This window comes from Meriones unguiculatus, chromosome 3 (genome assembly GCF_030254825.1).
Source record: "Meriones unguiculatus strain TT.TT164.6M chromosome 3, Bangor_MerUng_6.1, whole genome shotgun sequence".
NCBI classification, from domain to species: Eukaryota; Metazoa; Chordata; class Mammalia; order Rodentia; family Muridae; genus Meriones; species Meriones unguiculatus.
In genome coordinates, this window is record NC_083351.1 from 135,973,321 (window position 1) to 136,116,145 (window position 142,825).

The 142,825-nt window shown below is 49.5% G+C and overlaps 3 protein-coding genes and 1 long non-coding RNA gene across 8 annotated transcripts in view; 1 reads left to right on the plus strand and 3 right to left on the minus strand.

Moving 5' to 3' along the window:
• Il9 (interleukin 9) overlaps positions 1 to 1,389 on the plus strand; it is a 2,331-nt gene extending 942 nt beyond the window's left edge. The window contains exons 4-5 of the mRNA XM_021651192.2: positions 550 to 681; positions 1,173 to 1,389. Of these exons, the coding sequence (XP_021506867.1) occupies positions 550 to 681; positions 1,173 to 1,286 (246 nt within the window). The 3' untranslated portion in view covers positions 1,287 to 1,389. The remainder of the gene's footprint in view (positions 1 to 549; positions 682 to 1,172) is intronic.
• Positions 1,390 to 6,479: 5,090 nt separating this feature from the next.
• On the minus strand, positions 6,480 to 43,253 carry Slc25a48 (solute carrier family 25 member 48). Of its 5 annotated transcripts, XR_009590880.1 has the most exons (9): positions 43,012 to 43,251; positions 39,364 to 39,407; positions 33,781 to 33,852; positions 31,626 to 31,884; positions 19,927 to 20,184; positions 17,977 to 18,110; positions 10,262 to 10,391; positions 8,598 to 8,704; positions 6,480 to 8,507 (listed from the first exon to the last, which is right to left on the minus strand). XR_009590880.1 is itself a non-coding variant. In XM_021651195.2 (8 exons), the coding sequence occupies exons 1-7, from the start codon at positions 43,055 to 43,057 to the stop codon at positions 10,269 to 10,271; spliced, it is 936 nt and encodes a 311-aa protein (XP_021506870.1). In that variant the 5' UTR covers positions 43,058 to 43,248; the 3' UTR covers positions 6,480 to 8,507; positions 10,262 to 10,268. The 5 variants fall into 5 exon arrangements, 4 of the variants coding, with proteins under 4 accessions (XP_021506870.1, XP_021506873.1, XP_021506872.1 ...); XM_021651195.2 differs by lacking the exon at positions 8,598 to 8,704 and having other exon boundaries at positions 43,012 to 43,248; XM_021651198.2 differs by lacking the exons at positions 8,598 to 8,704; positions 10,262 to 10,391 and having other exon boundaries at positions 43,012 to 43,253.
• Positions 43,254 to 52,483: 9,230 nt separating this feature from the next.
• Positions 52,484 to 53,809, minus strand: LOC110557063 (uncharacterized). Its single transcript, XM_021651200.1, has 2 exons — positions 53,384 to 53,809; positions 52,484 to 52,705 (listed from the first exon to the last, which is right to left on the minus strand). Exons 1-2 carry the CDS (start codon positions 53,807 to 53,809, stop codon positions 52,484 to 52,486), a joined length of 648 nt encoding a protein of 215 aa, XP_021506875.1.
• An 18,032-nt stretch (positions 53,810 to 71,841) lies between these two features.
• On the minus strand, positions 71,842 to 75,621 carry LOC132652800 (uncharacterized). Its single transcript, XR_009590358.1, has 3 exons — positions 75,551 to 75,621; positions 73,206 to 73,303; positions 71,842 to 72,058 (listed from the first exon to the last, which is right to left on the minus strand). It is a non-coding gene; the product is annotated as an uncharacterized LOC132652800 (long non-coding RNA).
• Between the last annotated feature and the right edge of the window lie 67,204 nt (positions 75,622 to 142,825).

Consider the following 142,825-nt stretch of genomic DNA (forward strand, 5'->3'; position numbering starts at 1 on the left):
GCTTGGGATGAGGGGGCAGTCATCCAGGCCTGCAGCCACTGCAGGACTCACTCTTCAAGCTGGACCTGGGAGGAAAGCTGAGCTTGGAATCTTGCAGAAGCCGGAAGCCCTGCCCTTTGGGGGCTGTGGTTAGGGAGGGGACAGACTTGTCCCCTCCCTTCACATTGCGGGATCACAGCATGTCTGAAACATGAGCCCAGAGCAATGACATGTCACATCAGCTGGGGTGAGAAAATGCTTTCCCTTTCTCTGTCCTTTCAAACTCACAGCCACTGGACCTGGACAGGGCCACTGGGACCATGGCAGATGCAGCATTGTCTTTAGAAGGGCATCAGGCTCACACTTCCTGGATGGAATCTCCTCCAGGAATGTCACTGGGAAAATGACCTCAGCTTGAACTACTTAACGTCATTTCCTAGAGTGACAAGGAGCAAATCCAAAAATAGCATGACTTTGGCTAACATTGGTTAAATGAAGCTGCGATTCTTTCTCAAAGCAGTCCTAGATAGCTTTTAGAACCCCTTTCCATGACTCCTTGTCATTTACTAGGATGACTGTGCCACACCGTGCTTCCAGGAAGGACTGTCGCAGGTGATCAATGCCACACAGAGAACAGAACTCTTGATTACTTTCTATCAAGTGAAAAAGACGGTTGAAACCCTAAAGAATAGCAAGTGTCCGGTGAGTTTTGTGTTCACATGTGACAAGTGATTTCTGAGTGGATGCCGTCCCCAAAGGAGGAGGGCCTTTGGGTCAGAGCCTGAAGCAGAGAAAGGAGGACTAGGTAGGCTCTGGGTAGAAGGTGGGGAGTTAAGAAATTTAACCAGAAACAGTATCACTGAAGTGGGATCTGCCCCAAAGTCTGTCTGTGCTCCCCCTGGTTAAATGGAGACTGCTGACACTTGGTGTGTGTGTGTGTGTGTGTGTGTGTGTGTGTGTGTGTGTGTGTGTATGTACAGACTCCTGGAATCCTGACCCCAAATCAACCCCTATACAGACTTGCCAGATACCAGCTAGCTCAGGATGACCCTGATTATTTTCCCCAGATTTCACTCCTCTTCCCTTCCCATCAACTGGTCCCCCGGGTCTGAGGGAAGATGGGCCTGGAGCTAGCTGCTGGGTGTCCACCGCTGCAGTTGCTCACTCTGTCTTGTCCGCTTCTCTCTCTGCAGCTTTTTTCCTGTGAAAAGCCATGCAACCAGACCACAGCAGGCAACACACTGACATTTCTGAAGAGTCTCCGGAAGACATTCCAGAAGCCGCAGATGGGAGTGCCGAAAAAATGATCATGAAGATGAATGTTATTTATTCTATTTATTGAATTTACAAAACTGTTCCTCTTTAATTGTTACAGCAAAGGAATAAACTCAGCTGTTCTATATCAAAACCGGTTGTGCTCCTCCTTCTTCTTTTTTTTTTTTTTTGGTCACATTCACTTTTGGAATAAAGCTTCCCAGGGAAGGATCAATGCAAGCAGTCTCCAGGCGCCTTCTCTTTGCTTTTTCATTCCCGCTGCTCAGAACAAATAAGGCCCCCAACTTTTCATAGGTAGAATGGATCAAATACCTGGTAATAAACAGATTCATGAGCCTGAGCCCCAATGGGTGGGTCTGTAGGTGCGCAGCTATGTAGGGACAATCTGAAAGATGAGAGCAGAGGAGGCTATGGAGCAGCCTGAGGGAGGCACGGGGCACTGCCAAATTACCAAGGGGTTTGCTCCTATGAAACAGACTGTGGCCCCAGATTGGAAAGGAGCACTGTTTGGTGAGTCCGAGAGCCAAGAGACTGCTTAGGAATGTGAGCGTGGGGGCTGGAAAGATGCACCCTGGTCATGAGCACTTGCCGTTTTCCCCAGAGGACTCATGTTAGTTCCCAGCACCTTGGTCGGGAGGGTCACAACCATCTGTAACTCTAGCTCCAGGGGCTCTGATGCCCACGCCCTCCGAGGACACCTGTAGTCAGGTGTACATGCCCACATGCAGACAAACACGTCTACATACAATTTAACAAACAAGAATAAACATGGGCACCATTTATAGAAGCGTGTAAGGGCTGGCACTGGGCCTGGGGCTGAGTCACAAGAGTAAGGCCTTCGGTAAGAGCTTGAGGCACAGAGGTATGGTATCTACATGGTCTGCTCACCTGGAAGCTGTCCCGGGGGCACCCACCATTAGCCAGCAAAGCCTAATGTGCAGGCCTTGGGAGATCCCTGAGTCACGCTGCATGGCTGGTAGAGTGTGGCTGTAGCCGTTTCCCCTCGCGCTAATGCTCCACACGGCCCAGCCCAATGCCCGCTCCTGGTGTCGGGATGAAGGCGGGAATGCTCACGGTCTCCTAAGCATGCCTGCCTGCCTGTCCAGATCATGTGTCAGCTCTCCCAAGACCAACCTTGCTCACTCTTGTGCTAGTACCGAGCCGCCATGGAGCAGGCAGTGTGTAAATATGGTGTGAGTGGATGAACGGTCTCCAAAGCGTAAGGGCACAATTGGAACTGAGTCAAGAATATGGATGCCTGGCGGATAGATTGGACCCAGAACATTCTGTGGGTGTCTTTGCAACATCCCCAGGCAGGTCAAGGGTCAGTTTTATTCTACCTGCCTGGGATGCCTACCTTGGCCTTCCCTTTGGCCCCTTCAGCCTTGACTGATGGGCTGGCAGACACAAGATCAAAGGTAGGGTGAGTCTTTGTCCCTCTCCCCTTTCATCTGCTGGTACAGAGGTGTGTTTGTGTGTTTTCGGAGGGGCACGGGGGGGGGGGGGGACAGAACCCTGGCTTCCATCTGCACGCTCCGACCTCTTCACAGTGAGCTCATTGAATAGAATGTGTGTGTGTGTATCATGCCGGACTCCTGTCTGGTCTGTGGATCTCCCAAAGCAAGGAGCCTTTCTCCACCCTTTCCAAACTTACTGCTCAAAGTGTGGCACACAGGGGATGCCAAGGAAGTGGCATGCATTCAGGATAATCCTTAGATTAAGTTCTTAACATCAGGCATTGTTTCTGTCTGTACCGGGAGGCAGAACTCCCTCCAATGGGAAGGGCTGATAGGGAGTAGATACTAGTATTTCTTTTTTATGAGCAAGAAAGTGGAAGTTTTTCTAGGTTTGGAGATGTTCCCAAGATCCCTCAGCTGGTGAAAACTTAGAGCAGAGAGCCACTTCCAGCTGGCTCTGCTTGCCAACCCACCCCTCTGCCCAACCCAGTCTGCCGTTCTTCTGTTTACATAAGATTTCTATACTGCTTCCTCTGACCATTTGACCTGAGGGTCAAAGGAGTTCACTACAGCCCCAGTGCACACTCATTTATCCAGACAGCAAGGGTCAGGCAGGGTTCAGATTTCAAGCTCTTTAGCCCTTTCAAAAATTAACGCACAATTCATGTGCCACGTGTTACATAACAGCCATAGCAGGACCTGGGGCGAAATTCTGTAATTAAATGCATCAATATTCTCAGCGAAACCCAAGAACATTCACACGGATAGGTCAAGGTTGACAGGCCACCAAGTCACAACAACCTGGAGTCGGCTGAGCTGTTTGGGTTTCAGGATGCTGATAAGGGACTGGAGAGCTGCGAGAACAAAACAGCTCTGCTCCAGCTTGGGGCTTGCTTACACTCTGCCTGGCTCTGGGCCATCTCCAGGAGGAATGGAGGTTTCTACGGCTGCCCGGCTGACTGGCAGGGCAACCATGGGAGTTTTCCCCTGCATCTGGGTTTTCTGAGTCAGATTACTCACTGTGGTTTGCTGGCAGTACTCACGAAGAATCGAAGGCAGGGGCGTTGCAATGGTCTCAGAACTCAACCCCACAACACAAGCTACTGCTAGAGGGGAGGGACCCAGCAATATAAACTGAAGTTCTTTGTCACATCAAAACCACCTGCCAGCTTGGTGCTTTCCCTTGGCTTATCAACCCTGCACACAGACTCTGAGGAGGGCTCACCTGGAGTGAGGAGTGCTCACCTGGAGTGAGGAGTGCTCACCTGGGGTGAGGAGGGATCACCTGGAGTGAGGAGAGCTCAGCTGCAGTAAGGAGGGCTCAGCTGCAGTGAGGAGGGATCACCTGGAGTGAGGAGGGATCACCTGGAGTTAGGAGAGCTCAACTGCAGTGAGGAGGGCTCAGCTGGAGTGAGGAGGGATCACCTGGAGTGAGGAGAGCTCAGATGCAGTGAGAAGGGCTCAGCTGGAGTGAGGTTTGAGGGAGGAGGATCACCTGGAGGGAGGAGGGCTCAGCTGGAGGGAGGTGAGCTGTACCTTGAGAGCTGAACTCTATCAAGAAGCACCTTAGAGAAAGGCATTTATTTCGAGTTTGCTGGGCACCAGGCAGTACTAGGTGTGACTTGTAGGCTAGTGGGTTGGCCCCTCACATTGATTGAGCTCATGAGATATTCACCAGCAGATGTGAATATTTCTGTGAGATGGTAACTCTCACTGTGTAAAGGCCCACGGTAGGAGGCCCAGAAGCAGTGTTCAAATGGACAAGAGGACTGCCCTGTGCAGAAGGCAAAGGCTCAGGCAGATTTGCTCCACCCCAGAGGATAAGAGAGGGGCTCCTTGGAGAAGCGTGTTCCTATATCACTGCCTCAGAATCCAAAGTCACCGCCAAGGAAAGAAGAGGAGCATCTTGTGTTGAACATTTCACTTGGAATTTCCAATTTTTCCCCAGAAGTGGCAAAATCACTCCCCGCACTTTGCCCTGCATCTGCTGGGTAGGATGGAGGCTTGGTGGGGGAGGAAACAGTGAGACCTGGCAGAGAGAGTGGAATGACACCTAAATTTAGGTAGAAAACAAACAAATCAAGTCACACCTGAGCCCTGGACACCTGAGGACAAGGTTTGCTGACTCAACAGCCATGATGTAAGCACGCAGACGCCAGCTCAGCTGACAGTGAGATGCTGTGAGGCCGGAAGGTAGAAGGATCCTGATGGTTCTTAGGACTCAGAACTGAACCCAATGGCCTCTCTCCATGCTCAGGGGAATGGAGTCTAGTGAGCCCTCTCTCTGCTCAGCCAGAAGCCATGCCTCTCTGGATGTCTAGCTGTCACTGCTGGATTACATGCTTCTGGAATCTTCTTTGACATCAGCTTAGCAGAGGGGATTCTGACAGTCAGCAGGTGCTGACTGTGTCATGTGTCCTGAGTATGCAAATATCCATTCAATGTTTGCATCTATCCCACTCAAGGCATGTTTACACGCTGTTCACATGAAGGCACAAAGGAGCAGCTATGGTTCTCAGGGTTTTGCACGGACCAGGCCCAGGGAACACAGACACACCCACCCTTTTTGAACCTCCCAACAAAAGCTAAACTACCCAGAATCAGGGAGGAAGACTGCAGGCATTTACAGATGTGGAAAACAAGGCCTCTCAGAAGCCAGCTAGAGGCATGTGACTCAGAAATAACCAAGGGGCTTTCAGTGTTTTTATTTGGAAGCGCAAGCCTATGCTGGGTTCCCAGGAGGGCTGACCAGGTTGAGATTATGCAGACAGCCACTGAGGCTGGAATCCAAGGGAAGGACAGCACACAGGGACATGGAAAATCAAGAGACAGGAAAGGAATGGTCAAGGACCACCACGTAGTAGACCCCCTGGGGTTTAGTTGACCTCTGCTGCCATCAAGTGGCGATTCTGTGGAATATCAGCCAAAGAGGCTTTTTGAGGGAAGATGTATCTTGTTCTCAAGACCAATACTATCTTCATAGGACTCTAAGATACCACCTTCCTCTCCTATTTTCTCATGTGTGCATCATGCTCTTTTCCAAGGAGTGCACAGCAAGTGATGTCACAGACAAGCAGAAGGGCCTCCATAACGCTTCCAATCTAGCATGCCGGGAGCATCTCCTCACCAACACCCTCGGTACCTGCTGAGGTGAGGATGAAGGGCCTCCTGTACAACGGTCTAGCAAACTAGCACAAAAGCTCTGCTGGAGCGTCTCCATTCCTAACCCGAGACAGCACCTACGCACAGCCGGTGTTCGACAAACGTATGATGACTGAGCGACCAGGGGCCCCACAGCCATGGGCTCAGAGCTCCCAGGGGACTGAGCCCCAAGAGCTGTTGGGGAGGGAGGATGGAGAAGAGCACCTGTGATCTACGCTGGAGAAGGACCATGTTGGCCTCTGGGGGGCAGCAGTGATCCTTTTAAGAGCTTGGTCCAGATCGCACAGAGGTGGGAGGGGATAGAGGCAAACTAAGGACAATCCTTAAAGATTTGTTTTTAACATGCTGTGGAGACAGCTCAGCTCCCTTGCTGGGATCTAAGGTCACCCTGCATGGCACTTCTGCTCGGCTGCTGGTGGCTGCCCAGGTGACCATTCGGGCAGGATTCTGAAGTCACATTCAGCAGTGTGCTGAAAGGGTTTCTGTGATGGAGTAGGTGTGGCTGCTGCAGGTACAGAACTGGAAGTGACATCAGGAACACATGCCACATATCAGCAATGCTGTCTCCTATGTGGTTCCCACCAGAGATAAAACAGAAGCATAAAATCACACAGAGCGTGCATTTTATTATGGTTTCCACGTAAAAGTCAGGGCCAGACAACACCCACCTCCTGCAAGCTGAGACCACCATCTGCCACTCATGACACCAACAAGTGACACTGCTCAGGCTTTTGAGAGAATCTTTGGCTTTTTCTCTCCTTTGTGTTTCTGTCCAGACGCTGTGCCCTCCCTTCCCACCCCAAGGGCCAGGGAGAAAATATACTACCCCCTTAGTTCGGCTGGTTTCTCTCTGGGCTGGCAGCATCTCCACAGACCTAAACTGAGTAGAGAGGAGTGTGACCAAGGCCTCTCAGAAGCCAGGTAGAGGTGTGTGACACAGAAACTACCCAAGGGGCTTTCAGTGTTTTTGTTTAGAAGGGCAGGTCTGTGTTGGGTTTTCACCACCCATGGGCCCAGAATGGTTTGCCTGTTTTTCACAGGTTCTAATCCAGAGCTGAAAGAGATGCTGACTGCCTGATCCATGGTCTGCTGCCTCCTTCCAGCACTTGGACTGGGGAGAGAAAGAGTCTGCAATCGTGAAGGAAGTGACTCTGAGCTCAGTGTGCTGGCTGTGGCCCACCTGGCACACAACAGGAATGGCGGGGTCGCCCTTCTCTCCAATAAGTCACTCACAATCATCGCTCATTCTACAGGTATCGCAGGCTCAGCCGGAGGTGGGATGAGGTCTGGTCAGATGACAGTGTCCCTGAGAAGAGGGGAGGGGGGCTTTGTAAAGAGTCCTCTTTTGAGTTGTGGCTGTAGCCAGCAGGATCTAGGCTCAAGCAACCCACATGGACACGGTTCTTGTGCCACAGAGACAGGGCAGGGACACACTGTATGCAGTCAGCATGGCCATTCGGGATTGTTTCGAAATGTTCAAACAAGGAGGTGTCATGGGAAGAACACACGTCCTTTCCTTGGCTGTGAAGCCCCCGGTGAAGAGGATGTGGGCTCCCAAGTCTGCAGCACGCACACCAGACAGAATATAGAATGGGAACTAGTCTAGGAAGGCTATGGTACCAGGATCCTGACACAGGGCAGGGGCTGATGACACAGGAGGGGTCATGAGCAAGCCAGAGAACTGCCTGCAACCCTCTTTCTCATACTATCCCCATCACAAAATAACTACCCCCACAGTCCTCACTGAGGTTCCCTCTCTGCCATGAGCAGCCTGGAAGGAAACAGAACCAGGGATGGATGAGAAGGAAGGCATGTCTCCTTAGCCTCTGGCGAGCTGTGTCCTCCATCCCATGCATACAATGCTTCTTGGCCCTTGTGCCTGGGACTCCGGAGACAGTCATCATCCACCACTTCTTAGGGTTAGCAGTGTTCCGGGCTCATTGGAGAGACACTGTCTCCTCCATTCTTGGGGCTGGGTGGGGAGGGAGGCAATGCTGTGCGCACCTTCAGAGAGTTCACATTTCTGCCACGTAGACCTAGCCTGCTCCAAACCTTTGCAAGTGAAAGCCCAAGCTTGCTAGAGGACCTGGTGTTCACAGTTCCTGGTCAGAGCAGGAAGGCAAACAGATGAGTGAGGTTTGTTCAAGATGAAGCTGCAGGGATCACTCCCTCCCACCAGAGGGAGCCTCTTCCTTCTCTTCAACCCCACTGCCACCCCTAAAAGCTTTTTTGCTTGAGGAGACAGGTTTCCAAAGCCCCTTGCAAGGGAGATGACATTGAGAAAGAAAAGCCTGCAGCTGGCTCAGCTACTGCTGTCAAACGCTGAATCTCAGACAGTGATGACTTAGTTCTCCAGAAACTTCCTCCAGCCTCCTTAAAGAGCCATTCCTCAGGGTGGCCAAGAGTAGCACGGTGCCACCATGAACACAAGTGCCCAGTCACTCCGGGGTCTTGGTTCTTGGTTTGGAAGCCATGTTGTAGTTGGAGATTTAACCACGTGGAACATGGTTCTGGTCCATTAGGCAGGAAGGCAGCTGTACTGTGCAAAGTCCGCTCTGGGTTTAAGGCCACAGTTGGACCTTATGGTGACGGCAGAAATTCTTGCTCTGCTCTTTCTGTAGTTTCTATGTTTTCCTGCAATATAAAAATGCATTGATTTGTTACAGGATTTAAACAAAATTATTTTTCCCTGCATGGACCAGGTTGATGATGGCACGCACTCACCTTTAATCCCAGCCCTCAGGAGGCAGAGGCAGGTGAATTTCTGTGAGATGGAGGCCAGCCTGTTCTATAATGTGAGTCCAAGACAGCCAGAGCTACACAGAGAAAGCCTGTCTCAGAAAAAAAAAAAAAAAAAAAAAAAAGAGGCGGGGTTGGGGGAATGATGGACTTGGGAGGGGCTGTTGTCTGATCAGCAATGTTAGGAACTATGTCCTTGCCCTGCCCTACCTTGTCTTGAACATCACCGAAATACAGGGAGGCCCCACCAAGAGCTTAATTTGTGAAACATGTTACTACCCTTTTCCTTGTATATAAAAGGCACAGGAAGCCAGAGATGATGTGAGTGTGAGGATTCTAATAAAAGGCTGCAACGGTTTCTTTAAGGCCAGCTTCTAGGTTCTCTGTGGTCAGCCTGACTGATGGCCCTCTCTGCCTCCTCTCTGCCTGCCCAGGATGTGGCACACTGTCTGTGCTTCCCAGCAGGCCCTGCAGCTCAGGGTTGGAGGCCTCGAGGCTCCTCTGATGGTGGCCATCCTCCTTGGGAGAATTGGCAGTCCTAGAGGCCGAGTGAAATGGCTCCTCAGCTGATGAGAATACCCAGTTTTGACCCCTCCACCTTCTGAGCTTGGCAGGGGACCAGTTTGAGACCAGAGAGGAGCATCAGCAGGAGGAAAAAATACTGATGTCAGCTATTCTTCTTCCAGGGACAGTGCTGAGTCACCATCAGGGGAAGGATGGGGGGGGGGGAGCTGCTGTGCAGAGGCCTTCACTGGGAAGAGAGGAGGGGGACAGCAGGGACCCAGGGTGTCTTTCGAAAGTGGGCCACACCTCAGCTAAGAAGCCAAGCTGTCATCCTGGAGGAGGAGACCTACAACTAGCCTGGAGGACAGAGAGCTGGAAACCTCACGACCAAGAGAGAGTTGGTTCAAGGCACAGCAGGAACACAGACCCCAGGAGAGAGTGGGGGTAAAGTCAGGGATCGGGGAGAGAAACCTGGGGTGGGGGGACCTGGAGGAAGAGGTGACATCAAGGACTGACTCACCTTGGAGTGAAGCAGGAAGCTGTTGAGAGCATTTGAGCCAATAGATGGATGCACACAGTGTTTGAGCAAGAAGTCAGATGCACAGATTGTTTAAGCAAGAAGTCAGATGCACAGATTGTTTAAGCTAGAAGTCAGATGCATAGAACATTTGAGCAAGAAGTCAGATGCACAGTGCTACATTGATCCTCCCTCAATGAGAATGGAAAGGGGAAGACTCTGATTGTAGGAGGCAAGGGATGGCCTGTCCTGTGGAGCTTTGCTAAGGAGGAGTGTGTTAAGCTTAGTAAGAAGCAAGGAGATGGCCCTGTGTAGGCATGAGGTGGCCACTGGGGTCAGTATGCTCAGATCTTAAGAAAGAAGCTAAAAGCACTTCTCTCCAAGGACTGTGGAAGCTGAGAATGGGGAAGACAACAGGCCAACTAGCTGTGAAATGTGGAGTTGTGGCACAGCTTGGTCACAGGAGACCCAGCATACCACTGCCAAAACATGGCTGATTCAGAACTGAGGTCTTTCTCCTCCTAAACATGCCACGGGGGACAGACAAGAATTTCAGAAGCTCACAACAGTTTTATGAGGAAAGACATAGTCCTAGCTTCAACCTTAGCTGGGAAGGAAGTCCACTGACCTGGTGCTCACGTGCCTGTCACAGTGTGGTCGCCACGGAGTGCCTTCAGTGAGAGTTCATACCCAAGGAACATGGCTGCACTCATGGGAAAGCCGCGCACAGCATTCACAGTGATACCCCTGAAAAACACCTTTGTGCAGGGGTGGGGGTTATTCCAGGGTTAGCCCTCTGCAAACAGGAAGTGACTGCAGGCCTGGCCTGACCAGAGTCCAAAAGATCTATGGGTGGGAAGCCTCCGGCATGCCCCAATGTGGTAGAGGACAGATCCAGGACACAGCATTGGTGGGTGACAACATCTCCAGTTACAGTGGCAACCTTGGGCTGCTGCTAAAGGGTGTTCCAGCAACAGCCCAGACAATGCTTCTTCAATCTTCTCCAGGGACTCCCTGCACTGGTGGGCACCCAGTGACTACTCATCACCTGTGGGGCTGAGGTGGCATGGTCTGAATGGAACAGCTGCTGCTTTTGCCTCTGTGGCAACTTGTGCCTCCTATCCCTAGGCAGTGCTGTGACATGCCTCCCACGGGCTCCCCACTCCCCACATCTTTCTGCTTGGTACCATGTGGACCCAGGGAAACGTGGGCAGCCTACGGCCTCTTAGATGAGATAAGCTCCCTCTGGAGCAATGGCAACCTTACCAGGCGTGGACAGAAAAGGGTCTAGGGAGCTGCTCCTCAAGGTGTTCTCTAGAAACTGCACAATCAAAAGGTAAGCCCTCTCCCATGCACCGTCGGAGGGAGAGCTGTCAGGACAGGAAGCAAAACGTCTCTCACACAGAATCATTTTAAAGTTTAAGGCATAGCGTCTTCCATTTTCAGCAAGAGGCAACCAGCCTGAGCACGTGTCCAGTTCCAAGGGCCACTGGCAGACACAGGACACAGCTTGGCTTAGGAGAGGAGTTCATGGACCAAGTGCTGGAGCCACTTGGGCAGACCCACGTGGGACCTGGGTAATACCAGTGCTCCTTTCCAATGCCTAACCATATTGGAATTCCTCAGGTTCACCCAGAGTGACTGAGTCGTAGCAAGGAACTGAGTCCAGCTCCAAAGGGAAAATTCCATGCTGGGTGCCCACACTGCCTGTAACCTTGGCTTGACTCTGCTCTGAGACAGAGCCAGGTGGGCCTGGCCCTGGAGCACACAGCCTCCTGGCCCAGCAAACAACATTTCAGGACTTTGGGGCCAAGACCCACCTCCTGAAGCCTCCACAGCTCCCTACTGAATGGGGCATGTCTGTACTGCTCCTTGGCCTGTGCTGACCCTCCTGCCCCAGCCTTGTACTCTCTCTGATGGACTTTTCCATCTGTCTCTCTGGGCCATCTCTGGTCCCCTCTGCTGTGAATGCTCTAGAGACCTGCTTGTAGCCTCTGTCCATCCAACCAAGGCCGCCCCAGAGTGGACAATTAATCACAGAATGCCCTCACTGTTCCCCATGGTCCGGGACTCAGGAGTCCCTGACAGGGCAGGAAGCAGTCTGTGGGTGTGTTTCCCTTGGTCTCAGTACTCACAGGTTCTTGGCTCTGAGTAGCCCTTCCATAAATACCTGTCAAATGAGTCCCCGAAGGACAAGCATGTGAATGAATGACAGAAGAGCACCCTGTGCTGAGGGAGTGCGGGTGCTGGTAGCTGTGGGGGTGTAGCAGGGTTAGGACTTCATACCCCTAAAGGGCAGGGCCACCGGGCAGCTGACGCTGGCCCCTCAGGAAGCTTGACTCTCCAGCCCTGAGCCAGCCTCATCATACCACCAAGGCTCAACTCTAGTCTATCGAGTTCAGAGAATAATCACCCTTTCAGGGGCCATAGCCATTATGGCCCAAGACAACCCTCAGCATGAGCAGAGGTTAGGACCAAAGCACCAGGTGCTGCTTTAGCTCTAGTCTACTGGTAGCAGGTTCCTGAACCATGGGCTTCTGGGTTTCCCCTATCCCAGAAACCCTTGAGTTATGACGGTCTACCTGCCAGCATCGTCACGAGTCCTCTCTGAGTGCTTGCTATTAATGAGTTCCCCTTCCGTGGAAAGGTGAATGTGCGTATGACGACAGAAAGTGTAGGATTTTCATGAGCCACACACAGGATGTTCTAGGAGTTACTCTCCAGTGAGCAGAGCCCATGTCATGGGGACTACACTCTTGGTCCTGGATGAAGAAACTTCCCACGTTGTGTTTGGAAAGCTCGAGACAGCCCGTGAGGTATTGCTTGTGTGTGCTGCTGCTATTTCAACATGAAATGCTCACACATGTGAGTACACAGACATCTACTCACTTGCCTGTTTGCAAGTGCACTGCCTGTTTGGGGAATATGTCATAAGAAACTCAAATTGGTAGCTGCTTTTGAAAGGATGGGGTGAGAGGTGGGACCCTGAGGCCTGTGTCCTCTTGCGCATTTGGAAGCTTCCTGCTTTCATGCGGCACTGACTTTTTCATCAACTAGTACACAATTTAAAGATTAATGTGAGACTCATACTCCAACCAAGGACCATGCATGGAGATAACCTAGAACCCCTGCACGGATATAGCCTGTGGCAGCTCAGTCTCCAAATGGGTTCCCTAGCAATGGGAACAGGGTCTGTCTCTGACATCAACTCAGGGGCTGGCTCTTTGATCACCTCCTCCTGAGTGAGGAGCAGCCTTGCCAGGCCACAGAGGAAGACAATACAGCCAGTCCTGATGAGACCTGATAGGTTAGGGTCAGATGGAAGGGGAGGAGGACCACCCCTATCAGTGGACTTGGGGAGGGGCATGGGAGGAGATGAGGGAGGGAGGGGTTGAGAGGGGACAAGGGAGGGGGTCCACAGCTGGGATACAAAGTGAATAAATTGTAATAACTAAAAATAAAAAAAGAAATCAATGATCAACTGCAAAGCACAGTTTCAGTACCTTAAAAAAAAGATTAATATTTGGGTTGGTGAAGTGCTTCATCAACCGAGCACTGTGTTGTATTTAATGAGGCTCGATCCTTGGCACCACAAAAAGCAAATAAAGCCTGTCTCTGAATAAACACCGGTGAGGTTAAGAAAGCAATGGCCCAGCCTCAGCTGCCCCGGGGCTTTGGGTCTGTGGAGTACAGCGATTAGGGGGTAGAGATGGAGTGGGGTATGTAATATCAGCAACCTGTTCAGCCCCTACAGATTTTTCTTTAATGATGACACTTTAAATTGGGAAAAATGACAAAGAAACTCAAATAAGAAGATAGCATCCCACTTGAATCTCTTTAGGACCCGTAATTGCTTATGGAATCACAAGCTGATGGAAAAAAATGAAAGAAAAAAAATTTAGCTTGTGCCTGAGTGGCACCCTCTGTCACTGGCTGCCGTTAAATACAACAAGAATTAAAATAATGAAGACAGCAAAGCTCCAAGCCTATCCTCCTTAAAGACAAAAAGCTCTTCTGAGGCTCATAGTGCACGGTGGACAGTTGTCAATGCCTGGCCTTTCTCCTGTGCGGATCTCCAGAGGCGATGCTGCCTTCCAGCTGCTGTGATGCACTCAGGGCAGAGCTTGGGCCTCCCCCATCCTCTCCTACACTTCTGCCCCTTCCACTGCTGGCTTGAGGCAGATGGGCTTCATCGGAGTGTGGCCTTTTTTTTCTCTGTGTTTACTGCTGTGTCCCTAACTCATAAAACTGCACCTGACTTAGCCCAATGTTCTAAGGCAAATTAATAGTGTACTTGTGAAAACGAAACCCCTCAGGTGTTTTCTCCAGGACTTTTTTTTCCAAATTCAACGGTAACTAACTCTTTGCTGCTAAGGGCTCCATGTGAAATTGACTGTGGCAGTTCTGCCTCTGGAGGAGAGTCTTGGTCTAGATGAAGGGCAGGTGTGTTTTCTGGGTCTTGCACCCTTTGGTTCAGCCTGTTAGTTCTGGATCTTCCTTGACCAGGGGAGGGAATGGAGTGAGCAACTTCTCCAAGAGGAGAAGAGGCAATAGAGAAAGCATGGTGGAGCTGTAGAGAAGCAAGCACCAGTGTGTGCACAGGAGCACAGTGGCCGCCGGGAAGAGCTCCACCAGGCCTAGACAGATGGTTGGAACCATCTGGCAGGACTTGGGGAGAGGCAACACACGGGCACAGGCCCAGGCCCTGTGGCAACATGCATGAATCAAACTACACAGGGAAAGCAGCTTCAGGGTGAGGTGTGGGCTGGCAGCTGCCTCTGCGTGTCCTCAGGAAGGAGAAAGAACAAACAAAATAGACTCTATTCCAAACAAGAAAGAGGAAGAGCCTTGCAAGTCCACAAATTGGGTGAGAGGTTACCTGGAAACTGGTAAAAAGACAGGGGATACACAGAAGAGAAGGAACCAGAAAAGAGAGCATTAGCCTTGCAGCTCACAGAAGGGGAAGGGAAGCTGAAGGCCCTTCTCAAAGGTGAGCAGGTGAGCGAGGCAGGCAGACCCTCAGCAAATGCCCCAGAACTTACAAACCTCAAACCCAGCTGCAGGTTTAGGGGAGGTAGTGATTCCTCTGGACAGGTCAGAGGAGACAAATTTCATTCCTGTCATGCTACTACTATAACTGAGAGGACAGTGCCTGGGTATCGTCTGAAGAAAGGCTACTATTAAAAAACTGAACTAGCAAGGCTAGAGAGAGCTGAGCTGAACTGGCTCAGTTGGTAAGAAGAACACTTGCTGCTCTTTCAGAGGACCAGAGTTCAGTTCCCAGCACCCGCATCACGTGGTTCACAGCTCTCTGTAACTTCAGCTCCAGGGTATCAGATAACCATTTCCTAGACCCCAAGGGTGCTTGTCCTCAAAGGTGCACATGCACCTCCCCAACCAGACATGTACACATAATTAAAGCAAAAAGAGCTGAGCTATCCGTGGGATCTAAGATACAGGGACATGCACAGGAGAGGAAGCCTCGGTTCATTGCTCTACCTTAGCCTCGGGATTAGGAAAGGACACGGAGGTAGTTATGGTGAGCCAGGTAGCTCAGGGTAACAGGAGCCTCAGCTCAAGCAGAGGAGTGTGTAAGCCCTCAATGGTGGCTGAAAGCAGATCTTAACTAATAACAGCCCTACAGCTGAGGTCAGTGAATGGCTTAATTCCTAGAGTCACCTGTCTGCATTAGAAGGTCCTTCTGTGTACCTGACCCACAGCTGTATTAATATAGAGCAGGTGGCTAAGACCCAGGAGGCCTCGAAAATACATAGACAGGTCCTCCACCTACTCGGGTGCAACGTTTGCTTACTATACTGACAACACACTTGAAAGAACCCATCATGTCCAACATAGCAACCCAGCAAACCCCCATTACTAAAAGGGAAGACAGAAAAGAACAGACAATAACCCAACCAGTCAGAAAAACAACAACAGAAATGGCAGGAATTTATAAACTCCTCTCAGTGATAACCTTAAATACAAATGTCATCAGCTATTGAATATAGAGACTCAGATTGGCTGACTGGACTAACAGATTAACCCAACTGTCTGTTGTCTGCAAGAAACACACCCAGAGTCTAAGGGTGGAAGACAACCTAAAAACAAGCTGTCATGGCTATTCTTATAACTGATAAAGGAGACATCAAACCAAAATTGGAAGAGAAAAGAAGGTCAGTACATATGAAGGAAAGGAACATTTCATCAAGAAGATAGAGCAATTGTAAACATATTCGCATCAAATAGTACACAGTTTCTAACATAAACACTAAAGGACATTAAAGCTCATGCAGATACTGATATAATAATAGTCAGTAATTTAAGTATCTCATTCTCATGTAAAGATGGACCGTTAACCTAAAAGCAAACAAATAAAAACCCCTCAACCTTAAATTACAAGATAGATTAAATGGACTTAACATATAGGAATTAAATGTTTCGTCCAACATTTACAGAATATATATTCTTCCACAGCCTGAGGAACCTTCTCTAACATAGGTCACAAATCAAATCTCTGCAAACATAAAAGCATAAACATGAATTCTTCTTTGTTATCAAATCATAGTGGAATAAAACTAAAACTCAATAACAAGATAAAGTATAGAAACGGTGAAAATGCATGGAGGTCAAACAACACACTCATCAATAGTTCTTAAATGCCCATTGAAGAATCCAGATAGAAAATTTTAAAATTCTTAGAATCAGATGAAAATAAAAACACAAGTGTATCAAAAATTTCAGGATACAGGTAAGGTGTTTCTAAGAGCAATATCTCTAGCTATGAATGATTACACATAAAAATCAGTTATGGATTAAACAATGGATTCAATTGTGCAATTCAAAGTCTTAGAAAAACATCAAGTCTCAGAAAAACAGCAAGGCAGTTAATCTCAGCACTCAGAAGACTCTATCAATCAGTCAGATCTACAGAGTGAGTTCCAGGACACCCGGGTTTATACACCTCCCTCCCAAATAAAAACAACAACAACAAAGTCTTAGAAAAACAAGAACTAGCCAAACCACCAAGTAGTAGGTGGTAAAAAAAAAAAAAAAATCATAAAAAATAGGACAAAAATCAGTGAAACGGAAATTTAAAAAAACATACCTACATGCCTAGAGTCAACCAAAGAGTTGGTTTTCTGAAAAAAATAAGCAAGATTGGCAAATACCTGGACAAACTAACAAAGACAGAAAGAGAGAGAGAGAATCCTAATACTAAAAAATGAGAGCTGAAAAGGCTGAGATTTCCACAGATCCCAATGATATCCCAGTATTCACTGGGGAATACTTAGGCTATCTGTGTTCCAAACAACTGGAAGGGCTAGATGAACTTGATAGACCCATATGACCTCGTAAATAAGTTCAAGAGGATATCAACAATTTAAATATCTATAGAACAATCAGTGTGATCAAAGATGGAATAAAAAAATAAGTTCAGAACAGAACAGATTCATTGCTGGCTGAATTAAGTATTTAAAGAACTGAATCTAATGCTCCAGAAACTTCCACAAAATAGACAAGGATGTAACACCACCAAACTCATTCCACAAAACCGGCTGTTGACCTGTACACCAGCAGTGGGTGAAGATGAGAAATGGGAATTTATAGGCCAATGTCCCCGATGAACATGGACACAAACATTCAAGAGAACCCTTTCAAACCTAATTAAAGAGTTAATGAAAGGCTCACACACCATGACCACGGTTTCATTCCATGGATGGCTTGACTAAACATACAGAGTAGTCTACACAGACAGAGATCCACTAGAGGGAACATACATCAACACGCTAAAGGCTGCACATGGCAAACCCACAGCCAGGATCATACTAACAGGGGGAAACTGAAAACTTGTCTCTAAAACCTAAAACGAGGCAAGGGTATCTGCTCTCTCCTCTGCTGTTCAATCCCAAGCGTGAAGCTGTAGCTGGAGTGATAGGACAAGAGAGGAAATAAAAGGATCGCAGATAGAAGAGGGAGAGGTCAAGCCGTCCCCATTCGCGGATCAGCACGATCTGATCCTTAAAGCCTAAATAGTGTACCCCCAAACCCTCAGGACTCTGATCCACGTTTTCAGCAAAACAACGGGGTACAAAATAAACACACAGAATCCAGTAATGTTTCTATATACCAATAATAAACTTGCTGAGAAAGAAATAAGGGCTGAGAGGGAAAAAAGGTCCCATCCACAAACGCCTCGTCAAACATGAAATATCTAGGAATAAACTTAAGGACAGGCCGGTAGCCTCTAGTACCTGCTCCTCCCTCCCACCCCCGGCCTCACCACTGCACGCCTGCGCCCTCTGCCAGGCTGCTGCTGACCCAGCGCGGCCTTGTGAAGCTTACCTTAAAGCCTTCCCGCTGGTAACTCTGGGCAATGCAGTCCAGCACGCCCTTGTACTGGTTTAAATAGACGCCATCAGCTTGCATCCGACTTTTCACGACATCCATCGGAGTCGCTGTCGCCCAGGAAATGGCCCCTGCAAAGTCGAAGAAACCAGGCGAGTCAGAGCTGGCTGTCTCGGGTCTTCAAGGCCCGGCTTGATCCTCAGAAACCCCATCAGAGGCTGGGCAAGTGGGCCGGGAACAGGACTTCCGACGCTCTCTCTCCACCCACTCTTGGGCCTAGCAGAAGGCCCCTGCACCTCCTCTGTGAAGAGGCACCGCACCGTGCCGTGTTTATGAGTTTGCTGTGATGACACTGTGAACCCGTGGGAGCCTGGAGCAGGAGCCCAGGCCATGGTGGCTCTCAAAACGTGGCAACATTTATCAGAGGATAGCAACTGCTTTACAGTGCTCCACAGCCTTTCCCAAACAGGCAGAGAGAGCTCAGGATGAGGCCTGTGACCAAAGGCTTGCAGCTGCCTGCAGGCAGGGTTTAATCTGAATGTGGGGAAGCTAAACAAAACCTGTCACAAAGCCTGCTCAGCAAGGGCCAGCCTGGGATTGCCAGGAAAGATAAAGCATAGCCTTTTTCTGTGTAAAAGCTTTTCTAAATCTGTGGCATGAAACTGAGGGACCACAGACAGAGGTCATGCTGGCTGGATCAGCACAAAAGTCCCAGTTTGAGCATTTGTGTGACTTTCAAGGATTCGAAAAACTGTGATAGGTTTGTTTTTGGTTTTTCCTAACACAGAAATTGGCACATTCTTGGCTGGAGAGAGACAACAATCTAATGTCAAAGTCCAGGGCAGCTGGCTTGCTAGGTTTTGTAGCAGCTGCCTAGCTGCTCTCCAAAGAGACCTTTGCATACTCTGGACCCTCTGCCCATGCAGGCCTGCAGGGCCCTAGCTTCCTGGCATGGCCTTTGGAAGCCTGTCTAGATGTCCACAGTGAGGGTGTCCTAAAATAAGGTGGGCAGGCCCTTGGCACATGCTCTCCACACTAATGAGGAAGGATGGAGACTTGGAGGCTCTTCCAGGGACCGGGTCAAAGGATGAGCCCCAGACACACAAGGGCATAGGCAGAACACTATCCTACGGCCAAGGCATGGGCTTTGTGTATGTTTGCTATGTGCTTAAAACACAGATAGTAGCTGGGCAGTGGTGGTGCACGCCTTTAATCCCAGCACTTGGTAGGGAGAGGCAGAGGCAGGAGGCAGGAGGATCTCAGTGAGTTCGAGGCCAGCCCGGTCTACAGAGTGAGTTCCAGAACAGCCAAGGCTACCCAGAGAAAGTCTGTCTCAAAAGAACCAAACCATACAACAAAACAAAACAAATAAACAAACAAACAAACAAAAAAGATAACTCTGAGAAGAAAAAAGGTGGAGGAGTAGGAAGAGAAGGAGGAGGAAGAAAATGCTTGAGAGGCGGTAGGGAGCTACATCAAAGAAGGTGTGGCAAATCAGGGTGACAAAATCAGCCAGTGTGGCTACCCTTGGATACCTCTGACTGCAGAGCCCCTGCCGTCCTGCTTCATGGCTTGGGGTCTGTCAGTGCAGAGCATGGAGACTGGTTCCCCACTCTATACCTAACAAAGTCCGGTGTTCAGGAAAAGGGATTGGTGATAACAGCTACTGGAAATCACCCATTGCCTCAAGGTCCAGTGAATTCACGTAGAGATTCTCACAGCCCTGGAGGGAAGCACATGATAGGTCCAAGGGCGGGTCCCCCTACTCAGCCTGACACAGGGTAAGTGAAATGAAGGACCCTGCATATTTGGCTGGCTGAGTCCTGTCTCCTCAGAACTGGGAAGGTTGTGGTGAGCTCCTCCTCTACCCTCCACTCCTCTACCCTCCACCATCACTGTGGCAGGCCCAGGACCCAGGGACAGGACTCCCACTGCTGTGGCCCTTACCTGCAATTCCTCCTGCTAGCCACACTGCAAAAGGGCTGGGTCCTGTGCAGGCCTCGGGTGTGATCCATTCACTCAGGAACACATAGGGAATAAAGTAGAGGCAGTATCCTGGGATGTCCCTCAGCAGCATGGCGCTGGCTCCCCGGTACAGCCCAGCCAGGCCCTCAGTCCGCACAATGGTTACAAGGCAATGCACTGGCCCCTGGTATGGTGCCTGCTCCCCTAGGGCTACTGCCCTGGACTTCAATCCATGGCTGGCTGAAAAGACAGACGGAAGATGAGGGCAAGTGATCAGGCAGGTAAGAGCCTGGCCAGCTACTGGCACCACAGCCCTTTCAGCCCATTGATAGTTCCCACTCATGCAGCTCATTCGCTTTACCAAGCTATCTGCCACCCTTGGCACCTTACACCAGAATTCTGAAGCTCCCATAAGGAGCCCTGGCAACCAGTACACCAGATTGGAGACAATTCAAGCCAAGTTGCCTTGAGATTCCTGGAGCCTTCTGGTCAACCATCACTATGCATTTCTAAACAGTTGTGGTTGTAGAGTGCTTGGGATCAATGAAGACAACCAAGTCAAGCTCGCTCTTGATGGGGATTTGATAGTCACCCATTCTTTCTCTCTCTCACACTCTCTCTTCCCCAACACAGTAGAGAGAGAGAGAGAGAGAGAGAGAGAGACTACACCCAATGTGGTAAAATAAATGTGATTTGAAGCCAGGCTGTCCTGATGCAAATCCTCCCCCTCCACGACTTCCAAATGTCAGCATTTTCTGCCATTGTTTTCTGATCCTTAAAAGATGGGCAGGCTGTCATGGGTACAAGTGAGGTAACATGCCAAGTTCTCAGTGTGGTGACTGGAATAGTGCAGGGCTTGGTAAGTTAGCAGAGAAGGGCACTGAGAGGACCCACCAGCTAGCTAGAGAACCGGCATGTTCTAGCTCATGCCAGCCCTGGCCTGGCTGTGCCCTAAAAGAGCAGCATTAGTAATCCTCAATGATTCTGTTTCCTTTTGTAACAGGCCCCAAACCCTACCATCCAGGCCATTAAACTCAGCAAGGAGACAGTACCACCTACCAAGATGAAAACAAAGGCCTAATCCACCCAAGTCCACAGTTCTGGCAAAGTCCCTAAATGTACTCACCTTGCTTTTTGGCTTTCATAGTTCCACTTCTAGCTAACTGTTCTTGTTAACTGAAGAATGTCAACCCAGAGTATGGTTTTTGTGCTTAAAATCTCACCCTGAGAAAGGCTCAGGCCTACACTAGGGTCCCAAACAACCGATGCAGTCACCAGCAGCTAATATAGACCTTCTTCTCTGATGGACACACTGCAATACTTTCGGGCTCAAGGGTCTATGCTGCCTGGTTGTGGTTTTCTCCCTTTATAGCCTTTCCAGGGGGACACAGAACAGCTGAGGCTGGGTCTCTCTCCCAGCTGGTCTTCCCACAAGCTACCCCTGCCCGACCTCCTTATCCTCATCTTTTCTCCTGAGGCTTGTGTCAGAAAGGTCTTCTGGTACAGACAAAATGACCCTCAGTGTTCCTTCTAAAGGGTCCGACTAACATGATGTGGTCAGGACAAATCACAAGACCCACCCATGACCACAACACCATTTGAGCCACCTGGGTTCAACCCTCTGATCCAGGCATCTGCCTGGTCTCACGTGTGCTGTAGACAGGAAGTAGTCCTTCATGCTGGGAGCTCTCTCCCATGATGCCAAACATTCCCATCTTTTTCTGATGAGCACTCAGCTGTGTAGCTCAAAGAGATTAGAGTAAAGGACACGGACTTTAACTCACCCTGCAAGTCCACAGCATTTGCCCAAAAAAATAGGGCTGAGCAAACTCCTAAGGCATGCATTTCTGTCTCTTTTGGGAGGAGGGAGGTGTGTGGAGAGTAAAGGCCACCTGGGGGCTCCTTTGAGCAAGACCAGACATTGTGACCTTTGCGAGGCCCCAAAAGATCATTATACATTCTTTCCCAAAACTATTGTGATATTTCCAGTGTTATCTGTGTGACTGTCTGGCTGTGTAAACACTGGTCTGGCAGTCCCTTTCTAGGCAAGGCTGGCCTGACCCAGGAGTCAAGGCTTCCCTAGATCGGCTTCTACAGTGTGGATGCCCAGAGTTACTGATTGAAAGGCCTTGCCCAGATAATGATCTGCTAGTTTGGCAGTGCAGATATTGAAAGAAAACTTGCCAAACGGCCAGCTAGCCCTGTCAATAACTCCCTGTGTTTTTTCCCCTTTTCTTTCCTAAGTAAGCAATAAGAAAATTCTCCCATAATATCTAAAGTTTTATACTATAAGCAATCTAGCTTTCATTGGTTCATGATTACTCATTTGTGGCTATCAAATCAGTGTCCTAGCCAACAAAATATATAATAGACCATAATAGAAGTGAAAAATAAACATTAGGGTGCTGACACAGCTCTGCACCAACCCAAACTCATACTGTTACTACTTGTCAACTTGGCATTATGATAACAAAATACCCGAGGTAATTACCCTCTGAAAAGGCTCATTTTGGCTCACAGTTTGGAGGGAGTGTTCTTTCAATGATTTATTAGCTCCATTGTTTGGGGCTTGTAGCAAGGCAGTGCATCATAGTAAGATAAGACAATTTCACACATGTGTACAACACACTTTGAGCACGCCCTGCTACCCAGCCCTCTCTCACCTCTTTCTTCCCTTTGTTCCCTCCTCAGTCTTACTTCTCTCATGACATACCTACATATATGATTTTATGCACCTGTATAAAACATGAGACTCAAATAAGAGAAAAAAAAAACATGCGATATTTTTTCTGAAATATGCATTAATTTACTTAATAGATTATATTCATTAGTTTTCCTCTAAACTACATAACTTCATTCATTGTAGCTGAAATAATTCTACTGTTCACACAACCGTACTTTCTTTGTGAGCCCTACTGTTGACTCCTGGGCTGGCTCCATAGCTTCGCTGCTGCGATGGTGTTCCAGTAAACACTGATGTGCAAATATCCCCGTGGTGTGTTGATTTGGAGTTTTCTGGGCGAACACCCAGGAGTGGCACAGCTGGCTAGGTTTTAGTTTTTGAGGAGCCTCCACAATGATTTCTACAGAGGCTAGACTGATTTATGTTTCTATGTTTCTAAGTTCACCCTTACCCTACATCTTCTCCAGTCTTTGTTGCTGTTGTTATTGTTTTGGTTTCTGGCTTTTAGAGACAGGGTTTCTTTGTGTAGCCCTGGCTCTCCTGGAACTCACTCTCAGAGCAGGCTGGCCTCAAACTCAGTTCCCCCTGCCTCTGCCTCTCATGTGCTAGAATTAAAGGTGTACACCACCACCACCCAGATGTTTTTTATTTTCTTAATGTTTGCCATTCCAACTGGCGGCGGTTGAGTGTTCTTTCACACATTCATTGGTCATGCATTTATTGACAAGTGTCTACTATTTCATTAGGCCATTCATTGATTGGGTTGTTTGGCTTATTGTTATTTACTTATTTGAGCTCTTTGTATAATCTAATGTTAACCCTCTATGAGATATCCAGCCACGAAGGATTTGTTCCCTCGGTTGTTTGTTATACAGAAACCTTTTAATGTCATGAAACTTCACTTGTCAGCATTATTCCCTGAGTGGCAGAGTCCTATTCAGAAAGCCTTTGACAGGCCAGTGAGATGACTCAGTGAGTAAAGATGCTTGCTGCCTAGCATGATGACCCAAGTTCATCTCCCAGGACCCACAAATGGAAAGCTGCTCTCACAAATTTTCCTCTGACCTTCACACCTGTGGCAGGACATGTGTCTCCTCCAATGCTAAATAAATAAATATAATTTAACGATCAGAAACTCATTGCTGGTGCTGATATCTTGAAGCATTTCCTCTTATCTTGCCTCTAATGCTTTCAGGGGTTCAGATCTTACATTCAGATCTTTCAATCCATTTGGAGCTGATTTTCATACAGGGTGAGAGATAAGAACTTGGATTAATTCTCCTAAATGTGGCAATGCACTTTTGGTAGCATCATATGCTGAAAAGGATGTCTTTTTCTCCAATATATATATTTTGGTATCTTTGTCAAAAATCAATTGCCCATAGTTGTGAGAGTTTATAGCTGAGTCCTCTGTTCTGTCCTATCCTATCCTATCCTGTTCTTTCTGTCCTGTCCTGACCTATCCTATGGTCTTTGTGTTTGTTTTTGTTCTTATGACTCTGTAGTACCACCAACATTTCTTTTTGCCTAAGATTATTTTTGCTTTCTGGAATCTTATGCTTCCATGGGTATTTTAAGATTGTTTTGTTTCTATTTCTGTGAAGAATGACACTGGACATTTTATGGGGTTGCCTTTATATATGAATTGGTGCTCTCTTAGCTTTCAGTACTTTTTTTGCTCTCTTGTTTAGTGGTGTAAGTATAAGTGATGTCAGTAAGTTCTTTTCTGGTCTGGTATTCTAAATGCTTCCTGGTTCTAGATGGGTGTGTGCATCTCTAGATTTGTGGAAGTTTGTGCTAGGATTTTGTTGAATACATCGTATATGCCTTTAGATTGAAGTTCTGACACCTATTACTTTTAAATTTTATCTTTTAATGGTGTCCAATAGCTGTTATGTGTTTTGGTCATATTACTTTGTCTTTGTCAGTGTCTGAATGTTCTAACATTTGTTTTCTATCTGTAAATGTTTGTATTCGATTGGATCCATTCTGTTAGAGGGACTTTGTAAAGAAGTTTGTTTTTTTTTCCTTGACTTACTAAAGCCTCCATTTCTTACATTTCAATTTGATTTCTATTCATTATTTCTATCTCTTTATTGAGGTCCTATGTCAAATCCTGTTTGACTCTCTTTTTTCATTTATTTATTTGGATCCCGTTTCAACTCATTTGCTAGTTTCTTTGTATCCTTCAATTTCATTAATCATGTTTACAATCCTTTTGAATTCTTTGTCTGGGGTTTAATGAAATACTGTCTCATTGAGATCCATTGCTACCTTGATTTTTCAAGTTTCTTACATAGTCTCTGCTGGAACTTAAGCATCTGGGCTTGAGTGTTGGTTGGGTTTTATCAGCTGTATTATTTCTGTTGAATATTCTGCAATGTTCAAAGTGGTGCTGGATTATGGTGGGGTGAGTGTGTAGCTTAGCAGTTTAACTCACAATCCATGTGCATAAGCACAAGGTCTGATTCCCTTTAATACTCCAAGAACACACACTACAGAAAGAAACACAGCAATTGGATAGGACCACTGCACAAATGTCATACCATCATGCCCACTAGTTGAAAATAGCCATTCCCTTGACTTCAGTAATTATTGAGTGATGAAAGAGCAAGGGTTGCACTGCATCTACAAGGATGTTAGTTGATAAGTTTAGGACTGGAAGGAAGTAGGCTGGGCGGCAGGATTACGTCAACTGAGAAAAAAGTTGAAATGGAAAAGTATCCAAGAAGGGGAAGTTGGGATAACTTTACAGTCCACAGAGCACAAAGATTACTAAAGCTACGGAAGGCTAGAGTTAGGAAGTAAAAAAGAGAAAGTTCAGGGGTGAAAGAGAAGACATGAAACAGGAATGGAAAAAAATGTTCACAGAAAGAACGGTAGATTGTTGACATTAGAACAGGTGGAAAAACACTGACCAATCATGAAACCTAAGCAAGTAACTTACAAACTCAAACAAGACGAATAGGATATAGTTATGTAAGAGCAAAGATTGCAAATTAACAAAGGTTAAAAGGAACAAAAAAATAACAAATAACAACACAGCATATGAAAGTCCATTAGGTTAAAAATACCACACCGGTCAGTATTCCTTCCCGGGTGGGTGGGTTTTGAATTCTTTCCCTGCTGTGATGTTTCCTGAGGCGGCCTGCTAACCGGAGAGAGTGCAGTTTGGAATTACAGTTCAAAGCTATAAAACCAGATCTTAGAGTATGCACTGCCCCAGGAGAGTTTAGACAAACTCCCTTTCGGTGTGAGTTTCTGGTGCAAGTGTGCTGACTGAGTGTGCAGCTCTTGGGCCAGATTGTTGATGCTCTCCGGCTCCCGCTCTCACCGCAGCAGCACGGGGGTAAGCAAAGGAGAGGGATAGGAGCCCCTGCTTCCAGCCTGTGTCCAGCGTCCTTTCCCACACCCACCCCAGCCTCAGCCTCACAGCACACACTTCACCAAGACTTCACCTCCAGAACTTCTACCCATGGTGCACTGGGCCCTTAGTCCTCCCACTGACACTGCAGTTCTCTCCGACTGCATAACTTCACTGGGTGAACTAGTTCAGGCTGGGCTGAATGCTCTACATGTCTAACCCTAAATACTTCTGAACTCGTATCCCAAGGCTCAAGATGTCGTCTTGCTAGCCTTCGTAAACAGGTTCATACTCTATAGCAATTATACCGTTATCTAATCTGCCGTCCTTTGACATCTTGACATGCTGTAGAGCATTTTTCTCCTCCAGGAAGGAATCTAGTCTCACCATCTGCGACACTGCCACAGACTGGCGCTGTTTTTCATGGCTCCGCCGTTCAGGACGAAAACAGCCAGCCTCTTCTTGTTACAGAGCATTCATCATCTAGGGTGTGTCTGCTTTCCTTGGTCTTTCCCTGCTGTGACCTGCTCCTAGTGTTTCTTCCCTGTTCTTCTTACCTCCTTTTCCTGAGCCCCCGTCTTTGCCTTCTGTGGCCTTCGACTCTTGTTTTAATCGGGTCGTTTCTACATTTACACTTAATACAAAGCTTAGCTCTTAAGGACACAGTTAGTGAGCTCTGACAGTTGCACACACCTATAAAAGCACGCCCACTGTGGAGATCATTTCCTACAGTCACAGGAAACAGGGCTGGTGCTGCACAGCCCGCAATGCTGTCAGGATACCTGAGGTTCAAGAGCACCACGATACCATTGAGGAAGTGCTCCCTGAGAAGGAAACCACCTCTGGGCAGTGGTTGGTTTGGGTCCACCTGTACCAGTTCAGTGGCATGCATGGTTCACGTCGGAACCGCAAAAACGTGTCAGCCAGCTACAGATGTTACAGTTCTTGGCTCACGTGAAAATACATCAGGATACTCACAACGGCCAGGCCAAGGTCACAAAGGCTTAAAAGGATGAAGATTCTGCACTGTACTTGTCAACTCAGCAGCAATGGTAGGAGCAAGAGAAAACTACACCAGGTCGATATACAGCTGCTAAGCAGGTTCCGGAATTTTCTTTCAGAAAACAACAGGAGTTCCCAGATGTTGACCATGTAGCACCCTGAGCTCTATGCCTTGACCTGGATGGTGTGTGGTCTGCAAGATAGCCCCAGGCGAGAGTCCTCTGGAACTCTAGCACGGACGAACTGTGCTTCGTGGTGACTAAATGTGAATGACTCTTAAACACTGATTTGGGGGGTGACAGGAAAGTGGCTCCTAGAAATATGCGCACTTGAATTTCCTGGACTTGAGTGCTGTTTGCCCAAGGGGGGCTAAGGAAAGTTAGAGGAGTCTGGGCCAGTGTTCAGCTCACTAAGCTACTGATGCCCCGCCAACTTCTTCAGTCTATCAGTCTCCTGCATCAGCAGCATCAAAAGCCCTGTGGAGACTTTTGACAGAAAGCTGTGGCTAACTGGTCTATGACTCTTCTGGAAGTGCCTGGGTCCTGTTCCCTGGGCTCATCTCTTCAGGTCTCTCTGCAAGACACTTTTTTTTTAAGGGGGGTAGATGTCACTTCTATTTGGTTTTGGTTGTAGTCATTTGTTACATTGACACAGGCTGGGGTCATTTGGGAAGGGGGATTCTCAACTGAGAAAGTGCCTCCATCAGATTGCCTGTGGGACATTTGCTTGATTAGTGTATGATATGGAAAGGGCCTAGCCCACCATGAGTGGTGCCATACCTGGACAGGTGCTCCTAGGTGGTATTAAAAAAAGAAAATCAAGCTGAGAAGCCACAAAGAGTATGTTGGCTGGTCTTAGGTCAGCTTGACACACAAACTAGAGTTATCTGAAAGGAGAGAAACTGAACTGAGAAAATGCCTCCATAAGATCTGGCTATAGGGCATTTTCTTAATTAGTGATTGATGGAGGAGGGCCCAGGCCATTGTGGGTGGGGCCATGCCTGGGCTGGTGGCCCTGGGTGTTTTAAGAAAGCAGGCTGAGCAAGCCATGGGGAGCAAGCCAGTAAGTAGCACAGCTCCATGGCCTGTGCCTCAGCTCCTGCCTCCAGGTTCCTGTCCTGTTTGAGTTCCTGTCCTGACTTCCTTCAGTGATGGACTATGATCTGGGAGTGTGAGCTGAATAAACCCTTTCCTCCCCAGGTCTTTTTAGGTCATGATGTTTCCCTGCAGTAAGGAAACTCTGATTAACACAGAGAGCAAGCCAGGGCTGCTCTTTGGCTCTTCTTCAGCTCCTGTGTCCAGGTTCCTGTTCTGAGGTTTCTAGCCTGATGTACCTTCATGATGGACTGTGAGGTAGAAGATGAAACAAACATTTCCCTCTGCAGTCTACTTCTGGTCGCTGTTTTATCACAGTGACAGAAATCAGGCACCCTTTCTGGGACAGTCAACTTCCTCAGGCTAGGAACCTGGCATGATGGCCTGTCTCCAAACAGTTCCCTGTCCCTGGGTGAGTAGCAGACACAAGCAGGTCAAGGCCTCCACAGGGCCATATGCTTGACCTTCAACAGTGACCCTGGCCTGAGGCTTTACACACTAAAAATACCCCCCCCCAACCATGTTTTCCAGCACAGGTCTCAGGAAATAAGCATCCAGTAACAGGGTGGAAACATTCCCCGGGCAGACAAAGCGCTATACCCTCCTAGGATTTGGTTTGTGCTTGCGCAGCCTGGCACGCCCCTCAGATGACATGTCCAGGAAGCCCTTTGCTAGCTGTCATTCCTCAAGAGTCCATCAGCTTCCCCGAAACCCGAGGGCTCCAAACACATCAGCACCTCTGTAGAAAGAGCCCTGCCTTACAAAAAGGCCGGCGTGTGTGTGCCTGTCCCGTTCTACTGCACAGCCATGCACAGGGGACTAGACTTCAGGAGCCTTTGTTTCCTTGTCTGTAAAGAGGGGGCAGAGATGCGTGTTCTCTGTGACACACAGAGAACGCTACGAACATGCTTGGCTGAAGCCGTGAGGAAGCACTTTGCCTGAGGGAAATGGGTCCCATCACTACGTTTACTGCCCCATCCCCCAGGAGTGTGGATTCTGAAAGGACAGGCCTGTCACCCGACTGGCCTGCGGCGAGACCGCTGATTCCCATCTGGGACCAAGAATGTTCAAGACCGACACGTTGTCTTGTCCACTGATTTCAAAACAAAGAAACAAACAGCAAGGACAACAAATACTGAGATGTACCCCTTACACACGTGACTGTGCCTAAGGTGTGCTGTGCTCAGAGCATAACTCCTCCACAAACCTCCTTCCGTCTAGGCTGCCAGGGCCCCCATCCTTACTTCCTTTTGGCAACTCGGAGCCTCCTGCAGAAGCAGCACCAGGATGTAAACTCCTGGAATGTGTTTGGAATTCTCGTGTCTTTTGTGTCCGCAGAGCTCCTGACTTTTCCACTCATTCGGGACCTGAGTGGAGCTAACGTTAATAATTCCCACTCCTAGGAAATCTCAGGAAATCTGCTGCTCCTCCCGACTGGAAAATAGTATGTGTGTGTGTGTGTGTGTGTGTGTGTGTGTTTATGTGTGTGCTTGAGCAAGTCAGAGTGTGTGCATGCGTGTGTGTGTGTGTGTGTGTGTGTTGTGCACGCTTGATGGAACAGCACACAACTATTTTAAGTATCAATCACACTTACTTTAAATAAATGCATGTGCTTTTGAATGACAGAAAGTGTGTCTGTTTCCACGGGCCTACAAGGATGTAAAACTGTGTAATGGTCTGGTAAATTCCCTCAAAATTCTTAATTTAAGAAAGATTAGTGTAAAAAGGAGGCACCTTCACTAGGCAACACAAGTGTCCACTGGCGGGTCATGTAGGGGGGAAGGGCACTGTCAGTGTTCTGACTGGGTTTCAGCCATGGCGAGCCACCAACACACAATCACGGGGAAGTCATTAACTCTCCCCAAAAGAAGGGCTGGGCCACCTCCCCGTGACCCCATCTGTCGATGTCGTGAGGTCGAGGACACACAATCGGCTTTGGGACTTCAGGCGCCCCTCACATCACAGGATCATAGAGCCCTAGGAGTGCACTGGCAATTGTCAATTAAATGTGCAGACCCAGGGAGAGCACAAGCGGAGCCCACAGCACCTGGAAATACTCATGTGAGCAAAGCTGTCATCCACAGGACCTGACCCACAGTGGCGCATTCCAACTCGCAGGGCATACGCATGTCTGGGGCATGCCCGTCTGGCCACACTGCGGCCTCCCTGAGTTTATGTAGCTGGGCTAGCTGACAGTTCTCAACTGGGATATCTCACAGTAAAGCCCATTTTCCCATCAAAAAACACGCCAGAGGCTCTCAACACACCAGGCCGAGTGTGGAAACAGTGCCACGGCAAGGTTACCATGACCCCCATCCCTCCCACTGCTCTTGGTTGTGGGTGCCGCCCTGTTGGCCTGGGCTGCGGTTCTTCACCATCAGCAGGAGGCAGGCACGCAGGGAGGTGCGTCCTGGGATCACCAGGACATGGGGGAAAGCACACTTCCTAGCACCTCAGCTTACCACTGCTAGTTCCCTGGCCCCAGCCAGCTGAACTTTCTCCCCACACCTGGGGTAGGACCAGATGGCTGTGCCCCTGCCTCCCCGGGGCTCTGTTGTGATTCTGCATTTCCTCCATCCTGACACCAACCTTGTGGGTTGGAGAGAGACACAGGAGCCTCTGGGCCCCAGGTCCTCCCTGTGCACAGTGGCGCGTGTCAGCCTCAGCCTCGACACAGTATCTGCACAGGGAGCTGAGGACCTGGGCCAGCATGCTCCTGAGTGAGCCTGCGGGTCCCCCATTGTCACACGGCTCAGCCGCAGCCCCAGTGGGTGGAGGAGTCACCCAGCAGCCCTCTGAGGGTGACCAGCAGGTACACAATATGGCAGGACAGGGTGGGAGACAAGCAGAGCCCACAGTGCCTGGAAATGCTCATGTGAGCAAAGCTACAATGCACACCTACATTCTACAGACACGGAGACCCAGGCTGGGGGAGTCCCACCTCCCTGGGAGAATGGTGAAAACTCTGAAAGAACCAAGAACACAACCCAAGGTGTGGAAACCTTCGGCGCCCAACTCCACCAGAGCTGGCACACAGTGATTGTCCCTTTCCTGCCCTTCCCCCACCAAAGCTGACACACACACCCTGTGCCCCTCTCCTTTCCTTCCCCCACCAAAGCTGACACACACACACCCTGTGCCCCTCTCCTTTCCTTCTCCCACCAAAGCTGACACATACACACACCCTGTGCCCCTCTCCTTTCCTTCCCCCACCAAAGCTGACACACACACACACACCCTGTGCCCCTCTCCTTTCCTTCCCCCACCAAAGCTGACACACACACACCCCCTGTGCCCCTCTCCTTTCCTTCCCCCACTAAAGCTCACACACACACACACACACACACACACACACACACACACCCTGTGTTCTCTCCTTTCCTTCCTCCTGTGTCAGAGCTGCATGGAAGAGCCCCAAGAAGAGAAAACAGGGTGCCCCCCAATGGTGAGCGGGGAAGGAAGCAGTCTCGCTCACTAACAAGGCCGTGAAAAGGGCACAGGTCCTCAGCCAGCACATTTCCCTCCATCAGACTCTTACCTTCCCCGAACGGCTGTGTTTGCATCTGCAGCCGGATCTTGATGAGGTCCACCGGGCCGCCCAGCCCTACCGAGATCATGCCGGACACCATGCTAGCCAGGAGCAGATCGGACACACTTCGGCCGGGGTCGTCCTCCAGCTCTCCGAGGCGATGCTGGCTGAGGAGCCGTTGGGTGTGGCTGAAGACCCCGAACACCACTGAGTTGTAGACAGCGACGCTGGCCAGCGGGAATGACATGCCCTTGAAGAAGCCAAGCACCTGTGCAAGGGGACCCGGCGGGAGCTAGTGTGAGGCCAGACCCACTGCCCAGGGGCTCTGTCTGCACAGCAGGGCCATGGTTCTGAGTGCTAGAGAGAATCACACCCAATTCTCACTGTACCACAGAAGAGCCCCAAAGAAGGTCTGGGTGACACAGAGAGGACAGAGGAGCAAGGCCACATGCAACCCAGCAATCGTTCCAGCCCTAAGAACCTAAGGATGAGCCTCCTGCACAATGCAGCCTTGGCTAAGATGTGTGTACACCCCAAACGGCAGTGTCTGGAGCTGGGGAAATCAGGCTGTGGCTGCACAGTGTCTGAGGAGCCTAAGGAGCAGTGGGGAATGCTCACGGACCAGCACACCCCCTCACCTGCCACTCAAGCAGAACATACTCTCTCTCTCTCTCTCTCTCTCTCTCTGGCTACCTCCCATGCGTAGATCGCTGGGCACACCAATAAGAAAACTGTTCACACTCACTGGGCTCATGGTCTGGGGGTAAGGCAGATGAGGGTGGCATGAAGGACACAGACAAACGGACGGGCCACAAGGCACAACTCAGTAAGTCTGTGGTAGTGGGCTCACAGAGGGAGCTCCCAGGGGTCCCAGCGACAGCAGCTCAGAATGGGACCCACCACACACAAACACATCACACACACACACACACACACAGAGAGAGAGAGAGAGAAAGAGAGAGAGAGAGAGAGAGAGAGAGACAGGTGTACATCACACACACACACACACAGGAAACGAAGCGGGGAGAGTGAGGGAGCAGGGAGGCGAGAGGCAATGCCTCCTGCAGGGGTCAAGGTCTCCTCTGTAACTGTGTTCTCAGTGAGACCACAGACGCTCTAAGGGCAACTGGAAAATTCCACGGCCGCTGGAAGAGCTGAAACAGTCCTCTTGTGCCAACGACGAGAACCTTCTAGAAAGGTGCGCCACACACTGAAAACATACGAAGTTATGCCACGGACCGGTGATCCGTTAGCGCAGGGCACCTCCCAGACGTGTGAGCGTGCAAACGCACAGATGCATACACCTTGTTTCGGGCTCTTCCTCCGGAACTTGGGACCCGGAACTACACAACCTCAGAAATACCACATGAAGTCCCACCAGAGGCCAGGCATGGGGACAGCCGCTGGCAAGCACTCAGGGGACGGGAGCCAAAAGAGAAGAAGAATCAATGGCTATCTTTCAGGAGACTAGGGGATCACACCCATTTACCTTGGAACGCCACGTTCGAGGTTGGCAGTGATCACCCTCACTTCCGAGAGGCCAATCAGGGGAGCTAAAACAACAGTGGTGACCTAGATGACCGTCACAGTGGGGCACATTTCCAGGACTCGGGGGGGGAAGCTGCCGAGCCACCGTGAGCCACATCTGACTGTTTCTTTAAATTAGGCCGTTTTGTCCTGTATTTATTTATTTTTTTAAGTTTAGATCCCCCAAAGAGTAGTAGTCTTAGAAAGCAACCTGCTAGTTCTTAAGAAGGAAGCAGGTGTTACAGTTCCTCCATTTCCTGCTTGAACGTCGGCGCCTCAGTCACGTGGGGAGTCGCCCACCGCACAGAGATGAAGGGAAACCTGCCAAGACCTGGCTTCCCCAGCAATCATTGTTTTGGGAAGCCAACAGTCCACCTTGCTCTGGTAGAAACTGTCCATCCTCAGAGCTTCTCCAGAGAGTTTATACAAAACCAGTTTCTTTCCAGAAATACACTAAGTGGCAGGGGGTAAGCTGAGGCAGGGTAGCATTTGCCGTGTGGCACAGGATGAGAAAGCAGGTAATACTGGGACAGGCTGCCTCACGCCTGTTGCACTAGTGTCGCAGTGTGGCCTGGCCCCGTCCACGGGATCCGAGGGAGGCCCTGACAGCTGCCCCTCCCCTACCCCCGGCACTTACGCTCTCCCTCTTGTACACCATGCGAATGCAGCTGAGCGTGTTCCCGTAGCCGACACCAGCCTGCAGGCGAGTCTGCGAGAGAAGCAGGGAGTCACTCAGAGATTGGTCATGGGCCCCAAAGGGATAGGCCCTACCCCACGTGACCCAGGCAGGGAGGACTGCTGAGTGCCTCGTGACCCTCAGGGATGCTTGCTTCAGATCCAGCCAGCCCTGTTGCTGGATTCAGAAGGCTGCTCTGTTTAGAGAACGACCCAGACCAGGCAGGCAGCTGTGTAGCCATGGAGGCTGCTAGGAGTTCTAAAAGCCACACCTTGGCTCTATCCTAGGTACTGACAACCATCACGCTACCCTTCTAGATACCTTTGGGGACACCTGCTCATTTTTCCTGGCAGCCATCTTTCTAGCCTTTGCCCCCGACTCACCCAGACAAGGCCTTGGCCCGTCTGTGTCCCTGTCACCTCCAGCCCCTCTTTGCACCACGGCCAGGCTGATGTTTCTCAAACTAATTGAAATCATGTCCCTCTATTAAAAACTTCCCAGGGCCTTTTTATCAAATGCTAGCCATGCCCAGGACACTCTGGAGGTGGGGACTGGCCTGCCTGTCACCCTCCAAGCCATTTCCTCCAGTGGCTTCCTGCCTCCCATGCCAACATTTCCTGCCTCCAACCTTCGCTCTGGCTGGTCCCTGGAATTTCCTCCAGTGCCTGTTGGATCTGAGCTTATGCACAGTAAGTAGGGTTGACATTAAATTGCCCCACTGGGGCAAGGTGGCCCTATCCCCTGCAGTACCTGGTGTGCAGTGAGGAGTGAAGAAACACTCCTCAGTGGCAGTCTCCCAGCTGGCGTCTTTCTGCAGCCTTCCCTGAGAAGCAGCAGCATCTTTTAGCACACACAGTTTTAAAGATAATTTTAAGTGTGCAACTAATATGGGGATATGTCATGACGCTAAGTCTCACTGTAAGTCCAGAGTAAGCCTCCTCTGACACCCCACCCTGTCTCACTCACCTTCCTCTGAGCAACAGCCATGGCCACCAGCATAGCCAGGAATCTGATTGATACCCGTCTACCTTCATAGACCCACAGAGCCGCAGGGAACAGAGTGGAAATGCTATCACACTGTCGTTAAGTGGCAGGCGTGTAATCAGGGAGATGGGCTGCCTTGTCAGTCTCAGTGTGTCAGTGTCGTGGATCTGTTCCAGCCCTCAGGAGATTCAGCGCTAAAGGCAGCCAAATCCCAGACTTCAAGGATAATATAGCTTAGTGGGGTGTTAGAAAGAAATAGTGAAAAAAAAGTCCCCAAGAGTAGTTGGGCAGCATGCACTGGGCTAGACACTGGGCTAAGCAGAAGTGGGACCTGGAGAGATGGCTCAGCGGTTAAGAGCGCTTGCTGCTTTGTGGAGGACCTGGATTTGATCCCCGGGACGCACATGGCAGTTCACACACATGGCACACAGACACACGTGCTGCCGAAAATGCTCATACACTTAAATAAACCTTTTTAAAAAGTGGGGCTAACATAGACAGGGGTGGGTAGTAATGTGGAGGGATCTGGGAGGAGACAGGAGAGGAGGAAATATGATCAAAATGTACTGCACGAAACACTCAAAGAATAAATAAACCAGTGCTTTATATACACACACATACACACACACACTCATACACACACACACACACACATATCAGCTTTGATATATATATGAGAAATAATAATTCCAAAATGAAGTATATTTGCTACCTGAATATTATTAAAAAAAATAAGGCAATGTTAGAAAGGTCTGGGTGGTGGTGAAGAAGACTTTTAAGTTGCTGGGTGGGAGAGACACCTTGAATATGCAGTATGGGGCTGAGCCCTTGTGGTATTTTTGTTCAGCAGAGCCACAGAACTCAAGTGTGGGGTAGGGTGTTCTTAAGCAGGACAATGACAGTGGGGGGTGAGCATGATGTAGGCCTCTGTCTGCATCCCACTTATCCCGCACTGGCCCCGGTTCTGCCATAGAGTGATGGGTGGATGACCACGAGTGGGCTTAACTCAAAAGCAAAGCCTGTGTCCCAGAGTCTCTTCAGGGCCATAAGGAAAGGTCTGCCAGACACACTGAGCTCTCGGCAGGATGCTGAGGTCAGCAGCCAGGCCAAGGCTCCAGGACCCTGGTTACACCAGGAGCTGCTTTCCCGCACGCACTGCCTGCATATGGCCACCAGGAAGCTTTTGCTAACCTGCAAATGCCGGACCTTGCCGGTGAAGCACACTGCTGGTTTTAGTTTCCACAGTCGCCGTGGAGGCTTGAAGCAGCACACGCATATTGTCATACAGCCCTAGATACCAGACACCCCACTCCTCACCACTGAGCAGCCAGTGGCCAAGGGCTGGGGGAGGAGTGTTTTCCTGAGGCCAGCCGCCCAGGCCCTGCTGGTCAGGGTGCTCCATGGATGAGTCTTAGGCCCTTGGGCAGGCCCCTGCTTGGCCTCTGCTTCCCCTGCAAGTTGTCAGGGGAGGAATAAATTGTCCCCTGCTCCGTCTTTAGCACCTCCATGAACAATCTCTGACCGCTTCACCAGCGGTGTTCTATTTGCCCATTTTACAGACAAAAAAATGAGGGAGGCTCAGTGTCAGGAATGGGTTTCTCGTTTACTTTTCTATTCCCATGGGGGGAAAAAAAAACACAATATGACCAAGGCAACTTATAAAAAGAAAATATTTAAGTTGGGGGTTACAGTTCCGTCAGAGCGGAGTACAGCAGCAGGCAGGCAGGATGGTGCTGGAGCAGCCGGCTGAGAGGGTCCTTACATCTGACCCACAGGAACAAGGCAGAGTGTAACTGGGAATGGGGTGTGCTTTTGAAACCCCAAAGCTTACCCTCAGTGACACAGCCCCTCCAACAGGGCCGCACTTCCCCATCAATTCCACTAACTGGGGACTAAGTATCCATACTCAAGCCTATTGGGGCCATTCTCCTCCAAACTGTCCCAAGGGTGAGTGGTGTGGTTAAGGTCTGAATTCTCTCTCTTTTTACTGTTTGAGGGTACACATGTACGTGGGGGTATGCATAGACATGTGAAGGCTAGAGGACAGCCGTGGGTATCATCGTCCACTTCCTTTGAGATGGGGTCTCTCACTGTCCTAGAACTTACCAATTAGGTTAGACTGGCTAGCCAGCGGGTCATTCTGTCTCTCTGGTGCTGGGATTACAAGTATATGCCACCATGCCTGGCATTTACATGGGTTCTGGAGATCAAACCCAGGTCCTTGTGTTTCCAGGGCAGGAGCATTACAACCGAGCCATCTCACCGGCCCCGACTGGACTCCTTTTTGGACTTGCTTAGTGGGCAGGGAACCTACAGAAAATGTCAGCCAGAAGGAAGGAGGCCGTTCCAGCACAAACAAGAACTCACGGCTAGATCCAGGGAGGTCCTCGTGAGCCCTCTACCACACTGGGCTTCAGCAAGGGGTTCTCAGGATGGACCCTGCCTGGATCTCCTCAGGAAGGGCTTTTCCAAGGTACAGCACAGAATGGGAAGAAGAGAGTGCCAGCCCTTTCAGGGGTGTGGAGTGGGGTGTGGTCAGGCTTGCCTACGCATGAAGCAAAGGGACTCACCTCTCAAGTGGCATGGATCCAGTGGCTAATGGTGACTAGAGACATTGGCCATGTGAAGGCAGAAGTGGAGTTGGAGTTGGGATGGTGAAGCTGTGGTCAGTTCTGCAGCAACAGAGCAAGCCAGGAGGGAGGGAAGGGGCAGAGACCCCTTGAGGTTCCCAGAAGGGTCTAACACCTGGATTTTGCTTTTTGCTTTCCGACTGCAGGGTTTGTTTGTTTGTTTGTTTTTAAGAGGCTTTTTTTTAAACTTATGTGTGTGGCAAACATACATGTTTTGCCTACATGTATGTCTTTATAGCATGGGCAGTTAATTATGAAGGCCAGAAGAGGGAGTCAGAACCCCCTGGAACTAGGGTTACAGATGGTTGTGAACCACCTAATGTGGGTGCTAGGGATTGAACCCAGGTCTTTTAGAAGAGCAGCTAGTGCTCTTAACCACTGAGCCATCTCTCCAGCACCAATTATTTTAAGGCAGCCAATTTGTGGTAATGTATTAGAGCACCCCAAGAAACTAATAGCCTAGCCATTTTTTATAGGTCAGTTTCTCACACCCTACTCAACAATAATTTGTTATGAATTCACCTTTATCTGGTCTACTTGAGAAACGACTGCACATTTCCTTGTTTTGACACAGAGGTGCAAACTTGGTGAGCACAGACAGCCATGGCCAGTCCACTGAGGAAGCTACTTGAGAGAAGGAACTTTGAGGTGTCTCCATATTGCCCCCAAAGAGAAATGTCTATGTACTGTTTACATTGGGGAACCTTTGAACACATTCTCCGAATTTGGTTAAAACAGTGTAACTGGGGACAAAGCTAATTGACATTGATGATGTTAAAGTGACAGCTCCCACCTGTAAATGATATCAAGAACAGCTCTCCCATAGCTGCCCTGCAAGACAGAGTAAACTGAGCCCTCCTTAACGGGCTGTGCACGTAGGCGCTGCCCAACTCGAGGTCTAGACCTGTGGTCTAGACAGCCCAGAATTTCTGGCTTGAACTGTGCCTACCAATGATCCCACTAGTGTTGAGTGTTTGTCAGAGGAGCCTTTGGTGGGGTAGACTGGGAAGGAAGGTAGACTGCGGAGACAGGGGTAGCCAGCTGAGCCCCACCTTTTCTGCTTTGGAGAGTAAACATGGCCCTGACCTAAGGAGGGGCCCAGTGTCACACGCAGAGGAAGATACAGAGAAAGGAAAGCGCAGGTCTGAGTCAGGCTCAGAGCTTCCTCTGAGTCCAGGCATTTTTCAGCAAGGGCAGGAGCAGAACTGATGGTCACGTTTCTGGGGCTTAGCTGGGTCCTGCTCGCCGCAGATAGGGTGCAGAGCTGGGACTCAGACTGTCCATTGTGGCATCTCATTCCTTCATTCCTCCATTTTTCATGGTAAGACCCAAGACAAGACCCCCACACACGCAAACACACTCCTTCAGGGGTACCCAGGAATGTCATGATGGTGCTAATGGCTCCAGAGTCCTCATACTCTATATGCCCTTTCAGAATATTCCAATATAAGTCAAAATCCCCAACTTGACATCCCAGCACCCTAAGGACTGAGGACTGACCTGCCCAGATGTTGGTCCATAAGGAAAACCGATTTTGCTGGCCTTTCCCAAACATAGCTCCTACCCAGGGTCCCTACCTCAGCACCCATTGCCACGAGGTTCCCTGTGCCTGCAATATCTTCCCCAGTGACTGGAAACCCAATTGCACATTTCAAGTTCAGACTCCATCCCATATTTGAACCCTTTTCTGATTGTCCAGCTTCCCAGATACTTGATGGAGGACATTTATGAATGTCCTAGCTCCTCCCTCACCAACTCACAAGATCCTGCAGGCAGAGGACAGTGACGGAAAACAAGCAAGCCTCCTGGCATCACATCCCCCTGGGCCAGCAGAGGCCCTGCCCTGGAGAGTCTCCAGGCACCAGAGAGAGGTACAGACCCAGGGCAGACCCACTCGAGGTACCTCCCCAAGAGATCATGGCTACTGTACCTTGACTGTGTCCAGAGGATAGCCAACGATGACACTAGCTGCACCTGTAGGTCAAAGAAGAACACCTGGTCACCCAAACCCTGGACTCCTGATTTGTCCCTGCCAGCTCCTAGAAAATGTCAGAGAGCCAAGGGAACAGCCAACAGTCCCTGGGGTGACCTTCCAGTGACCAAGGCCTGGTCCATTTCCTGAGGAAGGCAGAGAGAGTAGAGTCAAACCCGGGCCTTATTTTTAAAAAGTATCCCCAAACAGGAATTAAGTCTCTGAGACAACTGGATATCCATGCGCAGAACAGAGTTATTCCCCTGCCTCATACTACATATACAATTAATCCAAAATAGTCCAAAGGCTTAAAACTGTAAAGAAGTCACACATGAGGAAAATATTTCACAACCTTGGTTTGTAACATTTGTAGTTACAATAAAGAAAGTACAACCAACAAACGAAAAAAAAAAATAAGTGAGCTAGACATCACAACAGATACTCTCATGAAAGTGAAGACAAACAGCTTAAAAACTGAGGAAATCACGTATCTGTAAAGGGTCTCAAGTCCAGGATACACTGAGAATTCTTACAGCTAAAAACAATGTTTAACTGACCAAAAGAGACGTCTCTCTGAAGAAGACACGCCAATGGCCAACGGTACATGGACATACACTCAGCATCGTTGGTCGCTAGGGAAATGTAAATCAAAAATAATAATCAAATTTCCCTTCATGTCCACTAGGATGATTGTAGTTTTTTTTTTTTAAATGAAAATAATAATAAACAGTGCCGGCAAAGAGCTAAAGAAATTAGAACTTCTTTAAAGACTACTTTTTTATGTGAATGAATGTTTGCCAGCATGTATGTGTGTGCATCACCGCATGCGTGCGATTACTCTAGAGGCTAGAAGACGATGTCTCCCAGCAGCTGCACTTATAGATGGTTGTGAGTACATGGATGCTTGAACTGCATTGAAATAGTAGTGTAAGCTGCTGCCGAGCTATCTCTCCAGCCCTGAGACGTTAGAACTCTTGTATGTTGTTGGTGGGAATATGAAACAGTGTCGTCGCTGTAAAAAACTGGTTATTCCTTTAAAAAGTTAAACACAGGATTGTAAAACGTGTTTTTTTCTTTCTGTTTATTTTAAATGACACATTAAAAACATTCATTTTACGCAGAATTGCTATGTGACTCAGCATTTCCAATCCTAGATGTATACATACCTAAGAAACAAAAGCAAGAACTCCACTGAGAATAAGCACACTCATGGTCACCCCAGCATTCATCACAGGAGACAAAGGGTGGGAACAGACCCAGTGTTCATTAAGAGACATAATGAATACATACAGTGCAGGGGGGTGGGGTGGATTATGACTTAGCTATAAGTAATACTATGTAGCCGTTTCCTCCAAATGGAAACATCCCATCCTGGGGGAAGGAGGATCCTTAACACTCAAGAAGTAAAACTAACAAGGCTTAGAACTTCCTGAAACTTTACAAGATTTACAAGATTCTCTTCCCAAAGTTTCATAAGCAGTGAGGGCTGCTGGAGAGAGCAGCTAAGCGGAGAACAACAGTGCAGCAGCCCGTAGGGGCTGTCAGTCATGCGGCAGCTGCCTGTGAGTCATCCATTCTCCTGCAACTAACCCCTTGCCTATACTTCTGCTAGACTTTGATGGAATCATTTTATTGGTCTGTCACTCGTGCTCTGTCTGGGCTGAGTAGCCATATGTTCATACATCCCATGTAAAGTCACAAAACAGATAGGAATACCAAACCCTGCTGTAATGTGGGTGAACCTTAAAAACCATAGGGAAAGGGACAGAGAGAGAGAGAGAGAGAAAGAGAGCTCGTGCCTAGCTACACACACGCTGCTGTAAGGCTGTCTCAAAGCCACCTGGATGAGGAAGCATCTCTAATCCACAGCAGCTGGCGTTTACACAGGGCTGTTTTCCCAGGACAAATCCCTCTCACATCTCTGACATCACGATTGGCTTAGCAAGCTGGGCAACAGGGACACTTGTTGCTGGTCTAGAACCTCCTGTTTTCTTCACCCTCCACAGTTCCCTGAACTGAGCCACACAGAGGTGAAGCAGAGGAAGCCTCACTCTGCCTGTCCAGCCTGGAGGTAGGAGCTTGGCTCCCCAGGTGCCACTGTCTCCTCAAGCAGGGGCAGGCATGGGTCCAGAGCAGCAGTTCAGTCAGTGGCAGACCAGCATCTCCTACCTCACGCTTGGCCCACCTCCCTGAAAGCAGGGGTGCAACAGTAAAAGCAGGATGCTGGGGCAGTGTTTCCAGAGACTGAAAAGTCTGTAGAGCTTCAAACAGATGTGGAGGTCATTGTGGTGACATTTTGTTGCCCAGTGTCACTAAGGAAGACAACCGCTGTTGGCAAGTGTGGGTGTTCAACTTTTTTCACCTAGGCAGACCTTGGTGCCATATTGCCTGGATTAGAAGCCCAGCACCTGTAGATGCTCACCTTAGGCAAACTGCTCTGTACTTCTATTTCCTGTTTGCTAAATAAGGCTGTGAAGGCGCCTACTTCATTGGGGTTGCTATGTAATGAAAAAAATATATGTAAGAAATATATGTAAGCACACACAGGATTCAATATGTAATAGTCAAGAAAAGCATACTGATAGGGCCATGGTTGTTCAGGGAGGCATGGGGGTGCAACTGTGAATCACGTGAGAGACGAGGTAGCCACAAAAATACACTAGAATTTATAGGAATATTTTACCACTTGGTAGAGTTAGCAAGAATCATTAAATTACATGCTTGAGCTGGAAACATTTTTTTAGTGTAGAACACAAACCTCTGAAGATACACATAGCACAGGCACTTCAGCATACCAGGAACCTACCAAGCACCCAGCTCTTGGGTGGCTGGCTAGGGGACCCACCTGGCAGTGAGACCCAGGCAGAGGCTCAAGCTCCTAGCCTCTGACAGGAAGGGGACCTCAGCACACAGCAAGCCCCAGGTAAGGCTTTACTCAGAAATTGCTCCGGTGGTCCTGTTTCTCTTTGCTAAAGTGAAATGATGGCGAATGAGGCGACACCTCCGCAGGGGGATCAGAAGCGCTGCAGATGAGCGCAATGAAAAAGGCAAGGGCTGACGGCCCACAGCAGCCAAACCAGAAGGATCCCTTTCAGCTCTCTAGGGCAGAAGCATCAGAGAGCCCCACCCCCTGCCTTGAGGGCTGCACTCCCTGCCCTGAGGGGCTCCTCTCCCTCCAGAGGCAACGCCCTTAAGACAATCTGAACTTCAAGTCCGAATCCTCGGTCACCCTGAAAGCGGTCAAGCCAAGCGCCAACTTAAGCACGAGTTTCTTGGAGACATGTCCCCCAAACCCAGGTACGCCCTGGGTCACAGAAGGGTGTGCATGCTCTGGGGTGAATCCATTGGTTGTGTGCTCTCACCAGCGGTTTAATCATTATGGGATCCAAATCCGTTGGGGCCTAAACCAATGTGAATCTTAAGAGCTTGGTTTCGGAGACAGGAGGGACCTCAGGACCGACCAAGCAGACAGGGCTAGGGACACCCGGTGCTGCGGGCATTGCTCACTCTGGGCTGTGTGCATCGCCAAGTGCCCAGGTGCAAACAGCTGGCTGCCTCCTAACAGCTTGCCCATGGGGGGGGGGGGTCTTTCGCAAGCACACTCACCTCCAATCCAGCCCGCCACAAAGTCTTCCAGCTGGAAGATGCCCATGGCCGATGCCGCGGGTGCCTGGCCCTCCCGAAGCTGGGGCAGCGCCCGTTCAGTGTGGGTCGGGCATGGCCTTGCCAATCCGACCCGGGAGCGGCAACTCGATCACCCAGCAGGTTCTCCAAACTCAGTGTTCCAGCCACCCGCGCTCCGGGCTGTCAGCAAATGAGGGCGGGTGGCTGACAGCCCGCCCTCAGAGGATCTTAAAGGCACAGCACTCAGACAAGGTGTGCTCCGGGAGGCTGCCCCTGTCACCAAGGGGAATTCCCTCAGTACTTCTGGCCACCACCCTCTCTCCCTCCCGACACAGCCTTGGAGCCTTTAAGGTGCAAGCGTCAGCCAGAAGAGCCAGCACCTGTTTAGGACACTTTTGCAAAGTTCCTCAAAAGAGGGAAGGAGGGAGGCTTTACAGACCCCGAAGGTTGCCTGCTATAGGACTCACTTGGGAAGACTGTGTTAAGGGCAAAGGGCCCTACAGTAACTAACTGGAGTGTGGGAAGATGGGTTAGCGGGAAAGAGCACATGCTGTGCAAGCATGCCTTTGCATGCTTAGATGCCTGGAACTTCAGACATGGGGACTGGAGTCCGCAGAGACTAGCGGATTGCTGGGGTTGTTTGACAGCCATCCTCATGGAAAGCAAAGTAGGTCGCTTGAGCTGCTCTTATCAACACACACACACACACACACACACACACACACACTTGCATGTATAAAGACTAAATATCTATAAACCAGAAATTCTCAATGTTTGGACAGGCCGATTGAAAGCTGCGGATAGGTCCGCTATCAGATGGAGTACACACAAGTTTCCAAGGTAGTTTTGGAGTTGAGGCTGCCTCTCCTTCTCCAGGCCACACACCATCTGCAGGCCCTGGATTGACAGTTTCTTCTGCAAGTGAGAGACTGGATAAGATATGGGAGGCATCTCACCCAGAAATTGGTGCCAAGCCAGCTCCACATAAACACCAAGGTTATCCTGCACTTAGCTGAAGCCTCCTCCCTAAGCCTCTGCTTGCTCTTTTCTGCAAGTCAGCGCACCACACTTCACAGGCCTGGAAAGTGCTCGTGTGCTTCAGGACCAGGACAAGTAGCTGCAGGTTCTCCCAGCATTCTTCAGTCCCTACCTGCTGCCTTGAGTGGCTGGCCACTCTCTACTGGCAACCCTCTACCCTGAACTTTCCAGGGCAGGAGCTTCCCCTCCTCCTTTTGACTATGTAATCTGGACATTTTGTTGCTATTATTTTTTTCTTTGTCTTGCATGGCAACCAAGAGCTGCTTCCAATGAACCAAAATTTATATACTTTAACTTGCCTTATATGAGAAGCAGCCCAAGCTCCTCATTTTTTAATTATATAAAAAGGGAGGAATATTTAGTATTTAGGCAGCCTGATTCTGGGTTGCCTAGCAACCTATGATGTCATCATGTGTCACCCACCAGGTAACCACACCTGGCAGTTGTGGTTAGGTTTCTCCTTAAAAGGTTCAACCAGACACTTTCTCTCTCTCTTGCTCTCTTACTCTTTTGCTCTCTCCCCTTTCTCTGTCGGGACATCCCCTTTCCTTCCCCCTATCATGTCTCACTCTCTCCTTTGCTTTCTTTCTTCATCTTATCCAATAAACCTCTTTCATATAAAATCTGCTGTGTGCATCATCATTTTATTTGGTCCTAACGGTTACCCTTAAAGTATAAAATGTGTATGCATCTCACAGAAAGAGAGAGTAATCATTCATCCAAGTGGCCAAAGCAGGACATGAACATGGCCAGGACCCAATTCCAAATTATTCCCCCAACCCTGCCTTCATTAAGGAAAAACCCACAAGGCACCCTACCCAAAGGAAAACTCCTACACCTCCCATGGGCAGGTCTGGCCTGTGTGGGTATCTTTTGCACTGAGAGCCTTCTCTCTGCAAAGGGGGCTTGAATTTCCAGCAGGCAGGCCATGGTAAAGGGTAAAGCAGGGCAATTCTGCTATACTCTCTGATGCATCCTCAGCTGCCCTGGACTCTCTCTGTAGACCAGGCAGGCTGGCCCCGAACTCACAGAGATCTGTCTGCTTCTGCCTCTGCCTCCCTGAGTGCTGGGATTACAGGCGTGCCACCACTGCCTGACTCATCTTCCCCTCTTTTGTTGGTACAAGCCAGTGGTCTCAACGCTTTCCAGATGTTTACTGACAATCAAAGAAAAGGGATGCTAGTCAGATACACAGTTGGGTGATGAAAGGCTATTAAAAGAACAGAAGATTGATTTTGGCTTTCAGGCTGCAACATTTCAACACTCCATACTCTCAACACTCTGACAGATCCATCAGCAGAACCTTCTGCATAGGTGAGATTTTCTCCGAGAACTTCCCTGGCCAGAACAGCGAGAACAAGGTGGAAGACTCCCCCTCCAGGAGCTGCCGTGAACTATGGTGATACAGCTAGTTAGCATTTCCTCAGCAGCTGCCAGACCTGAAGGCACAGATACCCGTTCTATTCCAGCAGAACTCTGAGGCAGACACCTCTCTGCTTCAGGGAAGCTTAAGGCCCCAAGTCCTGTTTTCTCACTCGGCAGAAGTACTTCTCAGCGGCCCACCCCAAGGCACACCCCTGTCCCCTGTACTTACTTGCCCTAGTCATGTGCACAGCTGCTTCTGCCTCCTCCGGAGGCTGCTGCTGGCTTTGCATACCTGGCCCACCCTCCTGTGGTATGCCTGTGGTAGGGCAAGGTGATTCAGGCAACCGCTCAGCCAGGTGGGATAAGGGGTGTCTGAGGGTGTGGACGGGTGGTGGATGACTAGGGACCGAACCTTGGGCCTTGCGCAAGCTAGCTGTGAACGTGTCTGTGCGTGTGATTAACATGACAGCTGGTTGATCCTTGATCCTCCCTGTAAGACTCACTCAACCAATTTAAGCACCCTACAAGCAAACGGTGAGATATCCTCAAAGGGGGGGGGGGAAATGAGTTCCTGCCTGATGGTTTCAGTCTTCTGGTCTACCCCACAAACTCAAGACAGTCAGGTCGAACCTGACATTCCACACAGAGGCTTTGGTTTCTCAGGTACAGCCCTAACGGGGTGGAGGTGCTCCTCATTCTTCCGTGTGCATCTTCAAATTCTGATGCAGAAACTGAGGCACAGAAGAGGGTGCAAACAAGACCCTACCTATCAAGTCAGGGTATTTTCTCACAGCTACCAGGTGGTGGCATAATTCTAGGGACAGTCTACCGATGCCACCTGTCTCTTCTCACACCTCCCTTCAACACCTGTCCTAATGCCCCTTTGCCCTTCGATGGCCCTTGGTGTGTGCTAGCCCTGTGTTGGCTTGACAATGTAACGCCAGTCAACCACGGCCCTTGATCTAGACACATCCTCTCAGAGGCCTGTGCTCAGAGCACCCGGTGGTTCAGTCTCCCTAACCTTCATGTGTAGCTGGGGGGGGGAGTGGCAGTGGAAGGAGGTCCCCATCAGGTTCTGGCTCAGCCTACACTGCCCCAACCAAAAGGTGGTCCTCCCTAGCTCAGAGTCCTTCTGTCCGAGGACCCACCCATGCCCCAGCTACAGGCCAGGAACACCCAGGCTGGCCACAAGATGTACCTTTGTTCCATCTGGAATGTCCTGCCTCCCCCTGACTTTATAAGTGATCCTATGCTCAGCAGTATCCAGCGAGCTTCCAGCAGGGAGGCAGTTCTGGGTCCCAGCCACAGTACTCAGAGACAACAGGAGCAGTGAACCCCGGATTTAGGAAGTGCCTCTCTTGGCCTGCTCATGTCCCCTTGGCACTTTTGGATCAATGTATAGGATCAACTGGTCAGAGTTTAACCACTGACACCTGCTACCTGTAGCCTCCTGAGGAGTGAGGCTCAGGGTGTCAGGTCCCCTCATAGCCCTGTCCCCTCCCCCCATGGGGTGTGCACAGAGTCCAATTTTGAATTCCAGAGCCAAAGCCACCCATAAAGCATGAAGCACACGCTGGTGGGAGAGTCATACAATGTCCTGTGGAGGGCTGAAAAGTCACAGCCTGTAGTTCAGTTCACCTCATATATACATGGTGGCCCACTCAGCCTCAAGGCTATGTGGCCATCACCAGCGTTAGTCTCCTAGCTGTGCTCGCTATGCCCATGATCTGGGCCAGAGACCTTTTGGGAAATGAAAGGTCTCCAAAGAGTGGCCCTTTACTGTTGGAGTGCATCCACTGTGACGGTGGCCAGTTCCCAAGGCCAGTCTTGTGGGACCACCTTGTACTTCCAGGCAGATTGCCAGCTCCTCAGGCCTGTGTCAGCGCCATTAGTGTGGTCTTGAGTTGGCAGGCAGCGTTGCTGGCAGACGGGATGGCCTCCCTGGCCCATGGTACTTGCTTGATTGCCAGCGAGTTTAAGAGTGGATGGAGCCCCCAGGTCCCCGATTGCATGCTGGGAATCTAACTTTGAAGCACTTACAAAGGAGAGCCCTACATTAAGCGGCAGCATGCAGCAGGCCCTCTTGAGCCCTGGGGTGAGGGTGGGACCCAGCAGAACAGTGGTGTTGTCCCTCTTCCCTGGGTCTCCCTCTTGAGGGCAGCAGTGATGTTTGCTCAAGCTGTCTGAATCTAAGCTGGCCTCTGGGCTGGGACACAACCAGCCACAAGGAAACCATGGCTCAGACAGGGCTCACCTCTCAGAGAGAGGCTCAGAGAGAGGGGCTCCCTGGGTTGCCAGGGCCAGAGAGAAATTTCATTCCATTTCTTCCTCAGTTCTTCCTCACAGGGAACCCCTGCAGTATCGCCTATGTAGTAGGGGCATGTGGGTAGCACAGAGGCAGGTGCTGGTGTCCCAGGATAACAGGGCCCATTTCTGTTTTCTCACTGGCTCCATCAAGGGCAGCAGCAGCTCCTGAGTCCTCAGTATGCATGCTTCTGAGGAAATGGCTAGAGAAGAGACAGTTTGCCTAGGATGCGACATCGAAGCTACTGGAGGGCACTGGAGGAGGGCTGTGTTTCCAGAAGTGGGGGAAGGCTCCACAGTGTGGATCTCCTGGTCATACCTTGAATCTGCTCAGACAATTCAGGCTGCAGCTCTCCAGTTCTTCTCTCGGCCAAGGACTCAGTCCCTACCAGTGCCCACCATGCACGTCTGAGCCAGCTGCTGAGCTTTGTGGTGAAGGCCGGCTGCTTCCACTTGCCTGATTTCCTTCACCCCTCCTTTGTCTCCTGTCCAAATCTGGATATGGAGTTCCTTGGAGACCTCTGAACCTTCCTCCATTTGTACCTTAGGCTTCACTTCTGAGCACAGAGCCTCTGCTCTGCTAAACACTCCATCTCAACTCAGCCTATTTGTGAGAAGTCTGACTGTCCCCGGTCTGCTCTTTCCATACCCCTCAGTGTAGGAAACCTCACTCCACTGAGCTACCATGCGAACCTGAGAGTGACCTTTACTCCTCTCTCCGAGGACCTCATCCTGCCAGCCAGGAATTCCTTGTGTTCTCCCTTCTCAGTGACTGTACCGCCCACTCTACTCTGGCAGCCCAGACCACGCCTGAGCTTGCGCCGTCAGTGCTGAGGCATGGTGGACATAGGCGCTTTGTTTGTTCCCTCTGACCTGATCCTGTGCCCTCTCTCCAATGGCTGCTCTGCTAGGCTACAGAAGCCTGGCCTCCACTCTGGCCACCTCTGTGCAATGTCCTCGAGTGACCCTGTGGCCTTCACCGTGCGCTAATGTTCCCTATTCAGGCGTATGCAGGTCTGTGAGACAGTCCAGTGGCCTTTCTGCTCCTTACTCCTACCACCCAGCTTTGTCCAGCTGGAGTCCAGCCAGGAAATGTGGCCTCCACACCCCACATTCCTTACTGTGTGGGACTGTACGTACTGGTCCCTTGTGGAGATGCCGTCCCCCCTGCTCTCTGGCTAACCCCGGTGCCTTACTCCCTTGATTCTGCTTGGCAGCCACCCTCCCCTGCCAGGCCTTTGCTGAAGTACACACCACCATACTCTACCTCAGCTGGACACACCCACCCAGCTGCCTGTCCACTCTGGTTTACAGTTGGTCTGTCCACCAGACAGTACGCCTTTGAGAACAAGGTGCTACCTTGTCCTGTGGGTCTAAACAGGCCCCATGTTCAGTCAGCACTTGGATTTCTTAAACAGGGAGGCCATGGGGGCAACGACTGAAGGGCTGGCCACCTGCTGTCAGCAGAAGAGGGAGTCCCAAGCATGGCAGAGCTGAAGAGGCAGCCATCTCACACCTCTCCCAGTGGGCCCTTCCCAGAGCCCCACAGAATCCTGACTTCTTTCGGGCCCTCCTAAGTGCTGGCTGCTTTTCTACTTCCAAGACTGTTACACTGATCATGAGGACCCATTTCCCACCAGCAGAAAGTAATGACAGGACTGTGGCAGGACCCCACACAGGCTTTCTTTGGGCCTGCATTGTTCCTGAGCTGGCTGCGGGAACAAAAGGCCACACTGATTTCAGGGTTGCTATGAGAGCTTGTCATTGGGCACAGGGCTCCTTCCCCATCGCCAGCTCTCTGGGGTCTGACAAGAGGATACTCAGATGGTGTTCAGCCCTGTCGCCTACCCAGCAAGATGCCAGGAGCTGAGAAGCAGCCACATGTGGCTGTGGCTGAATTGAAGATGGATTGGCCTTTGAGGACTAGGCGACCCGGACCAGGGTTGAGGCTGCAACTGCAGCTTCCGCTGGTCAGTCTTTATAAAGCAGGGCTGGTGGGTGCCCTCTTAAGGCGGTGTTCAAAGAGTTAAATTCTAGCAACACCATGTGTGTCGTGACAAGATGTGCCAGGAGAGGGCGCTGCGGCACAGCGCCGGGTGGAAAAGGCCCGCGTGGTCACCAGAAGGAAGAGGTTTCCCGCCTCCCCGTAAGGAGCTGAGCTCTGCGTTAAAAGGTCCAGAGAGACGAGTCTGGGGGTGCCAGAGAGACGGTTGAGAACCTCCTTGGGAGCTGCGGGCTGCAAGGAAAAAGAGCTTCAGCACCCCCTGCGGCTTGTAATGCGGCTCTGCCGTGCTGCTCCAGGCTTTCAGGTGGGAGGTCAAACACTTTCGCTAAAGGCCGCTTAGTGGTGATGCTTGCTGGGCCCCATCGGCTGTTCCACTCCAAGCCCCAAAAGCTCCTTCCGGCCAGGACTCCAGGAGGAAAGTGACTTCCCTAAAGTCGCACGCCTCTGCATAAATGCCCTCACTCCCCCTCCCTCAGCTGCTGTATCAATGGCACAGAGTTGGCGTGCCATCTGTGCCACACCCTAAGGGCACCTAGATAGATGACTGTTATCAGAAGGGGAAACAATCTCCCAAAATGCCAGCGGAGGACCCTGGAGCTCCCGAGCTTTCTTCCCTACCGGGTCCTGAGGGCTGTGGACCGCCTCACACCCCCCCCCCCCCCCCCCATTTTCTCCTCAGTTGATGGACAACAAGAGGGCACAGGCCGGAAGATCTAATATCGAAGGGTTCCTGTGGAAGAAGAGCGTCTAAGAGGGTGACAAGGGCCATACCTCTCCTCACTGGGGAGCCAACTGAGGTATGGGGATGGCTGGGTCACGTGACTGCCCTCCAGGAGCCCCAGGCTTAGCTGCAGACTCACCCACAGCTACCCATAGAGCAGAGGCTCAGGGTGCAGAAAGAAAACGAGGGTGGACCGGGGTGCTGTGGGGCAGGGGGTGTTTGTGCTTGTGAGTGGGAAACGGCTCGAGGCAGCTGTACACCTGAGCGGCGGGCGTGGAGAGCGAGTAGGCTTCAGCAGACCTTCACTGCCTTGGGGGTCAGGATGCTGAAGGGCCGGGGGACCTTGCATGGCAGGGCTGGGAGCTGAGCCAGGGTGGCGGCATCCAGGTCGGTGAGGATGGCTGCTGCCCTGAGTGGACAGACCATCACGGTACCCACAAAGACAGGAATGCCCGCTTCTCTCAAGCCAGCGTTTGCCTTCAGGACCTCAGCTGACCCCCAACCCCAGGGCACACATACTCTCCAAATGTCCTTGGAGGGTAGAGGTTAAGCCTGGGGGCATAGGGCAGCATACTAAGGACTAAAATGATCGGCACACTGTTTCCACTCAAAGCCCAGGTCCGCCCACTTGCAGGTCTCGGATGTGTCTGGTATGTCTATGCTCATTTAGGACCTCACGCTTTAGGAACTAGGACCCCACACTTACTGCTGAGTACTTATCCTAAGGTTTCCCCTACACCCCCAGTTTCCCCCCGTTTTTTTTCCTTTTAACTTTGAGCCAGAGTCTAAATGGTGAAGAATGACTCTCGGGTGGCCGAGAGGAAAGGCCTGCACAGAGCCTGACAGGACCCAGTGTCCTCACACTCACGTGGGAGCTCACTCTCAGCTCTGAACACACCCCCTTCCCCCCACAAACACTGCTTTTTACCCCAGGGTCAGTGTAATCACCACACAAGGCAAATGCCCCGTGTTGAAAGGGGGCCACTTTCAAAGGACTTCAAAATAATTTCTTCTGATGCAGTAACAAGAGGTGTGCATGTGTTTGTGTGTGTGGGGGGGTGTGTGTGTCAAAGAGTAAAACCCTAAAGCTTCAGAGCCGGCCCAGGAGCACTCAGGGTGGGACCGGGTAGGTGGGGAGCCTTGCTTGGATCTCTGGGTTCCAGCCCTGGTGCTCCCTGCAGGGGAATCCCGCCATATGGGCCTCTTCTAAGGTCAGGACTGGACTTGACCTCTGCCTGCTTTCTCCACTGAGCCTGTTTCTCCGTCTGTAGAATGAGATTCTCTCTGCAGGTCTGGCAAGGCTTGTAAGGCTCCGCAGAGAAGAGTTGGGGGCCCGGTTCTAAAGCACTGCACTGAGCCGATAAGGCACCCCGTCCTTGTGCTGGTAGGATTTATTTATTTACAAAGCCAGTGGTTCTCGTGTACCTCCGCGTGGTTCAGGAAGCCGCTGCTCCCTGTGGCCAGGCTACAGGAGGAACAAGGAAGTCCAAATGCAGCCACTGTTGAGACACCTCCCCTCCCCTCCCAGCCCTGTCAGGCAAAGTTTCCAGCCTCAGAGAATAAAGCAGGGTAGACGGGGTAGGAAGGTTAGTTTCTGGGGGTGACACTGGGTGGTTGAATGAGGCACGGGGCCTCTCCCTTCTGCAGCTAAAGAGAAAGAAAAGCCCAGATGTGTGGAGGGACACGCCAGGGTGGAATATCATGCCATCGACAGGCTCTGATAGAGATGTGGAGGCGAGGGAAGTTCTTTCTGTGGGGCCTCTGAGGGGAAAAGAGGATTCCCCCCTTATTGGTGGTCTTATAGAAGACCTCTTTCCACCCCAGGGCAGAGGAATACTGAGGGTCTGAGGCCTGGACACCAGGCCAGCTCCGGCGACACCAGGGCAAATGGCCTGAGCCGTGGGGGCCTCATTTCCGATTGCCTTTGTCCCTCACTGACCAGAAGGTGCTGGAATATTCCCCAGAAGTCCCTGCTGCTTTCACTCCTGTGCCTTCTCAGGCCTTCTCAGCACCAGGTTGGATCACTCCTGTGAGCTCCCCAGCCCAGAGCAGGGAAGCGTGGGGCTGATGTGCAGCCTCTCTTCAGGGCTTCTGTAATAGGGTACAAATCCTGAGGCGCCAAGAACATGGTCCCTGGGGAGAGGGGCATCCTGGTCGCCTTCACACATGAACCCTCCTAAGAAGGGACAGCAGGCCGGAGAGGGTGAAAGCCCTGAGTTGAGGTCTGGCCCTGCCAAGGAAGACTGGGTGAGGAAAAAAAGGGAAGCCAGTTTCAGGCCCAGATGCCAAGATGGACCCTGGCCTATAGCTCTACAAGGGCAATCAGGGAGGGAGGCAGGACCCAGGCCTATGGAGTATGTGGGGGGGGAGGGGGAGTGGCAGTTGGTAATGTTGCTTACACATCCAGGGGCTTCTATGGGAAAGCCTGGTTCTGGCCTTTCACCTCACCACCTAGCCCACTTCGGCAGTTTCTGGACCCCGCGCCCAGCCATGTGGTTGTGAGGAGGGTTTGCTCATTAGAGTAGAAGGTCTGGATAAAAACCCAGGCTTGGCACTTGCCAGCTGGGTGACCTGGGCCATGGCCCTTTGATTCTCTAAACAATGTCTTCCTCATAAATAGCCATTAGCCCTGTCTCATGGGGTCATTAGGATTACATGAGATGGCACACATCCAATATCTGGGTGTCTAACAAATTTCAAAAATCACCAGATGTTTCTGTGGGCCCAGCTCTGGTTTCAGGCCTTTTTCTTGAAGGACTGTAATTCTGTATCCACTTTCCTGAGATGGGGGAACTGAGGTACAGCTGTGCCCATAGCTACTGTGCTATCAGGGAACTGGCCAAGGCCTCACTAGGATATGGGCCAGGGGTAGGTGTCTAGATTTGGTGCTGCCTGCCCTCCTGTGGCCTCTTCAAACTCACAGGGCATCCATCCCTGGCTGTCACTTTGCAGCAGCCATCCTGTGCTCGGCTTCCTGGAAGGGGCTCTCTGGAGCCCAGATACCAGCAGCCTGGAGGGGTGGCACTGGGAAGACATTCTTCCTGGGAGCGGTAGTATGGGAAGAAGCCATCAGGTGGCGCCGAGTCCTCGGGGAACACATCCTCTCTGCAGCTGCAGGCAGCTTCGTGGCCTGGGCAGACTTCAGCGGGCTGGGTCAGCTCCTCCACAGCCAGGGGCTGCTCATATATGCAGAAGAAAGGCAGGTACTGCGAGCCCACTTCGGAGAGCCTGGGAGAGCCAAGTGGCTCCTGGTCCTGTGGACTGGTGGCCTGCTGGGACAAGCATCCTGAGTCGTCCTCCAACAGGGGCCTCAGAGAGCTCAAAGCACTGGACTCAGCCTTCTGCATTGTCTGAGAAGAGAGGGTACCCATTGGCTAGTGCTGCCTGCTCATTCCCCACCCCCCAAGTCCTGCCTATATTTGTGGGGGCTCATAGGGTCCATACAGGATCAGGGTTTCCCTCTGAGGGAAGTCCAGCAGCACTCTAAACCATGTCCTCAGAAAACCCTGAGCCCTCTAACTTCATTTCACTTCTCTCCCTGCTGGCTGGGCTCAGCATGTCCTGCCCCAGACCCTCCAGACCCTCAATGAGACCACACTTGACCCTGCGGGAGCGTCACAGGCCCTCTGGCCTCAGAGGAGTCCTCCCAGCCTGCCCATCTATGACTGCTAACTTTTCTGTCACAGAAACGCCTTCACTGATCTGCCTGCTTTTCCTGCCTATTCTGCACCTAAGGTGGTTGTGCCCCTGACACCTTTCCATGAAAAAAACAAGAAATAGTTCCTTATTCTAACCTCCTGATCTCAGACTCCCTGGTCAGCTTCGCTTCCTTCACCTCCCTGGCTTAGTCACATCACCTTATTGACTGACATCCTTCAAAGCCAGGACACTTGTTCTTTGATGTAGCCCCTCTGTCAGGCAGCACTTTCCTGAATTGTTTTGGGGTGATGTTGTTGTTATCTTGCATCCCATTAATTATAAGCTTCATCAAGGCAAGTCCAGTCTATCTAAATGACTTCTGTCTCTACTGGTACACAGTGGACAAAAAAGAATGGAAGGAAGAAGATAAGGAGACAAAGGTGGGGCAGGAAAGACGGCTCAGAGATTAAGAACACTGGGTGCTCTTCCAGAGGACCTAGATTCAAGTCCCTTCGTGGTGGCTAACAGCCATTTGTAACTCCATTTCTGGGAAGATCCAATGCCCCCTTCTGGACTCCACAAGCATCAGGCAGGCACTCAGAGACACATGTGCAGACAAAACACCCATACACTGGAGGGGGAGAGAGGAAGGAGAAGGGGAGGGGGGAGAACGAGAGAGAATGAGAACATCCACCAGGGCTTGGCTAGCATCTAAGTTCCTGCTGCCTCAGGGTTGGTGAGGAGAGAAGCCATGTCTTATGAAGAGGCAGAGAAGGAAATGGGGGGTTCCTTCTTGGCTGGGGGAGAGAGAGGCCTGGGGTCTCCCATTTCCATCATTGCCCATTTGGACCATTTCCAGAGACCTCAAGCTGCTCCAACGTACAGACTGTGGGTTTCACAGGAAAGTCTATTATGGTCTGGCCGCTGGCTTTCCTGACTCCTCTTGAATCACCTTCTTTGTCACACATACAATCAGTGCTGGACCGTAACAGCCCAAATGTCATGTAACTCCTGGAGAGGTGGTGGCCATGGAGATGAGGGACCAGAGCACACATCTGGCACTCTGAAGAATGCCTCTACTTACTCTTAATCCTCAGAAGGTCTAAGGGGATGGCCTTGCCTCTTCCACTGCACTGTGCTGGGGAAACAGGTTGAGCACAATCTGCCCCCATGAAGCCAATGTTCCTCACTGTACATGTGTGTAATACATGTTCCCTGTACCGTACATGTCAGCCCTAAGCCCTGGCACGGTGACTACACGCTTCCTGATTTGTATGATCTTAGCAGATGCAACCGAGTCAGGAGGATTCCTACTGGGTTACGGCATACCCTAAATCCAGGAGCGGGAAACTTGGACACAGATGCTCAGGGAGCACGCCATGGGATGATCTCACGTGGCAGAGACCAGAGTGGTGATGCCATGGCCAAGGAATGCCAGATCACCATTCCATCACCAGAAGCCAGAAGAAGGGCAGAGAACAGCTTCTTTCTCCCTTGGAGCCCCAAGAGGGAACTAACTCTATTGACGCTTGACCTTAGGCTTCAGACCCCCAACAAGGTGTGGGAATGAACTGCCATCATTTGAAGCCACCAGGATTGCAGCAGTTAAAGCAGCCTTAGGAGCCTAACGTGTCAGCGGGCTGGACGGCTCCTTGTTGGGTTGGAGGGTCCTACTGGCACTTTCTATGGAAGTCCCTATAGCAACTCCCACTATGGCTTATCCTTCCTGCCATGGAGGGGGTGCCAACCAGGACAGACTGTCCTGGGGATGGGAAGAGACCCATGCTTTTTTTTTCTTTCTTTCTGGGGCCCTGGCTCCTCTTCCCCTGCTAGGCTTGGGTGAAGGAGACTACATATGACCATATCAACTTCCAGAGGGCTTCAGCGTTGAATGCTCCATGTGCTAGGCTGCTCATACTCACCAGCACTTGCCGCTGTCCTGGCTGGAGCTGGCGGTAGCCCCAAGTCACTAAGAAGCTTAATCCTCAGACTAGAGCAGGGTGTGTGTGTTGGGGGGGGTGTGAAAGCCTTCCCTGTGAACCTCCTCTTCACCTGGCAACCCCTCCTGTCCATTGAGAGAAGATTCCACCATGAAGTCACAAGGCCTGATGCCAGGCAAGAGAGCCAGATGGCTCTGTCGCCATGGAGACATCTTCCCTCCACCCAGCACCTGTGCTCCTCACCTGCCTTTTAAGTCAGCTTAATCCAGATGCTCCCCAGAGACGAGGGGAACAAAGAATGGAAACATCTGCAGTCAGATCAGCTCTTTCCTCTGGGGCCAGGGACTCACCAGAGACCTGTGCCGGGAGACCACAGAGTGACCCTCCCTGGGGCAGAAGAAGACAAAGGCCTCCACAGTCCTGCCCACTGACTGCAGGGCACCCAGTGAGCAGCCAGTGCTGCGTGCATCTTAACTCACTTGATGCCCTGACCTCTTACTCCACTTGGGCCATGACTGAGGCACCCCACCATGGCTCTTTCCAAGTCGCCTGCCAAGGGAGCAGGTCCCAGGACTAAACACTATACAGTGTCCATTTCCTGTCTCAGAGCCGCCATCCTGGGTCCTGTAGCATGCCTGGTGTTCCTGCTAACGGGGATGGATCCGGCACTGCTGACCCCTTCCTAGGAGTCTGGAGCCACACTGGGCCACTCTAACGGTGCTCCTTGGTCCTCTCTGCCAGCCTTGGAGTCAGAAGGGCACAGGCATGGTTCTCCTCCACTGCACCTGCTCACTCGGAGGCCTCTACTGCCTACTCATTTAGGGTGACTTTATTTTAAAAGAATGGCTTGACTCTTTAATCTAGGTGGAATTTATTACTTTTAATAAATGGGATATAGATCTTAATTTTATAACTGGAATAGCCAACTGACAATGTCATTTGTAACTATATCTGCCCCAAATTGGTTTGAAATACCACAATAACTCAAATGATTAACTTTTAAAGCTCAAATCAGTGTCTACATTTATTTTTATATTCATCTCTTTGACTCTCTCGGTACAAATATATAGTTTGTATTCTTTCGGCCTTTTTTACCTTTAGTTCATGTTATAGAGTCAACTTAAGGCTAATATCGTTAAATCAGTACATCCAGTGGAGCCCCTAAGAAATAGCTCCAAGGCACTACTGAGTTTGCTTTTTTATTGAAAAACTATTATATTTATTTTATGTATATTTATGCATGCTTTATGAATGTGTGTACCGTGTGCATGCAGTGCTCTGGGAGGCTGGGGAGGGTATTTGATACCCTGGAGCAGAAGTTACAGTTGTAAACATTTCTCCATCCACCACAGGCACCCCTTTTAAAACGGGGCCTCCTGTCGATCAGGCTGGCCTCAAATCTGCTATGTAGTGAAGGATGACCTTGAACTTCTGTTCCTCCTGCCTCCGCCTCTCACATCTGGCATTAAAGATGGGCTTCACCACACCCAGATCTGCTTTCTAATGCTACTTCTTGTTCTAGAAGAGGTGGAATCACACAGTAGGAACTTGGGGAGCACAGCTGTCTTTCGTTGGCACAGTGTAGACTCATCTTCCTGGCCGTCTGTTCTTTGATCCTCTTTGCTGATGGGCATCACATCTTTCTATGCTAGAGCAGTCTATACACACACCCGAGCACAGCATGGACACTTCAATTTTCAACACAAATCCTACTGCAATGAAGAGCTGTATACAAAATATCATGTCGGCATGCTCTGTATTTCTCTGGCTACACAGCAAATGTATGCTTAAATAAGGCTTGGCTTAATTGTTTTCAAAGCGGGTACACTTTGTGATCTTTCTATTCCCCTCAGAGACCTACGGAGATTCTGTTTTCATCACATTCCTACCAGCACTTTAAAATCACGGCCATCCTTGTGGTCTTGTAACGCTCTCTCATTTCAGGGTTAGTTCTGTCTTCAGTCGTATATTTGAAGGAGAAATATTCCCTCTTTCCTCCCATAGTCCATGGCATTTAAACACCTGGTCCCCAGTTGGTGGTGCTGTTTGAGGAGTTTTAGGGGAGGAAGTGGGGCAGACTTCGAGATTAAAATCCTCCTGTTCCCAGTTCCCTCTCTATTTTAGCTTCCCATTCCCACTGCCAAGCCTACCACCTGCTGCTGGGCCTCCCTGCCATGGTGGGCTCCAACCCCTCTGGACCCCTAATAAACTCTCCCTTCTGACAGCTGCCTCTGGCCACAGTGTCTCAGCCCTGCAGCAGAGAAGTAGCTGACGTGTGATGACCGGACACGTTGGGAGGCTTTTCATGTGCATGATGCCAACCTGCATGTTTCCATGTCTTGAGTCTTCTTCATGCCATTTGCTCATCCCAATAACTGGCTGTAACTAAAGTGCATTAAGTTGGGTTTGTTCAAAGTGTAAATGGGATCAGTTCTTATATAGATCTAAACCTAATAGGCTACTCTCACAGTCAAGGTACATTTTTATAACCCTCAACACTTTGTCATGTACTTTTTAATCCGCCCAGCTTCATCTCATGCTCTCCCCTCCTTTCTTTCTGTTGTGTGGTGGTTTCCTTTAAGGGTAAAACCTTCCATCTTTGAATGAAGTTGTTATGACTTACAAAAGGAAATGAAATAACAGGGTATTCAGTGGGGAGGGGGAAACATCCCATCCTGCAGAGAAGCTCATTAAACTCAGAACTAAACTATTCATTAGCCCCCAAAAGCCCTAAAACTGAAAAGATTCACTAGGCTCCGCCCTTCCCAAGGTTATATAAACAGTGGGACTGTTGAGACACTGTTAGGCAACCTGAGCTGCCTGGAAGAAGCAGAGACAAGAAGCCACCTGAAGAGGCTCCACCCAACTGAGCCACCTTGGAAAGACACTTTCCAACCTGCCAACCTTCCGGTAGGCTATGTAGTGAGCTCCAGGTCCCCAGCTTCTGTAAGTTAGCACCCATGCTGGGGTGGGCTTTGGTGACACAGCTATTTTTGAGTCATTTCTGCTCCTGTGAGTAACCAACCCTTCACCTACACTCCTGTCAGTAACACAGAAAAACACATTGGTTCACAAAACTGTAATTTGGGGGTCGGTATCCATACTTTGCTGGTTTCCTACCCGGGCTGAGTAGATATTTGTTCATGTTTCCGTAGGAATGTCACACGACACCTCCCTCCCTTCTTCCTTCGTCCCTCACCTTCCCCAGGAACCCTGCCACCTACCATCACTGTACATGGCTTTATACCTCCTAGAACATTGCGTAATTGTAAAAAAACGATTATTTTTATTGGCTTCCCTTCCTCACACACTGCTGACTGTGGTCCTGTTGCTGTGTAAGCCACCAGGCCCGATGTCAATGGCCCTGCATTGGACACATCACTGCCCACTGTGAACTGTGTCTCATTCCTTTGTTCTGAGCAAACCCTTCTTATCTTTCAGTAGTTCATGCTGTGCCCAGACATGATCTTCACAGAGCACATCCTCTTGGGGTACACAAAGCTTCCTGAGTATGCCAGCTTCTATCTTTTACCAACTCTGGGCCTTTATTTCTTCAACCATTTTTTCCCACTCTGTTTCTCCTCTTCTTCCAGAAATTGAACAACAAACATATCATGAAATCCTAAAAATGCTTTCTCATTTGTCCCCAAGGCTCGTTGTTAAAAGCCTCGTTCTCCCTATTCCTCAGACTACATGATTTCTGCTGGCCCATTCTATCTGCACCCTTTTCTCTAGCTGCTGATTCTCCCACTGGGAGATTTTAAGTTCAGGCTTTATATTTTTCAATCCTACCCCTTCCATCTGCTCTTTTTAAATGTGTTTCTAAGGTGTGGACATATGCCTTCTTATTCCTCTTATGTGTTTCTCTGGATCTCATGAAGCATGGCCTTACCGCAGCCTCTTTGAAGTCTTTGTCTAGTAATCCAGCAGCATGACTCACCTTGGGATCTGGATGTACTCTTTTCCCTTGAGAACTGGCCTTGCTTTCCTGGCTCTTTTGCATACTGGGTAGATTTGGATTATTCTAGAGATGGGAATGTTACTGTGTGTAGACTTTGGGTTCTATTCATAATCCTCTGTCTGAGGAACACTGGTGTTTTCATTCTAGCAGGTCTTCACTTTGCTTAGGTTCAAGCTCAGGTTCAGCTTTGCCTTGTGTGGACAGCGGTTCCAGTCCCAATTGCTGTCCTGATTTGGGGCTGTCCCAAGCATGCACTATTCAGCACGTATGTTAGAAAGATGTGCACATGGTTTACACTTCAGTTTGGCTCTCAAGGTTTCGCCCTGCCAGTTTGGGTGTGTGATTTGTGCATGGCTCAGGTGTCAGGGTGAGCCCTTGGATACTTGCACAGATTAGGGACCACATTTCGACTATCTATATTCCTGGATATTCCTCACGTCCTCTTTCCAGAGGGGCCCCTCATCAGATTCTTTTGACTAGAAAGTTGGCTTTCTTGTGCGGTATCCTTTTGCCTCTGCTATTTCTATGAAAAGTGGGGAAGGAAGAAAAACAAGAGAAGAAGAGGGAGGAGGTGTGAAGGAGAGGAAGAGAAGAAAAGAGAGAAGGAAGGAGGGAAGAACTCTGCCCAGCACATGTCTGTTCACAGTTATTCTCTTTTTTTCCAATCTGCATTCACTCACCTTTTAGAGTTCTCACATAGCAGCTTGTATGTTCTATTTAGAATTTCTAGTCACAGTAAGAATGGGCTGTAATGAGCTTATGCTATTATCTTAGCATCATTTTGTCCATTTGTTCTTGTTGTTGCATTATAAACATTCCTTATATATGCTGGATACAAGTCCTTTGTCAAAAATTTGCATTGTGAATATTTTTAGCTATGTATTTTTTATGTTATTATTGGAATTTTTCTGGGAAACAAAAGTTTACTTTATGAAATTCAGTTTATCATTTTCCTTAAATTGTGACAGTTTATCCCTGTGAAGAACCCAAGGGATAGAAAAAGGCTTATGCAGCTTTGCAGAATGTTGGTTCCAGGGCCCACACCAAGGAGTCAGGTAAAATGTATTCATATGAACACCGGGAATCCCGGGCCTAGAGAATTGGACCTGGAGAAGCAGTGCTCCAAGTCAGTCAGCCTGTGCCAGGCCCCATGACCCCAGTGCCTGGATCCCCCAGCTTCTGTTTGCCACGAACCCTGTTCTCTGCCCAGAGAGACTGTGAGTGGGAGGGACACTGGCTCCGTGCTGAGCACAGCAAAGGCAGCTGGGTGAAACTCCTGGTCTCCTGGAGCTTGTAGTCCTATGGTGCTGCTGGGTGCAGGCTGGTGGGAGAAGACAGACTTGTGCAGGCTGGGTCTGCAGAAGGCAGCAGGGCTGGTGGGCAGCACGGCTGACCTCAGTCACAGAGCATCCCTGAGGGACAGAGGCACAAGCACTGGTCTGCAGGACACTGCGGCATTGCATGCACAGCCATGGACCCCTTAGCGCGAGGTCAACTGCAGCCTGCTTCCGTGCTGGGAGAAAACTATCTCCCAAATGCTTTGCATTTTTCTTTGTTTGCTGGTCTGGGTGCCAGTCGTGTTTGCCCAGAAGCAGCTCAGGGGGTCAGGCAGAACCCACATGGACAGAAGCAAGGACCACCAAGGTCTATCTGGAGTGGAACCTTCCTCTCTCTCCATGTTTCTGGCATGTCCCCAGCAAGATTTTCTTGTTCTGGAAGAAGTTTTAGTAGTATTCCCAAGTTCTTAACCATTTCAAAGCCCTGTGCCAGGGACCCTGTAGCTTAAGGACGTCAGAATCAGCCAGATGTGTGAGTTCTGAGTACACACACCAGAGTTTCCTCAGAACTGTGTTTAGTGACAAAACTCGGTGTTTTCCACTGTGTCCACAAGGTGGGGGGGTGTGCTGATTTCCATTTATTCTGGAAGGTCCTCATCGGTCATCATTAATGATTACTTAAAATGATAGTTCTATTTCCTTGTGTGTGATTGTTTAAAAAAAAAATCAAATTTCCTTATGCAAGGCTGGCGCCATCTTTCTCCCATCTTGACAACTTTCAGATGGCCGCTTGTTTGAAAACATATTTCCGAAACATTTACACACACATCCTCCCCTGCAGTTAGTCACGGGGGTGGAGAGTTGGGGGGGAGAAGGGGGCGTGAGGGGGTGTTGCTTCTAACAAATACCACATCTAGACCACAAGAGGAGAGTCTTGTGGTCTTCTACCCGAAATCAGGCAAATTATTTAAATTCACAGGAAACGAGGAAAACCATCTTTTGTGAACATCAAACAGAAATCATTCTCTCTTTGAACATGTAAATCCCTTAAACATATTCAAGAATTTTAACAAGCATTCCAGAAAGCGATCCTATTACTCTTTGAAGCCCTGGAAGGATTTTCTTAAAGCAGTCACAGGCCCCTCCGGGCTGGGAGAGGCCTTTGCACTGAGCATGGAGGTGGGAGCCACACAGGCCTTGTGAGTGCCTCTGGCCCAGAAAGGAAAAGCGGTTCCCAGAGAGCAGGTAGTCCAACGGAGGGGTGAGGAACCTTTCAGAAAGAGGAGATACTGGATCCATTTCCCATCTGCTCTGCATCAAGGGTTCAAGTGAGGGAGGACAGTGTGGAGACCATGCTCACACTGACCACACTCTCAGGGGGAACAGCCGCAGCTCTGGACACAACAGCTCCATCCACAGAGCCACATCTTCATCAGCGGTGTCACTCCTTAGGGAATGGTTGAATGGTTTCAGAGACAGACTTGGCTTTTGGGTATTGATGACACTACTGTCCATAACAGGAAAAACAAAGTAAATAAAAATTACAAATCCCTAAGTCTCCAACAGTGGAAGATGGGTTGGATAAATGAAGCTGCATTCACACGTTACAAAACAGTAAAACGACAGCACAGAGCTGTGTTTACTGTCATGGAAAACACCACAATGTCCGGTTTACTAAGGGAAAGCTGGCCAAGGAGGCTCTCTAATATTCTCACGGAAGGCAAAGAAACTAGAAAGCAATTCTGGGCTATGAGTTAAAATGAGTCACTCTGGACTTGAGATTCAGTGCAGCCACAGTGATTGGGACCGCGTGTGGACAGAGACAGACATAGGTCAGTAAAACAGAACCGGAAATGGAGTTACACAGATGGGCACAACTAGGTTTTGACAGGAACATGTCTGGGAGTCAGTCTGTCAACAAAGGACTGCAGAACTTTGGGTGTGTGTGAAAGTCAATATGAGAGTAAATGTAAGAAATTTTATGAGGGAAAAAGAAGATGCAGGAAAAAATAATAATTTGTAAGTAGAGCAAGGTAGGAGTCTGAGGGCATCAAAGCGTGATGCATAGAAGGGAGGAGCTGGCAAGCCGAACCCCATCAAAGTAAAACTTGCGCTCTGAAAAAACATCCTGCTAAAAGTATTAAGAACAACACCAAAAAAAGTGAGAGAACAGAAAGAGAAAGAAAGATAGAAAGAAAGAAGAGAGAGAGAAAGAAAGAAAGAAAGAAAGAAAGAAAGAAAGAAAGAAAGGAAGGAAGGAAGAGGAAGGAAGGAAGAAAGGAAGGAAGGAAAGAAAAGAAAGAAAGGAAGGAAGGAAGGAAGGAAGAAAGAAAGAAAGAAAGAGAGAGAGAGAGAGAGAGAGAGAGAGAGAGAGAGAAAGAAAGAAAGAAAGAAAGAGAGAAAGAAAGAAAAAGACCCAGAAACCTCCTGGAGCACATACGTGACAAAAGTTCCCATAGGACTATAGAACAACAGCAAAGCACTCCATGGCTCCATCAGAGAGTGAGAAATGACCAGAAGAGTCACCTACTCAGAATGACCTACAGTAGCACCCGAGAAAGCATTTGGCATAACCAGCCTTTGGGAAAATGCAAATTAAAACCACAATGAGACACCACACACAAACTGCATCAAAACGGCTATTTAAAAAAATGACAGTAGCTAATTCTAGAGAGAACTATGGAATGGGATCACTCTGACCATGTTGATGAGAATACAAAATAGGATAGCCAGTCTGGGATGGAGGCTCTTTAATGAAATATGTAACTTCCACAGAAGCTATATATATATATATATCCTTGAGGAATTAAAATATTCACACCCAAATCTATCTATATAAATGATTATGTCAGATTTATCCACTCACAGTAACCCTAAACTAGCCATAGAGTACTACTCAGCCATAAAAAGATATGACTTATTTACAAACGCACATCCTCAGTGGGTAGCCAGAAATTATGCTGAGGATAATTCAAAATGCCACTTTGTGATTCCGTTTTGACAACACTCTGGAAATTCAGAACTTGAGAAAAGGAAATGGGTTCAGCTCCTAAGCTTGCAAAGCGATGGGTAGTCCAGATAGAAGGGAGGTGGCTACAACTATAGGAAGACAACATGGCTGAAACAATGTTTCCTTATAGCGATGTCAACAGAAACATCCCTACTGACTGTATCAAAGTCAGTATATGGTTACTGGGCTGACAAGGTGGCTGGGAGGATAAAGTTGCTTGTTGCCCAGCCTGATGATTTGAGTTCATTCCTAGAACTCGAGAGAAATAACTCCTAAGTTGCTTTCTGACCTCTAGGCTGACCTTAAAGTCACACTGTAGCTGAGAATGAACTTCAACTTTTGATCCTCTACCTCCCAAGTCCTGGCTTTACAAAATGCATCACCTTGCCTGGTTTTAGGCAGTTTGGGGGAGGGGGTAGGCTGAACCCAGGGCTTCATACATGCTAGGCAAACAGCCTGCCAATGGAGCCCAGCTTTCACTATTTCTTAAGACCATGCGTGAGTCTGTCATGATCTCAAGATTCAAAGTTTAGTTTAAAAGGACAGAGCGTGAGACTAGCCTGGAAAGTGTAAGCTGTCTCCTGGGGCTGTGCCATGAGCCTCGTGTTTGCCGGTCAGCTGATGGGGTGGTCATACAGGAAGTGTTAAGTATACTGGGCATTCCTAGAGGCACCAGGACCATAAGCCTTGGAGTAAAGCAATGCAGCACCTAAATGGCAGTTCAGTGCCCTCTGAGTCCTGAGGATACGCCTTCCCTGGCCTGCTGGTGACAGGGATGGCAGAGGAGGGTGGGGAGGGCAGGGCCCCGCCTCCGTCAGTTTAGAGCTGCTGGGCAGAGTGTGAAGTACTGCTGGCCAGCACGACCAGGCTCCAGCATTGGTGTCAGGACCAGGGCACACTCACAGCAGCCCTGGGAGGCAGGACGCCACGCTGTCCCACACGAGTGAGGTCTTGCAGTCAGTTGACATCCATCAGCAAGCAGCAAATGAGCAGGCGGCTGTAATTAAAGCTCTTGCTCTTCCCCTCCAGGGTCTCGGTTTGCTCAGCTTAGAGTCCTTAACGAGAACAGCTCTTTCCAATTAAATAACCACAGGTAGCTTTTGTGCAAATCTCAGCCATCATTGGCCTAGTAGCCAGAGGTAAACGTGGCACGACTTAGCGCTCTGTAAGGTCCAAGAGATGCTGTTTTGATCTGTCAACTGCTCCTAATGAGAACACAGCTATCAGAGATGTAAACAAGCCATCAGTCTGAGGGCCCGTCTGAAGGTGCTGAGTGAGGCTGTTGGAAAACATCTCACAAGCAGGCAGGCTGCAAAGGCTGAGCCACAGCAAGGACTCAGAGAAAGCCTGGGAATCCTAGCAGGAGCTGTCCAGGGGCCACTTTATGCTGTCAGCAGCACCAGTGCTGACGATGGGATCCATCCCAGTAGCCCTCCTGTCTCTTCCTGGCACTCGTGGCGCCATGTTCTACCTCAGGGCCTTTACGCTCACTCTGTCCCTCCCTTCAGGTCTGCAGTTCAGGTCTTCATCCCTGCTGCTTCCTCCAAACTGGCCTCTGGGCCATCTCCATCTGTCTCCTTCCACATCCCCCTGACTGTCTCCTCAAAGCTTCCCTAAGAAGCCCACTGCTCATGGGGTAGCTTTCTGAGCCCCTCAGAGTGGAAGAGCTTGTGCGTCCTGTCAATCCATGAGTGTCTTGTTTGCTCCGTTTCTACCAGGTTCACTGAATGCCTGCTGAGAGGAGGGCAGGGCAGCCTCCAACCTAGAGACTTCATCCTGTCGGGAGAGTTTTGAGTTCCTCCCAGAGGTCCCTCTCTGGGGTTTTAAAGGTAAAAGTAAGCCCTTCCCCTCTTGGGAAATCACAAAGAATAAGCTTGAAAGGGTGGGACAGCAGGCTGGAGGTTGGTAAGACCCTGGGCTTGATACCCAGGGTGCCCAAGTCTCTGCCACCGCTGTGCCCATTTCTACCCACCAGGTCAGGCTGCAGTCTGAGCTCCAACCTCTCCACCTTTTCTGAAGACAGAGCAGCTGGTCAGCTCTAATGCCTCCCCTTCAATTGCAGGTGTGTCTCATAAACCAGTTCCCACGGAGGGTCAGAGCCTGGTCACAACCAAGGCACTCAGATCCTAGCCTGGCCCTACCAATGACTCACCCACACTCTGAGGCCAGGGCCTTGCTGACTGTGGCCCCTAATGTCTACATCCCAGCCAGGCATGCTCTGCCCTGTCTAGGTCCCCTGCAGGATGGGTGGGGAGCCTGCTTCCCCTGGTAAAGACAGAACCCTTAGTGCTAAGGCCACTTGGGAAACCTTGCAGCTTAAGACCACCCCATCCCCGCAGCTCAGCTTTCACTGGAGGACATGGTTGGTGCTAAGTTTCACTCATCCCTGAGTGGGCTTCAAGGGATGGAGCAAAGCAGGCTCCGAACGTGGAGATTTGGCTGTGAGGGAGCTGCATCAGGATCCTGAGTCTGCCTCTTCTTCTGAATCTGAAGGCAACTCCAGTGACAGCTAATGGGATGAAACAGTCACAGAAAATACCAGTTCCAGGGCTCAGCAGTTGAGAGCACTGGTTGCTCTCCCAAAGGACCTGGGTTCAATCCCCAACACCCACATTGGCAGCTCACAACAGCTGTAACTCCTGTCCCTTGGCTACTTCACCCTCTTCAGGCCTCTATGAGCACCAGGCACAAATGTAGTACATAGATATACATGCAAACAAAACACCCATATACATAAAATAAATTAAAAAAATATAGTGAGTGCCTAGCACAGGGATATATGTATGGCCAAGAAGATGATAGAGGTGTTGGTGACAGATGGATGAAGGTGAAGATGAAACATCCATTGAAATGAATGATCTCCCCTTATACCAAGACAGCATGGAAGTACGGAGAATCTGTGAGACATCTTAGAAAATGAGGGATGTATTGAGTAGATAAAAGCAAACGATAATGCAAAATAATGCAGGGCGCAGTAATGGCATCACTATCATGGTGGTGACCAGCAGCTCTCTAATTGGGCTTAAGACCCACTCAATAGAAACTAATCTTGTTTGGTATTAGAAACCTAGACAACTACACAGGATTAGTGAAGTCATGGATCTTGGAGGAGAACCATAGCCACCTCTTTACTAAACCATAAGTCCTGACTACATTCTAAATATTTGTCTTTAGACTCACAGATAAGGGTAGTCCTCATCTCTCATCAAGGAAACTTGTCTTTGCAACAGAGACCATTACAAAAAGATACAGCCAATCAAACCGCATCTGTACATCCCAGTCCCAGTGGCTACATCTACAACTCCTCACCTCAGGTTCAAGGAGCATTTACGGGCCAAAGAGTCAGGGAGTTTGCTGTGAGACTATGTCTTCTAGGAATGTCAGAAGCTGCCTCCAGAAAGTCTCCCCAACATGGTTACCTAAACATGAGCTGAACAAGAACAACATGCCAAAGCAGGCAGGGAAGGGTCCAGGGAGGGCACAGGGCATCAATCCTACATGAAAAGCTGCAGGCAACTAAGGAATGCTGAGTGGGAGAAACAGTCTTCCCCAGGGAAGAGCACACCAATTTGTGCCAATACCAAATGGTCAGCCCTGAAAACACACGAAACAGTATACAGACTGAGTGTGTAGTATTTGTGTATTTGGGGATGTGTGTGCATATAGGTACATGTATGTAACAACGATAAAAAACACAAGGCCGTGAATTTGAATGAGAGCAAGGACAGGGATATATGAGAGAATTTGGAGAATGGAAATGGAAGGGGGAAATGATGTCATTATATTCTAATCTCAAAAAAAAAATTAAAAAAAAAAAAAGAGCACCAGCCTTGGAAACAGTGATGTACCTGTCCCAGAAAAATATTTTAATGCCAGATAATTCCTAGAGCCCAGCAACACTGAGTTCTTAGACTCTGGATGTCTGTCCCTGGCTAACTGTAATCTCTTCCAAGTGATGAGCTGATGGTCATTTGGGGACTAGTAGGTGCTTGCAGGAGCCTCACAAGAGGGGGTGTGAGTGGCCCAGTAAGAAGGATCCCCAAGAGCAGCTGTGGCACACTCGGGCAAGGGCTGAGAAATAAGGAACCACAACACAAAACCGTGCTGTGATTATAGCTGTTTACAGAACCGTCTGCTCTCAGGCAGGCTCCAGGAAGCTTAGGAATGGGAAGATTAAAAACAGTTGATTTGGTTGAGTGACGGGATTTGGGGTGATTAAAGCAGCATTCTGTTACGGTTGGTACTGTGTGGTTTGTGCTAGTTTTTAAGTGAAAGAGAGAAAAAATGGAAATAAAGTCTACATACCCCAGGGGTCCCTGAAGCTGCTCCCCAAACCTACAACTTACCATTAAAAGCTCCAACATGGCTGTCGAAGCAGGGCTTAAAATGTAGGAACTGAAACACTGAGTCTGTTACTGTAGGAAAGGTCTGGTCTGCCCTCAGCATGCATAAAGACAACAGCCAGAGAGGTGGTGGCTGCGTTTTGTTATGTCAAGCTGGGCGATGGGAAGGTGATGGCCACCTCCAAAAGAGCTGACTTTATAGCTGGCTCAGGGTGGGGGGTTAAAAGGTGGGAAGTCTCAATCCAGGAGCACCCTCTCCCAGCGAGGTGGTCGATGGCACTTGAGAGCAAAGGCCACCATTTTTCAGGCCATGCTGGTCCCAGAAGCCTTGCCAATGTAGCTCCCGGAACTTCTCACAGTGGACAGACTGGAGAAGGCAGCAGCACCTGATTGTTGTGGAAGGCAAGGGTCAGGTGAGCTTGAATGGGATCAGTCGCTGAGAAGACACGGCTGGGCTTTGTTGCATTGCCAACACAATGGAACGCTGGGCACCACGAGGGCAAGCAGTCTCCTGTCCTCAGGCAGAGGTGGCAGGGAGTGGGGGTGGGGTGCACATCACCCCTTCCTCAGGTAGGACACATGTGGTCACCCAGGCTTCTAAGAAGAACGGGTGTTAAATAGCAAGCAGGACAGTTCTTGAAGGGGTCTGGTCACATCTGGGGGTGCCTCCTCACGTGCAGCCAGGACTCTGCTGGACTCTGCCTCCAAGAGTCCAGAAAGGTAGGGAGGCCCAGCTGAGGCCAGCTTGGACAGATAGCACAGACAAGAGGAACATTCTCGGATATTCTCGGATCCCTTGCCTGTAAGGAAAATGGTGGCCACCGCAATTATTTTAAACTCATCCTTATGGCGGAATTGTTCTACCGGGTTTCTTCATGCAATGCCATATACTCATTCTGAAGAAATTACACCACAGGGCTGAGCACCAGGCAAACAGGAGCTGGCCTGGCATCCAAAGACCCATGCTCTTGTAAATGATTGGGATTCCAAGCCCTCACGTCCTCCCTGTTCTCTCTGTCACAAGGACAACGGGGAATAGCTGTGAGCCCAGGGAGAGGAGGCACAAACCCTGAGGCTGAACATGTTTTGTCACGGTCATGCAGGGGTCTCCCAGCTGGCCATTCATACAGCCTAGCCACCCAGAGGGTGCCTGCCACTACCACCGGTGGGGGAGCCTTGAGGCAGGCTCCCGATTACTTCAGGTGGATGGACCAACAGACATCCTGACAGCCTGACAAAGTGCCATCTTCATGGAAGCCAAGACATGCAAGAGCTTTAGAAGAGTGAGGAGAGGAAAGCCACTGCCCCCTCCCCGGCTGCCCAGCTGCACGTATTTACTGCACTGTGGAGCGACATTTAAATTGTCCTCTGCTCTGGCCTTCCAAACTTGTTGGCAGGAGAAGCTAAAGCACAGCACACAGACTCATGAGGTGGGAGCCCTGTAGGGGGCACTGTTCAGAGGTGCTGTGGATGGAGGAGTCTGGGAAGAGGGAGGCCCCACCTCCCCCGGGCTCCATGCCCACCCTGCCGGCCACCTCTGACTTTCAACAGCACGTAATCGCTCGGGCACATCTTACAATAATCAGAGAGGAATTCCGAGCATGGCGACCTCATCTTTCTTGGGCTGCATCCAGGTTAATCTTCATCTCCCCAGAACCTTGGCATCCTCGCTGTCGGTGAGCAGGGCTGTCAGCAGCAGGCCTGGGGCACATGGAGCCTCTCTGCAGCCCTCTTCCCTCCCACCCTGAGGAGCCTCTTTGTTCCTCTAGAACTTCAGCTGTCACCCTTGCCTTTCCTCACTCAGTCTTGAAGCTAAGACCTACCTGATTACGCTCTCACATCAAGCGAAGTCCTTCAGGCAACAGTTGAGTCTTCACAAGTCATTCTTGGGTGGGCTCCCAAAGGACAACAGGAAAAGACACCCTCCGTCTTTCTCTGCCATCTGTCCTTAAAAGCACTCCTTTCTCCAGCATCCTTTGCAGCCCTAGCCTGGGAGGGTGGCACAGGGGGATGACTATCAGCATAGGAAACTGTGCTGACAACTCCTGCCCCCTCTCCAGCAGCTCTGTCTACAGAGCGCCCAGCCTAGCATGCCAGAAGAATAAAGTGCACAGCTGAGCATGGTTCCTGGGGCTCAAGGGATCTGGGTGTTCCTGTGAATGCAGCACTGGTTGTGGAATCCTGGACAAGTTCCTTCCTTAGCACCAAGCTCACAGCAAAGAGCTGGCCTGCTGTCTTGGGCAGAGGCTAGAGGGACCTTGGATACCTTCTGAGTGAAGGGATTGTAAAATGGTCATACTCACTCTTGGAATCGGTTTGCAGGGTCCAGATCAGCTCGTCCATACCCACTTGAAGCCTGCTTCCAAGGGAGCATGCTGTATGCCAGGCCCTGTCTCTGGTTATGGGGCCTTGACCCCTTATCAGTGGAGAATATGGGGTCTGTCACCACCAGAGATGGCAGCCTTGAGCCTTCAGGATAGTGCTAGTGCAATACACAGAAATGCAGATCAAAGTTTATTTCCAGACCTCCTGGGGAGAAAGGTTAAGATCTCATGCCTGCCTGTGGCCAGGACCAGCCATGCACATTGCTGTGCTCCCATCTCTCTTGGTCCTCCCCCACCTCTCTCACACTCCCAGCTGCATCTGGAGCAGGTCTAGGCACACCCCTGCCTTGAGAATCTTCAGGCTCAGCACTGACCCATCCTTCTGCATTCAGCAGCTTGAGGTAGTGTTCCCAAATGCTTCTGCTGTGCCTCTGAGGGCACATCCCCAGGTGAAAGACACCCCACCCTAGACACATCACCACCAGCAGCATCCTCTCCTGCCCACTGCCTCTACCCTTCCTTTATCATGGGACTCCAGGGGCTTCCCCTTCATGGAAGACACATTTCTACTCACTGTGCTTTTTTCCCATTGCTGCTTCTCCAGACTGCCTGCTCATTATCCTAGCCTATTCCTAGAACCAATACACACACACACACACACACACACACACACACACACCTTATACACTCTTTCTGGTACACAGTGGCTCATATGTATGAACACATATATACTGTTCTTGGAATACAGTGGCTTACACACACACTTGCATGGTGGGCTCATGCATGTATCTTTCAAGTCAATTTGACATGCGCTGAGAAAATGGTCCTAAGAAAATTCCAAAGGGAAAAATAAATCCTAGATTTATCACTGCAAAGGCCCAAGGAACTCAGATTTATTTTGCTTACATTTGTATCTCCAAAGTCAATGTTTCTCATTTTAATGTTTTATTCTGGCATGGCTGTAGATCTTTATGTCAGTGTACTCCTCATCTGGTGTCCCCAGTGAAGGCAGCTTGTAAAACTAGGCCGGTCCATCACATCCAGGGCAACCACACATCCTGAGCTTGCTTCCATTATCCACAGTTGTTCCCGAATTGTTCTCCTGTGCATGGGGGTAGGGAGACGGAGAAAAGAGGGAAAGGGAGAGGAGAAGGGAGAAAGAAGTTAAGAACTCAGTGTAGTTCTATCTTGTTCACATGTCCACCAGTCCTGCCAAGATCCAGAGCAATTCTGAAGGGATGGGGTCCCCACATTGATTTTTCATAACTGCATTCACTTCTCTCCTACCCCGTCCCATGGTACAGCACAGAACCGTGAGGATGACTGCCAGGCAGCTCAGGGCTCTAGGAATTTGTCCATGCTGTTGAGGGGTTGATAATTTGTTTCTTCTTTATGGGAGTGGAGTGGAAACACCCTAAGAGCCAGAGGACCTGGACGTCTGCTGAAGTACTCTTTTTCTGTATAGGTCAGTGGTGCTGCGCCCATCAAATCTCAACAATATGGCTGCCAAACGAGGCCTTAATGACAATACCAGTGCTATCATGCGTGGCAAAAAGCCCACAAGGACCCACCCCTGGGTGAAGGGCTACAAGCAGGTAATGGCTGCTAAGACAGGGGGACCAGGCTCTTCCCAAGAAAGGAGCCCCTTATGTGGTTAATCGATTGCAGGTACTCAGCGCTAAAACCATGTGCACATAAGCAGTGCTAAATGGACTCAGCAGGTTTCATTTATACATTGATATTATTTATACAAGTAGCAATAATAATTAGAGAAAAAGAGAGTAGGATGTGGGAAGAGCTAAGAGTAGGATGAGAGGAATGTGAATGTGATTAAAGTACATCAAAATTATGTAAAAATCTCAACAAATTAGTAAAGCTCTGTTAAAAATATTAATTTGTTCCTTCTATTGTGATGTACTATTGCAAAACTCTCCTTTAAAAAATTAATTAATTTTGCATCCCAACTGCAGTTTCCCTTCCCTTCCCTCCTCTCCTCCCAGCCCTTCCCCTACCTCCTGCTCTCCCATCCACTCCTCCTCCTATTCTCTTCAGAAAAGGGAAGGCCTCTCGTGGATATCATCCAGCCTTTGCTTACCAAGTTGCAGTAAGACTAAGAGCATTGCGTTTCCTCCTGTTGACTCTAGACTAGGGATCCAGCTAAAGGAAAGGGTCCCAAAGGCAGGCAACAGAGTCAGAGGCAGCCCCTGCTCTCATTGTTAGGAGTCCCACGTGATGACCATGATACATACACAACTGTTCCATATGCACAGAGGACATGGCTCTCAAGCTGGACCGGTCATGGATTGGTCACTCTCTCAGATTCTGCTCCATCTTCACCTCTGCACATCTTGTAGGCAGGACAGATCATAGGTTGAAGGTTTTGTGGGTGGGTTGGTGTCCCAATCCCTCCATTGGAACTCTTGCCTGGTTACAGGAGATGGCCAATCCAGGTTCCATATGCCCCTTTACTAGGAGTCTTAGCCAGGCTCACCCTCAGAGATTCTAGCAACTTTCCATTGCCCTAGATTTCCAGAGATGACCCCACCCCATTCCGGTTGTCTCTCCCAGTACTCTCTCCCTCCCTCTGTCCTCTCCACACCAGATCCCTCTGTTCCTAAACCCACCCCTCTCACCAGCCCCCCTCATCTGCCCTCGATGTCTATTCTATTTCCCCTTCCCAGTGAGATTCACACACACACCCTTGAGTCCTCGGGACTGCTACCTAGCTTCTTTGGGTCTGTGGATTGCAGCACAGTTATCCTTTACAGCAAATATCTACTCTAAGTAAGCACATGCCATGTTTGTGTTTCTGCATCTTCATTACCTCACTCAGGATGATCTTTTCTAGTTCTATCCACTTGCCTGCAAATTTTATGATGTCATTGTTTTGAATAGCTGAGTAATATTGAATTGTATATATGTACCACATTTTCTTTACCCATTTTTTTTTTCAGTTGAGGGACATCTAGGCTGTTTCTAGGTTCTCGCTTTTAATAAACCTGCTATGAATATAGCTGAACAAGTATCCTTGTATTATAGTGGAGCATCCTTTGGGTAATGCTCAGGAGTGGTATAGCTGGGTCTTGAGGTTGAGCTATTCCCAGTTTTCTGAGAAACCACCAGATTGATTTCCAAAGTGGCTGTACAAGTTTGCACTCCCACCAGCAGTGGAGGAGTGTTTCCCTTGCTTTACATTCTCACCAGCACATGCTGTCACTCGAGTTTTTTATTTTCGCCATTCTGATGGGTATGAGATGGGCAAAACTCTTCTTTTTAAGAAGATTCTTTGTCAACAGAACTATGGCCATAATTGAACGCTCACACTCATTTAGCACTATGTAGAAGGTACTGTACTGAGCTCCTCTAAGGGCCTCACCTCCCCCTGGAGATGGACACTAATGAACTTCCTGCCCAGACACAAAGAAGGTGGCAGGGGTGAGCCCTACAGACAGGGGTCTTCTTGGCTTACTGTAACCCCCATGGTTGGGAGGAGTTGGGCCACCTCTCTGTTCTCATGACTTCACTGTTAGCCATGGGTTTGCTGGGAAGGTAAGGCTCTTGAGCTTGAGAACAGTGCCTGGTTATCAGTTCCCATCACAACTGGAGGCAGCAAAGGTTCCAGAACATTCCATGAGACAAAGCCTGTTTGGGACCCATGGGGGCATCATGGAGGCTCTACCCCTCTCCAGAGCCTTGTGGGGCACTGTCACTCTTTGTTGCGCATGTCAAGCTATGATTCATTACAGAAAGTTGGCTGTGTGTGTGTGTGAGTGTGTGTGTGTATGAGTGTGTATGTATGTGTATGTGTGTATGAGTGTGTGTGCATGTGTGTATATGTGTGTAGGAGTGTATGCATGTATTCGTGCATGTGTGTGTGTATGTGTGTATGTGTGCTTGTGTGTGGTACCATGGATTGAACCTAAAACCTATACATGCTAGGCCAATATCCACTGAGCTTCATCCCCTTCTTTCACTTTTTATTTTCTTACAGACCCTTGTTGAGTCACTCAGAGTGGTCCTGAACTCTCACTGTGGCACAGACAAGCCTTGCGCTAGCAATTCTGAGTAGCTGGGATTACGGGCCTGCAAATGTAGAGCAGGCTAAAAGACTGGCTTCCGGAATGTTCTCTGAGTGGTTCTGTGCTGTAACACAGGGACAGAGACAGTCCCTTCACCCTGCCTTCTCTTTTACTGTGCCAGCTTCCTAGCTTTGCTGTAAAATGGCACAACACAGGACACTGCACACATTTCTTCTTTTGCTCTTTGCTACTTTGTGTGTTCTTTTTCCCAACCTTTATACCCCAGGTTTCTCCTAGCTAGGATAAAAAGGGAGAGAAAAGAAAGGAAGGGAGGGAGGGAGAGAGGGAGAAAGGGAGAAAAGGAGAGAGGGAGAGAGATCCCAGAACCTAATTTCTTTTCTAACCATCCCCCCAGTTTCCAGCTTAGCCCCTTCAAATGTTCCTCCCTCAGTTCCCCAACAGTCTGCTTTGGCAGTCCCTTTTTCCTAGTTCTCCTGATAGAGCAGCTGCAACTATAGCAACCGTTCTAGCCTATCTGCTCGCTCAGCTTCTCTCCTGGCCCAACGGTCTCCTACCTTCTGTCCCAGCTGCCTTCTCTTCTCACTCTACTCAATCTCCCTTTCTCAGCCTCTGCTGGCTTGTTTATATCCTCTCCTGTTCCCAGAAATCCAAGAGGCAACCAACACTGAAGGTCATAGACTCAAGCTTTTCTAAGGGCTAGGGATTCTTAAAGGGCCAGCTGACTAGCAACTGGGATTCTTTTTTTTTTTTAAATGTATTATTCTTTTTTATTCTCATTTATTACAATTTATTCAATTTGAATCCAGGCTGTGGCCCCCCTCCCTCATCTCCTCCCAATCCTACCCTCCCTCCCTCAGGGCCAGGGCACAAGATAAATCACACTACACACTGTCTTGTGCTGGAGCCTGAAAATGAGGTGAGGGCAGGTTCACCTCCCTTCCTTGCCTTCTCCAGCTTCTAGTAGTTCTCTGGAGCCTCCATCTCCATTGTCCCAATATCACACTTCCTGCATGTGTGTCTATGTCTGTATCAGACTCTGTCACACTTCTTTTATAAGGACTCTAAGTGTTGGGCCCAGCCTGATTCAGTATGACTCCATTCTAACTAATTACGCTGGTGAACACCCTATTTCTTTAATTTCTGTACTCACAGGTTACAGGGGTTGGTATTCAACATATGAGGGCACAATTTACCTCACCAGTCAGTGCCTAGTACAACTCAAGTCAGTCAGCAGTAGGCTCAACCTCTCCTTGAAACCCAGGTCACCAGGTATCAACTGACTGATATAAGCATCTCATTAAGTCCCAGTGTCTCAGCCAACAAACCATGCATGTAGCAGATGGAGGCCTGGTGGAGAGTTCTCCTCACATTCCTTGGTGATCATACTTAGTTCTGTTCTCTGCCCTATGAGGGTCCTGCTGGGTGTCCAGGAGCCAGGTCAGGTAACACTGTGGGTCACTTTCCCCCATAGTGATACAGTCTATAGCTCTTGACTGGATCCATCTTCTCTGTCAGAAGAGTTGAAAGATAGGAATTATCTAGAGCACAACAGGGAGCAGTAGAGAAAAACACAGACTCAGCAGTTGAAGAAAGGTGTTTTATTGGGAGTGAGGAAACACACACACAGCAGACACACAGAAAACAAGGCCCTCTGCGAAGTAGATGGGAGACTCAGAAAACTGAAAATTCCAGTCCCACCCTCTGCAACTCTCTCTCTTACTCTCTCTCTTTCTCTCTCTCTATGTCTGTCTGTCTGTGTGTCTGTCTATGTGTCTGTGTATATATGTGTCTGTTTGTCTCTATCTATCTCTATTTGTGTGTGTGTGTTTGTTGTTTTGTTTTGTTTTCTTCAAGACAGGGTTTCTCTGTGTAGCTCTGGCTGTCCTGGACTCACTCTATAGACCCAGCTGGCTTCTAACTCACAGAGATCTGTCTGCCTCTGCCTCCTAGAGTGCTGAGTGTTAGAATTAAAGACTTGCACTCTCATACCCAGCCCTCCGGTGTCTCTTGAAGGCTTTTATTTATTTTTTATTTTTATTTTTTTAGTCTCTGAAAAGTTGTCCTCCTCCTAATAGGTGGGTCAGCTTGAAGATAGGATGGTTGATTAGCTGACAACTGTTGTGTAACATGTCCTGATCCAGCCTTGAACTTGTTGATCTAGTGCATCAGCAGGTGGCCTGCTAGTGGGAGGTAAAAAACCCACAAGACCTTCCTTTCAAGCTGCCAAGCTCTTGCCTCAAGTCAAAAGAGTGAGGAAGCAGCCAGCCAGTCCAGCAGGCTGGGACTATACTCAGGTATCTGAGACCCAAATGCAGTGCCAGCAGTTAGAATAAGGAGTTTTATAATGCAAAACCCACATGCCACTCAGCAGCTGCAGAAAGAGGTTTTGTGCAAGCAAGCAGTTTAACAGAAGCTAAAGCAAGTGGTTATCTGGAAGAACAGGCAGAGTTCTTAACCTCTGAGCCATCTGTCCCACTCGCAAGCAGTTATCTGGAGAGGGAGGAACTGCACAAGCAGGCTGTATAACAGAATGTATTAGTCAGGGTTCTCTAGAGTAACAGAACAGAATGACTCTGTCTCTACATTTAGATGGGGGGGGTTACTGGAATGACTTATGGGCAGTCCAGCTAATCCAACAATGGTTGGCTGTGAATGGAAAGTCCAAGAATCCAGTAGTTGTTCAGTCCACAAGGCTGGTTGTGCTAACTGGTCTTCAGTGTACACTGAGATGCCAAAGAGGTAGTCTCTAATGCCACTGAAGGAATGGGTGGGCTGTTATCAATTAGTCATCTCCATGGCCAGCTCCATGGACCCAGAGACAGCAGGATATATTATCACTAGCTGCCGAAGTGTGACACATTCCCACTGTGGCCACAAGTCGCATATCCTCTCCCTTCATATGAGCTACATCCCTTATAAAAAGCCTGTTTCTCCTTTCCACTCTCTCTTTCCCTCCACCCTCACCCAGAGACATCCTCTGTACACCCTTTCCCAATAAGCCTCTCATGTAAGAGTTGTTGCACGGTGTGGCTTTACAGTGAGCATAATACTAACAAGGAGAGAGCAAAGTAGGCGAAGGGCAAAAACTTCCTTCTTACATGTGCATATAGCAACGATTTTCAACCTTCCTAATGCTGAAAGCCTTTAATACAGTTCTGCATGTTGTGATGACCCCCAACCATAAAATTGTTTTCATTGCTACTTCATAACAGCATTTTTGCTACTTTTATTGTTGGTGTAACATGTGACTCAGCTAGAAGCTGAGTTGCCTTCAGGGGCCCTACAGAGCCTTAGCAACCTCTGATGTCATCACCTGCTGCAGCCACGTGCAAGGCCAATAAAAAGAACCCGTCCACCCGCCGCCCCAACTCTTCTTACTCTTTCTCTTATGCATTCTCTTAACTTCCTCTCTCTGTCTCCCTGACTCTCTCTGTCATGGGTGGCTCTTCCCCTCTTTCTCACTCCCTTCCCCCCTTACTCATAATAAACCTTTATATCAGATATTACGTGTCATCTTGATCATTATTATAACTTTTACGAATTGTAATGTAAATATCTATGTTCTCCAGTGGTTAGAGGGGATCCCTGTGAAAGGGTTGTTCTACCCCAATAGGGTCATGACCCACAAGTTGAGAACGGATGATAAATAGGCTTCCAGCAGGTGCACCCCGGATTAAAGGTGTGTGTTCCCAGCTCAAGATCTGTCTTTTCCCAGCTCAAAAGATCTGGATTAAAGGTGTGAGTCTTCCTGATTTCAAAGATCCAGATTAGAAGTAGATCTTCCTACTTCAAATTAAGCAAAAACTCCCTCGCAAGAGTGCCCTCCATTTTTAGGTTTTAGTTTCAGATATAGTCAAGGTGACAATCTGAAGAGCTGTCCCATAGAAGCTAAGTTAGCTGGGGCATTTTGACACTGGGTTCCTAGACTAGGAACTTGAATTGGGTAACTTAAAAGTTGGGTAATTTTCCACAGGGATTCACTTCAAGGAGATCAAATTCAAGTTGAACCTAAATGGCCTCAGCAAGAATACAAGATGGAGGAACCTCTTCACTGTCTTGCCCTTTCATAGTAGGAAGCAGCTTGCACATTGCACAAAAGAGGTCTTTGGGGCACAGAAGCTTTGTCACTAGTGAGAGTTCTTTTATGATGTAAAATGTAGCATCAGGTAGCAAGGACAGTAGGCAGTGGCAATCAGAAACCTTGGAGAACAGACTCTCTAACCTTTCTGAGTAAGGATTATTAGGAATAAAAGAGTAAATTATACAAGACCCAACGTGTTCCCAGTAAAAGCTGGGAAATATAATGTGAGACTCCCAGACCAGGAAGCAAAACCATACCCCAGCACAGGCTTGCGAACCTCCAGTTTGCTTCAGAGAGACATGTCCTGGGCAAGTGCAGCCTTCCTGCTTTGCAGTGCAAGGCCAGATTCTTGGTAACAGGTACAAGCAGTTCTAGGTAAGAACTGCCTAGGTAATCCAAGTTGGATGTTTTCTTTTGGGAGGTATTAACACAGTCCTCATGGATTTGTAACTTAAGAAATTTGTTTTCTCTTACAAATGCCTTGTGCATGACAATATACTGGTACCTAGACTCCTCCATTCCCTGGGGCTTTGGAGAGTCCTGAGAGGTGAGGTCACCTCCGCTAGATAGTCACAGCTGCCCAGCACCACCTGCGCTGCAAGCTACCCAGCAGCCTCAAGCATCTGTAAGACCTGTGTAGAGATGACAGCTTGGGTCATGCCGGGGGTGGGGCTGGGGGGGTGTAAAAGGCCATCAAAGCCAACAGGAGTCCCCTCCAAAGCATACTAGCCACCTTGGCAAGCTTCTTAGAAAGAGCCATAGCACCCAGGAAAGGATAGGGGCTGCTTCCTTGCCACCCTCCAGGATCGGAACACTGCCTTAACCCACTGTGCCCCTGCCACATCCTGTAACACATACAGAGAGGTGGCCATCTGGGCTTGAAGCCCAGCCTGGACATAGAGCCAGTGTGAGCATGTGCTCTACAGTCGTCTTCCATTGGCTGCTCATTGGCTGCCTCTTCCCATCTAGCCATAATACTTCAGCCTTCGCATCCACCTTTGCCCTGCATGTAAAACAGCTTCTTGGCCTTCTGTGTTTCCTGACTCTCACATCCGGGTCTCCTTTCTTTCCTGCAGAGTCCACAGCATGTTTCCCCGCCCTGTAGGAGATGGTCCTCTCTGCCACAGTCTCAGGCACCTACTCGTCAGGATCTATCATCTCTCCATGTCATTTCTCAAAAACTTCAGGCCTGAGACCATGGCACCAAGCAGAGCCTACAGCCCATGTCCTTTGTGCCCAGGTCCTCTTGTACCCTATGGAGGCCATGCTACCTTCCCATGGGGAACCCCAGCAGGTGGCCAGAAAGGCCTTTCCACTCACCAGTGATTGTGATCCCCAGCAATCGCCTGGTAACTTCTTCCTTTGCAGTGTCTGTGAAGCATGACACATGTCAGGACTTTATACTCCTAGGGCTAGAAGACGGAGTGACTTCACACGTGGAAAATGTTTAGAGCAAAGCCCAGTAGAGGACATACTGAAACTGTCTACCATCATCACCTTTGCCTGCCCGTGTTTCCGGCCGAAGCATCTAAGTCAGGTTGTGGGTAAAGATGTACCCTGAACTCAACTGCACCAAACTGCCCTGTACCCTGGCAGGCTGCATTGCTGCAACCCCGGAAAAGCCAAAGGTGGTAGGCAAAGGTTGCCACCTCTGAGCTGGCTCCACTGTGGAGCAGCACTGATGAGCAGCAAGAATGTGGGAGATGGTGGAGGGTCCGCATGGAGAGACCTCTGCCCTTCCGGTCTCTAAGTCCTCGAAGAAGCAAATCTCTCACAAGGCTAGGCCAGAAGCGGAGGAATTTATGGAAAGGAAGATGCCTCATCTGCCTGTCTTCCTGTGGATCTCAGGGGAGGCTCAGAGCATTCCTGTGGTCCAGGTTCCCCTACGCAGACACTCTGCCCTTCCTGATTACCGTGCCCAGCTGGTGGCCTCCATGGAGGCAAGCACTCCTCTGCTAATGTGTCTCTCTGTATTCGGAACACATCTAACCAGCTCCAGGTGGATGGCCAGGACCCAACGCCTGCGGGATGGGGAGTCAGGGGAAATGGCTCCAACTTCACAGGCCCACAACCCGGAAATCATTATGAGTAAGCTTTGCCTCACAGCACTTCTGCATGGGCCTTTGCGGCTACATCTTCAAACTGGGTCCTGGGGAGGTAGAGCTGGGGGATGAGCAGCAGGTGTTCAGCTGGTCTCAATGTGTGGTTCGATGTGGCCATCAGCTCTCCCTGGAGGCATGTGGGGGCAGAGGGGTCTGTGCCTGCAGGGTGAAGCTAGGACTGTTTAGAGTACCCCAGATCTCTGCCCTGTTCTATACAGGACCTCACTGTAGATTTGACACCTGAGTCCAAAGAGTATTAAGGATGAGGAGACCCACAATCCCCTTGCTGTAGAGCATCAGAATGTATCCTTAGGAATGACCTCAGAAAAAAGCAAAGTCAGAACCTGGGCCTAGAGGGTAAAGTCCTACCTGTGTGAGCCCAGCCCTTCTCTGTCTACTGGAACCTTAAGTTTTTCTTTTTATTTTTCTTTTTTTTTTAAGTTTTTCATGTTCAGAAGGAAGATAGTCTTTCTAGGGGGCCCTGCACTACAGATTTAGCTCAGCTATTAATTAAACAGCTACTAGTAACCAGGCCTAATAGAGGGTTCTGTTGGGTCCCTAGTGTTTTCAGAAATTCAGTCCAGTGGCTCCAATGAACTATGCCAGGTCCAGTTTTGAAAAAGCTGCATAAGATGTGAAATGTCAAACTACTGACAACAGAAGGAATCATGCTACTGAGGATGCTACATAGCCTAGGTTAATGCTCTTCGAACTGCCACGTGCATCCAAATGATCAAAGCCTTGCACATGCTGGTCAGTTGACCTGGGCTGAGCCTGTGTGTCCAGCCAGCTATCACTGTCAAGTATCTGTGAAGTCACACTTCCAATAGTAATTTTTGCTAATGCTGAGCAGCTACTGTTCATCAAACCTAAAACATAACCCAGTCGATCCAGTTAGCTAATTGGAGGATTTGATGAGAGAGGAGCATAAACCTCTCTTGGTTGCCCAAGACTAGGCAACTATGCTCTTGAGGGTGGGCTGTGTGTCTCTACTTGCTTGTCTAGATATAGATGCTGCAATTGGCTATATAGAGATAGATAGACAGACAGACAGACAGATAGTTAGATAGATAGACAGATGGATAGATAATGGATGAATGGATGGGTGGAATGATTTGTGAATCTATAGATAGGCATTGTGTTTCTCAGATGAGACTGAAGGGGCAGATGAAAACATGTCACATTCTCCTCAGTAGAGTCTGAAATGCTTCTTGGGTTGCAAGTTGTCCAGGTGCTAGAGGCCGGTACAGTCTGAGCGCAAATTTCAGATGCCCTTTGGCACCCTGACCTTTTGGTGGGTCTCATCTGATTGAACAAAGGAACAGTACTGTCAAGACAACGCATCAAACATGAGTCCAAAGTGGGGACTGCGGTGTGCTCAGGGGTGGGGTAGGCCTTTCCTCGGGCTCTTCCTCATGCTGTCTACTACAAAGTGGGGGGTGGGGAGGGCACACCTGAAAATCCTTTCCTTGATGAACTCTGCTCCCAAAATAAAGCCTACAGACTGTCAGCAGCTGGAATCTTCCTTCTGCAGAGAGCACCTCGCCTGGCAATTGACTCAAGCAGTTATTTGCAGGCTATAATTTTCACGAAAACAGTAGGGTGTGCCTGGCGAGAGATGTTTTCTACAGTTGGAGAGAAAAAACAATGAGAAAACTCTGGAACAAAGAACACTCAGACTCCCAGCAACAATTCGAGGTCAAGGCTAACAAAGACAGGCAAACTTTTCAAGTGACTTGTGGAGAGTTAGGGGAGTGTGCTTCAGAAAGCCCAGGCAGCAGCCTGCAGGACAGCTGGGTAAGAGAACATGACGGGTCACGAGGTACCCCCAAAACCCTTTGGGTTAGTTCATCCTGGCTCACGAGGCCCAAAGCCACCTGTGAGGCAGATCCTGGGAAGGTTTTAAATTTGTTTACCACACCAGAAGACACTAACAGAGCCCACAGAGACAGGAAATAACATTCTCCTCTGCTCTTGGACTCCTTTTATCATGAGGAGCCAGTGAGTACGAAGGCAGTAGAAAGGCCTTTGCTCTTTAAACTAGCCCAGGTGCCTGGCGTAGCTTTGAAGAGACATTTCTGTGTGCGGCCTGTACCATTTCTGGGTTGGCCAGACACAGCCTCATCTGTGAACAGTACTCCATGATGTAGAACTCGGCCTTCGGAGTTGGGGTTCATATCTGAATTCGCTGGCTGCTTTCCCACGACACCCACAGCAATGGCGGTGCCACAGGAATCTAGTACCCCAGCAGCTCTGGAATACTACTGACTGGACAAGTGATCACCTCTTTGATCGGTGCCCAGCTTCTTTAATGGGCACTGTGTTTATACGGTGCCTTGGGATTTACTAACGCGAGCTGCTATAACAAAAATATCAGCAGTGTACATACAAACCATTCACAGTTGACCTTTGAACCTTGCAGAGTGCGGGTACTGACCTTCTCTCCCCTCAAACACATCCAGCTGAAAATTTGCATAAAGATTCCATTAGTCAAAAACTACCCACTAATTGCCTGTTCACTAGAAGCTTTGGTGCCAAGAGTGGACTTATGCCTCCTTTGTATACCACATACATCCTATACAGTGACGAGTGCGCAGAACTCGGTACTGGGAGCGACCACCTTTTGCAGCAACGAGTTAATCTGCTGCTCTCTCTCAGGGACGGTCAGCATGCATAGCTGCATTTTAGGCAGAGACCTGCAGCTTGTGAGCCCGTGGCAGCAGTCACAGAGGGGCTGCACAGTGTGCTCTGAGGTAAACTGTATGCAGCCACCACTTAATCCTGCATCTTCACCCCTTTCTCAACCACAAACGGCCTTCAGGTGTGAATACATTTTGGTAAGTTTTACAGCTCATCTTTGAGTTTTTCAAGCTTTTTTTTCCCCCCCAAATTGCCACAAACCTCAAAAGAGAAATCCTCACCTAGGAGGACTTGCATTCAAGACTGTGTCATTCAGAGTCAGCTGTGCTTATCACTCCCAGGAGGTCCAGGGGCCTCTGTCCCACACGGCACCCTTCCTGGGCACTTAAGGGCTTGTGACTCCACAACTCACACTTTTTGGACAGGCCTGTAAGTTGTAAGCAAGTGCCTAACACACGCAGTGTTACCCGTGTCTGATAGACATTTATTGTCTCCCAGGTCTGGGAGTTCAAGGGTTAGGAGTGTCTGGAGATGGGAAACACCAGCTTTGTCCTAACAAAGAGGAAGGGTAGCCACTGGAGGAAGGCTATGGGGAGCTATCTCACTTCTTAAACCAAAACATGCCAAGATATTCCTCCAGATTAAAAAGTAACTAAAATCAGCCTGGCCTGATGGTGCATGCCTTTGATCCCAGCACTCTGGAGCCAGAGGCAGAGGCAGGTAGATCTCTGTGAGTTTGAGGCCAGCCTGGTCTACAAAGTGAGCCCAGATTATACAGAGAAACTCTGTCTAGAAAAATAAAAATAATGAAATAAATAAATAAATCTATAGGAGGGGTTTTATAGGAAGAAAACTTGGTTGTTGTTTTGGCTTGTTTTTTGTTTTGAGACAATGTTTTTGACATTTCCTTACACAGAAAAGACCACCTGTGGGTTACAGGGACATGGGTGAATGTCACCATCACGAAAACTGCCCTACCTGCGGGAGGCAGTGTGCTTCCCCGTGAGCTCCCCAGCTCCTGGCACAGTGATGGCTTCCCCTGAGTCCTCAGAAGTGTGCTTCCCATGCATTTTGCTGCTTTTCTCTTCCACACTTATCCCAGGCACATGGAAAATGCTTAATTCACAGTCTCGCTGAGCAGCACAGCGGGTGGGGAACTGGCCCAAGGTCACACGGATGGCAGCGCTGGGATTCAATCCCCTACAACTTGTCCCTAAGACTTGTTTCCTGTCACAATTATGCTTTGCCACTGATCAAAGGTTTAAAGAGAACACACCCAGGAAATGCCAGGAGGACAGCAGCACCCTCAGATCCCCGTGCCTTTTGGTTCAAAGCAAATGGGGAACATCAGTGGGACGTGCCTTCTCCGCCCGGGTTTTCAGGGACTATCCTTGGAGGTCACAGTTCTTATTTCCTGCATAGCTGTGGCACACGTGGCCTGCCAGGTGTAGTCAACCTAGGTTCACATACCCCAGGGTACCAGTAAACATCCCTAACAGAACTGTGAGACCTTCACTGTGATCTTCTTGTGTCTCTGTGTGTACACATGCATGAATATGGAAGCCAGAGGCCAGATACTTTCCTCCATCATTGAGGAGATCTCGCTGATCTCCCACTGCGACACAGTGACTGAGGAGCTTGCCGATTTTCACTAGCTGACCAACAAGCCCTAGACAGCCTTGTGTTCCCACCTCGCCAGCACTTGCTTTATAAGGACACATTACTGTACCCAGCATTTTGACACAGATACTGAGGATCAAACTTGGGCCCTCATGTTGACCCAGCAAATGCTCTACTGACTGAGCTCTTTCCCCAGCCTTGTGATTTGCGTGTGCTCTCAAGTTCGAACTTTTCAACAACAAAGTCCTGTCAAAGCGTCAACTACCCCAAGCTCCCCTTGCGGCAGGAGGGAATAAGCACTGCTGCTCATAATGAGGTGTTTGCCAGCACCTGCTGAGGCAGCAGCCAAGCTAGAGCTCAGATGAAGGGGACCTATGTGGGAGGTGGAAACTGGCCTGTACCAGCTCTGCTACCGACAACACGTACATTTATTCCCAGTATGTTCAATGTTGCCACGCGGCAAGCTTTAAATTGGCCATGCCTGCAACGTTTAAGTCACAGTAATGAGCACACTCTCCAGGTCAGGACCTTGGCTGTATGTGCTTTAGGATGAGGCCCAAGAGTCTAGATTTGTGTTAGTTAGTGTCTCTCTCTCTCTCTCTCTCTCTCTCTCTCTCTCTCTCTGTGTGTGTGTGTGTGTGTGTGTGTGAAAAGTGAGTTTATGTACCCTGCACAGTGCCTGCAGAGGCCAGAAGAGGGTGTCAGATCCCCTAGACCTGGAGTCACAGGTGTTTGTGAGCTGCCAAATGTAGGTGCTGGGAATGAAACCTGGGCAAGAGCAGTAGGCACTCTTCAGTCCTGAGCCATCTCCCAGCCCCAAGGATCTGGATGCATATTAAGTTTTCTCCCGAGTTTCCAGGTCATCAAAGGTGCAAACCAGGAGCTCTAGAATCCACCTATCCTGAGCAGGGACTCCCCAAAATTTCTCATACAAATCAAGAAATGTAGTCAGAGAGAGAGAGAGAGAGAGAGAGAGAGAGAGAGAGAGAGAGAGTTGGTAGAGGTCTGAGATGGGATTGGAAGAACTTAGGACCCATGTCCAGGGCCCTCAGTCAGATTCCAGTTCCTTCCTGGGCAGCAACCCACATTCCAGATACAGTGGCAATACTGGTGGCACCTGGGCTCAGGGGATGAGCATCTTCAGAGGCCGCAAGGAGTCTGTGTGTCACTGTCGCGAGAGTGGTCAGTTAAGATCTCAGTTTGGGGACAGGTTTCATGACGTGAGGCCAAGTCTGCTTTGCGTCATTTTCTTCTCACTGTAGTTTTCCATCTTAGATAACTGTATAAGCAGTGTGGCCAAAGCCATGCAACACAAAGAAAACCCTGCCAATGAAATGGCAGTCTGCCAATTCCGGGCAGAGCAAAGTCATGTTCCAAAGCAGAGTTGAGGTCCTGAGGGGTGAGCCCACTGGCCATGCTGTGCTGATGGCCACCTAGTTTCACGGAGGTGGCCTACCCACCCACCGGAGACCAGGATTGCTGACTCCAGTGTTTTTCCACCAAAAATGAGAATCACCACGAGGGCTGATTCTTAAGACTCATTGGCTCTCCCCAAAGTACCCCAGGTCCTGGCTGCCTCAAAAAGCATTCCTTCCATGGCTTCCACCCAAGTCCCACTGTCCCAGAGCACCCAGCAGCAGCAACACAGGGCCCAGCCCAGCTGTGACCAGGACGCCTGAGGACAGCTTGGTCATCTCTGCCTGTCTGACAGTCAGGCCCCACCCACCGCTCAAATCCAGAATGAACTCCTGCCTCTCGGTGCCTGTCAAGCTCAGCCATCTGGACCTCCGTGGGAGTATTTAGCAGATCTCTTCGAGGGCTAATCTTAATGAGAGCAGACAGAGCCCGGAAGACTCGGGGTGCAGGGCAGCGGAGAAACTGGGACAGTCTGGGAAACACTTGCCAGGGAATATTTCTAAGCCACTTCCCCCACAGCACACACAGTCACTGTATTAGCTTTTGAATAATCCTCATGGGTGAACAAGGTATAGAACAGACAGACTAAAGAAAAAGGCTCTCGAGACTGAGCAATGAGCACACAGGTGTGGATGCACCATCCCTTGAATTTTGCTGTTGTGAAGATTTACTTCTAATAAGACACAGAGGCCTTGACTGGTCTTACCTAGCACTCCTCACTCAACACATAAACACGTTTATTTTTGTCTGTTCTAGACCAGGATACCTGCACCATTCCAGGCAGGTCCAGTAGTAAACACAGCTGTCGTGGACCCCGGTTTCATGAATTCACCCGGGAGCTGATGGGAAACAGAGAGAATCCGTAAGATAATAAACTCTTAAGGCCGTTTCAGATGGAGACAGCCATGAAGCAGAGCGGCGGGAGCAAGCAAGCAGTGAGGAGACTGCTTGGAGTTAGGAGAGTCATGAGAGCCTTCATGGAGAGGTTCAGTGGCAAACCATGGGGGCTTAGGGGAAGTGGCCAGGTGAACTGCAGGGGCAAATGCACTGAGGCAGGGGTGTGCTTAGGGGCTAGGGGTGGGCAATGAAGCTGGCAGCCAGGGTGGGGAGCCAGGGTGGGGAGGGGTACTGCAGTGCCCAGCATGAGGCACTTCAAAGGCCTCCCTGGGAGCTTCAATGTTACTCCAACAGGAGGGGAAGGAACACTGTAAGACTCCAGCTTGCAGTGTGCAGAGGAGCCATTCAGAAAGAACTGGGCTAGGGACCGGGTGATTTTCCAAGGCAGGAGCTAAGGACAATTTGGACAAAGCTGGTGGCAGGCAGACAGAACGGGTGGCCAGGCTCAGTGTGTGTGTGGTGTTTCAGGGCAGAGGATTTGCTTGTGGACTGGGTGAAGGGATGTGGGAAGAGAAGACCCAGAAGAGGCCCCTGGGTGGAGGGCTGACTACGGCAATTGAGTGAAGAGGATGCTTAAGGCCTGAGAGTGAGCTAGGAAAGGCAAGCAACAGGGAAACTATGCCAGCGTCGGCAGGAGGCAGCCTCAGGGACCTTTGGGGGCAGCAGCGCTGCTGATCCAATGGTGTCAGGTTCCAGGGCACTGGCCACCCTCCTCCTCAGTAGCCCATGAGCCACAAGCTCAGCATCTAACCGCAGGAGCATACTCAAGAGGACATGAACAAAGGAGCCTCCCAGCACCACCACTGCATAACTGCTTCAACTGCCGGGACCCCAGATGCCACTCACCAGCCCCAGCTTCCTCTTGCAGTACCCCCTGCACACACACACACACACACACACACACACACACCCTTCCACATTTTGTATGCTTCTCTCTGTTCTCAAAAAAATGGCAGCATCTTAGACTCTTTTACACGTGTTGTTTTTCTCTGAGGCCTCCATCCACTGCAGCCACAAGACGCTCTGGCCCTCACGCACCACTGCCCACTGTCTCCCTCCGTCCTTGTGCAATGCTTGTCCTGGCACGTGCATCACATGGGCTCGGATAGGGAGATGAGACCTGTCCACATGCTGGGGCTTGGAGAAAGGATGTGTCCCTTTCTCAAACTCCATCCTCCAGGGAGCTCCTCCTCTTTCACAATGTCCAGGCAGCTCTGGACTCTTGGGGCCTCTCTGTGTCCATAGCTTACCCTGGGCTTGTCTCCATGCTTGTCACTTTCCTACAAACAGGGGCTTCCTTGGCAGAGAACAAGGATGTGCTGACTGTTGCAGGGAACACTGAAGGAGGATGGTTACATTCCGGGCTGGTATGAGAACAGCTTACCTCCTTAGTCCTCTGTGAGGGGGGATGCTGCTCCCCCAGGTTCCGGTTAGGACAACTAATACTAGGAAGTTCGCAAACTCACAGGCAAGTTACAGCAATCTGAGGAGCTGAGTGGACCCCAGGATTTATTTCACTCTGTCAGAGGTCACAACGCAATTCCAGGGCAGAGATCTGGACCTCTTGAAGCCACAGGGCAGGGCAGGACATGACAATGCCTGACACAAGTTCCCAGGGCCCTAGAGGCTCACGACTCCCCTCTTCTTCCTGGTTGCCCAGTCCTTAGCCAGACACGGCCATTGCAGAGCAGCCATATTTACTCAGGTGCCAGGTGTGATGGGCAGGGGTCTGGCCTCAAGGCCTGAGCAGCTTCTCACAGAGAGGCCTGGGAAAGAAAAGGGCAGCAGCCAGAAGAGTTCAAAGAGAGGGACTCCCAAGAACAAAGGTGGGAGAGCTGCAGCTTAAACAAACACACCTGCACTCAGACATGCCTGCTCAACTTCCTCCAGCCACCGCTCTGACCAGCAGAGATATCAGCCACCCATCAGGAGTGGCTGAGGCTCCCCACATCCCTCATAGCCTGGCTCCACCTCCCAGAGAGGGCAGCTCAGGCTTCGCTCTGTAGTCAAGGCATCAGAGTGGATGGGCTCAGAGACCACAAGAAACCTGGACAGATTCTCTTCCCACGTAGGCAGTGTTGAGCTAGTCTGCTAGGCAGGTACCAAATGGTTCTAGTTCGCAGTCTAGAATGGGCTGGGACCTGCCACATGCATGGGGCATTGCCGTATGATTGCCCTCCTTACTGTCAGTGTCATCAAGCCTGCGATGGCATTTTGCCAGGAGCTAGTCACCCTGCTCACATCATTGCTTCATCTCAGGGCTCCTCGTGACGGAAGCTCCATACCGCCAGCCGGCAGAGAGGCCCTCTCACTGCACCGCAGTGGTGATGGTGGCAGGGACCATCTGAAGACAGCAGCCCATTCTCCTCAAAGCTGGACAGGCCACAGAACAGTTCCCTGTGGGTGTCATATGCCAGCAAGAGTGCCTGGCAGCCCAAGTCCACTCTAACCACGCTGGCCATACCTGCCTGTATCAGAAGCCACCCCCAGCTCTCTTCTGGCTGCCCAAACACACACTCTAAGCCGTCTGATACCAGGGTTCAGACAGATGCTTAGAAGTTAGCAGAAAAGTCAACGCAAAGCAGCACCTGGCCACCAGCCGCCAGCCAGTGCTGGGTTTGAATGCCGGTTCTGTCATGTGTTGCTGTTGTTAAGCTCAGTAAGTTATCCGGCTCCTGCCTCTCCATTTCCCATGGAGATGATATCGCCCTTGAAGAATTAGTAGGGGACTTGATGAGAAAAATGACATGATTCACATGAAGGTATTAACTATTTCCTGAAACACAATAAACACAAGACAAGCCAAAAACAAAACAAAAGAGCAAAATTTGATCAACCCTGGGTCCTTCTTGCTTCATCAAAATCATGAACCAAATTGGACTGGGAGCCAGAAATCCCAAACCTGTAAATTAGCCAAAGAAAGGCACTTCTCTCTTAAAGTCGGGACGTTTCCACCATCCTGCTTACTACTAACAGGATGTGCGCCGCTGATGTGGGAGGACAATCCTTAGAAAGGTCCAAACCAGGGCCGGGTTGGGGGTGAGATTAGAGCTGCCATATCCTCTACCCAACTAACCCAGAATCTACTGTTCTGGCTCCGGTGGGCCTGGGCTTGAGGCAACTCCTAGAACTGAGGGGCCGAGCTAGTGATGGTAGCAGCCTTTAGCACTGACGTGCATCTGCGGAGACTGTCGAACAGCAAAGCTGCCTGCATCCACAGCTGCTCCCTGCACATCGCAGCCTGGAACAGCCTGTGCGTCATCACCGAGGCCCTGGCCTTCTTAACCTCAAGCCAAGTCCAAGGGACAGGACAGCCAGAGCATTAATCGAATGGAGCAACCTGTCACAGACATTACTGCATATCACGATGGAAACCTTTGCAAGAGCCAGAGGCTGCCGTAGAGGCTAGGCAACAGCACAAGGCACCACACAAGGCTGATCTGCCTCAGACCTTGTGGGGCTGGCACAGAGCCAAGGGATACTTGTGTGGCACGAGGAAGAGGAGGAAGAGAGGGCAGATGTGAACGTGACCACGAGGTCCTCACGTCACTGTGAAATGTCATGTCTCAAAGGAGGACATCTGGGGACACGGAGGAGACTATCAGGGACACAGTGGACTGAAGAGTCAGCGAAGGCTTTGCTGGAGGAAAGAAGTTTGTACCGAGAAATGAACCCAGGTCAAGGTAGGTAGCAGAACAAACGTCGGAGAACAGAATGCCTGAGGAGGGTGATGGACACCTAGCCAGCTCCATCACTATGGGGTGGGACTAGGAAAACGGGCCCTGGCACACTGATCAAACATGTGGCTCTCTGTCCTCAGGCCCTGGACTTGGGGCAAGGAAATACAGCCCCTGGGCCCAGGGAGACCTGGCAGGGTGGCCTGTGGACACATCACAGAGACCTTCCCGCCTGGGGAAGGGACGCAACTGAGTATCCCTAAGCAGTGACTGAGGGCTTCAGGATGCTGTCAGCAGAAGCCGTGGCAGAGCTCTTAGCAAGCTGCTCTACATCCCAGCCTCATCTTTCCACCCGATGAAACAGCTCTGACCTGTACATCTGCCTCTGCTATTTTTGCCCGTGGGCCCTGTCTGGTACTAAATATTACCCTCCTGCTCACAGCTCCCTGTGAGTGGCATTTCCATGGCTGTCTCTGTAATAAATAACTGTCTTGAGATCTTTCATGTCTCTGAGTTGATGAGAGTGACAGGGCTGTCAGAAGTGATGAATAAGCCAAGCAGGTTTGGTCAAGAAGTGGCAGGACTCATGCCAGCAGGAATGCCTGATGGTGCTGGAAGGCGTTTCTCCAAGTGTGCAGCCATCTTGGCTGGCTGGTACTCTTGTGAGAAAGTGGCTTCCAGGGCAGATCAGTTTAGGAAACGCTTGCTGAAAGGGTGCCGAATGGCCTTCCTGGCTTTGGACCTTCTCAGCCCCTCCCCTGTGCGGACAGCACTGAACCCCAGCCCCAGCCTCTGCATCGCCCATACTCTCACACTCCAACAACAGGAACCCATACATGGCAGAGTCTTGTGATACAAGCCTGTAACCCCAGCTACTCTGGAGACCAAGACAGGAAGACTTCTGTTCAAGGCCAACCTGAGCAACTTAGTGGAACCGTCACTGAAAAGGGGAGTGGAGCTGGGTGCATGTGTAGCTCAGTGGTAAGTTAGCCCTGGGCTCAATCCTGGGTGCCATGGAAAGGACCACAGCACCCTGCAGTACATAGAGGTATCAGAGAAAACTCTGTCAAATGGGCGGTGTGGCTCTCATAGTCAGAGATTAGAAATTTCTGAGGGGCTTCAGTCCTGCTCCCTCTGAAGGCTGTGGGGAGGACCTCCTTCTTGTCCCTTCCTGGTCTCCAGGGATGTCCAGCAGCCTGTGGCATCGTTCCTTGGCCTGTGTACACATCATTCACATCTCTGTCACCTTCCTGGTGCCTCTAGGTCTTCACAGGGCCTGCTGGCAGTCCGTCCTAGTCCAGGGTCACCCTCACCTCTACTTGGTTACACATGCCCATGCCCTGTTCCAAATATGAGCACATTCACAGGTCCAGGGGTCAGGACTGGGACATACTTTATGGAGGAACAGAAGTATTATTAAAGACACCATGGACTAGAGAGAACTGAAAAGTGGGGAGAGCAGACAGGCTCAGCACAGAAGGCTTTGAAGCCAGGCTCTGCCTCTGCAGCCTGTGAGGGGATTTCCCACCAGCTGTCCGGGCTCATCTTTGGAGTCTGTACACAGAAATCCAAACACCAACCACGGAGGATGGTTGTAGGACTGAGGTTATAAAATCTATGTAGACCCAAGCCTAGAACCCCAGTAAAAACAGTGGGAAGAAAACAGTTATCCCTGTTTCTGTGCTGTTGCCAGAATTCCTTCCTGAGAGGGATAAACAGCATGTGCCCCTCCTTCTCAGGTCCCAAGAACAAACTGAAGTACAAGTCCACAGAGGACCTGGGGGAACCCAGAGTTTATCAAGGTCACAGACAGAGCTGTGGCTGAGGGGTTACAGCCATCACTGGAAGGTCGGCATCCAGCACGGGCAATAACTCCTCCATGCCCACACGACTACCCTAGTCCTTCTGGAATCCTGTATATCCAGGCCACTGATTCACAACCTTCCTAATGCTGTGACCCTTTAATATCCTCATGTTGTGGTGAAGAACACAACCATAAAATTATTCCCATTGCTACTTCATAACTGCAATTCATAATAATACTGTTAAGAATCATAATGTAAATATACATGTGTTTTGAAGGTTTTAGGTGACCCCTGTGAAGAAGCGGTTAGAACCCCAAAGGGCTTGCAACGCATAGGTTGAGAACCACTGTTCAAGCTCCTCTCCAAAACTCTGATGCCATGTACAATTGGGGAAGAACTGCAGGGAGATGGCTGGGTAGCAGGTAAGGGGCCCATGACCCTCCCCTCTCCTCTGTGGGGAGGGAAACAGTCAACAAGGCCAGCTCTGAGGACCTTTTGAGGGCCCAGCTGAACTTCTGAAAAGGGTGGCCGTTTGTCTCTGAGGAGAGTCCTCAACGGTGTGGAGGACAGGTGGGCAGCGACAAGACTTCTGTCTCCGACCTGAGTGCCTCTGAGCAAATCCCCCAGCAGCCCGCGTGGCCAGGTGAGAGCAGCAGCAGGCTGTATACCCAGTAAAGACCTGCTGGGGAACATCATGTCCTGGCTGTCTGTCCCTCCACGTGTGAGCTCACACACCATCATCAGACATCAGACATGCTGCCAACAGGTTTGGGGGACCTGTTTCCTTCTCAAAGTGGGAATGGCGGTTCCTCACTCAGGCCCCTGAAGGTTAATATGAGGAACGCAGTAAGATCGCACAGACGAGCTTTGGGGTAAGCAAATCCCTCCCTGTCCGTGTGTGGGGAGCACATGAGTGTGTCCCTCAGTATACCAATCCCAGGAAGCCACCAAGGCCTCCCTTCAGGCTTGCTTTGGTGCCAAGGCACAGGAGAAGGAGACAAAGGTGATCCTCCATAACTGTGAAGACAATGGGCCTCAGCTTGTGGCTCCACAGGGAGCCAGGCTTGCACTGGGAAGCCTTGGCTTGCAGTCACAGCGATGGAACGATGGAATGGGATGAGAGGTGGAGCAATGGGCTGAATGACCAGATTAGGTATCCAGGAGCAGCCACTGGGAGGTTTTGACTGGGGCCAGATGAGCAAGTGTGAACAGGTGAAGGTGCCTCCACCCCTCTCAGCTGGAGCTCAGAACACAGTGGGAGGAGAGAGAAGTGTGAGCCCTCAGGTGGTCATGGTGGAGGGTAACCCATGACAAACCTTCGGGCAGGACAGGGACCAGCAGGAACTACCTCCCTCTCTAAGGCAGGAATGTGAGTTCCCCAGGGCCTGTGATGTCTCAGCCTGCCTTAACCTACCTTAAAAGCTAGGCACAGAGACAGGTCTCGCCTCCAGGCCATGAAACATAAGCACAAACACAGGCACTATGTGCAGGTGTGTTCTCAGAACCTCAGAGAGGGGGAGCTGGCACAGCGCCACCTGCACTGTGCCCGAGGGGACTTCAGAACTCCCTCCCGGACCGTCAGTGCACCTACAGCTTCTGCAACCAGTGGGGTAGGGGTGGGAACCTGTGCCAGCAGAGAAAGCATTTCCAACCAGGGACCCCCTCTGGCACAAAGTGGAGCCTTTGGAGGCCACAGAAGAGAGTGTGCTGGGCATGGGGAAGGTCAGCACAAGTATCGGCTGGCAGCTACAGGGTTCTGTGGTCTGAGGTCCAGCTTCTGACACAGTGCCTAATGTTCAGTGCCTCCTTGCAAGCTGAGTTTCATGTTGCAGTCAACAGCATTTCCCAAGGTCCTGCAGGACTTGTGGCAAACGCTGGTGGAGGTCTCAGGATCACAAAGTGAGAGGCAAAGAGACGATTATTGGAATAGGTCCTTGGTGACACAGAGTTCTGGTTCTGCCTTGAGTACTCATGGCTTTGCGCCACCACCCCCTCACGACCCAGACACTAACTCCTAATGGGGCAAAGACGAGGTCTCTGCAGGCCCCACCCTGCCAGGGGGGCTGTGAGTGTTGTGGAGGCCACTGCCCTTGCAGCTGGCCGCCACGCTAGCACATAGCGTCCAGTGTTGGTTCCTGGTGCTGTTTTGTAAAAGCTGTAGTTTGTGTAAACTAAAAGCTCAGATCTTAGGTGTTGCTGAGAACTAACAATGGTGTGGCCTGTACACCCATCTCCAAAGTCAGACAGCAAGATCAAACACATCCGGGAACCCTGGACAGCGCCCCCGGGAACTTCCCAGCCAACCTCTGTGTCCTGGTTTGCTTCTCTGCCACTGTGATAAACGCTGTGACCAAAAGCAAGGTGGGGAGCGCAGCAGGGAGGACAAGGTCACAGTCTGTCATGGAGGGAGGGAGGTCAGGGTAGGAACTCAAGCAGGAACTTGGAGGCAGGAATGGAGGCAGAGACCATAGGGGAAGACTGCTTGCTGGCTCAGGGCCCTGGCTTGCTCAGCTGGCTTTCTTAAGAGCCCAGGCCTACCTGCCTAGAGATAACACCTTTCGTGCAGGCTGGACTCTCCTACACTCATCAGCAATGAAGGAAATGCCCACAGGCAGGGCCATGGGCATGGGCACGCCCACAGGCCAATATGATGGAGACAATTCCTTATTTGAAGCCCCCTCTTCCCAAGTGTGTCACTTTCACAGTAAAGATTAGTCCTCACACTGCTCCCTTGTTCCCAGAGGCAGCCTCTTTGGAGTCTGCACATTGTAGAAGAGCTGCTACAGAGCATCTCCAGGCCCCATATTCTTCCATCTGGAGGGTTTTGCTCAGCATGCTGCTTCTAAGGTTTTTTCATGTTGTTGTGGGTATTTTCAGTTTGTTCTTTTTCCTTGGCGCATAGAATCTTCCTAAATATTTATTCTATGTTCCTACTGAAAAACCATTTGATTTATCTCTAGTTTGGAGCTGTTATAAATAAGTCCACTATAAACACTCCTATAAATATCTTATAGGCACACATTTTTCACATCTTTTTACTAATAATTACAGTGGAGTCACTAGGCCATATCATAAACATATTTTCATATTGTATAAAAAAATCTATTTTCAATAAAGATTAAAATTACATATTAAACAAGGAAAGCCTGCATTAGTCACTTTTCTATTGCTGTGATAAAATTTTGTATAATTGACAAAAGCCAATTATACAAGAGTTTATTTGAGCTTCCGATTCCAGAGACTAAGAGTCCATGATGGCAGGAAAGCATGGCAGCAAGCACAATAGCCAGATGAGGAAGCAAACTGCAAGTGGCTGGAGGCTTTGAACTCTCTAAGCCCACCCCCATCGACGTACTTCCTCCAGCAAGGCCACCCCTCCTAAAGCAACCCACACACTGTAGTCAAGAGGGAAGCAAAGGTGCAAATGCCTGAGACTATGGGGGATATTCTCATTCAAGCCACCACACTGCCAAACTGTTTTGGAAGATAATTCTACCATTTCATAGTCTCACCAGCAATGAGCATGAGCTCTGTTCATTGCGCACACCAGCTCTGGGTATTAAGGTCTTGGGTTTGTCTATCAGTTCTGATCTATGTATAGATCCCCTATGACTAGACAGGTCTACCCCTAGGTACCACAGGCTGCCTTTTCCCAGGAGTTGGTACACAGAGGCTCTAAGGAACAAGCCAGGCCCCAGGCTCCAGCTCACATGTACCTCAGAGATGTTTCTATCTGTGTGGCTGGCATTACATTCCCTTTCTTAATGGAATCTTTTAGTCTATGCATTTTGTATCTTGCCCAAGAAAGCTTTGCTCACCCCAGGGCTTTGAAACTAGGGTAGAATTTTCTTTGCTTGTTTTCTGGAAGCTGTTTTGTTTCTAGGTTTTATATTCAGACTTTTATCCACTCACATTGCTGCTTTTTAGGTTGTGTGGTTGTCTAGTGCCATAAACACTGAGGAAACACTCTGGTTCTATGCAGGATTAGACGTGACTCGAGCCTCAGGCTAAAAACGTCGTTTCAGTCTTAAGAAAGGCCTTTTGTTACCATCATGGCTTCAACCCATCCACAGAGACAACACTGACTGACCACAGGCCACAAATGGCCAACTCCCAACCACAAGTCAAACAAAATACTTCCTCGCCTTCCCTGGGTCCACCGAGGGGACATCACAAACTCTGATGAGCACAGTGTGGCCCAAAAGTGGCCCAGGAAGCCACAGCATCTCAGTGGGGCCTTGGGATAGTCACCAGGAGGAAGCACTGAGGATTCTTGAACCCCAACCCCCAAAGCTGGTCCCAGGGGACTCTGAGCTGACAGTTGGAAAGACAGTATGACTGATGCCACCAGATGCAGACAGCTCTAAGGACATCAAGCCCTCTGGTCTTAAGAACAACTGCTGTCAGCCCAGGCTGTGAGCCATTTTCCTTGCACCCATGAAACAATTGGAGGTGGTCCTGATGGGCTGATCCATGTCCCAAAGAGGCCTTGCCTGTGCCTCAGTACCGTGAGAGTCCTCCTAGGCCTGCTGGCACAGGGACATACTCATTGTGATTCAACTCACATGGTAGGGACCAAACACTCGACTCCTGGAGCTGCCACTTGGGTCACACAGATGAGCAGGGCTAGGGTTTTGCTCAGGTCCAACTCATCAAGAGAGAACAAGATTGTCACAGCTGGTGAGCAGGGACCGGGAGCTGACTGGGAAGTCTGATCCAGGGACAAGAGACATCCCAAGGCCACTGGTCCAGAGAGACCAGACTACACCCTTAGTCTCCTGAACACAAAGGGCTCAACTTTAAAAATGGTGACCTCTTTGTATGGAACCAGAGAGCTAGCTGAGTCAAGCCAGGCCACACTGCAGAGGAGAAGGCCTTGTGTCACCTCTTTCCTCAGAAAGGAAGCATTACCTGAGGTGACCTGTGACATTCTGGGTTCATCCGTGACTTAAGAGTTTTTTTTAAAAAAGGCAAGTTTCTCCCAATCCCCACCCCACCCCAAGTCTCTCTCAAGATAGTCTTCTAAGCCTCGTTTATAACTCAAATAATTCTGGTGTCAATTGTGTGTCTTTAATGAGCCCAGAAATTTTCATAATTATCCTTTTTTTCCCAAAGACATAATTATAGGGTAGAGTTATATGCTACAGACAAGACATTTAAATAGAGCTTTTTACACACTTAGGCATTCTGCTGCTCCTTTCAACACACACACACACACACACACACACACACACACACACACACACTCATTTTGAAGAGGGTTTCCAATTATCCTCCTCCTGCCTTTCTTTCTTCCTCAGAGGGAAACACTGGGAGGTAAGATAATAACTGTCCCCAGGCAGTGAGTGCTCCATGCCTGGCTATTGTACCCAGCCCAAGCCATCTCCCTACTGCTTCAATTTAGATCCATCTCCCCTTTGTCTCCACTGAGTACAAAGGCTGGTGGGAGGTGGCAGGAGTCACCTATAGTGCTGTCCTGTATGGAAAGCCCAGGCAAGCTCCAAAGCAGTCTGGGTATCTCTGATGGGTACAAATAAATGAATGAACCCCGCTCTGATTGGTACTTGGGTCAGAATTTGTAGCCAATGATAATTCAGGACCTCATTAGCTGAGAGACAGGACAGGGAGACTGTAGACAACTGTCTGTCTGGGACACCGTTTTGGGGACAGTAAAGGGGCAGAGATCATGCTCTGACAGATCTTGCTTCTGCAGCTCTCTCCTATTGAGTGACTAAATGCTCACATCCACCCCTATTTTCTAGAGCAGCTGGGCATGTGTTTACTTCAGAACCCAGTAATCCAGGATCTGGGGAGAGTTTAGGGAAGGAACATCTTCAGAGGCCAGCTTCAGAGGAGAGGCTCCAGGGACCTCTGTCCTCCGGCTGGGGTCCAGGAGGAAACACAGACATCTCGGACACAAGCAGTGGGAGGAAGGTGCCAGCACAGCTAGCACCTGGCAGGAGGGCCTGCCAGAGAGAGGCAGGTATGGGTGGACAGTGCCCTCTTGGTCCAGCAGAGGCTCAGGGTAACATGCAAGACAGTCCAGGCAAGAATCTGATACAGCAGCTGTAGGGAGCCCATGCCCTTTACAGCCCAGCATCCCAGAAAGCATGCTGGGAAAGCACAGGGAAAGAAAAGGGTGCTCTGGCCCAGGAGTCCTACCAGACATTTTCACAGTTGACAACACACTCTTCACCTCTCTGCTGGCTAAAACTCTTACCCTTGCATAGGTTTTGTGTTCTTGGGAAAGAGGGGGTCTGAAGACAAGCAAAGAAAAAGTATCAGACGATTTCAGATAAGTAGGGAAGAGCATGATTCTGGGGGGAGGGATCCTTGAGCTGACCCATCCATGACATCAGCATCTCTCCCAGGAGACTCTAGGGCAGCAGGACAGGCCAGAGCAGCCACCCAAGGCTGGCACGAAGCAGGGCTCTGCAGAGCAGGAAGATGGCAACCTTGAAGATGTCTGTGGGAGGTGACAGGTCTGCGGCAGTCAGCACACATACAGCCTGGTGCTCTGGCTTGTGAGAACCTGGAATTTCGCAGTGAGGGCCCAGGATATGTCTGGAAAGTTCAGTTACGAATTGTTCTGCCGTCTGAGCAAAGGTCCAACTGAGCAAGGGTGGTTAGTGGAGAGACTCCTAATCTTAACATTGGTCACAGCTGTCCTGCAGCCATTTTACAGCTCTAAACACAGCCAGTGTCCTGGCAGATGGGCGGGTCTCATCCCCAGGAGTGTAAGAGAAGGTCATTCAGATGGTTTCTACCCCTGCAGCCTCTCCCACCCTGTCTGCGTGGGTGGACACATCTGTGTACTCAGTGGTTCAATAAAAAGCCTTCACACAGCACACGAGGCTGCCCTGGAGACACGGTGTGTTTCATCCAACTGCCAAGAATCTTCTTTAAAGTCTCTCTGCCTCGTTGAGGGGCCGGCCAGTTGCTCCTGCCCACTGTTGTGGCTGTCTGGCTTCCTGAGACACTCGGTCTGGGAACCCACACCCCTGGCAAGCTGTAAAGGTGAGATGGTGGCCTAGGGCTCACCGGCTGCACTCTCCAAACAGCCTTTCAAGTCAGTCTCCTTAACCATTCGGTGAGGAACTTTTTCTAGAATGTTTTGTCCAAACGACCCAGGAAACGTTCAGAACAAAGGGTTCAAGAGGTCGTTGCTTTTCTGGGAAGCTAGGGAGGTCCATCTCCCCACACCCCCTCCCCCTACTTCGAGGAGCAGGATGCCTGAGGCCTCATTCAGGCTGCTCCTGGGCATCTCACTCTTCCTTGGTTCTTGGGACGATACCTGTGCTTGGCTTCCATATCCAGGCCCTTTACTTGAAAGCAGCTACTGGGAAAACAGTGTTAACAGGACTTTATATTGTCCTGGCTCTAAAGGTGAGAGAGGGTTAGACTGGTGATGTCTGACTTTAACACAGCACAAGCCTTGGAAGCACACTTGTCACTCTCTAGCCCCTTCTAGCCAAAGCTGATAAGTTTGGAGACATGAGGTAGAGACATTTCTCTCCTCTGTAACTGGACCTTTCAGAAGCACCTGGGAGCTAGCAGCTAAATACCAGTCCCTATTCACGGGTGATCTCACTCAGTGGAGGGCTCACAGGGTAAGAACTGCCCAGCACTTCGCAGGCCTAATTCCTTGATTTAATGTAAAATTCACTCTCTGCATGGCAACTAAAACAGGTTTCAGACCCAGAATCCTCCAGGGCAGGCATTCTCCATATTTCTATGAGACAGCTTTAAATCCCTACTAATAAGCCAAGTTAAATGGTAGATATTTCAATTAAATATAAATTTAAAGTTTAAAATCTTAAATTAAAAAAAACATGAACACTTCAAGTTATTAACATTCTCCTCAAACAAACAGGGAAAAAGCAGGCTGATTTAAGAAATGAGAGAACACTTTTGAAATTTAAGATGATTTAGTTTGAGTGTTTTTGTTTTGAGATGGAGCCTCACTCTGTAGCCCAGGCTAGCCTTGAACTTGCAGCAATTCTCCTACTCTAGCCTCCACAGTGGTGGGATTATAGGTGTGAGCTGCCATCCCTGGCATGGTTTGAGCATTTAATTTAACTGGCACTTTAAAGGCAGTAGGAGGACCAGAAATTTGAGGCCAGTCTTGGCTACACAACTGTTGAGGTGGAGGTAGCCTGGGCTATATGAGACTCTGTCTCCAGAAGGCCAATTTAAAGGCATTTGGAAGAGCTCTTATTGTAGGGGCCTTACATTCTACTACGAAACTCCAGGTTTCAGGCTTCTGTTGCAATTAAAGACAGGCACAGGCAGATCCAGCTGACCTGAAAACACACATGCATCCCTTTGTTGACTGGCAGGCTTAATTAGCAGCCTCGTTCTGTTTTAATTGCTGGATTATTAGCAAAGACAGCTGATGATTGCAGAGCATGTAAATGTGGAGTGAGATGCCCTGCAACATTTTCCAGAGATTCAGACCTGGGGAGGCTGACAGAGCTCCGGGGACTCACAGTTGAGCTTCCTGTCTCCCCACACCTCGCTGTGCCTCCTATGCTTCCAAGTCAGCAGTAACCCATTCTCTGAGAAGAGAAAGTGGGAAGGATTCTTGAACACTAAAAAATGGTCCATCAATAGCCCGTCTGAATTATTGTTACTTATTTTTCTATTTGAAGGATACAGGTATTCTACATTCACTTATAGAAAACTAAGCCAGGCTTGGTAGTCCATGCTCATAATCCCATAGCTCAAGAAGCTAAGGCAGGAGGATGCTGTGAGTTTAAGGCTATGAGATAAGCCTGGACCATATGAGTTCCAAGCCAGCTTCGACTATGAAAGAAAGAAAGAAAGAAAGAAAGAAAGAAAGAAAGAAAGAAAGAAAGAAAGAAAATAGGAAGGAAGGAAGGAGGGAAGGAGGGAGGAAAGGAAAGAATGAGGAAGGAAGGAAGGAAGGAAAGAAGGAAGGAAGGAAGAAAAGATTGAATAGTTTGAGTGGCTCAGTACCATGACTTAAGGCCCCCTCCAGGCTGCTGCAGGATGGAAGGGAAGTGAGCAAAAGGCCAGACCTGGACCCTGCAGTGGGACAGCCACCTTGCCTCTGTCCTTGTCCTCGGTTTAAGGTATCCTCACCCCATAGTACCCAAACCACATCTAACCACCAAGGGTGTGGGTCCAGAGCCACCCTCTGCTCAGCTCAGCTGTGAGCATGTCTGAAGCCAACACTCTCAGCCCCCTCTGAATTTTGCAAAGCTGTTGGACAGCAAATATTCCCATAAAAAGACAAAGGCCTCATAGAGCAGAGTTGCTTAAACTGCTCTCCTTGCAACCCTGGTTTTCCCAAGGAAATCTTAAGAGGAGGTCCTAAGATTCAACAAACCAGCCATTTTTGCTTTTTCTCTATGCTGGTGGCTTTTCTGCAAAATGATATATTTTAAACTGCTTCGTGCTGGGCATGGTGCCACTCACCCTTAATCCCAGCACTCCAGGCCAGAGGCAGGTGGCTCTCTGTGAGTTGGAGACCAGCCTGGTCTACATAGAGCGTGCCAGGCCAGCCACAGCTAGATAGTGAGACCCTGTGTCAAAAGCCTCCACCTGACCCCTCCCACACAATGCCTCCTTTTCACTTACTTGTTACTCTCTTATTTCCCACACTCACATGCTATGGAATGAGGACTAAGAACATGCTGTCATTTTTTTTTCTATAACGAAATTTTTAAAAAACCTGGATGTATATTAAAAACGCCCCAGTTCCTAACACACAACAGTACCGCACCTGTTTCGATCAGCATCTCCTGGCTTGTGTGGCTTGACAGCATGCACAGTGCAGAGTTCTCCTGTGGCACATGCAGGAGGAGGCTGTGGTGAAGTCTCCTGATGCAGCACAGGGGAGCACGGGCGGCAACATCCAGCACCAGCTACGCATCCGGAGTTTTACTGGCTGTGTGTTTAAAATCACCCATTCCCTCAGCCCCACCCCCACTCAGCTATATGACCCCCGCGTGAGGTTGTGGACGTAGGTCAGCCTGTCGCAGCTTGCCTGAAACCTCCTTGGTTTCGATAGTAGGACTCTCCAGCCTTAGGATACCCTCTAGGCCTGGGAAACCCAAGACAGTTGTTGAGCCTATGTCTACACAGCCGAGAAGGCAGAGACACAGAACTCTCACCACGGTGTGGTATCTCTCAAGAGGGAGCTGGAACAAACTGAGGCTCCCCAACCCCTCCCTGACCCTGCAGAAGCCCAAAGCCAGTGCTGGGCACCACCCAAGACTCAGGCAAGCAAACCTGGTACAATCCAGCCCTGGATGAGGAGCCCCCTGTCTCACACAGGGAGCCTCTGCAGAGCCACAGGCCCTAAACAACAGGGGTATCTGTGAGTAAAATTTACGAGCCCTGTTTCCACTGGATTCAACCTTTTAACCCCAGGAGCACTTAATTGCCTTTTCCAGCCTCCCTTTAATAACCAGCTCCACTCTTGCCAATTTTGGCTGAATCGAGCAGCTTTGACCGTGCAACTGGAAATGGAAAGCTCATTACTTGATACTTGATACAGCCTGTGCCAGAGCCTTCTCTCGCTCGTTTCACTTGTTGCAGCATCTTTTCATAGAGAAACCTGTATCGTAGCAAAAGCTGCCAGCTCAAGATGTTCCGGGGCCTGTGTTTTGATAAGAGTGTCTGCCCCTAACTCTGGAGCGTAAGTAACACAATGACTTGTAATTCTTAGCCTCTTCCAAAGGATTCCAGCCTCCCTTTGGGGGCTCCCAGCTCCAATCCCTCCTTCTAAAGCAAGCGATAGAGTAACCGTGCAGACATCTGGTTCCTGTTTCTGGAGTCAGAATTGATCTGCTGGGTGGTTCTTGGCAAGTCACTTAACATCTCTGAGCTTAAGCTTCCCTAATCCTGGCTCACCAGACACCTCTCATGAGGAGGGGCTGTTGGTCAGTTAATGAGCAGGTGTTTGGGGAAGGGGTGGCTGAATCCCAGGGAAAGAGGGGACCAAGGTGGGGCCGAAGCTGGAGGGGCCTGAAGGCATAACCCTGCAGTAGCTAAGCCCCTCAGACCTCACATTGAAGACACAGGCAACTCTCCAGCCTTTGCAGAAAGAACTCTGGCCGCCAGGTGGCTTTCAAGTCACCGTGCCTCATGTTGGCTTTGTCCTATGACGTGCTCCTCAGCCTTCTTTGGATCTCCAGATGATCCCCATCCCTGTACATGGTGCTTTCCTGCCGTAGCTTCAGGAGTCTGCTACCATCACCTCCGTTCACAGATAAGAGGCCGGGGCACTTCCATGGTAACCCGACTGTGTTTTGCCAGAAACTTCCTGGTGCTAACACACAAAGCGTGGTTCCTGAGATGCCTCTCCATCCCAGACTAGCCCAGACAGGTGGCCAGTAGAGTCTGGACAAGCGGGTCCTTTCCCCAGCACTTCTGGCTCCTCTCCTCAGTATTCTGCTGCCGCCTTCCAGGCAGAGCCAGACTCCCAAAAACAGCAGCTAGGTCTTAACGCTTTGATGTTCGACAGAAGCCGGGCCAGAGGGGACTGGGGCTGGGTTGGGGAAGCAGATAATCTCAATCTGAATAGAACACATTTTCATTTTTAAGGATCTAGCCGGAAGCTCTTGCTCCATCATAGGTCACAAGCCCACGTGGAGACAGCAGTCTTCAGAGAACATCTCTTCTCTCCTCAACAGAGATGATGCTTCACAGGGGAAGACACAGAGCTTAGCTTGCGTGGTTGGTTCAGGCCCTTTGGTAGCTGAGACTTGTTCAGTACGTGAGTATGCATACTGCCACCAGGGGCTGGTACTGCTGAGAACAAACCTCAGCTGATCAATTCTCGATTTCTCTCCCACAATCATAAAAAGCAGCGGGGGGAGGGGGAGATGGCAGGAGGGGTCAGGGAGGGACAACAGCTCCTTAGGGTTGCAGCGAAGAGGGAGCCTGAGACTTGGCTGGGACCCACCTTCAAGGCAGAGGGGACAGGGAGATGACCTAGGGGGTTCTGAAGCCCCCGGTTTCTTGTTGCCAAGGGACCGTGGGAGAGCACCTGCCTTGTGTCACTGATTTCACAGAGGACAGACCCATCCACTCTAGGTAGCCTTGACTCCAGAGAGAACTCAGCCAGGTTGGAGCAGCAGTGGTAGGCAGAGAGAGAGCATCTATCTTACTGTCCCCCATGCTACCCACCTCCCTGTGCTGGGATACCTCCCCCAAGGACTGAGGCAGACCACAGGTCTAGACTCATCCCCATTGCTTCCATTGGGTGGCCTGAGTGTCAGCATCTCACACTGGAGTCAAGAGGAGTGCTGGAATTAGCCCCTGGTCCCTCCTGGCATCAGCCCCTGAGTGGTCCTTTCAGACATGTGTGAATGTGGTCCAGCTGCAGCAGATCCATCCAGGACAGGTTTCTACACTGTGTCTGGACCTCTACACACACACACACACACACACACACACACACTCCCACTGTTCCAGGCCGGGAGTACCATGTTCCAAAGTCATGTCTCCTGCAGAAATGTCTGGATTATGCAGGACCAGATCCCATTAAAGCCACACTTTCAACTAGGCACAGAGGCTGTGAAAAGCTGCAGAGAAACACAGAAGTGACCCAGCATCACTGAAGATGGACAAGAAGAAGGACCTCACGTCCAGGGGAACCTGCTTTGGAAAGGTGGGAAGTGTGAGGCACACGACAGTGTGGACGAGCCTGGAGCACATTATGTTGAGAGAAGGGCTGTGCGATTCCCTTATATGAGGCACCGAGTAGCCAAATTCATAAGAAGAAAACAAAATGGTGGTGAAAAGCAGGGAGATGAAGAGTTGGTGTTGGATGATGATGAAGTTATGTTCTCAAGTTTCTAGGAATTAAAGAAGTGGATGATGAAGATGATGGTGGAGATGGATGGTGGAGATGTTGGTGAAATGAATGGTGGAGACTTCTATTGGCTAAATAGATAAATAAAAATTTAGTACATGGGGAACAACAAAGAATTGGTCATGAGAAAAATAGAATCATATTGTTACAGCAGCATGGAGAAAGCTGGGGGGGGTATTACACTGGAAACACTGTGGAGCCAGCAAGATGGCTCAGCAGGTGCCAACACTTGCCTCTAAGGCTGAGGACCTGCGTTTGCTAATGGGCACCTACCTGGAGGACAGAACTGCCTCCCATGAGTTGCCTTCTACATGCCACTGCATGTGCAAACTCTCTCTGTCTCTTTCGCACACATTTCTTTAAATGTAAAAAGAAGTAAAGGTGAAAGATGCTCATAAAAGCCTACAGGTCTCTACCACAGGCAAGCAGCATAAACCTCTGCAAGGTGACATCCACGCCATAGTGCTGAAGCCAGAGTCATGGCCACCTGTGAACTGACAATGCAAGAAAGATGTTGAAATGTTGTTTTCCTTTTTATTTCTTTCATTCATTCATTCTTTTGTCTATTTCTAAACCTACAGGGATAATCTGGGTCAAGCCAGACTGTGAATAAGAAAAGGTTCCCAGATAAGGAAATCTTTCAAAATCCAAGATGATAGAGGAGCCATGACCCTCACTGGAAACCCACATTCCCATCACAGAGGAATGGAAAGTATGGAGTAAAGGTCTTCTGGCCATGAGCACTGAGAGATGACAGGACAGACCCTCCCATGCAGCAGTTTCTGGGAAGATACAGGAAGCCTGACTGACCTCACCCTGCCTTGCCGTGGCCGACCACCCAGCCCGTCAGCACATACTTGGCAGGTATGTGTTCTTCTGGAGCTTCTTCCAACCCAGAACTTCTGCCTTCACAACCTGCCAAGCCCTTGCTTCTAGAAATTTCTTCCTCAGCCCCTTTGTGGCTATATAACTGAAATGTTCCAAGAGGGGAATTGCTCAAAACTGCTCAGTCATCAAGCTTGCCAGTTGGCCAAAGGCGAGGTTGGGTGTGGACGCACTTCCCAGCCTCACATTGTTGCAGTGAAGGGGACAGTAAATGCCAGTTCAAGTCCTGACCACACAAGCTTTACAAAGCTTGACCCTTGAGTTACTAGATCTTGTCTTGTTCCCAGACCCTGCCATCTTTGCACGGCAGTCCTTGGCCAGCGCTGATTCCCACACAGTACTTTCTCCATTCTCACTCAGTTGATGGTAATATGTGTTATCGAGGGGCCTCACTAGGCCTGTGGAGCCCTGGCAGCAATGGCTGTCAATGCAAGAATTTTGGCAGTGTGGGGATTCCTTGGGCCACCCTTAAAGGGCTTCTTCAGTAGGATGTCAGCTCTTAGGAGCAGCCATAAGCACCCCGTGTCCAGACTCTCTCTCTCTCTGTCTCCTTGCACTTAGCCATAAAGTGATTTCAAAGAAGCAGGACATGCATCTTGTGAACAGAATAATCATGATAGCAACACAGACCTGCTGCACCTGACTATGAGAACATGAGTAGAATTACATGTTTCATATGAAAGACTATGCTTTGTCAGGGCAAACTTTGTTTATACAGCCTCCATAGCCCCATGCTCCAGACTGCATAGCTTCTGTTTATCTTAGAAGAAGGAGACATTCAATAGGTCATTTTGAGGACCACAAAATATTTTCAATTGTGGTAAATTTTCACTGGGACCCACATCTTATCTTTCCATGGTTGATCAATGGAATCTGTAGGTTAGTGGAGTCTCTTTGTTGACACACAGATATGAAAACACAAGTATAGTCACCAAGCATAAACACATGGATAGAAACACACAAGCAATTCCCTGCCTTATCCTTGGCCAAATTGGAAAGAACCAAGAAATAGCTTTGACAATGAGTGAGACCAGAAAGGAAGGAGTAACGGAATCAGACTTCTTCAACTGAGAGCTGATCATCACTTGCCTGAAGCAGCTGCCTGGGGCCAGGAAGAACCTGATGCCAATGAGGAACAGTCATCCGTCAACATCCAGAGCTCACACACCTACGAGCCAGAGTCAAGAAGCCTTAGGCAGGAGATTGGACAGCATATTCACGGCGGAGACAGGCCTCAAGTAACAAGTCTGAAAAGGAAGCCACTAAAGGACTCAACTGGTTCTAAGTTAAGTGGGTTCCAGAATAAAGCTCTCGAGGATTAAGGAGTACAGCACCCCATCATCCAGTGTCTGGCATCCTATCACTGTCTGCACACCATCAAGGGGGGAAAGCTAGCCAACCCCAACTGACCCAGACATGACTCAGGTGGCAGAGCTAGTAGACAAAGAGATGTAAAGGCTTACCAGAAACTTTTACCTGTTTTCTGGGAGGTGCAGTGAGGTGTGGGTGTTAAGAGGGGATGTGCACGGTGCCAAAATAACCTACATTGAACTTGTAGATCTAAAAAAGTCTTTAGTGAGGATACATGCTAGATAAGATCAAGAGAAAAGACACCCTACAGGGCAAGGATGGAACCCAGTTGGGAGCAAACTTGCCTAATATGTGAGGCCTGGATTCATTCTCCAGTCCTGAGGGAAAAGTGCAAAAGGAAAGATTAGTAAACTTGAGGACAAACCAATGGAAAGTATCCAAAGGAAAGCAGGGACAAGGGCAGAAAGCTGTGAGATGGCTTCAGTGGCTAAGTGCATGCAACTGTGGTCCCAGAGAGACAGCAAAACAAACAAACAAAACCCCCAAAACATGAAGTGAATATTTAAAGTTATCTGAATTGCATAATGATTTCATTTATAAATTCATATTAGTCCTGATTAAATTCTCAAGAAAAAAAAACTTTCAAGGGTAAAAACTGTCAGGTTAAATATGTATAGAAATGCAAAGAGCCTACACTATTAAAAAAAAACTTTGGAAAAGCACAATATTGGAAGGTTTACGCCACCTAATTTCAAGATGCAATTGTATGCCAATCATGCAGCATGGTATTTACATAAGGGAGGTATACCAAAAAGTGAAGCATAGAAATGCATACACATGCCCCTGACACTATTAATGATGCTCTGCTATGATTGCAGAAAAGAGCCTAACATGATGGTCATCTGGGAGGCTCCAGCCAGCCCAAGATCAAGACAGATGCTCGGACTTACAGCCAAGCATGGGGCAGAGCTCTGGGGGTTCTATGAAAGTGTGGGGGAAAGATGGAAGGACCTGAATGTGGACAGAACCTCATAAGAACACCAACAAAGTCAGCTAACCCAGACCCATGGGGGCTTACAGAGACTGAGATCAACTAAGGAGCATGCATGGCCTGGACCTAGGCCTCCTACACATATGTGGTCGATGGGCAGCCTGGTCTTCATGTGGGTTGCCTGGCAAGTGAAGGTAGGGGGACTGTTTGTAACATGGACTCGATTACCTGTTTTGGGATCACTTCCCCTTGGCAGATGGCCTCAGTGGATAAGGATGTGCTCAGTCTTGATGTGACCTGATGTGCTGGGGAGGGTTGATATGGGGAAAGGAAGGCTCCCATTTTCTGGGAGGAAAGGGAGAAGGGAAAGGGGAAGGAGGAGGAGGGGTGGAGAGGGATGAGAGAAGGGAGAGAGCATCCTTGGGATATAAAGTAAATAAACTGAAATAAAATAAAAATTAAAAAAATCCAAACACATATATGCCACTGATGGACTTTTGATAATGATAAAGCGCAATTCAGTGAGGGAAGAAAACCCTGCCACTGGTCATATGAAAACAATCAGGCAGCTACGAGTAAAACAACAGCAAAACCCATCATGCTTACCTCACACCACACAAGAAAATTAATTTGAAACAGATAACAGGCCGAATGTAAGAGCAAACACCACAAAATCTGTGGAAGACAGTCTTACAAAAGTCTGTATTACTCTCGACCTAGGGAGCATTTCTTAAACAAGACACCAAAGCCACAAACCATTTTTACAAAAAATTTAGACTTCATCAATTTTTAAAATATTTGCTCACTGACTATTCATGGAAATAAGAGAGGCAATCCGCAAATCCTGGAAAAATATTGCAAAACATCTGAGTTCTATATAGAAAATATAAAGAATCCTTGGAATTCAGTAATAAAAAAGAGAATCCAGCTTTGGATGAGAATGGGTTTGAGGTGACCTTTCAAAGCAATGACAAACATATGACAAGATATGAACCACGTTAGTAATTAGAGAAACACAAGCTGAAATCCTAATGCGCTGTCACTCCACCAGAATGGCTAAAGGTAAAGCATCTACAGGAAGTTTTCATGGTGAGAACTAACATTCCCATGCATTTCGGGTGGGGGAAGGTAAGGGGCAGGCTGCTTTGAACTGCAGCTGAGCAATTTCCCCAGAAGTGAGCCTTCCACCTTAGACCAACTATCAGTTTCATCCAAAGAGAAATGAAAACCCATTTCCACACCAAGATTTTCCCAAGGATGTTCATTACAGTTTTATCTGTAATAATCCCAAATTGGAAACAACCCAAACACCCACCAACAGGCAAATGAATGAGTCACATAATGGAATATGGCTGCAAAGGAGCAACTCTGGGCATGTGCAACAATATGGGTGAATGTCAACACAACCATGCTGAAAGCAGCCAGATCAACAAAGATATGTCCCGAATTATCCCAGCTATTAAAGATTCTAGAAAATTCAAACTCATCTCTAGAGACAGAAACCAGATGACCATCCGCCTGCGGATAGTGAGTTGGGGAGGAATATTTACAAGGACCTGAGAGAACCTTGGGAAATAGAGAGTATAACTGTTATCTTTTTAAAGATAAGATTAATTTATGTACTTTTAAGGCTGTGTGTTTGTGTGAGTTTGTGCTCTACCTTCATGCAGATCCCACGAGGCCGGCAGAGGGCACAGGAACCCCTGCTAATGAAATTACAGGTTAGTTGTGGGTTGCCTGAAGAGGAAGCTGGGAACTGGAAGCAGGCCCTCTGCAAACAGTAAATGCTCTTCACCAACAAACCACTGCTGCAGCTACGTTTGTTCTCTTGGTTGTGGTTGTGGTTTTCATTGGGATACAAATATACCAAAGTTCACCAAATACGCCAGAGTTCATCAAACCGAATACTCCGAATACGAGTATTTAGTGCACATCTGTCCCAATAAAGTTGTAAGTAATGATAACTTTTGCAAAGCTGTAAGAAAAAAAAAAAAAAACAAAAACGGATCTGATGGGGTGTGCACTCCCAGAACACCTGCCAGGACTGGACTGGCCAACCTCACTTTCCCATGTCACACCTCTCCAACTCCACTGACCGTGGCTGGTTTCAGTGGTCAGCAGCTGGATCTGGGACCCTAACACTTCAGACCTTGACACCCGAGACAAGACCTCAGGCCGCAACAGCTGAGGCCACGGTCCCGCACTCTGATGAGGAGACTCTCTTCCTGTCATTTAGCCTGTTCGGTGACAGAAAATAACGTGAGAAATAAATAAAAGAAAGAAAAGGAAAAGCTCAGTGGTGTGTCCCAGGCATTGCTGACAGCTGTATGGAACGTTGCTGGGTTTACGAGAAGTTCATCAAGGTCGGCGTCTTCCTTGCTCATTCCAGGTCCCGGGCTTCCCCCACCCTGACCCCCACCCAATGCATCCACGGCCCTGAGAAAACCTCTTCTTTTACAGTCTCCAACTCTTCCCTGGCACAACTCCAGAGGGGGCTATGATTGGGTTACATACAAGTTTCCAAGCTTGCAACTTCCTTTTGCTCATAAATCACCACTTGCACACTCAGTTTCTCCTTCTTGTTCTGCGGTATTAATAGCCCTAAGTCCTGGGAGCATTGGAGGACTGTTCCAATTTTGGTTTGAAAATCAATTTAGAAGCTAGTGGTTGGCCTTGTTTAGACTTCCGATCCCCCCTGGGGAAGGCTACTTCCTACAAACTGGCCAAACCAGGGATGAAGGGCTTCTCCAAAAACTCTACAGATAACTTTGGTCACGGTGTTTTTTTCTTTCACTCTCTGCCTCAAAAATTAAACTGTTAATTCGGGAGAGAAGAAAAGCTGATAAATCATTAAGAAAAAAAAAAGTTCATGCCAGAAAAGGTCAAATTCCATTACAGAAACAAAAGGATGAATATGAAATTCGGTTGTGTTTGCTCAGACTGCTGCACCTCTCCATGTCTGTTTTAGAAACATCTTTCTCCTAAATTAGTTTTGCTACCTCCACAGGCTGCTGGTCTCCTGCAGGGAAAGCGAGGCAGTGTCAGGTCTCAGCAAATGCTAACAAGGTGGGGGATTCCCCCCTGCCCCCCACAGGTGGGAGCAGAGACGCTGGCTAATGGGTCCAAGGGCCTGGCCCCAGCATCAGCCAGCTGGGATGTGCTTTAAAGATAAAGGAAACAAAGAGGCCCTTGGATGGAGGACAGAGAGTATATCCTCACCTACATAAACCATCCACAAGTCAGGAAAGACAGCTGGGAGCAACACAGCTGCATTTCTACGGAGCCTCCAGTGTAGAGAGTAGGGCTAACACAGAGTCCATTGGTACCCTACTGACAACCAGACACCTAGGTCCAGGCCAAAGGTAGCCTAGCATCCTCTGCTGATCCCAGGCTTGTCTGGACAACACACACACACACACACACACACACACACTGCAAGCTTGCTGGTTGGGGCCAAACAGTGTGGACACCCATGCCGTGTATCCCCTGACTAAGCCTCCTATTGCCCTGGCTACAGGATCCCTCCATTTCCAGCAAACAGGGACACTGATACAGCAGGGGTGGATCGGTATTTCCCTGCAGCTCCCGCTCTGAGATACTCAGCTTTTCAAGACCTGCATCTTGGGGAGGGAGGTTATTAATCTATTCATTAGTGAGAAACAATGTGTCTTTTGAACCTGATATGTCTAATTGTGGAAAAGAACAAAGCCTGACTTGACAGTTACAGAGACTGGCAAAGGATCATCGCCTTCCCTGACAAGGGGGTTCTGGGTGGCTGAGGGCACCCAGCATCCCCTCCTAGTTCCCTGAGTGGGAACGGAATCCACACTGAGATAAGTGATGACAGCAGGAAGCTTACATTAGCTGAGTCCTTGTCGTCAACACGCACTGTACAGAGAGCTGAGCGGACTCAGTTGGACTTAACTCTCTCCACATTAAGTGATTTTAGAATTGAGTGATTTAAGATACATCCTAAAAGGGAGGGAACTGGAAAATGGTGGGATGGTTTGTTTGGAGGGAGCTGGTCAGTGAGCTGTATTCCCCGGGTTAAAAAACAAACAAACAAACAAACAAACAAACCTGTGCTCTTACCCATCACTAGGTCCAGCCTGGCTTTCCTGGTGACAGCAGCTGGAGCCAGGGCACTGGCTTGGGCAGCCTCAAGATGACAGCTCGATGCAAGAACTAAAGAGAGCTACAATAGCAGGTCACCTGCCCCCTCAAGATCTATGCTGGTGAATCTGGGTGCCATTAGGTAACCAGTGAACAGGGGCCTTGGGGTGGGGTAGGCTGGGCTGGTTCTGATGATAATCTCTTTAATCAAGTGAGAAAAGCAACACAAATGACCCCAAAGTTACAGAACCACAGCATAGCAAAGCTGAGACTGGAATCCAACCATAAGCAGTGCCCGGAGTCCAGCATGGCTTAACAATTCATGGGCAAAACCTTTTACAGCCGTTTACTAACTCAGAGACCTCACATTGCCAGCACTCTGGTCAATAAAGGAAGGTCTGCAGCCCTTTATGGATAAGAGGGTCCTGGTTCCAAGACTTAAGCTTACCACACTGAGCCCAGAGATCAATCTGTTATCACTGAGAGGAGTTAGCAGCATGTGCCTCCCACGTGTGAGCAGGGGGACAAAGGCTGGCATGTCTTTCTCCCCAGAACCTGGAACTCCATTTTGCAGGGACACAGACTCTTGTAGACACTTGGAGGAGAGCAGGAACCTTCTGCATGGAGCTGTTCCTGAGGGTGCTGAGACTCTCTGTTAGCCACAGTCCTACTAAGCGCTGCAGTAGGCTTGGCCATTATACAGGCAAGCCATATTCCTGGGAACTGGGGGCTCTGGAAATGGCCCCCAAGTAGCAGTTGGTGATTGGTGTGGTAACAAATATCCCCAGCTCTTTCACACTGAGACGATAATTCTGAGCCGTGGCCTACACTGTCCCCCGAAGTCCCCAGTGGAATTCACAACTGCTAACCCATGAAGCAGCTGCACAGTGGACTGTGCCTGATTGATCCCTTTCCTATCTCTAATCCTGACTGTGACTTCCTGAGATAAGCACCCTCTAGGCTACCTAGACTCCATTCCTTGTCTCAGAACCAGGTCAGCCCCACCCCACCTCACCCCTGTAGACAGTCTCTCCACTTCCAACACCCCCAAACATCTTGGTGCTAGGATGCAGGGCAGAAGTTGAGAGCATTGGCTGTGCAAAGCAGAGGCCTTGGTCTGGACCTCAAATAGGCTCCTTATACATTGTTACCCTTGAACCTCAGACTGGCCTCTCACAGCCTCTGTACTGACAATGAGAAAGCAAAATACAGGGTGGTGTGTGGCTGCGCATGACAAGGACTTAGCAGCAACCCAAGCTCACACTGGGTGTTCACTCAAAGATGGCTGCTGTCAGAATAACCAAGCACTTGTTTGCTCCCTGTCCCAGAGCCATAACATCTCTGAAGTCACGTGTCCCGAGTACTTCCTTCCTGCCTCCCATGAAGAGCCTTCCCCCAGGGCTGCTGTCCCTTGTGGACCTGTTGTAGGGACTCACCTTGTTTGAACTTTGAATAACCTGTCCATTCTGCAAGAAAGTAAGGGGTCACGCTAACTGCCCTGTGTGTCTAGCTCAGGGGCAGAACCCAGCATGTCCCTCCTGCCTCTTCAACTTCTTCAGCAAGCTGCCCTGGGGTGGTCTTTCACTAACCGCTGTGGATTCTGAGCTCACCATGGGTTCTGAGTTCACCTCCTACAAGCTCATGTCTGTCTTTTCCTACACAGGTACCCCACTGCCTGTAGGATGGCGCCATGTTCCTTTACACCAGGCGCAGGGTGCTTAGAGAACAGATGCCAACTGCCTGAAATGACCCAGGCACAGTATGTCAGCAACCAGCAGCTGACTTCTGAACCCTCACCACTCACAGACGAAGACAGCCAGGACAGACTGGGCTGGTTCTGAAGAGCAGCAGTTATTTCGGGATTTGGAAGATGCCAGATTGCCACCACTTTAACTTTGCTTAACTAGATACAGCTAATGGCTGTCAGGTTACATTTTACTTGGCTGTGACTATAAATAGCTCATATCCAAATTTCAAACCGTGAGTCAGTGCGTAAGCTCTTGAGTTCAGTTCATTTGGCCGGTAGGATGACACCTCTGGCTCCTTGGAAGCACCAACGTTTAGTAGCTGAGATTTTAAGTGATCCGGCCTGAAGGTTAAGATACCTCAGAGTGTGACTGGGGCCATCTTGCCCTCAGGCAGGCCCATCACTGACTCTTGCACTGGAGTTACAACCTGTAGGGTGAACCCGTCTTCCCACTCCAGAGCTCTAATGGAAGACGTGGTACTGAGGCAGAAAAAGGTGAAATCTCGCAGCCTGAGTCCCACCAGTGATGGATAAGCACTACTCCTAAGTCTAATCCTGATGTACCTCCTTCAGGTTGCCTGTGGGTCGGTCCCGGCTGCACCGTAACTTCTGCATGGATTCTAAGACCTACCTAGACTAAGGAAGTCAGCACTTCTGGACACAACCTCAAGGAATGTACCACGAGCCACGTGGCAGGGCTGAGAGGCATCTCTTGCTACATTAGAAGCATCAGGCAGGAGGAGGAAGGGGTGGTGGCCACACGAGGTTCATCAAGAAGAGAGAACATGGAGATCAGAGGGGGGAACGTAGAACAAATCGGTTTGAGTCGGCAAGTGATAGGGAGCCAGCCCCTTCTCTGATGACACGGAAGGAACAGTAGCCGAGCACCTATCACACGGAACTGCAGCCACTGTATCTTTAATTTAGTTCAGAACCAGAAGGGACTCTCAGAACTTCCCTCTGGAATTCCACAAGCCAGGCCTTGCCACCTGCATTCTTATCATCCAGGCTCCCACAGAGCCGCCCACTGAGCTGGAGAACTTGATGATTTTTCTAGCACAAAGTTCAAATGCCACCACAACCCTGCACAAAACATGGTGAGGTCTGTCACAGCAAGTCTACTCTCTGGTACCAACTTCTGCCTTAGTTAGGTTTCCATGTGTTTGCTATGATAAAAGTCCAAAAGCAACTTGGGGAGAAAAGGGTTTATTTGGCATATATGTCCACCAAGGAAAGACATGGCAGCAACTCAAGGCAGGAACCTGCAGGCAGGAGCTGAAGCAGAGGCCATGGAGAGGTGCTGCTTACTGTCTTGGTCCTCATGGCTTGCTCAGCCTACTTCTAAAAGCACCCAGGGCCACCTGCCTAGGGATGTCTCCACCCACAGTGAGCTAGACCCTCCACCATCAATTGATAATCAAGGAAATGAAATACAGACTTGCCTACAGGGGACATTTTTTTCAATCGAGAATCCCTCTTTCCAAATGACTGCAGCCTGTATGGAGCTGACTTGAAGCCAACCAGCACACACTCCTGAGGAAAGGAACTGGGTATGCTTTACCTTTATGCCTCTGCTGCCTAATGTTACACCTGTGTTCAAGGTGACAACACGTTTGCAGAGAGAGTAAGTGAACTGCCTCTCCTTCATGAATGTTCCTGAGGACATGACTGTTTGGAAACAATTGGAGGTGCTTTAGCAACTGAACAGCTTTTCAGTGGCAGGGACTCTATGGCCCTGTGCATCACTCATTCAAAGGTGTTCTTTGACTATCTTGGTAGACACCTGATACCAAGCAACTGTCAGGATAACATAGAGAAGATGATTTGAGAAGTATAGACAAGGGGGGCTGAGGGCACCAAAAGCTCAGTGGTGGGAAAGCACAAGGCAAGGGCCAGATCACAGAACTGGACATTGTCTAGCACTCACGGGACAAAGGACGAGACAAAGAGTTCAAGTGAGGAAGAGACAAGACATCACTGCTAGGGTCCAGAAGGGGTATGACGCTCTAGAAAGGCTTCCTCCCTGAATGGTTATGCTTTTCCGGCCTTCCACTCACAGGATAAATAGTTCTTATTCTGAGAGACCAATTTATAGTAAACTTTTTTTCTGCCCTTCTGGATGACCCCCTTCCTCTCTTCTCCACGGACACTCCCTTCTGAGCCCTCCATCCTCCTAAATGAGCCAGGTGGGAAACAAAATGGCTTTCTTTTCCAGTTTCAGGTTCCTGGTCATCTCAGCTTGGCTCTGAAGGATGGAAACTGCCTCCTAAACTCTCACTCTCGGAATGACAGAATGTCATCAGAAATCAGGTCTTTCCCCCACACCCATCTTCCCAGACATTAGCAGTTCCTCAAGACTGAAGACAATCACCCAAGCTGATAGGTGCAGGGGTGACTGGAATCAGGGTTCAATTCTCCTCACACCTGCTGAGTTCTTCCTGAACATGCATTCTTTATGTGAAAGATATCTGAAGACGGGATCACCAGGAAAATGAAAAAAGAAAAAAAAAAATCCCCACCTCTATTTCCTGGTCTGAGGGGAACAAGTTACTCAAACTAGCCTCTTGGGATGAAGACACTTCCCTCTCTGAGGCTCAGAGCTCTTAATCACAGCATCTTTCCAGATCCCTAGACTGGGCACCCTGCCCTTACATCACAGATAGGCACTATACAATGAGAAAGAGCAGAGGCAAGGGTCCCAGTGAAGGAGCTGGCCTGCTTGAGTTCCTGTCCTGACCTCCTGCAGTGATGAGCAGTGCTTAGTTACATGTGCATTTTCCTAATAACACATAAGCCCAATAAACCATCTCCGTCAATCGACTTATGGTCACGGAGCTTCACCACAGCAGTAGCAGCCTTAACTAAGACAACTTTTTAAACCCTATTCCCTCTCTCTCTATCCCCTTCACATCCATAACTGTTCCCCTTTTAACTCTCAGGGCCCCTTCGCCCCTCTAGATTCCACACACAAGACAGAAACATATAAAACTTGTATTTGCTGAGCCTGGCTTACTTCTTTTAACATGATGATCCCCAATTCTGTCTATTTTTCTGTAAACAACACAATCTCTTTCTTCTTCCTTGCTGAATAAAATCCTACAATATATGTACATTACATTTTCTTTATCTAGTCATATGTTGATGGACAGCTAGATAAACCTACGTCTTGGTGACTGTGGCTAGTACTTTGATAAACACAGATGTGCCTCTGCAGTGTGCTACCTGATTCCTCCGGGTCTGTACCCAGAAGCCATCTAGCTGACGATATAGTTCTATCTTTAGGTTTTTGGAAGACACTCCGTAATAATTTCCATAGTCAATCTCCAGAGTTGGTGGGGATAATGCATGTCCCCACCAACAATGCCATGCTGTACGTTTCCTATAATTTGCATTCTTGAGTCGGAAGTGGAGAGATCTAGGCGAGAGCTTTGCATTGTGAATCAGTATGACTCAGAAGCTCTGGTTTTCACCGGGACAAAATCTTTGTCTCCTGGGGACATTTTGATGGTTGTGACGTGGAGAGCGGATGCTGCTGCTGGGGCTAGGAGTTAGGGATGAAGCTGAACAACTCACAGAACACAGGACAGGCTTGGAGAAGAGCCTGTCAATAATGCTGAGACTGAGAGACCTTGCAATGGAAGCAGAGGCTCCCTGAGAAACTGCCAGAAGCCAGGTCTGACCTGAATATAGGAAGCATGAAAGGAACTAAGGCTTAAAAAAACAGGAAGTTATATAAGGACAAGATCTTAGATTTGAAATTGTATTCAGTGGGAAGTGAGCAGTCAGAAGAAAGTTCTTGATTACAGAGAGAGGCCCAAAGGGTTGACTCTTGAGGTCTTTGGCCTAAGTGACTGGTCAGCTTGACCAAGAAGCAATGCATAGGAGAATATGCATAGGATAGATATGGCAAAACAGGTTCCATCATGGACACGGCGTGCATTCCTGGTGTTACTGGCACAAGACAGCAATCTGCCCTACCCACAAAGCAGTGCAGAATGGGGACTGGTCACTAGCAGTGAGCACCTAACTAGAAGCCAGCATAATGGGACAAGAGAGCCACCCGGGGGCTTCTAGGGGCAAGGGGCTGGAATGTTCACAAAGACTTGGAAGATACCCAGATGAAGACCTTGCAAAGGCAGGAAAAAAAGAGCTCCCAGGACTGTGGGTGAGCTCATGGCACTAAAACAGGACCATAGCAGACACACGGCCAATGAAACCAGAGAGGCAGGTCAAAAGCTGCAAGAGGGCACCCTTCCAGAGAGAGCTGGGGTTTGAACTTGGGTCTTCTGGGCACAGGCCCAGGGCTTTCCCTGCTTATAGCATCGCATTGTCACAGGATCCATCACAGGCTCACACAAGCAGGCTGGATGCAGTTGTTCCAGTACCGACAGGATGACAACGTACAGTCACCAGAACAGGGGAGCATGGTGTCACACCTGGAATCTTCCTTCCTTTTTCCAACATGAGCTACAGGCCCCTGGGAGTGCTGGGCCTGCTTCTGCAGTGGCTTTCCATTAAGCAAATAAATCCCACTTAACCTTCTCTGTGAAGCTCAGCTCTGGAAGCTTGACACTGCGGTGCCTCACCAGAGGTAAGCTGAGCTGGGCAGGTGCAGGCCTGAGCCGGTGGTGTGCTCCTCCAAGCCTCATTTCCTGAGATGCAGGTAGATGGAGAGGAAGCAGAAAAGATGTTCAGCCACCCCAGGGGCCAGAGGAACACATTTAAAAGTAAGCACAGGATGTTATCTCTCCCCCATGCCCACCCTGCCCCAGCAGATTGGCAATCATGAAGAGTGGCAGCAGGGTGGGCAGGAGGCAGCCAAGGTAGGTGGGCCATGTGGACCATGAGCAACATTAGATGAAGCAAGGCATCATCACTTTCCACGGGCCATCGCCTGTGGAAAGCGCTCACATCGCTGCCCTCTGCTCCAGCAATTCCGCTGTCAGGTGTCTGTCTTACAGGATACTCGCTGCCGCCCCCAGAGGTGGAAACCTACGCAGGACTGGTTCACGGGCAGGAAGTGACTCAGGAACATGGTGGGTCAGCCATAGTGTGCAGCTGTGAAGAACAATGAATCAGAGTCCTGTGTGAACATGGAGAAGACCCAGGAGGTGTCAATTCGGAAAGAAAAAGGAAGCAGAGAAACTGCACCGTATGACTCACTTTTGTTAGATGCTAATATGTGTGACTCAAGAGGGTCACAGCACTGAGATGCTGGGGGCTGTTCCTTCTCAGGAGAGAGAAGGAAAGGGAAGCCAGAGTCTCCATTCATTCATCAATAAGATGGCCTTCCAACGGCCATGGAGCAAAAAAATGGCAGCTGCTGGCTCAGGATTGCTCACCATGGTAATATGGGGCAAACAGATACCAGGAAGGCACACTAGGAGACCGTTGCCCGAGCATGACTGCCCTTCCCAGACACTTCTCACAGCCAACTGGGCACAGGAGGCTTGCTTCCCTCACGTCTCTGAGGCTGTTGCCACTCTTCAGCCCTGACATCTGCCTGCCTAGGTGGAAGCAGAATGACATCAGGTCTAGATCTGAAGGAAAGAGATGATGGAGGAGGTTGGAGCTGAGCACCTCCTTCTGCGTGAATTCTTATTCTTCCTGAAAGTATGGGAAACACATCTGCACTCTCTCACCCATTTCCTTGAGAAATGACCACCTTCCTCCCTCTTGGGGGACCACTGGAGAAGTCAAGGCTCTGAACCCTGAAGCTCAGGGGTGTGGTAGGCAGACACAGGCAACAAGACCCATATGACTGACAGGCCACTTTAACCCGGGAAGCTCTGTGTCTGCTATCCTAGACCTAGTACTTTGGTTAGTCCATGGCACCTGCTTTAGGGTTTCCATTGCTATAAGGAGACACCATGACCATGGCAGCTCTCATAAAGGAAGACATTTGACTGGGGCTGGCCCACAGTTTCAGAGGTTTAGTCCATTATCATCATGTAGAAAGCATGGTGGTGCACAGGCAGACATGGTGCTGAAGGGGCCGGGGAGTGCCACATCTTGATCTGCAGGCAGCAGAAGGAGGCTGTATGGGAGTGTCCTACCAGGCATAGCTTGAGCATTTAAGAGCTCAAAGCCTACCTCCTCACTGGCACACTTTCTCCAACAAGGCTACACCCCTAATAGTGCCTCTCCTATGGCCAAGCATTCAAATGCATAAATCCATGGGGACAAACCTATTCAAACCACCACAAAACCCTTCTCCTCTGATCCCCGTTATCACCACCCCAGTCTTATATATGAAGAATCTATGACACAGAGTAAACATCTTAGGTAAGACAGCCAATAATTTTGATAGGGAGGAGTCACACCCCGTTTGTCACCACAGAACAAACAATTGAGGGGAGGTCCAAATGGCTGCTGGTGAAGAATGAAAGTCTCCAAAGTTGGAGTGATGGATGTACATCTTTCAAAACTATGGCAATGACGGTCACAGCAGTGTTGGCTGCTCTAGATGGAGGAGTGGGCGAGAGCCTCATGGTAGAAGTGCTGTGTCTGGAGGGCATCATCATCCTCACCCTGGTGAGGAGGGTCTGACACAGTTTTTCAAAACTTTGGAAGAGGAGACTGAGGGGAACACACAAGGCATCTCTGTGGTATATTTTTTTTTACGTTTTTTTAATTTTTTAATATCAATTACAGTTTATTCACTTTGTATCTCAGCTGTAGCCCCCTCCCTCATTCCCTCCTAATCCCACCCTCCCACCCTCATCTCCTCCATGTCCCTCCCCCAGTCCACTGATAGGGGAGGTCCTCCTCCCCTTCCATCTGACCCTAACCTATCAGGTCTCATCAGGACTGGCTGCATTGTCTTCCTCTGTGGCCTAGTAAGGCTGCTTCCCACTCAGGGGGAAGTGATCAAAGAGCCAGCCACTGAGTTCATGTCAGAGACAGCCCATGTTCCCCTTACTAGGACACCCACTTGAAGACTGAGCTGCCATGGGTTACTCCATGGTCCTTGGTTGGAATATCAGTCCCAGAAAAGACTCCTGTGCACAGATTTCTTGGTTCTGTTGCTCTCCTTATGGAGTTCCTGTCCCCTCCAGGTCTTTACAGAACAAGGACATTTGTTCAACCATGTTTGTAGCAACTTTATTCATAACTGCTAGAATCTGGAAATAACCCAAATGTCCCTCAACTAAGGAATTGATATAGAAATTGTGGTACATTTGCACAATGGAATACTACTCATCAATTAAAAACAAGGAAATCATGAAATTTTTAGGCAAATGTTGGGAACTAGAAAAGATCATCCTGAGTCAGGTAACCCAGAAGCAGAAAGACACACATGGTATATACTCACCTATAAGTGGATATTAGACATATAATATAGGATAGACATCCTAAAATCTGTACACCTAATGAAGCTAAGCAAGAAGGAGGACCCTGGGTAAGATGCTCAATCCTCATTCAGAAAGGCAAATGGGACGGATATCCGTGATATATCTTACAATCACACAGGAATCGCAAAACATTTTAACTTTTAAAGAGGTGGTCTCCATAGTTAAGTCTCTAGAGGTAGGACCCTCCTGCATGAGCCAAAGTTAAATTTCATACAGATGGACTACAAGTGTGCTCTGATTAAAATACGCACAATTAAAGCCAGAGGAATGAGTGGAGGCCTCCATACCAATCGCAATATGGACCAAAGCCACTTGTATTTCTACACTTAACTGTTCTTGGGTCCAGAACCCCCAGTTTCAACACACACACACACACACACACACACACACACACACACACACACACATTGCTTACCCCCATGAACACAGCATGCCTGTGAGTCATTAGAAAGGATCTCACCAGGCAACAGAAATAGAAAAGAAACCGCCAAGGGCAGACAGAGCCTCAGGCCTGAACAGGAGTAGAGCATCCTTCTGGATGGCGCTTTTAAGAACCAAGAGTCAAATCTGGAGCCCACTCTTCACAGATCGTCTGTGGAAGGTGATTATCCTGGCAAAGGGTCAGCACAAGCAAAGCAGAGTGCGCAGATGGCTTCAAACACAGGGCACAGCTCTCACCTAAGTGTAACCGTGTGTACTCTGTGCTTTCTATACCTCCAGCTGAACCAAGGACTGGCCACCATGTAGTCTGAAGGCACTTCAACCCTTGGTTTCTCGGTTGCTGGACACTAACAAGGCACCAAAACATAACTGTCGGCATCACGCGTTCTGCACATCTTCCGCCTCAAGCCGCTTGCTCAGGCCCGGATCACTCCATTCCCGATTGCTTTCTGATTCTTCCGGCATACGACCGTCTGCCCACCCTCCGTTTTCCACTTGTCATTGTCTCGAAAGAAAACAGGACAGAGCAGGGGGTGTAACCTCCATGTCTGTCACCGTTCCCAGAGCATGTGTACCTGGTACATGACAGCCACCGGGTGAACATTTGTAGGAAGAGTAATGGTCCGAGACTAGCCTTTCAAAGTGTCCTCTCTCGCTCTTAGGTCAAAGCTCAAAGACTACAGCTTGTGTGGCTTGTTGGGCCTCTGTGAGGAAATTCTTCTCCCTCCCACCAAAGCCCTGGTCCTCCTCTCTTCCCGGCCCGTGCCCTCCATGCGAACGCTACAGTTTGTGGAGCAGGGACGGACACACTGTCAGGGTTAAGTTCAGACATACTCAATCTGGTCTTCAAGGCCCGTGTGAGAATTCAGGTCTTTGATAAAGTCACTGAAGAACAGAACAGACAGCCAGGTGTGAAGCTCTTGTGCCAAAACTGGTAGAGAGATGAAAAGGCCGAGGCTAGAACTTCCTGGAAAGTCTCCTGACCGCATAGTGATTGCCAGGGCAGCCAAATTCTGTCTCAAAAAAATTACAAAAAGGGAGTGGGGTGTCATAAGTTCTCAACTTTCAAAAGTCTTAAACTTCTCCATCAGCATTCTGAAAACACCTCTCATCCGACAGGGGAAGAAATGAAACCCATGCCATCGGATGTCAACTTTAAAGTCTAAGTGGCCAGAGTCACCTAGATAGGCTAACTTCGGTAGGTAGTGACAGGACTGAGCGAGAGGCCACTGCAGCTCTCATAGCCTGGCCTGCCTGGCACTCAGCCTCTGGAAAGGGTACCCGGTGCTGTGAATACACACTGGGCGTTTCCACTGGGTGTGAACTGAGGAGAGTGATGCTGGCCCTCCCAGAGATGGTGTGACTGTGACGAGGGAAAGCTGCTTTCCCAACAGGAGGGAAGGCTCAGCAGCTATGGCTGCACTTACAACGTATTCCAAACTGCATGGCTAAAGACAAACTTACCGCCTCGCTCCAGTAAAGGCTGGAAGATCAGGTGTCTGTGTGGCCTCAATAGCTCTGAAGCCTGGAAGGAAACCTTTTGCCTCCTCTCAGCTTCTGACGGTTTGCTGCCAACAGCAATCTTCGGCCTTTTCTGGTCTGCTCCAGTGCTCTCAGCACCACACGGCCTTCTCCCTGCCTGCCTCTGTGACCTCCCTTACGAGGACGCCAGGAAGAGTGGCCTGCTCCTAGGCAGTATGACCTCTTAACACAACTTATCCCAGCCTCAGTGACTCCATTCCAGATAAGATGTATTCTGAGGGGCCAGGAGTCAGGCGTGCAAAGCATCTGCTTTGGGGTGGATACAGTACACCCATTACAGTGAGAAGGAAGGACCGCAGACCTCCAAGGGAAGCTACTGAGAGGCTGAGTCAAGACCCAAGGTACCTCAGCCTTCACAGCTGTCATGCCTCCACTGGGTACCAAACTAGCAACCTGTTTGCCACAGACCTTGAAGGACAAGAAGAGAGACAGGGTAGCCAGCATGGATAGGGCAATGTGTTTTCCCTGCTGGGCTACCCAGGGTAGTTCTAGGACTGTCCACAGTCCAGCATGGGAGGAGGTCAGAGCAGGAGGCCAGTATCAATTCTTGCAATATTAAGATTGGCCTTAAAGTCAAGCTTATTTTGGCTGAGAGAAAATTAGTGCACAAAGAAATTGCAAAGCCCAGTACAAAGGCTGCAGGTCTACAGTGATTATAAACATGGCCCCCATCTAAGGTCACACCTTGATTTCTATGAACTGCACAGGACCAGCCCTCGGGATACAGAAGACATGAGTTAACGTGGCAAATGGGATTAAAAGTGAGAGAAAGGGGCCAAGTCTGCATGCCTGCCGGGAACAGTGATAAACCTAGAGAAAACAGACATAGTCAGGGCCTCCCTTCCCCCTCCACACACACAGAACTCCCCATAGAGAAAGAATATTAATAAAATAAAACTCCAAAATGTGATCCCGGAGCAGTAATAGAATCCCCGTGCCAAACTTCACAGGCACAGAGGATGTGCAGGGCTGAGCGAGCTGTGGACAGCAGTTCTCCGAGGAACTCTTGAGAGCTCACAGTGTTCAGGCCAAAACGCCCTGGAAACCGAGTCCCGTGGAAAAGGCAGACCAGCTTTATGAATTGCACATGTGGCCACAGAGCCAGCTCCATAGCACTGAGTGGAAAGGATCTGCATAGAAATCTGTCCCCACGCTGAAGACCACCAGGGCGGATGTGACGCACACCAAGGGTCCCGAAAATTTGCCCAGCCCCGAAGGGCTTTCTTGGCAAACTCAGGAAAACAGAATCCAGCTGAGATTTGCTGGGATTAGATATGATGGACAAAAAAAAAAACCACTTGCCTTTGCTGGAGGGGCTCTGCCTGGAGAACGGGCCCTCGGGGAGAGCGATGGACCCTTTCCTAGCTACTTCATTTGTTTGTTCTTCCTTTCTCCCATGTTGGACAGGGGTCAGCAGGGAGCTTATCTTACAAAGTCTTGTGAAGATGAAAGGATTTAACACAGGGAAACGCCAAGGCAGCACCTGGCTTGTCGGAAAGGTGTCCTCACCTGCTGTAAGGACTCGTCACCCCAGCTGAAGCGTGGGACCCACCCCTCATGTCGCTCGACTCCTGTATCCCGCCTCCCAAAACTCGGTTTTGCTCTCATATCCCAGACTCCCTTTCCATGCTGTCTCCCAAGGACGTATTCACAATCTGGACCACTTCCCACTCGCTGTCACAGAATCTAAGATCAGGAAAGGCCCTCCAAGGCCCCTCAGCTTCCGCCTCTGCCGCAAGGCAGAGCTCTGTTCACACCGCCTCCGACAGATGGATGTCGTTTCAATACAGGAAATATTTATTGTGCATCCAGGCTGGGCCAAACCCTGTGCTCAGGATTGCTAGGAGTACACACAGGAGTGAGGACAGCTGAGCCCCTGCTGTCCACTGGGGGACCGAGCTGAACGCTCCAGCAGGGGGCAGTTTTGCAAACCATAGACAGAATTTCATCTTTGTGAGGTCTCAGCTTGGGTTCCTGAGACTTTCAGCTAGTTCAACGAGGCCATCCACACCTCTCCTCCCTACGGCTACCTTGCTTAGACATTGGATCCAAGTCTGACCGCTGGCCCCTGTGGCATAGCCAAGTGGCATGAAAATCAACCGTCACACATAAGGTTCATTGGTCATTGCCCTGTGCCAAGATTTCCCTCAGTGACTTCAAGGTGACTTCTGGCTCATCATGAAATGTAGAAAGAACCTCTTTCATTGCTGTCTCTACCACCTTCTACAGGTGTGTGAGGTCCAATCCCCATGACAAAGCTTCCACCTTCCATTCATGAGAGTCCTGAGCATAGCCCATGCCCCAGAAAAGGCTTTTGCTTTATAGAATATTAGAGGAACATAGGAAACCTTGGCTATAGTCGTGAACCCACGCCTACTTGCAAGGTTGGGAACTCTTCTGTAGGATGTGGTTGAAGCTGTAAACCAGCAAGAGATACATGAAGTTGACTCCCCATAGCCATGATGCTTGCCCAGAAGCCAAGCTCATTACCACCCTCTCAGCTCCCCCTCTGTCCCTGGAGAGGCAAGAGGCATCTATGCTCATCCTATCCACTCTCTACGCTGGCTCTCACCGTCAGCTTTGCTCTCAGGAGACTGTAGCGCTCTGATAGCTGTTGCCTCTAAGCAACACAGGCTTTACATGGTGAGCTGCAGGCCAGCACCGCCTCTAGTTGTGTCACGACCGTTTGAAATGTTCAGTATCATTAAAGCCTCCCAGAGTTCCCTCTGAGAGCCCTGAGGGCTCTTGCCCACACAGGTGTGGCTGCAGAATTCCCAGTCAACCCCAGTCTTCCGGCCAGGGCCTTGTAAAGTTACAGTCCCTTCTTCAGGCAGGACCTCACCACCACCAGCTCAGCTCCTCACTGCCTTCAGCTCCTATGCCACCCAGGGAAGTTCGTGGGGGATAGAGACCTAGCCAGTCTTCTAGGCATCTCTCCATCCTTCCCTAGGCTCCTCATCTATATTTTGTAACATAAGCCACATTGGCAAATTGTCATCACATTTAAGTTTGTTGCAAGTAGATTCTGGAATAAACATGCCTGTTCTAGACTCCAGCTTGTTTATTTCAAATGTTCTCCATGACACCTTTTCCTGGGACAGGCTGACTGCCCTACCTCTGTGCCAAGGGAAAAGGGAACGGAAACAGAAAAGAGCTAAGGGTATTTAAAAAAAAATTTCGTTGTTGTTGTTCTTCTTGAAGATAGCTAGACAGTAAGCCATTTCCAATAGAAGTTCCTGTTGAGTGTCACAGGATATAAACATGCCTGCAGTGGAAATGGGAAGACGGAGGTTGGGCCATGGGGAGCTCCCCATGGGAACAATGCCCTGCCCTACCCTGCTCTGCCCCAAACCTCTCAGTTGAGCGCCAGGTGGCCTCTCTAGTCATTTCTGTGTATTTGTAAGCAGATGGTGGTTCTCTAGCTGCTGTTTGTCACTTGTTCTTTTACCTGGAAGCCACAGCTAAGAGGACACTCCATTCTGCCCAGGATTCAGGCTAACTGCCTCAACAAGGCTCCCCCAGCTAACCTCTGCTGGAGGCTCAGAGCCCCAGAATTGATGGTGTCACCTTTGCTTGGTTCTCTTGATCGGGCTACTCTAGTCATCCCTGCTGGATGCTGTGAGCCCTGGATTTGATGACACACTGATGTCTGTCTCCACTTCCCTCTGTTTCTCACCATTTGCCCTTCCCCCTTGCTTGCTGTGCACTTAACAAACTCACTTAAAACCCAAAGCACAGCTTTTGGAGGTCACTCTCCAGACTTCGGAGAACATATACTCTCTGCAGGAAAGATGCAAAACCACCCTGTCCCTTCTCCCATGACCATCCTGACTGCTTGTTGCCATTGTCTACCTATGTTTTTCTTCTCTTTCTGCACTCTGTTTCCTCCATGCTCTGCCATGGGTGGGGATGAGGCTCCTACCTGGTTAAACGGCCCAAACCTTAATTTCTAAAGGGTCCAAGTCCTTAGCTGTCCTGCCTATGCTTTGATGAACTTTTCCCTTTAACCTTTTGTACTGAATGAGGGTTGTCCAAGAGGTACAACTCTCCTGAGCTCTTGAAATGGTCTTCTTGCCCCACCAATGGGGCGACAACCTCACTGCCCTCGGGTAGTTAGGATCAACCGTTTCAGCCAATAGAGTGGTTCCTTCTTCCCTTTCATTCAACAGCAGAACAGCCCCACCACGGCCAAGTCTTTTTGGAACCATGGCTCTGGTCCCAGGCTGACTTTTCCTAGAACAGATTCCGTCCAGATAGAGACCAAGGATACATTATGGAAATGACTGCATTTGGGTCTGGCTTGCTGAACCAATGGTTTCACTGAGATTTCTTACAGGAATATGACTGTGACATTAATTATAGGGGCATAAGTGAGTCCCTGAAAACCTTCCCTGACATGGGTAGTAGTCCTAAACTACACACACGCGGATGGAGACTCTTCTTCGGTTCCCCACTGCCTCCGGTATAGTCCAGTGCCGTCCCAGGCCACATCCAGCTGAGGCCTGAGTGAGGCGGTAACTGGACTCTCACAGGAATAGCTAACGATCCTCCCATCTTCTTCTCCTCCTCTGAGGGAGTGCTGACAGTCCCAAGATTGTGGGGTAGTCATGGCTGTTCTGCTTTGAAGGTGACGAAGACTGTGTCACACTTAGGGGATAACGTGCCACCACAGCCCTGTTTAAAGCCACCATTCTATACGTAGATCATGAAGCAAAACAGTGAGAGCTATGGCTGCCAGGCTGGAGAGATGGCTCAGTGGTTAAAGAACACTGGCTGCTCTTCCAGAGGACCCAAGTTCAATTCCCAGCACCCACATGGCAGTTCACAACTGTTTGTAAGTCTGGTTCTAGAGGATCTGGCATGCTCACATAGACAGACAGGCAGAACACATAGAAGTAAATAAATCTTTTAAAAAAGGGGGGAGGGGTGTGTTCTTGCAGAGGTCCTGAGTTCAACTCCTAGGAACCACATAGTGGCTCACAACCATCTATAATGGGATCTGATGCTCTCTTCTGTCACACAAGCACATGCAGATAGAGCACTCATATACATAAATAAAAAAATATTTTTAACGAGAGAGAGAGATGGCCTCCAGTTGTACTCCTTCCTTTCTAGATGAGTGTATCCTGGCTCTGGGAAGATAGCACCATCTGTGGTCAGTGACCCTTATAAGACATCCTGTCCTGCAAATCAGAGCCCTGCCCATTCAGGATCCTGTGACGGAGTCTTTAGTAAATCACTATTTGCCGTTGCTCGGTACAGCCACTTCCAGCTGAAGGGAGACAGTGAAGCGTTCGCTCTGTGGCAGTGGTCCATTGCTCACTTCCTGAGCTGGGATCAGAGGACTCCAGAGAACGCCTTAACAGTGGCTGAGATCATCCTGTGTCCGTCATTGGTGGCACTGGCAGAAATGAAATGTGCTGAGAAGGCAAATCAATTGTTAGAAATGGATCTAGTCCAGAGATAACAAGTATCTGTCATGTCCATGGTAGCAGAGGCCAAGGGAACCATTCTGCCATTGGGTGGCTGGCCTCTCCTGTAGACAGATTAGGCACCCAGGTATAAGGCTAGCCAAAATAACACTGGTAATAGAGTAGTCCATCTGTCAAGCCCCTACATGGCCCTGCCAACTTATATTCTCATGGGCTCCTGTAAGAGCCTTGAGCTCTTACAGCCAGGAGCTAACTAGACAGCTACCAACCAAGTCACTTTGTCCACCTAAACATTAATGTCCTCTACAGTGGCTTAAGATGTCCACACAGCACATAGTCACAGCTTGAGTGCCCATGCTGACTTCTTGTCACTAATATAATCCTGGCCACCCAAGTCTCTGAGCACCTGGACAGACCATTAGCAATGCCCACAAAGCTTTGTGGATCCACACTGCCAACTAGCTCTTTCTTCACAGTAGTGGACAATCAAATGTCCTGCTCAAAGTTCTGTTTATAAAGTCAAATATAAATACAGAAACTGCATCGACAATGCAAACAGAATTGCTGCTGCGGGGTTGGTGTGAAAACAAGTAAGATTTAATGAGAGCCCTAAAATTCCAGGTAGAACAGACATAAGTAGCGGCCACTACACAATAGGAAAAAACAAAAAAGCCTTTCTTCCCTGAGTGGTTGGGATTAAGAAAACCCCAAGGAGGGCACAGTCCTGCTGCATGGACCACAGGGAGCTCTTAGATGCTGAGATCGCACCACCTGTGGTGTCAGGAGAAGGTGCCCCGGAAGGCTACCTAACACAAGCAAGATGTGTTTGCTGTAGAGCCACTAACAGGAAGGCTAGGGTTCCTGAGGAGAAGAATTCTACTAGGAAACTTCCAGAAAAGATACCTGGGGTCAGGGAGAGAAGACAGCCACTGGGTACTGCAGGAGCTCAAGCTCTTCCTTACTGATGGGTCAGGCACTGGAGAAAAGTGTCCCCCGTAGGAGCCCAGCACGACTGAAACCACGGGCCCGAACCTCAGAAGTGTGTCCTGACCAGGCTTACAGGAGACAGAAAGAGAACCTTCCTTTCTTTCCAGTCCCTCACTTGACAAGATTTCCATGCCTGTGTCAGCAGGCAAGGGGAAACACATGCAAAGCCCGCCTCCACCATCATGAAATGGACGAGCAAGGGTGGACTTAAGTGCTGGACGAGCAAGGGTGGACTTAAGTGCTGCATTGCCATGAACTAATGACTGGCACGGGAAAGCCGGTGTGCTAGGAGATGACGTCAGAGGGTAAGCAGGGAGCACACCGAAACATTGTTACCCAAGTAAAGCTCAGCAAATAAAACTGCTGATGGTCAAAAGACAGAACCAGCGCAATCAGGAAAAGGGGCCTGTGGGAGACAAAAACTGTACTTTCTACCCGCCACCAATAAGACAACAAGCTTAACCCAAGAACAGGGGCTCGATGCTCTCAGTTCTGTTGGATTCTAAGCAAACCATCCTTCGAGAATCTTCCTATGAGGCTGAGGCTGAGCTGAGTACTTTCTATCATTTGCCCAGACCCTGGCCAAGGCCAGGCTGTTCACAACTGCTTTCTAACAATCAGGGCTATGTGGGAGGTTCGGTTCTGCTTTCTCTGGGTCGTCTGTTGTCCTAAAGACTGTCAGCTCCATGGCCGTCCCCTCCTGGTGGCCCTGGCTGGTTGCTGAGAACTCTAGGCCTGGAGGTCCCCTTCTATCCATAAGCAGCAAACATTGCTCTTGCAGCTTTGGCCCCTTGGATGCTGACGAGGCCTCCCAGCCTGGTGATTAGGCAAGCTTCTATGCATGTCCTGGTCATGGAAGAGGGAGCCAAGGAGAACTGGTCCTTCACCAAACTTGGTTCTGTCGTAACCACGGTTGCTTTGACCTTTGTTTTTGGTGGGCTAGACTTTTAGAAAGAGAAACGGGGAAGCAAGCGGTCACTAGGGATCTGCGGAATTTGAGGTTGAGAAAAACATTGGTCACATCCGGCCCCTTAGCTCTCAGACTCACACTATCTCCAAGTTGCAGCCTTGATTTCATAACATCTCAATTCAGGGTCACAAAGCGAACACTGTCTTGGTCAAGGAATGTTCTGAGAGCTTCAGAGCCTTCTCCAGAAATCCTGAGATCCTACATAACCTGCTCATAAATGCTTTCTTGCCCTCTTGCCCCCTTCCTCCTGACAAATCAGCTCTCAAGCCCCTGCTTTGATGGCCATGGTCCTTCCCAGCTGGTGGACCACACTGGGTAGCAAGGGCCTGCAGTGTGTGGAGAAGGAGAACTGACACAGGAACTAGCAAGCTGATGGCGCAGGTCTCACCAATCCAGAGAGGCTGGAAAGAGCTGCTGGCCCCAGAGCTGCCTCTCAAACAGGGAGGTTTGGAGGATGGGCAGGATGCATGCAGGTGCCTCTGCTGTCCCTATGAGAAAAGCAGCATACTGCTTCCTCCTGCACCATCCCAGACCCTGCCTTGAGCCCTCTGCACCCTCCTCCCACCCCTCTGAGGACAGAAGTCATTTTGTCACTGGGTAAGGATGCATACAGAGAAATCCCTGCCCACTCTCTTCTCAGCTATGGGCTGGCTGAAACAATGAGCCGGCAGGAAGCCTAAGTGGGCACATTTGAAAGAGATGAACAATTGCAAAGGCAAAGGCAGAGAACGGTGCCCGCCAGGATGAGCACAGAAAGTGGGTGGAAGTGGGAAGGACTCCATTCATTCCCTCCGACCTTGAATGAGTCATGTTTCTCAGCTTCCTACTCAAGAGCCTGGATGCTGCGCTCCGGCCATGACTAAGGCCCTGTGGTGGGCACGCGCTGTCTCCTGTGTCCACACAGCCATCAAAAGGCTCCTGTTGCTCAGGCCACAGGCAGAGCTGCCCTGCACACAGCCTCCAGGATCTCCACTCCTTGTCACCAGCACTTTCTGGTCCAGCCCCTGAGCTTTAGACCTTGGCCATGCATTTGTGTGGCCTGGGGTAACTCTCTCTGTAGTCAGCACACTATAGTCAGCAACGCCTTCCAATCTCCAGACAGAGCCACCTCCTCGAGGAGGCCCATTCCCACCCAGCAGGCCAGCCCCACTCCATCCATGACTCTCCTGCCCACGGCCTTCTCACCAGGCTTCAGCCACCATCAGATCAGATGCCAGCACTGTCTATGGTGGCACAGACATGAGAAGAAGAAAGCTCTGTAGACCCATGCTCTGCTCCTGAGGGTCCCCAGCCTGCTGACTCCAGATTGATCAAGACACCTGTCTTTCCAGTTGTAGTATTACCAGCCTAACAGGCCCCAAGCCACGTCTCCTATGGAGCCCAGGCTGTCATACACTCAGAGAAAGGAGCAATTCAGGCTGGACTTTGCCGCTGGGGCCTGTGCTCCATCTTCCCAGAGGCCATCTAGCTGAGGATACTAGCTCTTGGGATTTGGGGCCTTCAAGAAGGACTCCATGTTGGCAGGGGCCTCTCATGAGAAGCTGGAGGTCAGGAACACAAGCGTTTAGGTCCATATTATGGGAAAGAGGTGAAGAACTATGGCTGTACCCAATGTCCAGCAGCTGGTCCCCTCCCTGGGCAGCCATGACTGAAGCCTCCACCTCTACCTTTCTACCTCCTGCAGCCTCCTTGGTACTGTTATCCTCATCCAGACTCCAGCTCTACCAGAAAGGGCTTTTCTGGGCACTGTTTACATTCTTGTCGTTTTTGCCTGTGTTTAGACTTGTGAAAAAAAAAAACAACACATTTCAAACATTTACAAGCAATCATAGGCCCTTGTGGATTTCACATAAACTTTCCTATAAATCAGTGAACTTCAGAGTCTCCAACCCCACAAAACCCATAAACCCGTAAAGCCGTAAGCCCATGAAGATTCTCTGCTCCAACATTCTTGTTTCATGGCCAGAAAAGCTCAGGCCCAGGAGGGCAGGGCCCTGCCTAGGCACAATGGATTGGGTGCAGAGCTCATCTCTACCAAGCAATCCGTGAATCGCCATACAGGTGCAAAGCCTTGTAGCCCATGGGCACGTTGCCTCTGCCAGCATGTGGTTCTGGTTTTTTAAAAAAAGAGCTGATTTGAGGTTTCAAAATATTAATGTGCCTACAATTTTGGCGAAGGAATGTGTGTTAAGTGTACATGCCTGGCTGACAGCCATGCCCCAGCGCCAGGCAGGCTGCCTGTCTGATGAGAACGTCCTGGGACTTGATGTGTGGGGTGCATCTGCTGTGGGGTGCCCCCAGGACCCCTGGGCTGTAGCATGGCTCCATGCGAAGTCACACTGTCTACCAGGATCTTCTCTAAAGGGAGGTGTAGGACAACCCAGCCTTCGGAGGAGTCTCTTTGAACCCAGGAACGAAGATCCCAGCAGAGGCCTCCCGCCTCAGCCCCAGAAGGTGCCAGAGGAAAAATTCTAGTATGAGCCAGGAAGGCACCAAACAGACCCTAAGCCCTCTGGGCCAACACCTTTCCCTCTACCGCAACAGGCCCGGGCAGGAAATTAAGCAAAGCTTTGAACGCTCTACAGAGGAATTTCCTGGAGGGTCCTGGAGGCCTATGCTCCAAAGAGTCATGTTACCACAACAGCTACAGGCCCTGGGGTTCCTGCCACAGCACCTGTTCTGCAGAGCACCTTGTAACCCTACACAGGCCTGGGATGGCAGGGAGGACCAAAGGCTGGCTTTACAGCCACAGGAAGCCAGGGGATGCCTTCCTAGCTGTGGACACAGGGCAGGGACCTTCCCCCTCCCCCATCTCTCTCTGTGTCTCAAAGTGCAGGAGGCCCCTCTGCACGTGTCCTGAGCTGGGTCCTTTGTAAAGGTGGGAGGCTGCTGATTGCTAAGCAAGAGGATGGTCACCCTAGCCCTAATGGTCTCCTCACACCAAAAGCCTGAGGCATGACATCTTACAGCAGTCACTGACAGCATCTCCAAGTCCTGGCTACCTGCTTGTATCAAAACTTCACATCTCGCAGATAAACAGGAGTATAAGAGAAGTCTGTCCACAGTAACCTGCTGTGCAGCCTGAAACTAGCAGAAAGACCATAACATCCTTATTTCTAGGTAACCAACCTTATTTCTCAATCTTTCTGTCTCTCCCTATCCTCCCTCCATCCCTCCCCCTGCCTCTCTCTAAGTAGCCCAGGCTGCACTGTAAAATAATATGCCTTCTCAGGAAATCACTCTACACATTTAGAAATTAATAAAGGAAAAGTTCTTTGCTGGGAAAAGGAGTATGCATGGCTGGTTGTAGCTACTGCCCAAGGAGGAGCCAGCCTTGAATAGATTTTACCAGTATTTGCACACCTCAGGCTTTTGTATTTTATAAATGCCGCTATCCTTTCAGGTCCTGGCCCCAGGTTGCACTTTGAACAATTTAAACAGAGACAGGCGACTGCAAGTCTGGCTACTTGGGAAGATGGGAGATTTACACAGCAAAGATATTGCCAGAATTATTTTAGGCACACCAGTGTTAGTCTTTTTGCATAGTTTTTACCTAGGCTCATCTTGTCCACCTGGCAGGGTTATGCTTTCCCTGATAAAAGCACAGGGGACTTAATGGTAGACCAGAACTCCAGAAATTAAGGATAGCTGTGACCCTGCAGTCTCTTTGAGCATGTTTTGTGGGATGGGCCTAATGCCTGGTCAGTTCTGATGAACAAAAGTTTATACCTTAGCATTGTAAATTTTGTTTATCTCTAACAGGCTGGCTAGCACACAACTTTATCTTTGGGTGTTTGGAGGTAAATTCTACTCTGTGTGATTTAATGTCCTCCAAGCAAATCTATTAGATCTAATAGCATATACTCTATCACTTTCTTTTACATCAGTCCTTATTCCCCGTCCTCCAGCCTCAGTCTCCCTACACTGAGGTCACAGGTCTGTGCCATCTGTGCATGTGAGAGTGCACACATGGGAACCACAAATACGTGTGGAGGTCAGAGGGCAATTCTAGCGTGGGATCCTGGGATCAAACTCAGGTTGTCTCAGAGACATTTTGCTGGCCCCATGCCTGGCTTTCTTGGTCCTTTTCAAGTTGTAAAACATCCTTTCCAAAGTTGTTTTATTTTCAGATTTTTTGTGAGGCATTGCTGACAAAAGTTGTATTTAAGATGCCCAAAGTGATAGTACTCACAGAGAATATGAAATGATTGTCACATCAAGCCAATTCATCACCTCACAGTTACTGTGTGTGTGTGTATGTGCGCGTGTTTATACATGAGGTAGTGTATATGTGGATGTGTATGAGTGTATATGTATGTGTGTATTGTGTAGACATATGTTGTATTGTATGTTATATGTCTGTGTGTTATGTGTATGTATGCTTATGTGGTTCAGTGCATGTGTGTATACATTCATTATTTACATTTGTATATATGTATATATACATGTGTGTGTACGTACATGTATTTGTGTATGTGTTGTGTGTTTGTATGTGAACATGTGTGTGTGTTTGTGTGTATGTTTGAAAGAGAGAGAGAGAAAGAACACTTCAGATCTACTTATTCACCAAATTGCAAACATGCACTATGGTATTATTATAATTATAATTATAAGGTTTCCAGAGCTTATTCACCCCGTGAAAGTGAAACTTTACACTCTTTCACCAATATCTCCCATTCTGCCCATCCCCCAGCTCCTGGCAACAACCATTCCATGCTCTGCTTCGTCTCAAAGATTCCACACAGCAATGAGATGGTGCAGAATCTGTCTTCCTGTGCCCAGCTTCTCTCACTTAGCACCATGTCCTCTGAGGTCACCTGTGCCGAGGCATATCAGGGCGTCCTCCTTCCTGAAGGCTGGAGAATTTCCCGTCACACATTCACCACATCTCTTCACCCACACATGGGTGGACATCAGGGCTGAGGCTCTGTCCTGCCTGCTGTGAGCACAGAGGTGCTCAACTCCCCCAGACTCTGGGGATCTTCTTTTCGGGACACGTGGTTGTGCAATGTGTTAACATTAGGAGGAACAGTGCAGGGCGGATGAGAACCGGGTGTCATTGTCGTGCAATCGGCATGCCCATCTAAAGCTATTCCACAGCAGAACACTGAAGGCAAAAGCAACTTCCAGCCCTGCCGCAGCTCTCTCACACAGTGGACTGAGGTCCTACATGCCGGATGTACAGTAACTCTCCTCCAAACGACATGGGGGTTGCAATTAGAAGCCCATTGTACAGCCAAGGAAAGTGAGGTCACCAGTATAGACATCCAGGGTCCAGTCAGGCAGCAGGTGTGAGGTCAGAGGTCATGAGACCACGCAGCTGCCCAGACCCCCCAGGGTACAGAGGGTCTCCTAGATCAGCTAGCCTAGTGGAGATCCGGCCAAATTGTCCTGAGGCCCTGAAACACGAGCCTGACTGGGTACTGCCTCCATGTGCACTGACCTGGAGAGCGTGGCCGCCATCTTTCCCTGAGCCTGCAGGTCCTTCGGTGGGGATTAAGTTCCCCCTTATTCCCACCTCAAGGGCCTAGAAGTGTCGTTCTTGGAGGCTTACCAAGAGAGGATTCTCTCCTCTCTCTAGTCATAAGCTTGTTTCTAGCAAGACTCAAAAAAACAAACAAACCAAAAAACAAAAACAAAAAAAAAAAAAAACAAAAAACACCCAAACAAACTCCCTAGCACCATTTCTTCCACATATGTGGGCAGACCCCACCATGTATGTGCAGCCTAGATGCATCCATCCTGGCAGGTCCCTCAGCCTTCCCTCACCCCTCCCAGCCTGAGCTCTAGCCTGGAGACTCTGAAAGAATAGATTCCTCCTCACACCGCTCCTCTCTCCCACCTTGCTGGACCACAGGCAGCAGCTCTGGAGTCTTCTCTCTGGAATGCCTTTGCTCTGTGAAGTTCTACGACTCATGGCCCAAGATGAATGGATGAGAAGCAGACACAAGCACAGAAAGGAGAGGCTCAGTGGTCTGTGAGACCACTTGTCATTACCAAGGAGGGCCGGCAGCCTTTCATGCCATGAACTCTTTGCCGAGAGAACTATGGAAGACGAGGCAGTTGTCACGACAATGCAGGGGGAAGCCAAACTCACATGTTCCACAAACTACACGTGGCAGGCTTTGCTCTCAATGGTTGATGTACCTAATTAGAAGAAAACAAACAAACCCTCTTTTCCCGCTTTCACACGCACACCCCGGGCTTGAGCCACTTCCTAGCGTCCAGTGCACACAGCCACAGCTGAGGTGCTTTAGGGCATTCTCACGCTCCGAGGATAACTACGTGAACAGAATAACACGACATGGTTGCCAACAGCTATTAAACCTGTGAAAAATGACAACAGAAAACTCAGTTGACTGGCTATCAGGGGCCCTTGCAGAAAGGAGGAAGCCAGCTGTGGCTTCCCATCTGTACAACTCCAAACACAACCAAAAGAAGCAAAAGGAACAAAAGGGAAATTGTCCGAGCGCCCTCACTCTTGGAGTTGTCTCAGTCCTCCTGTTGTCCGTCAGCTGAAGGAAAGCTGGTTCTGTTTCTGGTGTGTACCTGAGAGGAGCAAAGGTATGCTCCGAGCTTTTGCCCTCTCTGAGATGAAGACAGCTGGGAGATGATCAAGAATACGTATTCCCACAGCCTCCATGCTGGTCATAGCTTGACCAGTGAGAAAAGAGCCAGGTGATGAATGGCCTCCTTCTCGACTCAACCAAAATAAGCGGCCTTCAGGGAGAAGATGAGCAGAAAATCAGTCTTCCCAAGACATGCCCTTCACATCACATAAAGGGCATGGCTTTGCAATCCACAGACCTAGCACTGGCTCCCAGCTCTCTCAACATCGGCCACGTGGTCTTCAAAAGACATTCTGGCCCAATGGAGTTTTGTTTTGTTTTTTGCTTGTTTGTTTGATTGGTTGTTTTTTTCAAGACAGGGTTTCTCTGTGTAGCCTTGGACTCACTTTGTAGACTAGGCTGGCCTAGAACTCACAGAGATCTGCCTGCCTCTGTCTCCCTTAGTGCTGGGATTACAGGCGTGTGCCACCACTCCCAGCCAGGAGTTTTGGTTTTTCAAGCTTCTTTGCAGGGCCTATGGTAAAGACCAGAGACAATGAGTGTAAGCCTCTGGTGTGGTGGCCATTGCAGAAACACAGAACAAGCTCTGGCTACATCCTGAACGTCAGGAGCTGGCAGAGCTGCCTGAAAAGGTGGGGGCCTGAACACACAGGGCTTGTCAGGTGTCAAGCAAGCATATCTGCATTGGGATCACAGCCATCACTGCCCCAGATCCTCACAGCTCGCTCCAGGACGTCAGATGTGTCCTGTCATCTTACACTTACTTGTCTTCCAGATGCCAGGTTCCCACACCAGGCTCCCAGCTCAGAATCTGCCCCAGCTAAATTCCAACACAGCAACACCTGGGCTGAGGCTGGTCCCGCTTCAGGAGGCTTCTGTTCCCGTCTGCCACTTGTTGAAGTCCTGTTTGTTTACAGAAGCCTGTGAGAACACCTCATCCTTCCCCCCTCCCCGCACCCTACTTTAGCACAGTGATGAGGCACCGCTCTGTCTGCCTCTCCCCTCCTGTGTTACCCCCCCTTCCTGAGCCTTCATCTCCCCATCTGAAAAATGGAATAATAATCCTGGTGCCAAGCAGATGAGATAGAAGGGCTGGGAAGGTTAACTGAGATTGTGCAGGTGACCTGATCTGACCCACAATGGTCCAAAATAAACACTGGTACCTGCCTGAGAATTTGTGTGACTTAGTGAGCTTGCCAGTCTACTAACTAGAGAGTTCCCAAGGTCCAAACCCAGATGGTCCCACAGAAAGAACATGGATCCTGGCATGACCAATTCCTCTACAATGGACCTTCTCTTGAGAGGTCAGCCTTCAAAGGTGAGCCGCCGTTTGCCCTGACCTCTCTGACAGTGCTGAGGGGTAGGTAGCAGATGGCAAGTCATCCCTCTGTGGGCATGCAGACAGACAAGGAGCAGGCAAACAGGTTGTCATGGGAAACAAGGCCACTGTGCTCCCACCTTCCTTCTGCACCTGAGGCCAGAAGGCCTTAGTGGTCAGAATGGAGGAGCCTAGGAACTCCCACCTATTTCCAAGTCCTGCAAGCTTAGCTCCGTGTGGTAGTCAGGGCCACAAAAACCTCCAGGCCTCCTCCTCCTCACGCAGGCCGCAGCTGTGCTCGGCTTTTCCCCACTGCCCATCAGGAAACAACTCAGAAACATAATTGAGCAGCTGTGGCTGTAAAAAGAACCCAGTTCAGAATGAGGCATCGTGTCCAGCAAGTACGTGCTGCAATCCCGTGACAGGGGAGCTGACACTCGTGATGAGGCTGAGCCCGTTCTGCAAGCCTGGATGGAACTCTCAGACCGTTCTCTGTCTCAGCACCTCCTTCTGCTGTGTAACACGGGGTCAGCACCTGCTGGGCCATCCCCTCCCTTGATTCCCTCTCAGAGGCCACAGTTACATGTTCCCTGTGGCCCAGGGGTCCCCAGACCCCTTGCTCTGTTCAGTGTGCCCATCAGAAGCCATTTTGAACGATCCACACCCCATCTTTTGTCTGAACCCACTCGTTATAAGATTTTAGGAAACTTTAACCTTGTTTGACCAAATCATTCCTGCACACGTGTTGCTTTGAATTTTTAGCACAGAATTCAGCACATTTCCCTTGGATTCCTCTTCCAAGCCAACAAAGTAAGGGCCATTTCCCAAAAAAACAACACATTATTAACAAATGAATAAGAGCCAAGAAAACAATGCAGCCAGCATATTTAGTGCACACAGCTTGCTTAGAATGTAAATTGCAAATATACTTAATTCACAGGGCTCTTTGGGGGAAACTTTCAGACCTATCATATCCAACAGAGCCAAGAGAGCCACCAAAATGAGGGCTTCTCACTGGCCAAAGGCTGCCTCACTCAGGACGGTGCGAGGAGTCCCAGAGCAGGAGAACCCTGTGAAGGTCCTTCACTCCACTCACTGCCAGTCATGCTCCTTCGCCCCATGGTCTGCCTTTGCCTTAAGGGCGGCCATCTGGCCATGGTCAATAGCATCGAAGAAGCCTCCCCGTGATCAAGGGCAGGTTAGCTGTGGGAAGAGAAAAGAAAACGCCACGGTGACAGCTTCCATTAACACAGGGCAGCACCAGCCGCTGAGTACGTGAAGGTCCAAACCGACCTGATTTATGAAAACCACGCGAAGTTTCCAGCAGGCCTGGCATGTCTGCAGCATCTGAGAAAAGCCTTAATTATACTGCCTCTGCTCATTAAGTAGATACGATCTTAGCAGAGGCAAGCTATGTTTTGTCTTCAGGAAAAAATGTAAATCCATCTGGCTCCATATTTTACAGTAGTCATCAATATCCTAAGGCCACGTGAAAGGCACTGACTTTTCATCTTCCTGAGGTGTGGGGGTGGGGCAGAGCTGAAACACCACCAAGAGAGCCTCGGGGCTGACAGCGTGTTGCTGGTGGTGATGTATTTGAGCATTCCTGTCTCTACGGAACTCCAGAGCACAACAGGCCCCGCTTGGGGACTGGACCTGGTAATAAAGCATACAAAGCCAGAGGAAGAGACAGCCCTGGAGTTTACAGCAGTGCTCCCGCTAAAGAACCAGTGGAAGCAGTGATGGTGTCCGAGAGCTCCTGATGGCGGCACAGGACCTACAGCTCCTTGTAGTCTGAGGGACAAACTGCTCTCCACTGAGTACACGCCACAACGTGGGCCCAGGAAGTCCCCCCTCTGTGCTCAGGACTCAGAAGAACCGTCATCAACTGTGTGAAACGTCACAGTTAATATATGGAATCACCCTCAATCCTATAACTTCTCTTCCTTCAGTACTCATTTAGGGAATTTCAGCCACCCAGGCCTTTTCTCTGTCTCCGCTAATCTGTTTTTCCACACCATTATTCCCCAAATCTTCCATTTTAAGTCCCATTGCCAGCCTGACATCTGAAACTTAACAGGCTCTAAACTAAGACCCAGACTGATCAGTTTTGTGTGTGGCCTCATAAAGATGCTAATTTAATTCTAGTGTTTTCCTCCATGGGTTCTATAGGATTTTGTACATACATCATCTTATTGCTTGCAAATAAAGACGGCCTGTATTATTCCAATTTGTATGCCTTTCTTTTTCTTGTCTTACTAAGATTGCTACTATGCGATGTTGAATAGAAACATAAGAGTGGACATCCTTGTCTTGTTTCTGATCCTAAAATGAAGGAATCTAAATAATTCTTTAATTTGGATATTTATGCTTTTCACATTACAAGGACAATCCAAGTGTGAATGCTAATCTTCATCTTAAATCTATTTTTAAGTTCTTAAATATACTGGCTCTCATTTACAAGCTTCATTTTTTTTTTCTTGTTTCTTGCTATGTCCGACAATTTTTATTGCATTCCTGACAAGATCCCTATTTTCTAGGACTCTAATACTCTCATCCCTTAAAGGGTGTTGCCGCCTGCTCTAGAAGATAGCTGAAGTCACTCTTGTGCATCAGTAACCTGTTGTGATCCTGCTTAGGTTTATTCTGGTTTAGGCTGATCTGCTTTGGTTGTTTCCTTAGTCCTGAGTTGTGGTTCTCACTCCAGGACACGGCCCTTGTTTCAGACACTCACTACGTTACTTTGATTCTGCCTGGACAATCTCCCAGTTTTTTCAGATATTTCTAGCGGGCTTGCAAAACCAGGGCAGCCACTTGCTTTGAGGCACACCTGCCTTGCACACCTTGCACACCACTCACTAACACCCTGTCCCTCACCCGAGGACCACAGCTTAAATTCTTCCAGCTTCCTTCTCGCCAATACTCCGCCTCACAGCATCTCTTCACTCTGACCTCCAATTCATCTGTTTCACTGTGATGCGTGCCCCTGGAACAGCTTACATTCGGGAGCAACAAGCCTCGAAGTTTTCACGGACTGGCATCATCTTGGCTGTGCTGCAGCTCTCAATGTTCAAAAATCACTT

Coding starts and splice junctions, on each gene's coding strand:
- Slc25a48 (XM_021651195.2), bottom strand. CDS start 43,057: ATGGGCATCTTCCAGCTGGAAGACTTTGTGGCGGGCTGGATTGGAG. Junction 18,111..19,926: donor GCTAGCAGGAGGAATTGCAG/GTAAGGGCCACA, acceptor TCGACTTTGCAG/GGGCCATTTCCTGGGCGACA. Junction 10,392..17,976: donor ACCAGCGGGAAGGCTTTAAG/GTAAGCTTCACA, acceptor CCCTGCACAAAG/GTGTTTTTCAGGGGTATCAC.
- LOC110557063 (XM_021651200.1), bottom strand. CDS start 53,809: ATGCAGAAGGCTGAGTCCAGTGCTTTGAGCTCTCTGAGGCCCCTGTTG. Junction 52,706..53,383: donor CAGCCAGGGATGGATGCCCT/GTGAGTTTGAAG, acceptor TTCCTCACCCAG/TCTTCCTTGGCAGGGCCAGA.